This window comes from Castor canadensis, chromosome 3 (genome assembly GCF_047511655.1).
Source record: "Castor canadensis chromosome 3, mCasCan1.hap1v2, whole genome shotgun sequence".
Taxonomy (NCBI): Eukaryota; Metazoa; Chordata; class Mammalia; order Rodentia; family Castoridae; genus Castor; species Castor canadensis.
This window is the reverse complement of record NC_133388.1, coordinates 5,810,375-5,928,147: the sequence shown is the minus strand read 5'-3', so window position 1 is coordinate 5,928,147 and position 117,773 is coordinate 5,810,375. Positions and strand designations below refer to the sequence as shown.

The following is a 117,773-nucleotide window of genomic DNA, read 5'->3' as shown; positions in this document are numbered from 1 at the left end:
GCATTCAGCCTGTTCCTAAGCCAGCTTAGCTGGTTTACCAGCAGAGATCATCAGAGACTTGGACTGTGGCAGCCTATAGTGGAGGAGGCAACCTGGTGAATGGTGGCTCACCTGCTGAACTGAGTGAGCTTCAGCTGCCAGCTTGGCCTGCGGTCTTATGTCTGAACTCCTTGTCTGAGGCTGGCTTCTGCTTCCCAACAGGAAAAGCAGGAACAGTGCTTTTGACCTCTGCATGCCCAGCACCTCTCAGGGGCCGAGGCAGGGCAGTGTGCATCTACTCCCATACCAAGGTGGATGGATGGATGCCCTGGCAGGCAGACAGACAGGTGTATACAACCTCCTGTGTTAAGTCCCTCGTCCCTCCACTCCTGAGCATGGCCATTGGAGAAAATATCACCAAATGTTTCCCTGGCAATGACATTTATGCCCTCCAACACCCCTCCCCATCTTGGAGACATGTCTGAGGCGAGGCTGCAGGAAGTGGGAGGGGACAGTGGATAAGCTACCCACCAAGAACATGGCCAAGTTGGGACTCCACCGGCCTCCTCCTGGCCACGATAGGCTCTCTCACCTTGCCACTTGAGTCCCACTACTGGGATGATATCCCTGGGCTGACCACCTTTGTGGAGAAGGGTGAGCGAGGCTGGATAGGGGGTCCCAGAAAGTCCTCTGAGCAGATAACCCAGGTGCCCAGTATCTGCGGGAGGTGGAGGTGAGGCCTCAGCTCCGGATCTGGGAGGAGAGGCAGGTGGAGGTGGGGCACCTGGAGGGGCCAGGTGGCTAGGATTTGGTGGTGAGCTCAAGGGTCAGGGCTCTCTCTAGGGAGTGAGGGCTTCTTTTTCCTTGTTTGGGCAGATGGGAGTAAAGAAGGTCTTGACAGTGAGTCCACCATGGGGAGAACAGTTTGGCTTCATGGCGAATGGATTGGGGACCTGAGCCAAGATAATGCCAAGATGTCCAGGTTCACTTGGTCAGAAACGGAGGGCAGGGCAGCAGAAGGTGTGTAGATGAGATGGTGAGCTCACAGGACAGTCTGGGATGCTCTTAGGAAGTCATCTTGGGGTTTGGGAGTGAAGACGGTGGCTCAGTGGTCCCGAACCTGCTTTGAGTCTTGGATCATTTGTGGAAATGAACAAAAGCACACAAATACATAGATACATGAATTCGTCTCCAGTTAATTTTGTTGTGGCAGCCTGATCCCCAGAAAGAATTGGGCTTGCTTGATATATTTAATTTTTTTTCTTTTTGGTGGTACTGGGGTTTGAATTCTGGGCCTTGTGCTTGCTAGGCAAGTGCCCTGTCTTATTTTCTTGAGCAACTTTTTTTTTTTTGAGTACTTGTTTTCTGAAAAAATTATCCTGGAAAAGAAAAGCCAATTTTTTTTGTTTTGTTTTGTTTTTGATACAGGATCTCCCTATGTAACCCAGGCTGGTCTCAAACTCATGATACCTCCCAAGTGGGCTTTGAACTCAGGGCTTTGCACTCACAAAGCAGGCACTCTACCAGTTGAACCACACCTCCAGTTCATTTTGCTCTAGTTATTTTGGAGATGGGGGTCTCTCAAACTATGGACCCCAAACTGCGATCTTCCAGATCTCAGCTAGGATTGCAGGCATGAGCCACCAGTACATCCACGTATTTTCTACATAAAATAATGGCTTTCTGTGGTGCATGCCTGCAATCCCATTACTTGGGAGGTATCATAAAACAAAGTGTTTTTGTCTTCACTTTGTTTCAAAATGTGTCTTTGTGGGGTAATGTCTCATTACTTGTCAGCCGTGGTAAGGGACCTTTTATACCCCAAACTAGCGTCAGCTTACAAAGCCACTTAATCTCACAGCAAGCACTACCGAGACACACGAGTCATGGAAGCAAGGCTGCCAGGACTTCTCTCCAATGTGTCCACATGGGTTTGCCACTAGAAACTGAAGGAGACACAGCTGTGCATGAGGAGGACCAAGGTAATGCTCATTTGACCTCACTCTCCCTACTCTTGCAGCTCTACCCTCCATTTCACAGGGGAGCCCCAGCCTCATGGCCTCACAGCCTTTCCTGACCACTCCTCAGGTGCTCAGAACGTGGGTTTCACCACATGAGGTGTATCCAAGATGGAGAACACTAGGGACACTGAGCCACCCTTGGGTTTGACTTTTGTCACTCACATCATAGGGCAAGGGGACCACAGAGCAAACTCCAGACACAGGGAATCTTCTCCATTCAGTCTGAAGGTCTGGGCCTTTTACCTGGCAGTCTGGGTGCATGCAAATTGTTTGGGTTACATAGCAGCACCTAACAGCAGGGGACATACTCTGAGAAGTAAGTTGTTAGGCCACTTGTCATTGTGTGACATCACAGCATATGCTTACGTAAACCCAGGCGGTGTGACAGATGGGCTTGCAGAACCCTTGTAAGAGTGGGGCAGGCCCTCCTCCACCTGCAGACTATTCCTGCAGAACACAAGAAGCCAGGGTCCTATCTCTACCTTGCTCTCAAACATTCACATGGCACGGCTGTCCAGGTAGGAGAAAACAGCCTGTTCTACACTTCAGCCTGAGCCCAAGAGGAAGCCAGGCTCCCTTCCTCACCCAGAGTCCCCAGAGACCTAGACCTTAGAATACAGCCTGGGACACAGCAACATTTAGGCATCCAGTGACCCAACCAGAAGGCAGAGACTGCCTGACTGTGGCCTAGAGAGGAGGACCAACCCCAAGGCCAGATTAAGGCATTGTCCCACAGCAAGTGGAGGGACTGGGCTCTCTTCTCCATATACTACCTGGTCTACCAGGCTGGCCACAGGATGCTGCTGTTAGGCCCTGCCCTCAGGAATGCCTCCCACCCAAGCAAGATTGGTGTACTTTCCCTGCGACACTCTGTGGCCAGCACCCTGGACAGAGGCCCACTGTCCGCTGACATTGAGGAGGGAAGCCAACACCCAGACCTGGTTCAAAGTAGGGGCTGTTCTCAAGGCCCCAGTCTGAAGGGCAACAGGGTCCTGTACTAAGGAGACCCTGGTGAGAAACTCCAGCCAAGGCTACCTTCTTGGATGGGCAGTGGGCTGTCCTACCTGCATTGTCCAGCACTGAGGTTCCACTGCCACCATACCCCAGTCTCCTTTGGAGCAAGATATAGCCTGTGACCAAGTCTAGGTCAAGTTCTAGATCACAGATAAGTAGAAGAATCCTGTGGGACCTCTAGGAAGTCTCCTCTGACATGTCCTTTATTCTCTGCTTGGAATGTGGAGGTAATGGCTGAGCTCTAGGAGCCCTTGTAGGGCCATACAGCTTCAAATTATACATATTGAAAGCTGAGAGCTGGAGGGACCTGGATCTTGAAGGCTACGAGTCAATGCCATGAACCTGAACATGGTTGGTGTTTAGTCAACTTTTCATTGCTGTGACAAAAACCCAACATAAACAATTTAAAGGGAGGAAAGGTTTATTTTGACTCATGGATTCAGAAGTTTCAGTTTCAACTTGCTGCATTGCTGTGCGCCTGTGATGAGGGAGAACATCATGGTGGCAGGAAGCAGCTCATGCCATGGTAGCTGGGAGAGAGAGAGGAGAGAGAGAGAGACAGAGAGAGACAGAGAGAGGTGCTAAGGACAATATAAGCCCTTCAATTCAACAGCACCTACTTCCTCCATCAGGCCCCACCTTCTGTAGTCCCTACCACCTCCCAATAGTGTACCCAATCATGAATCTGTCAATGGATCAACCTATCAATTAGGTCAGAGCCTTCATAATCCAATTACCTCTCAATAAGCCACCAGATAGGAACCAGGCCTGAATTCAACACACACAAGCCTCTGGAGGACATTCCAGATCCAAACCATAACAGTTGGTGTGGTTAGAATCCTGCTTGAGGACCTGCAGTCAGACTTAACTCTGATACATAGGTCTGTGACTGTGGGGTGCCCTCTAGAGGAGTATGGGAGGGTAGATAATTTTCTGGAGGTGAAAGTTATCAGCTCTACCCTCTAGTGGCCCACTCAGCCCTGTCCTTATGTCCCCAGGTGGGGGTAGGGTGCTCAGATCAAAGGGGAAGTAGATGGAAGAGGAAGCAGCAGGCCAGAGAGGGGAGCAGACAGAGCTGAGGCCTGCAGTCTGTGCTTGGAGCCAGGATGGACACCACGGCAGGGCCCCCAGAGGTAAGTACCAGCAAGACAAGGGCCAGGTAGGGGATAGCCAAGCTGAGGGCCTTGGGCATGGGCTGCTGTCTGCCTCCATGGCCCCATCTTCCCAGCACCCCAGGCCAAGGGCTCACAAAGCACCCCACTCTGCCTAGATCACTCCTTGTCTAATCTATGCGTCTAGGCCATCTGGGTCTCTAGCAAGCTGACAGTCAGGCCCTGTGCCTCATCTTGAGATGATAGCCGGCCTGCAGGGCAGGAACTCTGCACCCTCAGCTGTGATCTCTGATGGCTGCAGGGTCTCTGGCTGCCCACCATGAAGCTGGAGAGGCTCAGAGCCCCATCTCCTAGCCCAATCCTGAGATGCCAGAGCTAGGTGGTCACCTTCTTCAGATAGCCAACCCCACTCCAGGGACACAGCAGGATCTGTAGGGCCCAATGAGGAGACAGATCTGAAGCTGCTTAGAGCCACCCTGGGTAGCCCACCTCTCCTGGCTCCCACCCCACATAGTTATCAATGGCCAGGAAGCAGTCTGGGGTCTGTGGTCCTGGAAGGCACCACCATCCCAGATGGGGACTGCTGTGTTGACTAACCTGTGTGATTGGGACCTCAAAGGGTGAAAACCCTTTTCCCAGGAGGGAGGAGCAGAAGGAAACTCATTTGAGGATGTCCCAAGTCTTCATGCTGGTGCCTCTCCTGGAATCACAAAGGAGGGTAAAAGTCTGGTATGGGGCTGTGGTGATCCGAGCTACCCCCTGCAGGTGTGGGATGGTGTCTTGAGAGCTTAATCTCACTTTGAGGGTGGCATCCTGACTCCTCTCCACAAGGACACCCCTCCCACAGGAGAGGTGCTGGGCCTCTTTCAGTGCTTGAGCCTATCTCCCACACTTGGAACTTTCTTGCTGTGGTTCCCAGGCCCTGCCTCTCTGTAACACCAGTTCCAGGGCAGACACTGCCCCAGGCCCAGCTTCTGTGGCTGCCTTCCCCAAGGTGAGGCTGGCTAGATTCTCTGCAGAGCTCATCCCCACCTGATCAGTGGAAGGACAGTGGGAAGGAACTCCAAAGGCTTGCAGGCCAGCCCAGTGCTCCTGGACTGACCTACAGAGCCTGAAAAGCCCCAGGTCCCAGCCCTCAGCCACTCACAGGTATCCAGCGCTGCCCCAGACCACAAACCACATCCCAGCCAGAGAGTGAGGCTAACTTTGGCCTGTTGGTGTCTTGGCAAGGGGCTGGCTGGCCAGAGTGACCTTCTCACTGTGCACAGGCCCCTCTCTGTACCCCAGGGAGGACAGCTCAGAACCCACAGATCACCTGCTCTGAGATAGCATTCTAGGCAGCAGAGCCATGTAGGGAACTGAAATTGGCCTGGCCTCCAGCTCTTCATGGAGTGATCACTCTGAGGTGGGTCCTGCATCCCAGCTGGCTCAGAGTCCCAGGGAGAGCCCCTTACCCTGGACAGCAATGCAGAGTGCTACATAAGCTCATTGTGGCCCTCCCTTTGTCTCACTTCCCAATCAGCTGCCCTCTGTGGGGCCAAGATGGGGGCCCAGCCCCAGGAAGGGAAAGTGGCTATTTATGACCAGAGAGGAGGGAAAAGCAGAAATGGCACTTTCAGCCCTAGTTTCAGTTGTGGTTGGAACAAGGAACTGAGATTCACACATTCAGACACCCCCACGAGACAGGCGTAGGAGGACAGGCAGGCACAGGCCACCGGTGCATGGGGTCCTGGGAAACATGTGGGCTCAGCCAGCTTCGGGTCCACAGCAGGCAACACCTGAAGACCAGCTACCAGCTTCCTAAAGGGGCTCAGGTGGGAGCCTGGGTCTGGCCCCATGCCTGGTATTACTAGCCTCTGGAGGGAAGGGGGTTGGGTGTGTCTGTAGGGACCCTACACGGGGATAAAACTGTGGGGCCAGACCTGCTGGTGGCTCCAGGATGCCCTGTGCAGATGCTGACACCTCTGTGGAGAACAATGGAGGCTCCTGAGTGGCCCTGGTCCATGTCGCCACACGGCCTGCACAGCAGAGCAGGCAAGGTAGGTCTGGGGGGAAGGGGGCATCAAGGGAGGGTTGACTTAACAGTCTGGAAACAAATTTGGGCCCAATTTCTAATTAGAATCTGTTATCCTCAGCTTTTTGTTTGTTTTCGAGACAGTCTCTTGCTATGTAGCCCAGCTGGCCTCGAACTCATGATCCCCTTACCTTAGCCTCTGAGTTCTGAAATTACAGACATGCACCTCTGCAGCTGGCTAGAACTATTTTTAAAAATCAAAATTTTCATAAAATCTTAGGAACCTGGGTCTCACTAAAGAGGACAAAACCAGCCTGGGGTAGGTATAGCCAGGTCAGTGGGGGTAGCAAGACTACCCAGGCTGCTGTAAGCCTTGTCCCTCTACCAGAGTACCTGGGGACAGCCAGTTGCCATTGGCATAGTGCCACGGAGTGGACTATAGACCACCTATCCCCATCCAGTGGTCCTGGGCCCTGCTCTTTGTCCTCCCTCTCCCCCTAGTCCACTCCCAGGTATACCCCAGGAAGCCTAAACAGCCTCTGTCTCAGTACCTGAGGGTTGCCGTGCTATCCTGGAACCCTGCAGTGACATCCCTTCCTGTAGGTGCTGAGGATGCTCGCTGCTCTGGGACTTGGCTCCATGACTCTCATCTTCCTTCTGGGACACGTGGCCCCTCTTTTCACCTGGCACCAGACACTCCATGAAGAAGTGCCCCCCAGGCCCTGGGAGGCCTTGGGAGGGGAGTCCGGGCAGCAGAGGGACTCCTGCCAGTGAGTAAGCCCTCAGGGTGCTGGGGGGTGTGGTGTTAGCTGGGTGATATCTGCATTCCACCATTGGATCTCCCACCTGGGCTGAACATGATCCCCATTAGCTCCTGGAGCGTGCAGGACCCAGGGAGGCATGGCCTGTCAGTCTTGAGTCAAGTGGGGAGCGGTGCAGACTTGTGGTGCTGTTTGCACAAACCACCTTAGTGCTCCATCACCGTCCACTGCTGGACCAAAGCTTGGCACTACTTGCAGTATGCTACTACTCCACCTGCACCACAGCCTCCCTCCTGCCTTTCCCACCCTGCTGTTAGGGTCCTGGACCCCAGAACCTGCCAGCTCACTTTGGCCTCAGGAGCAAGTGCTCCCAGAGGGGTTGAGGTAGAGCCTGCCCCCATCCCCAATCTGCATCTCTCTAGGCTGGACGGCCCTGTCCCCTCAGGTTCCTCATTGGACACGCTCCTGGGTGTTACTGCATTCAGGCTCTCAGGTTCAGGCCTGCTCTGCCCAGTTCAGTTTAGCTGCCCCTTCTTTGCACACTTGGCTGGGCTCATACCCTAGGGCCACATTGTTGCAGCCCCTCCAGCTGGACAGCAGGGATGGAGCAGGTGAACAAGGCTGACTGGCGGCTCCTGAAGTCACGCGCTGCCCTCTTCTTGGTTCTCTCCCCAGGCTCGTCCTTGTGGAAAGCATCCCTCAGGACCTGCCATTTGCAGCTGGCAGCCCATCTGCCCAGCCCCTGGTCCAGGCCTGGCTGCAGCTCCTGGACACTGCCCAGGAAAGCATCCATGTGGCCTCATACTACTGGTCCCTCACAGGTGCTGACATCGGGGTCAATGACTCCTCTTCCCAGCAGGTTCGTCCCTGGCCTCACCCTCTGAGGCTGCAGGCTATCCCCGCCCTGACCTGGTGCAGAGCACATAGCAAGTCAGGCCATCCATCTGTGCAGAGCTTGTAGGCCTAGGGCTCAGCTGTTGGTGGGGGCTGGGCTGGAGCCGGGGCCAAGTCCTTTGCAGGACACTCTCAGGGCAGGGTGTTGAGAAGGTGAGCCTATGAGGGTCAGAGCACTTGGACTGTGCCTGGCTACAGTTCGGCTCCCAATCAAGAGTCATTTAGACTTGGCTCATGCCAGGATATTGGAAGTCAGGGATCATGGTGAGGGCAAGGGGCAGAGGGCTGTCCTGGGGGGCGCCTCTCATGCCAGCCTGGCCTTGCAGGGAGAGGCCATTCTGCAGAAGCTGCAGCAGCTGCTGGATAGAAACATCTCCCTGGTGGTGGCCACCAGCAGCCTGACGCCAGCTGGGAAATCCACTGATCTGAAGGTCCTGGCAGCTCGTGGTAGGTGTCCCACTGCCCCAGTCTGGACCCCCCTACCCTTTCTTGCTGGAACCATGGGAAGAAGGCAAATACCATCAGAGCTGCAGGGGGTGGGTGGGAAAGGCTCACTGTGTTTCCCCAGGATAGCAGAGGGCAGGAGCCCCTGGCTCCTTGAGTCAGCTCCATCTGGGGAGGGGGCCAGTTCAAGCAGCCAGGAATGTCATCTTCCACAGGGCAGAGCACAGGTAGCCTTAGCCCTTGGCTATGACCTATGAATGGAGGCTCAGGCCAGAGGCTCCAGCTGGGGCGCAACAGGCACAGACATTACAAATGCTCTGGAGTTGGGCTGCCTGGAGGAATCCTGGGCCAAGCTGTGTCTCAGTTTCCTCACCTGTAAAGTGGGGACAGTAATAGCATTAAGTACTAGGGTTGTTCTGAGGACAGATGAATGAACTCAACAGCAGAGAGCTCAGAACCAGGTTCACCTGAAGTATGCACTTAAGTGACAGTTCATCCTGTCCCAGGTGCCCAGGTGCGACAGGTGCCCATGAAGCACCTCACTGGGGGCATCTTGCACTCCAAATTCTGGGTTGTGGATGGGCGGCATGTCTACGTGGGCAGTGCCAACATGGACTGGCGGTCTCTGACACAGGTGAGTCCCAGGGCCCCAGGTCAAAAGGCCCTCCTGCAGCTCCTCCCCTTCTCCTCTCTGGGGTCCTGCGCCTCTTGTCCTGTTCATCACTGCGTTGTGAGTGCTCACGCTCATCGCATCACTGTAGTGGTAATATCAGAGATCGGTTCATCAATGGATTCTACACGGCTATGTGCTCATGTCCTGGAATAATGTTAAGGACATTGAAAGGTGCTCAGGTCACAGCACCTGGGAAAATGCAGGCACCAAATCCTAGGCTTTTTAGAAGAAGCCATGCATTACAAAGATGTTGGGGCTGGGGGTGGAGCTCAGTGAAAGAGCATGTACAAGACTACAAAAAGCGTCAAAGAATGAATGTGACTATGGTAAGAGTGCTCACAATACAATTTAACAGTGATTTTTTATTTTCTTCTTTGTGTTTTTACGCATTTCATTCATTTTTATTTATTTATTTATTTATTTTTTGATAAAGAGCAAGTATTACTTCGATCTCTGGAATATAACACCCAGGAAAAACAAGGTCCCACCAGCTCTTCCTCCCCACCCCCTGCACCCCATGCTGCATATTATTACAGAGCCCTGACAGTGGTGCTGCTCACTGGCTGCCAGCTCCTGGCCAGGAGCCAGATGGTGGTCTCCACACAGCCCCCAGGGTGTCCTTGCTACCCACCGCCACTGACCCTGGTTCCTGCAGGTGAAGGAGCTTGGCGCCGTCATTTACAACTGCAGCCACCTGGGCCAGGATCTGGAGAAAACTTTCCAGACCTACTGGGTGCTGGGGGCACCTCAAGCTGTCCTTCCTAAAAGTTGGCCTCGGAACTTCTCGTCCCACATCAACTACTTCCAACCCCTCCGAGACCGCTTTGATGGGCTTCCCACTACTGCCTACTTCTCGGTAAGGCGGGCAGAGAAGGGACCCATCAGAGCCCCTACTGTCCTCTGACTGGCTCATGGTGGCCTTAGGGCTGCACTAGGAGGCAGGCTGGGCTCTAGGGTGGAGCACTGTAGAGGGACTGGCAGCAGGGAGGAGGCAGGACCTGTGGCCTTAGGAATCTCCAAACAGACTGTTGAGGTGGGGCTGGAGGTCAGAGGTTGGGTGTAGGCTGTGGGGAGAGGGGGAGGCCCAGAGCACATCCCCTCCATCAGATCATGGGGAGTAGAGGAACAGCTATCCCACTATCCATCTTTAGCAGAGATTCTGCATCAGAATGAGGGGAGCGCCCTAGATCTGGAGGGTCCACTCTGGAGGGAGTGGGGCAGTGTCCCAGGGTGGTACACTCTATGGAAAGGCAGTCCAGACTCAGTTGGACCGCACGAGACCTGGCTGTTTCCTGGCTCTCCCACCAGGCCTCAGAGTCAGTCCCAAGCTCCTGTCGAGACCCTCCCTCACCACACAAAGCTTCTTAACTGGTATATGGTGGGGTCACGGGTCCAGGAAATGACCAGGGCAGTAGCCAGCAGTGCCCTCAGGAACACCTCTTTTGCAGGCTTCGCCGCCTGCCCTCTGCCCCCATGGCCGCACTTGGGACCTGAAGGCAGTGCTGGCAGTGATGTGGGGTGCTCAAAAGTTCATCTACGCTTCGGTGATGGAGTATTTCCCCACAACGCGCTTCACACACCCTGCAAGGTTGGTCTGGGTTAGGGCGCAAACCCAGAGGGTGGAACCCACCTCGCTGATGGGAAGCTCCTGGGTCATGTTTCCCTACCTGCTGGGACCCCTACTTATTCCCAAGTTGTAGCTAGGCCCCTGACCCCTTTTCCCCAGGTACTGGCCTGTGCTGGACAACGCACTTCGGGCAGCAGCCTTCAACAGGGGTGTGCACGTGCGTCTGCTGGTCAGCTGCTGGCTCAACACAGATCCCACTATGTTCCCTTACTTGAGGTCTCTGCAGGCCCTCAGCAACCCCTCAGCTGGCATCTCAGTGGATGTGGTGAGGATCCCTCCCAGGTGGGCTAGGGAGAAGACAACCCCCTCCCCTCCCAGCCGAGCCTGACACACCCCCTCTATCCCTGGAAGAAAGTTTTCATCGTGCCTGTGGGAAATCACTCGAACATCCCCTTCAGCCGGGTGAACCACAGCAAATTCATGGTTACAGACAAGGCGGCCTACATAGGTGAGCAGCTGGGGGAGGTATGAGGATGCATGATAGAGGGCTGCTGAAGGAGGTCAGGGTTTCTGGTGTTCTGGAGACCAGGCAACCAGCCCAATTGTCACAGACCCCATGGGATCAACTAGGGAAATCCTGAGTGCTAGGGCCTAGAGGCTGAGTTGGGATATATATTTCAGAGTAGAGTTCTTCTATGAAGAGCTGGGTATTCCTCCCGAACCTATGCAAGGGGCTGTTCTGGCTGGAATTTGATGATAGCAGAGTAGCTATTGTGCATACCACTCCCAAACTGGGCTGGAGTAATGGTACAGGCCAGGCTGCAGGTGTTCTGAGTCTGGTGACCCAGTGTCTTGTTCCCACCCATCTCCTCCAGGCACCTCCAACTGGTCAGAGGATTACTTCAGCAGCACCTCAGGCGTGGGCCTGGTGGTCAGCCAGAGGGCCCTCCATGCCCAGTCACGCAGGATCCCTGTGCAGGAACAGCTACGGCAACTCTTCCAGCGTGACTGGAGCTCCCGTTATGCTGTGGACCTGGATGGACAAGCCCCAGGCCAGGACTGTGTTTGGAAGGGCTGAGGCCCAGCCCCCTGGGCTGTGGGGCCCACAGGTACTGGTGGACACTGCTGCCCACCAGACACCAACCAATTCAAGCTCAGAAACTAAAAACAAAGGAACATTTCTTGGGGTCTGAAGTTACTTGGGGCGAACATGGATTCCGACAGCTCTGAATGGGAGCTCTGGACGTGCTGATTGCATGTGGCTTTTAAGGGAAGGAGAGACTGAGGCTGAGGAAGTCCCATGGTTACAGGGAAAGAAGGTGACTGAAGAGAAGTGAGCCTGGCACTCAGCAGTCCCTCACTGACCCACCCATCATGGTTAGCTAGGGCTGCAGCGAGGTGTAAAGTTAGCATGTCACTGGTGACAGCTGCCTGGATGCAACCTCCAATAAGAGATGTGATGGCTTGCAGGCCTGGCCCAGTTCAAAGGTCCACATTTCTGTGTTGTTTTCTCAGACCCCATTCATGCCACATGTGGGCCTTAGTCACCCAGTGGCTTCTGACTCCATGCTGAAATGCCCTTTATTGTGACTACCTCCCCCTCTCCCTGCCCCCATGTCTAGGCAGGGGCTCCTTCCTCCAGGACCTCCAGGGTCAGAACTACTCAACTATTAGGGTGGACACAGACTGCCTGCCCTAAGCCTCACTTCATCTCCTCCAGGGAGCCCTTGGGATGCCCCTCTTCAGATTTCCCAAAGCAGCAATCCAAGGCCCCAAGTAAGGCCATCCCTCTGTGTGTGTCCAGCACACGTACCATCCCATCAGCCCCGTAAAAGGACCATGTGAACTTGATCATCCCAGTGAAGCCTTGCTATGTGTCTGCCGAGGGAGCTCCCTCTTGGTCCTGGCCCATGGAAACCTAGGGACAGGGTAGGGGCAAGTGGGGGTTGGTGGTACCAGCAGCCCACCATGTGTCCACCCACCCTCCAGGCTGGCTCCACGGCGACTGGGGAGCATGGCCTGTGGGCTTGCTCAGAGGGTAGAGGGTGCGAGTGGTCCCAAGGGATCACCACTCCAGGATCTCCCATGGGACTGCTGGAGGTGTGGAGGCCTGTGTGGTTGAGACTGGTGTGTGAGGGCAGGCCCAGAGCTGTGGGGCCAGGATTGTGCATGACACAGGTCCCAGGTTTCACCCACTGGGTGGAGAGCAGAGAACTGGCATTTGATCTGGGGGGCAGGAAGGTGCCACCAAGCTAGGCTAGAGCTGGATGCAGCGCCACTGGGCCCACTCTATCCTAGGTGTAGAGGCAGGATGTGACCCTGGTGTTTGGAACTGGACTCTGAGCGCCTCCTGTGAGTGCTGGATCAGAGCCTCTCTCAGCACTTGACCTCTTACTGCGTGGTTTTGACCAAGACTCGGGGCCTACCTTTCCTGGCACAAGGTCCAGAGGCCACACTGGGTTGGAGCCCAGGGACAGTCCTATGGTGTGAAAGACACTGGATGCTGAGGGATGCCAGGTGCATACTGTTCCATGGTCTTGAGTGCCTCTTCCCTGCCCTCCCTTAGCCGGCTGTGCTCTGGGGAGAATTAGCACAGTTCACACCAGGCACAGTAGAAGTTCTTGCTGTTTCATCCATGCCCTTGGACCCGCCCATCTAAAAGCCACCTTAGACGTAGACCTCAGCATCTCTGTGTGTGCAGTTCTTCTACACCCAGCCTGATCCCTGCTGATTTGTGAGGATCTGGAGAGTGTGTCTGGTTGTGGGAGACCAGGGATACAAGCAGCCCTGCAAGGCCCCAGGCTCTAGGTGTGAGGTGCATTTGACCAAGCCAAGCTCTGCCGCTGCTGTGGGGTGCCCTCCCACCTTCCATCCCCCGCCCAGGTTCCAGAACTTCCTGCTGGTCAAAGAGCAGCTCCGGAGCTGACTCCATCCCAGTCTGAGCTCTGCCCTCCAGGGTAGCATGTGTGGGTTCACTTTCTGGCCCCTACTGTCTGGGCCTGGAAGCCATGTTCCAGGGGAGCTGCTTGCTCCATGCCACTCTGTCAGCCCTCAGTCCTGAAAACTCTGTGTCTGGCAGCCATACCTCAATCCCAGCCTCAGAGGCCGACTCCAAAGAGACCCAGCTTGACAAGGCTTGGGAGACCCTGTGAGGGGGGCATGGCAGGGCTCTTCTGGGATTGGTGGATAGACTCTAAGTGAATCCCCATGATATCTGACTCCCGGTATTCACACCCGTGAAATTTCACCTTGAATGTGGGCAGGAGCTATGCCTTACTGTCACCAGCAGAACACACAAAGTTTATGGGAAGTCACTTCCTTAGTTATGTGACATAATAGTATGCCATCATCTGCTTGGGAAGATGGTTTTTGATGAAGTGAACTATGAGGCTGTGAGCTGTCCTGTGGGGGAGGTCTAGGTAGCACAGTGTCCGGGTGGCCTCCAGCCAGAAAGAAACTGCTGGAGGCCCATGCTTCTCCAGTAGACTTGAAGGTGCCAGCAATTGCATGTCAATGATTCTTTCTGCAGTCACGTCTGAAATTGAGACACAGCCCATGCTGACCTCTTGATGGTTTCCATGCGGGTCCCTGAGCAGAGGACCTAGCTAAACCATGGATGGACTTCTGGCCTTCTGAAACTGTGAGACCGTAATGTGTTGTTTTAAGGCACTAATTTGTGATGATATGCTTACACAGCATGGAAAACTCACTCATAGTGGACCATGGCCCCCAGAAATCCTGTGGGGGCCTCTGCTCCTCATGTGGTGTTATAGCTGCCTTTCTGGCCTCCAGCACCAATGTTCCACTGCTCCAGATCTTGACTCCAGGTTCAGAGTGGGACAGAAGCCCTGTGGCATGGGTGGATTCCTTGCAGAGCTCACTGGGCATGTGCAAATCTGCCTGGCTCTTACCAGTTGGACCAGAGGGAGGCAGGACACTCTGAACGGGGAGTGCAACAACTCTGCCCGATTGGGGCCAGAGGGCCATTGCCTCCTTTTCCAGAAGCTTTCTTCTCTTCTGATATGGGTGACCCTCTCAGACAGCCACAGGGAAAGACATGGCTGCCCACATGGGGCAGGGAGAAGAACCCAGTCTCTCCTCCCCAGTCCTGTGTTCCTGCACACCTGAGCTGCCACACTCTCGGCCCTCAGGGCAGCCCAAAGAGTGGAGGCTTCTCTGCCTATAGTCCTCCAGGGCAGCTCATGGCCCAGATTCAACAGAAGTCCCCATAGAACTCACGGAACACTTGTCACCAGGAACCCAAATGAGCCAGGAAGAAGTTAGGCCCAGGTTCCAGTGGCCCCCTGGGAACACTGCACACCCGCAGCCTGGGAGGGCATTTCAGACAATTGGGAGGTTACAGGAAACCCTGGACCTCACTCTGCTACCCTACCTGGACTGGCTTCCTATGGGCTTCCTGGAAGGAGGCTGCCAGGGGAAGGAGCTTCTGAGGGTGGTTCCTAATCATGGCCAAGGGCACTGCCAAGCCTCCAGGCCAAAGACCGCTCTCTATGGTCCCTGTCCCGTGCATCAACACCTGCCCCACACGAGCTTAGGGTGCCATCTTTTTCTTCCTTGTCTCCCTCACATCTTTGGCTGAGGACCTGGACAAACAAATGCAAAGTGACAGACACTCTAAGACACACCTCAACTCCAGTTTCTAGAGCAGTGTGGTAGAGATGAGAACTGGGGTGCATGGGAGGAAAACAAATGCATTGAGGAGTGGAGACTCTAGAACAAAAGAACACAGTAGCCTGGACCATGGAGTGCATCACTTCCTTTATTGCCCATTAGAGGCCAGCTAAGCAGGTCCATCTGCTACATGGCTGTGGTGTATACATTGATGGGCTCAGGGGCCACAGCACAGGACTGTGCACACTGGAGAAAATGCTGGACACTGCCAGACAAGTGGCATGGCATCAGGGTCTCAGAAAACTCCCAGGTGTCTTGACCTCTGCTAGCTCACCCTGCTTACAGTTGCCACTTGGCACAACCAGAGTCAGCCACTGGCCATGTCCACCATTACACACAGCATCCCAAAGCTTGCCATTAATTAGCGAGACAGTCAACAAAGGAGAAAGCTTTGCGAGTGAGTGGGGAACAGGTTTCCCAGAACACACTATACTCTGTTTGAAAGAGGAAAACTGCGTTCACCGGGAAAGAGGAACAGTAGGGTAGAGGTTCCACCAGAAACTGCTCTATAGCCGCAGCCATCAGACCCTGGCCTCCAGGCATTAGTCAGGCCTCTTGGGGCTATTCCAGCAGCAGCTCCAAGAGCCGGTGACGCTGAGTGGATTCTGCATCCTTTGCTTCCAAAGCTTAGAGGGAGCTGGCACATTTTTGTTTGTATTTTAGGAGAGCTGTGTAATGTGACACAACATTCTTGTTCATTTCTTCTTCATTCTCAGTTTTGTAGATCAAGGCAAGGGGGACGTCATGCACTAGCCAGGGTGGGGTGCTCCACACAGGTGTCTGGCCCCTGTCCTCCAATTCTCCTCTACCAATTCTCTGGCATTCATTTGGCCATGGGCCTGGGTGCAGAGTCATCACCAGCATTTTTGCCCTGCTCTTGCAGTACAAGCTCCGTTCTTGCTGGGGATGTCACCATCACTCTGGATTCCTGCCTGCTGCCCGCAGCCCCTGCTGCCCGTTCACAGTCCTCATCTTCTTCAGGAGAGAGGCTCTCTCGGGCATCAAAAAAGGTGACCACTTCCTCCTGGAGCCTTTGCTCTGCTAAGTCTGCCTCATCTTCGCTGCTTTTGCTCTTCTTGGTAGGTGATGAGAACCCTAACTTTGGAAACCGGAACCAGCCAGCCCTCTCCTGTTTCTTGGGCTGCTCTGTGTCTGGCTGGGCCATAGGCTGTGTTTGGATGGGAGCAGATCTTCTGGCATCGTCTCTGGAATCTGAGCTGGTCTCATCAACAGAGGAGAACCCAATGCTTGGAAGCCAAGACCACAATAAACCAGAAGACTTCTTACTTTCTGGCTTCTCTTTTGGAGCCCTGTCTTCATCTGACAGCGAGGTCTTTACCTCCTGGCTATCATCAGGAAACTCAAGGATTTCCGCTGGCTCCTCATCTGAGCCACTGTCTGCAAGCTGGGGGCCAGAACGAACCTCAGACGTGAATGTTTGCAGCCCTGGCAGGTTGACACTGGCAGAGATCATCTCAAAGGGCTCTGTAGCTTCAGACTGGAGATCTCCAGGAAGAAGGTCTGCTCCTGGGATGGTTGGTGTGGGAGCTTCACCCAAGCCCTCCAAAGCCCCAGAGTCTAGAGCCACTGTGCACACGCTAGCTGGCATGGAGGGCTCTGGGACTTTCACCTTCAGCAAGGAAAACCCGTAAGAAGGAGTCTGAATTGTTGACACGGGGATCTCTGATTCCCGCACAATCTGAGTGGAAAAGGCCTCAGGCACAGCGAGATCAGCATACTCTTGTGTCACCCTGCTGCGGATGATGACCTCTTGACTTTTACCCTGAGCTCCCTGAATATGCACTCTGACTTTAGAAACTGGGGAAGCCTCCAGAGGAAGGTCAGGGCTTGCAGGCTGCTCTCTGGTGTCCTCAGCACCTGTCTTCAGGAGGCTGGCTCCCCAGAGCCCAGGGCCATCCTGACAAAGAGCAGTGTGAACACTGGCCTCTGCATCCTGCACTTTCCTTACGACAGGGAAGAATATGTCATCCTCAGAGCTGGGGGCAGGAAAGGAGAACCTGGGTACGTTTAATTTGGGGAACGTGACCTTTAGCACAGAATCTTCCCAGAGCTGCCCCGTGTTCACTATGGAGATTTGGGATGGCACATCAGCACTGGAAGCCTTCAGTTTCAGAGGCCCTTCAGGTTGGGAAGACCATGTCTCTGTTCTCTTCTCTACCTTGGCAAGGTCGTGTCCTTCTGTTTCAGGCTGAAGCCACTTACCCACTCCTTCTGGAGGGACCTGGGGTTCTGACCATCTCACACCAGGCATCTGAATGGAGAGGGAGCCCTCAGCTGGCTGGATCCTGATCTCAGAGGTGGGCAGATCCATCTGTGACATCCTAGCAGTGGGGAGGTGCAGTTTCAGATCTGTGCTGTGGGGATCGTGCCTTAATACATCTGTGTACATTGTGCTTTCAGAGGCTGTCACATCTGCCCCTGCCTCCACTTGTGACCCAGGAACATGGGACACCTGCTCTCTGGCTGTTGCGTCTGTCTTTGCTGGTGCAGTGGCAGCCGACATGTGCATCTGAGTTGCTTCCTGATCCCTAGCTCCATCTTGATCCTTGGATGAGGACCTCCTGAAGCCAGGCAAGTAGAACTTGGGCATTTTGAACCAGCGCCCGTGTGAGTCTGCTGGCATATCTCCCACTGTGGCATCTTCCTCTGGCCTTTCCATGGTGGGGACATCATCTGGTTGTCTACAGGATGGCTGCAGAGGATCATCTGTTGTAGGGGCTGTCCCCTCCCCACAGGACTGGCTTGCCGAGTCGCCCTCAAGCCCAACTCCTTTGCTGCCACCTGTGACAGCCGGGTCATGTTTGGGAAGAGGCAGGTCAGCTTTACATTGGCTCACCTCCACCTTGGCCATAGAGGCTGTGAGACCAGGTTTGGCAAAGTCCAAACTGGGAATGCAGACCTGCGGTAGCTGGAGGTTTATATGCTCTCCTTCCAAGGGGCCCTCCTTTGTGCCAGTGCCCTCACCAACACCACCGCTGCTTTCACTTTCTGAGGCTTCAGAGTCACCTCCAACCGGATGAAGTGTCTCCACATCTCCCTGAGGCAGGATGGTCCACCCCTTAGAAGGCTTCAGCTTAGGAAGGGCTAGCCTTGGCATGGTGAACCCAGGCTTCTTGCTTTTTCCCTTCTCTCCTTCCTTGTCTGTAAGTAGATCTGGGTGTGCTTCCAGTTGGGAAACGTGACCAGTAGTCTGGGAGTCCATTTGATCACTAGACAAAACCACGCTAAGTGTGGGATCTTCCAGGTGGTACTCAGGAACCACTGTCAGTTCTACCTCCTTCTTTGGAGATAGGCTGAATGATGGAAGTTGGAAGTGGGACAACTTGAAGGGACTCCCCTTCCCATCCTGGTCAGGAAGTGCAGCAGTGGCTCCAGCTCCTGACTGGCTAGAGTGCTCCTCCATTGACTGGTAAACAGGGACATCAGTGGACATGTCCTGAGAACATGACAGTAGGGGAACCTTGATTCTCTCACCTGAGGAGTCCTGCACCTGCCCAGGGCTAACAGGAGACAGAACGACATCATGATCTGCAATACCTGAGTCTAAATTTGAAACTGATGTACTTGGGGCTTCAAAAGCAAATTTTGGTTTATGAAATTTAGGAAATGTAACACGAAAATGAAATGAAGGAGGCACAGGATGAATGGGACTAGACTGACTATCACGAGACGAGGCTGGTAATATGTCTGAAGTGCACACATGGACAGAACTATCAAAGACTGCAGAAGAAGCATCAGAAAGGCAATGAGGTTCTGCAAAACATTCAGAGGACAGAGGGGAGTCAAGAGAAGATGGGGGGAAAGATGGAACAGAAGTAACTTTATAACCAGAAAGAACACAAGGCTCCGAAGACTTTCCAGAGGTAGACAAGCCGAAGGAGGGCATCTTGAACTTGGGCATTTTGAACTTGCTGTCTTTGAAGACCACATCCTTGTCTGCTGGGCCCAGGTCCCCATCCAGCTTGGCTCCGGGAGCCTGGATATCCATCTCAAGGCTGGGCATCACCACCTGAGGGGCACTCACCTCACCCTTGGGGCCTTTCACATCCACCCTGGAGTCCTTGATGTCCACCTGGGGTCCCTTGAGGTCCACTTTGGGGATCTTGAGGGTGGGTATCTGTACCTTGGGCGGGTGGCCTTTCAGGCCGGCTCCAGTAGCCTGGCCAACCAGCTCTGCCTCGGGCAGCTGACCCTCCAGGAGCTTCACATCCAGCTGGCCAGCTTTGAACTCCAGGTCAGCGGAAGGTTGTTCAACGGTGACATCAGTAGTCTGGAGGTCACCCTGGATGAGGTTCAGGGCCACGTCTGTCTGGACTTTGGAGGCCAGAGAGGCCTCCATGCCCTTGCCAGGGGTGGACACCCCGAAGGAGGGCATCTTGAACTTGGGCCTTTTGAACTTGCTGTCTTTGGCAGCCACGTCCTTTTCAGCCACTGCCTGGTCCATCTCTAGCTTGGCTCTGGGAGCCTGGATGTCCACATCTAGTTCAGGGGTGCTTACCTTGCCAGTGGGGCCTTTCATGTCTACCTTGGATCCCTTGATGTCCACCTGAGGACCCTTGAGGTCCACCTGGGGACCCTTGATGTCCACTTTGGGCATCTTGAGGCTGGGTATCTGCAACTTGGGCAGGAGGTCTTTCAGGCCAGCTCCAGCAGCCTGGCCAGTCAGCTCTCCCTCAGGCAGCTGGCCCTCTGGGAGCTTCACGTCCACATAGCCAGCTTTAAACTCTAATTCAGCAGAAGGGAGCTCCATGCTCACGTCAGTGGTCTTGAGATCACCCTGGATGGAGGACAGGGCTACGTCAGCCTGGACCTTCGGGGCAGACACCTCCAGTGAGGTCTCTGTGTCTTTGCCGGGGGCGGACACCCCAAAGGAGGGCATCTTGAACTTGGGCATTTTGAACTTGCTGTCTTTGGTGGCCAGGTCCTTTTCAGCCGGAGCCAGGTCCTCCTTCAGCTTGGCTCCGGGGGCTTGGATGTCCACCTCCAAGCTGGGCATTTTCAAATCAAATGTACTCACATCGCCCTTGGGGCATTTCATGTCCATCTTGGGGCCCTTGATGTCTACCTGGGGTCCCTTGAGGTCCACTTTAGACATCTTGAGGCCGGGCATCTGCACGTTGGGCAGGTGACCTTTCTGGCCCGCTCCAGTAGCCTGGCCAACCAGCTCTCCCTCGGGCAGCTGTCCCTCTGGGAGTTTAACATCCTCCTGGCCAGTCTTGATCTCTAGCTCAGCAGAGGGGAGTTCAAGGCTGACGTCAGTGGTCTTTAGCTTGCCCTGAATGGAGGGCAGGGCCACATCTGCCTGGACCTTGGGGGTAGACACCTCCAGCAAGGCCTCCATGCTCTTGTCGGGGGCCGACACCCCAAAGGATGGCATCTTGAACTTGCTGTCTTTGGCGGCCATGTCCTTGTCTGCCATTGCCTGGTCCATCTCTAGCTTGGCTGTGGGAGCCTGGATGTCCACCTCCAGACTGGGCACGTCCAACTCAGATGTGCTCACATCCCCCTTTGGGCCTTTCACGTCCAGCTTGGGTCCCTCGAGGTCCACTTTAGGCATCTCGAACCTGTGCATCTGCACCTTGGGCAGGTGGTCTTTCAGGCCGGCTCCAGTAGCCTGGCCAACCAGCTCACACTTGGGCAGCTGGCCCTCCAGAAGCTTCACATCCAGCTGGCCAGCTTTGAACTCCAGGTCAGCAGAAGGTTGTTCAATGGTGACATCAGTAGTCTGGAGGTCACCCTGGATGAGGGGCAGGGCCACGTCTGTCTGGACCTTGGAGGCCGACACCTTCAGCGAGGCCTCCGTGCCCTTGCCAGGGGCCGACACCCCGAAGGAGGGCATCTTGAACTTGGGCATTTTGAACTTGCTGTCTTTGGCGGCCACGTCCTTTTCAGCCAGTGCCTGGTTCGTCTCTAGCTTGGCTCCGGGAGCCTGGACATCCACCTCCAGTTCAGGGGTGCTCACATCGCCAGTGGGGCCTTTCATGTCTACCTTGGAACCCTTAATGTCCACCTTTGGGCCTTTGATATCTACCTGGGGTCCCTTGAGGTCCACTTTAGGCATCTTGAGGCTGGGCGTCTGCACCTTGGGCAGGAGGTCTTTTAGGCCAGCTCCAGTAGCCTGGCCAACCAGCTCTCCCTCGAGCAGCTCACCCTCCAGGAATTTAATATCATCCTGGCCAGTCTTGATCTCTAGCTCAGCAGAGGGGAGCTCAAGGCTGACGTCAGTGGTCTTTAGCTCGGCTTGGATGGACGGCAGGGGCACATCCTCTTGGATCTTGGGGGCCGACACCTCCACTGAGGCCTCCATGCCCTTGCCGGGGGCTGATACCCCAAAAGAGGGCATCTTGAACTTGGGCATTTTGAACTTGCTGTCTTTGGCACCCAGGTCCTTTTCTGCCAGGGCCAGGTCCCCCTCCAGCTTGGCTCCAGGAGCCTGGAAGTCCACCTCCAGGCTGGGCATGTCCAACTCAGATGTGCTCACATCACCCTTAGGGCCTTTCATGTCCACTTTGGGGCCCTTGATGTCTACCTGGGGTCCCTTGAGGTCCACTTGAGGCATCTTGAGGCTGGGCATCTGCACCTTGGGCAGGTGGCCTTTCAGCTCAGCTCCAGTAGCCTGGCCAACAAGCTCTCCCTCGGGCAGCTGGCCCTGCAGGAGCTTCACGTCCTCCTGGCCAGTCTTGAACTCCAGCTCAGCGGAAGGGAGTTCAACACTAGTGTCGGTGATCTTGAGATCACCCTGGATGGAGGACAGGGCCACGTCCGCCTGGACCTTTATGGCCGACACCTCCAGCGAGGCTTCCATGTCCTTGCCGGGGGCGGACACCCCGAAGGAGGGCATCTTGAACTTGGGCATTTTGAACTTGCTGTCTTTAGCGGCCACGTCCTTGTCTGCCAGGGCCAGGTCCCCCTCCAGCCTGGCTCCAGGAGCCTGAATATCCACAACCAGGTTGGGCATGTCTAACACATATGCGCTCACATCGTCCTTGGGGCCTTTCACATCCACCTTGGAGCCCTTGATGTCTCCCTGGGGTCCCTTGAGCTCCACTTTAGGCATCTTGAGGCCAGGCATCTGCATCTTTGGCAGGTGGCCTTTCAGGCCAGCTCCAGCAGCCTGGCCAACCACCTCTCCCTCGGGCAGCTGGCCCTGCGGGAGCTTCACTTCCTCTTGGCCAGTCTTGAACTCCAGCTCAGCAGAAGGGAGTTCAACACTAGTGTCGGTGATCTTGAGATCACCCTGGAAGGAGGGCAAGGCCACATCCTCCTGGACCTTTGGGACTGACACCTTTAACGAGGCCTCCGTGTCCTTGCCAGGGGCTGACATCCCAAAGGAGGGCATCTTGAACTTGGGCATTTTGAACTTGCTGTCTCTGGAGGTCATGTCCTTGTCTGCCAGTGCCAGGTCCCTCTCCAGCTTGGCTCCTGGAGCCTTGATGTCCACCTCCAGGCTGGGCATGTCCAAATCAGATGTGCTCACATCACCCTTGGGGCCTTTCACGTCCACCTTGGGGCCCTTGATGTCTACCTGGGGTCCACTGAGGTCCACTTGAGGCATCTTGAGGCTGGGCATCTGCACCTTGGGCAGGTGGCCTTTCAGGCCAACGCCAGTAGCCTGGCCAACCGGCTCTCCCTCGGGCAGCTGGCGTTCCGGAAGTTTCACATCCAGCTGGCCAGCTTTGAACTCCAGGTCAGCAGGAGGTTGTTCAACAGTGACATCAGTGATCTGGAGGTCGCACTGGATGAGGGGCAGGGCCACATCTGTCTGGACCTTGGGGTCCGACACCTTCAGCGAGGCTTCCGTGCCCTTTCCAGGGGCTGACAACCCGAAGGAGGGCATCTTGAACTTGGGCATTTTGAACTTGCTGTCTTTGGTGGCCACGTCCTTTTCTGTCAGTGCCTGGTCCATCTCTAGCTTGGCTCTGGGAGCCTGGACATCCACCTCTAGTTCAGGGGTGCTCACCTCGCCAGTGGGGCCTTTCATGTCTACCTTGAATTCCTGGATGTCCAACTTGGGGCCTTTGATGTCTACCTGGGGTCCCTTGAGGTCCCCTTGAGGCATCTTGAGGCTGGGCATCTGCATCTTGGGCAGGTGGACTTTCAGGTCAGCTCCAGTAGCCTGGCCAACAAGCTCTCCCTCGGGCAGCTCACTCTCTGGGAATTTCACATCATCTTGGCCAGTCTTGATCTCTAGCTCAGCAGAGGGGAGTTCAAGACTGACGTCAGTGGTCTTTAGCTCGGCTTGGATGGACGGCAGGGGCACATCCTCTTGGATCTTGGGGGCCGACACCTCCACTGAGGCCTCCGTGCCCTTGCCAGGGGCAGAAACCCTGAAGGAGGGCATCTTGAACTTGGGCATTTTGAACTTGCTGTCTTTGGCAGCCAGGTCCTTTTCTGCCAGGGCCAGGTCCCCCTCCAGCTTGGCTCCGGGAGCCTGGAAGTCCACCTCCAGGCTGGGCATGTCCAACTCAGATGTGCTCACCTCGCCCTTGGGGCCTTTCATGTCCACTTTGGGGCCCTTGATGTCTACCTGGGGTCCCTTGAGGTCCACTTGAGGCATCTTGAGGCTGGGCATCTGCACCTTGGGCAGGTGGCCTTTCAGCTCAGCTCCAGTAGCCTGGCCAACAAGCTCTCCCTCCGGCAGCTCACCCTCCAGGAATTTAACATCTTCCTGGCCAGTCTTGATCTTTAGCTCAGCAGAGGGGAGCTCAAGGCTGACGTCAGTGGTCTTTAGCTCGGCTTGGATGGACGGCAGGGGCACATCCTCTTGGATCTTGGGGGCCGACACCTCCACTGAGGCCTCCATGCCCTTGCCGGGGGCTGATACCCCAAAAGAGGGCATCTTGAACTTGGGCATTTTGAACTTGCTGTCTTTGGCGGCCATGTCCTTGTCTGCCAGGGCCAGGTCCCCTTCTAGCTTGGCTCTGGGCGCCTGGATGTCCACCTCCAGTTTAGGGGTGCTCACTTCACCAGTGGGGCCTTTCATGTCTACCTTGGATCCCTTGATGTCCACCTTGGGTCCTTTGATGTCTACCTGGGGTCCCTTGAGGCCCACTTTAGGCATCTTGGGGCTGGTCATCTGCACTTTGGGCAGGTGGTCTTTCAGGCCAGATCCAGTAGCCTGGCCAACCAGCTCTCCCTCGAGCAGCTGGCCCTCCAGGAATTTAACATCCTCCTGGCCAGTCTTGATGTCTAGCTCAGCAGAGGGGAGTTCAAGGCTGACGTCAGTGGTCTTTAGCTCGGCTTGGATGGAGGGCAGGGGCACATCCTCTTGGATCTTGGGGGCCGACACCTCCACTGAGGCCTCCATGCTCTTTCCGGGGGCGGACACCCCGAAGGACGGCATCTTGAACTTGGGCATTTTGAACTTGCTGTCTTTGGCGGCCATGTCCTTGTCTGCCGGGGACAGGTCCCCCTCCAGCTTGGCTCCGGGAGCCTTGATGTCCACCTCCAGGCTAGGCATGTCCAACTCAGAAGTGCTCACCTCGCCCTTGGGGCCTTTCCCTTCCATCTGGGGGCCCTTGAGGTCCACTTTGGTCATCTTCATGCTTGGCATCTGCACTTTGTGCAGGTGGCCTTTGTGGCTGGCTCCAGCAGCCTTGCCTTCCAGTTCTCCCTTGTGCTTTTGGCCCTCTTGGATCCTCACATCCAGCTGGCAAGCCTTGAACTCCAGGTCGGCAGAAGGGAACTCAACACTGAAGTCAGTGGTCTCTATGTCGCCCAAGATGGAGGGCAGGGCCACATCTGCCTGGACTTTGGGGGCTGACACCTCTAGTGAGGCCTCTGTGTCCTTGCCAGGGGCAGATACCCCAAAGGAGGGCATCTTGAACTTGGGCATTTTGAACTTGCTGTCTCTGGAGGTCATGTCCTTGTCTGCCAGTGCCAGGTCCCTCTCCAGCTTGGCTCCTGGAGCCTTGATGTCCACCTCCAGGCTGGGCATGTCCAAATCAGATGTGCTCACATCACCCTTGGGGCCTTTCACATCCACCTTGGGGCCCTTGGTGTCTACATTGGGTCCCTTGAGGTCCACTTTAGAAATCTTGAGGCTGGGCATCTGCACCTTGGGCAGGTGGCCTTTCAGGCCAACGCCAGTAGCCTGGCCAACCGGCTCTCCCTCGGGCAGCTGGCGTTCCGGAAGTTTCACATCCAGCTGGCCAGCTTTGAACTCCAGGTCAGCAGGAGGTTGTTCAACAGTGACATCAGTGGTCTGGAGGTCGCACTGGATGAGGGGCAGGGCCACATCTGTCTGGACCTTGGGGTCTGACACCTTCAACGAGGCTTCCGTGCCCTTTCCAGGGGCTGACAACCCGAAGGAGGGCATCTTGAACTTGGGCATTTTGAACTTGCTGTCTTTGGCAGCCAGGTCCTTTTCTGCCAGGGCCAGGTCCCCCTCCAGCTTGGCTCCGGGAGCCTGGAAGTCCACCTCCAGGCTGGGCATGTCCAACTCAGATGTGCTCACCTCGCCCTTGGGGCCTTTCATGTCCACTTTGGGGCCCTTGATGTCTACCTGGGGTCCCTTGAGGTCCACTTGAGGCATCTTGAGGCTGGGCATCTGCACCTTGGGCAGGTGGCCTTTCAGCTCAGCTCCAGTAGCCTGGCCAACAAGCTCTCCCTCGGGCAGCTCACCCTCCAGGAATTTAACATCTTCCTGGCCAGTCTTGATCTTTAGCTCAGCAGAGGGGAGTTCAAGGCTGACGTCAGTGGTCTTTAGCTCGGCTTGGATGGACGGCAGGGGCACATCCTCTTGGATCTTGGGGGCCGACACCTCCACTGAGGCCTCCGTGCCCTTGCCAGGGGCAGAAACCCTGAAGGAGGGCATCTTGAACTTGGGCATTTTGAACTTGCTGTCTTTGGCAGCCAGGTCCTTTTCTGCCAGGGCCAGGTCCCCCTCCAGCTTGGCTCCGGGAGCCTGGAAGTCCACCTCCAGGCTGGGCATGTCCAACTCAGATGTGCTCACCTCGCCCTTGGGGCCTTTCATGTCCACTTTGGGGCCCTTGATGTCTACCTGGGGTCCCTTGAGGTCCACTTGAGGCATCTTGAGGCTGGGCATCTGCACCTTGGGCAGGTGGCCTTTCAGCTCAGCTCCAGTAGCCTGGCCAACAAGCTCTCCCTCCGGCAGCTCACCCTCCAGGAATTTAACATCTTCCTGGCCAGTCTTGATCTTTAGCTCAGCAGAGGGGAGCTCAAGGCTGACGTCAGTGGTCTTTAGCTCGGCTTGGATGGACGGCAGGGGCACATCCTCTTGGATCTTGGGGGCCGACACCTCCACTGAGGCCTCCATGCCCTTGCCGGGGGCTGATACCCCAAAAGAGGGCATCTTGAACTTGGGCATTTTGAACTTGCTGTCTTTGGCAGCCAGGTCCTTTTCTGCCAGGGCCAGGTCCCCCTCCAGCTTGGCTCCGGGAGCCTGGAAGTCCACTTCCAGGCTGGGCATGTCCAACTCAGATGTGCTCACATCACCCTTAGGGCCTTTCATGTCCACTTTGGGGCCCTTGATGTCTACCTGGGGTCCCTTGAGGTCCACTTGAGGCATCTTGAGGCTGGGCATCTGCACCTTGGGCAGGTGGCCTTTCAGCTCAGCTCCAGTAGCCTGGCCAACAAGCTCTCCCTCGGGCAGCTCACCCTCCAGGAATTTAACATCTTCCTGGCCAGTCTTGATGTCTAGCTCAGCAGAGGGGAGTTCAAGACTGACATCAGTGCTCTTTAGCTTGGCTTGGATGGAGGGCAGGGGCACATCCTCTTGGATCTTGGGGGCCGACACCTCCACTGAGGCCTCCATGCCCTTGCCGGGGGCTGATACCCCAAAAGAGGGCATCTTGAACTTGGGCATTTTGAACTTGCTGTCTTTGGCAGCCAGGTCCTTTTCTGCCAGGGCCAGGTCCCCCTCCAGCTTGGCTCTGGGCGCCTGGATGTCCACCTCCAGTTTAGGGGTGCTCACTTCACCAGTGGGGCCTTTCATGTCTACCTTGGATCCCTTGATGTCCACCTTGGGTCCTTTGATGTCTACCTGGGGTCCCTTGAGGTCCACTTTAGAAATCTTGAGGCTGGGCATCTGCACCTTGGGCAGGTGGCCTTTTAGGCCAGCTCCAGTAGCCTGGCCAACCAGCTCTCCCTCGGGCAGTTGGCCCTCTGGGAGTTTAACATCCTCCTGGCCAGTCTTGATGTCTAGCCCAGCAGAGGGGAGTTCAAGGCTGACGTCAGTGGTCTTTAGCTCAGCTTGAATGGATGGCAGGGGCACATCCTCTTGGATCTTGGGGGCCGACACATCCAGCAAGGCCTCCATGGTCTTGCCCGGGGCCGGCACCCCGAAAGAGGGCATCTTGAACTTGGGCATTTTGAACTTGCTGTCTTTGGTGGCCACATCTTTTTCTGCCAGTGCCTGGTCCATCTCCAGCTTGGCTCCGGGAGCCTGGATATCCACTTCCAGTTCAGGGGTGATCACCTTTCCCTTGGGGCTTTTCATGTCTACCTTGGATCCCTTGATGTCCACCTGGGGACCCATGATCTCTACTTTGGGCATCTTGATGCCGGGTATCTGCAACTTGGGCAGGTGCCCTTTCAGGCCAGCTCCAGCAGCGTGCTCAGCCAGTTCACCCTGGGGCAGCTGACCCTCTGGGAGCCTCATGTCCACCTGGCTATCCTGGACCTCTAGGTCAGCAGAAGGGAGTTCAACGCTAGTGTCGGTGATCTTGAGATCACCCTGGATGGAGGGCAAGGCCACATCTGCCTGGATCATTGGGGCTGATATCTCCAGCGAGGCCTCCAGGTCCTTGCCAGGGGCCGGCACCCCAAATGAGGGCATCTTGAACTTGGGCCTTTTGAACTTGCTGTCTTTGGCGGCCATGTCCTTGTCTGCCAGTGCCTGGTCCATCTGTGGCTTGGCTCTTGGAGCCTGGATGTCCACCTCCAGTTCAGGGGTGCTCACCTTGCCTTTGGGGCTATTCATGTCTACCTTGGATCCCTTGATATCCACCTGGGGACCCTTGATCTCCACTTTGGGCATCTTGAGGCCAAGTATCTGCAACTTGGGCAGGTGCCCTTTCAGATCTTTTCCAGCAGTGTGCTCAGCCAGTTCACCCTGGGGCAGCTGGCCCTCTGGGAGCCTCACGTCCACCTGGCCATCCTTGACCTCTAGTTCAGCAGAAGGGAGTTCAACGCTAGTGTCGGTGATCTTGAGATCACCCTGGATGGAGGGCAGGACCACATCTGCCTGGACCTTTTGGGCTGACACCTCCAGCGAGGCCTCCATGTCCTTGCCAGGGGCCAACACCCCGAAGGAGGGCATCTTGAACTTGGGCATTTTGAATTTCCTGTCTTTGGTGGCCATGTCCTTGTCTGCCTGGGCCAGGTCCCCCTTCAGGTTGTCTCCAGGGACTTGAATGTCCACATCCAGGCTGGACATGTCCCGCTCAGATGCGCTCACCTTGCCCTTGGGGCCTTTCACGTCCAGCTTTGGGCCCTTGATGTCTACTTTAGGTGTCTTTAGGCTGGGCATCTGCACCTTGGGCAGGTGGCCTTTCAGGCCAGCTCCAGCAGCCTGACTGGTCAGCTCTCCCTCAGGCCTCTGGCCCTCCGGGAGTTTAACATCCTCTTGGCCAGTCTTGAACTCCAGGTCAGCAGAAGGGAGTTCAACTCTAGTGTCGGTGATCTTGAGGTCACCCTGGATGGAGGGCAGGGCCACATCTGCCTGGACCTTGGGGGCCGACACCTCCATTGAGGCCTCCATGCTCTTTCCGGGGGCGGACACCCCAAAGGAGGGCATCTTGAACTTGGGCATTTTGAACTTGCTGTCTTTGGCGGCCAGGTCCTTGTCTTCCATGGCCAGGTCCCCCTCCAGCCTGGCTCCGGGAGCCTGGACATCCATCTCCAGGCTGGGCACGTCTAGCTCAGGTTTGTTCACCTTGCCCTTGGGGCCTTTCATGACCACATTGGGTCCCTTGATTTCCACCTGGGGGCCCTTGAGGTCAACTTTGGGCATCTTGATGCTCTGATGCACCTTGGGCAAGTGGTCTTTCAGGGTGGTTCCTGCAGCCTGGCCTGCCATCTCTCTCTTGGGCAGTTGGCCCTCTGGGAGCTTCACGTCCACCTTGCCAGCCTCGACTACCAGGTCAGTAGAAGGGAACTCCACACTGATGTCAGTGGTCTTGAGATCACTCTGGATGGAGGGCAGGGCCACGTCCGCCTTGACCTTGGGGGCTGACACCTCCAGTGAGGTCTCCATGCCCTTACCAGGTTTCGACACCCCGAATGAGGGCATCTTGAACTTGGGCATTTTGAACTTGCTGTCTTTGGCAGCCATGTCCTTGTCTGCCAGGGCCAGGTTCCCCTCCAGCTTGGCTCCGGGAGCTTGGATGTCCACCTCCAGGCTGGGCACGTCCACATTGGGGGTGCTATCCTCGCCTTTGGTGCCTTTCTGATCCTCCTTGGTGCCCTTGATGTCCACTGTGGGAATCTTGAGGCTGGGCATCTGCACCTTGGGCAGGAGGCCTTTTAGGCTCTCTCCAGCAGCCTGGCCTTCCAGTTCTCCCTCGGGCAGCTGGCCCTCTTGGATCTTCACGTTCACTTGGCCAGCCTTGACCTCCAGGTCAGCAGAAGGGAGCTCAAAACTGAAGTCCTTGGTCTTGTGGTCACCTGGGATTGAGGGCTGGCTTATGTCTTCCTGGACCTTTGGGGCCAACACCTCCAGTGAGGCCTCCATGCTCTTTCCAGGGGCCAACACCCCGAGAGAGGGTGTGCTGAGCTTTGGCATTTTGAACTTGTCTTCTTTGGTGGCATCCTCCATCCCTCCCATTGTTATGGTCATCTCTTTTGTCATGCTGTCCTTTTGTTTTTGTAAAATTTTTGTTGTTTCTTCGGTTTTCTTTCTGGTCCTCCCTTCTCCGTCTTTGGAGTGTGTTTGTGTTCTGACATTCCCTAATGTTTCTTGTTCTATTCTTTCACTTTCATACACTTGCGCAGTTTTTTCTTTGCTTTGTTGTCGTTCCTTTGAGGGTGACCACCCAAATGTTGGCATTTTTAATTTGGGTATTTTCGTCCTTACTTGTCCTCTCTGTTTTTCTATCTCCTCCTCCTCCTCTTGGGTATGTTCTTGCCCCTTCTGTGCTGTGTCCCTCTGTGTTCTTCTGTCCTCTTGTCCTAGCATGTGCTTCTTGGGTTCACTATCACCAGCTCCTGTATCTCTTTCCCTGTCTGTCTCTTGTGCCGTCTTCACTCTAGAGTCTTTAAGCTGCTTCTGTGCTAGCTCTGTGGTAGCTGCCCTTCTTTCTGACTCTAACATGTTTTCTTTGGCAAACCCAAATTTGGGTGTCTTTAGATGGCGTATTCTGACCTGAGTGTCTGGTGGGTATCTTTGTGGGCTGCCTTCCTCAGATTTATCTTGCAGAGACAACCTGGCAATTCCCATTTCCAGACTCTCCACTCCATCCTGTTCATCCTTCCAGCTTGTTCTTAAGGTTGACTGGGTACCGGGTTCGGTGTGTGTCTTTGCCTTTTCTTGGGTCTTTGCCTGCTCTGTCTTCCTTTTTCTCCTGTCTACCCTGCTTTCCCCTTCTCTAGAGTCCCCCTCTCCAAGGATCAGAATGCCAGGTTCCATTGACAGCTGAGTGGTCAGAGCAGGGATGGCTTCTGTCATCAGTGTCCTCTCTTCACTCCTGCCTCCTTCAGCTGTCTTTATGTCTTGTTGCTCATCATCCCAGGACTCCACGTGCTCCAGCACCTCAGCAGGAACATCTTGGGCCTGTCCACCTGGTTGCTGTGCGGTAGAACGGTCCTGCCCCAAGCCCATCCTGAACCTCAGGTTTAGGAATCTCTTCCTCTGACTGCCTTGCATTGCTTTCTGCTCCCAGTGTTCAGCTGGCTGCTGAGCCTCTGTGTCTGTATTCGTTGGGGACACGTCAGAAGTGTCCGCTTGCTCATAGGCCTCTGAGGAACTGTGTGAGCGCCGCGGTCTGGCTCCTCGTCTGCTCCTTATGGCTTGAAATTTTGGCCAGGAGAGCCTGTCCTGTGGCCGCCTGCTTCGGCCCACTCTGGACTTGGAGATGAGTCTCTCTCGGTCTCCATCTGCCTCCACTGACTTTGTGGGGGTCTCTGTGCACCCATCAGCAACATCCTTGTCCTGAAACACAGTGAGAGGGAACTATTTGGTTTGAGTATGGGAGCCTGAGGCCCTGTGTGGAAGACACAGGATTTACGGTGCAGCCAAAGTAGCCTTGGGCCACTTTGGTGGGCAGAGCCTCACCTGCTTCTTCTCCTTGCCCTTTGAAACTTGCTGAGGGTAGAGGGCAGCCCACTCGTCTTCCTTGCTGGCAGGGAGTTTCCGTTTGATTTTGAACTGAACCTTGTATGGTTCTGAGTACTGAAGGATTTTGAAAGCATCTTCATATTTAATGTCGTCAAAGAAGATTGTTGTGCTGAGCAGCTGATCCCCTAGAGGAGGAAGGAACAGCTGGGATTCAGTGCCCCAGGGCTCATCCTGTGTGGACGAGGGGCCAGAGGAAGTCCTCCTGCATCTGCCCAGCCCAACCCCCAGCACCTCGGGTCACAAATGAGACATGAGGGTGCAAGGTGGCCCCAGCCTAGTGGTCAAGCCAAGATGTGAGGGGCCATCCTGAGCTCCAGGTAAGGCCCAGTCCCCTTCCAGGTTCCTCTATGTCCCCCCATCCCAGTGTTGATGACAGAGACCCCAGGGACGGGTAGGCTGTGGCACCTTCTCTCAAGCTGAAGAGCGTGTCGGCCGGGGAGTCCTTTAGCACTTGCTTGACAAATATTCCCTGGTCCCCGCCACCTGTAACACTGTAGCCAGTGGCTCCTGCCTCCACCTCTGTCTTCAGCGTCACCTCTGTGGCCTCCTGCACAGCCTATAGCAGAAGCACATCAGAACCATGGTGAGGATTTGCCCGGCCACCTGAGCATAACAGCTGAGGGCCAGTATCTCCTGACAATGGAGCCCCTATTGCCCCCGGCAGAGGTGGGGGCACTGGCCCAGCAGGTGGGCCAGGTTATGGTGTCTGAGCTTAGAGGAGGCCAGCTACAGGCAGCCTCCTCTCCCTGCTCCACCTGCAGGACTTAAGAATGGTCTGTCCATGACCACTCAGGCCTCGAGGAGAGGGGAGGCTGCCTCGGCCTTCCTCTAGCGAGTTCTTTGTTTACTCATTACAAACATAGGGTACACCCATCACAGGCAAGGCACTCAGTACTCAATCAAAGAGGACATAAACATGGAGGAAAACACAGGAAACCATGTGGTCCATGTCAACTAGCCACAGCCACCCAGGAAAGAGCAGGCTGCCTTGTAGCCAGAGTACCCCTCGCTGGGCCTCCTCCGAACCGAACCTCCCACAGCTGCAGCCTGTGTACTGCCCACCTTTCCTCCCCACAACCTATGCAGCAAGAGCACGAGCAGCCCCACTGTGTGGGTAAGAACACTGAGTCCTGCACACTCAGGACCGCCCAGCCTAGACTCTGACTTCATCAGAGAGCAGAGGCCAGCCTGTGCCATACTGTCCCTCCCAGGCCTGATGGACCTAGGAACTGCTAGAGCCTCCATAGAGGGGTTGCCTCCTTGTCCCTCTCTCCCGTCACACACACCTCTGAATTACTCATGCTGGAAAAGGCCGGCGAGTCCCCTGAGTGCCGCTTCCACCAGGACCTACGTCTCCCTGAAGTTCGTCTGCCCGGGACGTTTTCCTACAGACAGAGGGTTGGAAGTTTACCATCTGTGGGGGACTAGAGGACCAGGGAAGCACCAACCAGGAGACCACAGTGTAGAGGGGTCCAGATTTCCAGGGGTGCTGCGTATATAGAGGAGTTGTGTCCCTTGGGGGCCTACCAGGAAAGATGACCCTCAGCCTCCTGCATCCTGAAAGACCCAGCCATTGTTCCATGGGCAAACCATGGCAACGGGAGATACTATAGAAGGGGAAGAGCTTCAAACAGTACAAAAATGAGTGACGGGTAAGACACACATCCTCTGATGGCTGCCCTCGGTCCCCCTCACGAGGCAGCTCCAGGACCTTCTTCCCAAAGACAGTGAGAGTGTGCCACACAGATGTGTGTATGCACCCATGTCAGGCCCCTGCCATGCCCCACACATGGAAGCTTGGGCTGTCCCCACCACACACACAGTTGTGAGAGCTGAAGTGTCCTCATCTCCACTGTTGCTTGGCCAGTCAAACAGCAGACTACCTGGGGACGCAGAGGCTGAATGGGCTTAGCTTTGGCCCTGGGCAGCAGGCCACACAGATAGCATGTGGGTCACCCACACCAGGAGACTCAGGAGGGTACGTGGGTGCCTGTAGCCTCATACCTGGGCCTTCTATCAGTGGGAGGCTCAGCCCCACAAGCCTACCTGGACTCCAAAGCCAGCACCCTCAGCCGTGTATTCATAGACAGGTGAGGACCCCTGTGGCCGTGGTCTAATGATCTCATCCGTAGGCCCTTCAGTCACCTGGTGGAAGGAAGAATGGAACTATCTTCAGCCACCAGTCTCTTCCAACACTTTCAAGCCCAAGAAAGGATGGGGGCAGGGCCTGAGGAGGACAGGCTTCCTCCTTGGGTCTCACTTACAGAGTGGTTCTCTTCAGTCTCTGCATCAGGCCCCTCAGGCTGCAGCTGTCGGCCAGACACTGCAGAAAGAGACACTGTTAGTGGAGTCATGCAGCTGGCTGGGCCAGAGATGGCACCCAGGAGAGTATGAATGTGCAGTGTAGACACTGAGTCTGGGGAAGGCCCACAGCCACTGGGTAGGGAAGGCTGCAGCATCAGCTCTGACAGCATGAAGAGGGGCTGGGAAGTCAAGTGCCACAGATCCCAGACTTCACAGAGTTAGTCTAAGAAAGTTGCTAAAGAAATATACAAACAATAACCACAGCTGGGAGGTGAAATCAGAGTTGCCACAATGGATTCACTTAAATGTCCAGCATTCAACCAAAGAAACAGAAAAGCATGGCCCAAACTGAGGAGCGAAACAGCTAATGGAAGCTGTCTTTAGGTGCCACGGATGTTGATTTAACCCAGGCTTCAAAGCAACCATTAAAAGTTCATACCGCTGCAATTCCAGTACTCAGATGGCTGAGTTAGGAGGATTGCAAGTTCAAGACCAGCCTGAGCTACATGGCGAGACCCTGCCTCAAAAAACCTAGGGCTGGGATGGAGCTCAGTGATAGAGCACTTGCCTGGCATGTTCAAGGCCCTGGGTTCGATCCCTGGCACTGGAATGACAACAAAAGAGTCTATTCAAAAGCCTAAAGAAAACCATGTGTAAAGAGTTAGAGGAAAGAATGATGACAGGGCTCAATGAGTAGAGAATCTCTTAAAGAAAGAGAAACAAGTGAAAATTTAGAGTTAAAAATATACTAGAGAGGTTCAATTGCAGATTATTTATTTTGCTGCCCTGGGGTTTGAACTCAGCACCTCACACTTCCTAGGCAGGAACTCTACCGCTTGAGCCACTCCACCAGCCCTTTTTGCTTTTGGTTCTTTTTGAGATAAGGTTTCATTTTGCATCCGGGCTTGCCTGACTCCCAATCCTCCTATTTGTGCTTCCTTGTGTAACTGGGATGACAGGCATGAACCACTACACCCAGCCATTGGTTGAGATGGAGTCTCCTGAACTTTTTGCCCAGGTTGGGCTCAAACCATGATCCTCCCAATCTTTGCTTCTCAAGTAGATAGAATTACAGGATCAAACCACTGTGCGTGGCTCAGTTGCAGACTTGAGTTGCTAGAAAAAATAACTGTAAACTGGATTCATAGAAATTAGGCAGTTTGAAGAAAACTGAGCAGAACCAAGCCTCAAAGATCTGTAAGACAGCATTTAGCATGAAAGAAAGAGGAAGAAAAAATAACTAAAGAAACAATGGCTGACAACAACCTACAGCTCCAAGAAGCTGGACAAACCTGAAACAGGATAAAAACAAAGAGATCCTTCCTTGGACACTTCATAGTCAAAATGCTCAAGACCAAAGAGACCCATCACATGCAAAGGCACAGAGCTACAACTCACAGCTGGCATCTCATCAAAACAGGAAGCTGGAAGAGGGTGAAACGCATGCAAAGCAATGAAAGATAAAAAGGTGTCAACCAAAAATTTGCTACCCAGCAAACCATCCCTCAAAATAAAGATACTCCCAAATGAACAAAGACAGAGGAAAGTCATTCTCACATCATCTCTGCCTCACAAGACATACTAACTAAGTCCTTCAGACTGGAAGGAACTGAGGCCAAACACTAACTTAAATCCACAGGAAGAAGTGAAGACTACAGGAAATGGGGCGGTAGCGGGGGGGCGAGTGTAAAAGACAATACAGTCATGCATCCAAGGCTACATTTCATCGTGAGATGATTTTGTCAGTGTGTGAACATCAGCGTGTCCTTACACAAACTAAGACGGCTGCATGTAATGAGGTGACATAATCTTAGGGAACATTGTCACAAACACACCCCTTCATGAATGGAAATACTCTGTGCACACAACCGTATTTCTTCTTGTTATCTTCTTTAAAGGACTATGATTGCACGAAGCAAGCGTTGGCAAACTTTTCTTGTAAAAGACCAGTGAGTGAGTATCTCAGGTTTTGCAGGCCAGATGGCCTCTGCTGTAGGCTGTAGACAACACATAAATGAATGAGATAGCTACATATCAAGCTACTTTACTTACAAAAGGAGCCAGCAGGATTGGTGGCACAGGTCATCGTCTGTGGGCCCTTCCATAAGGTAATGCAATAAATCTAGCCCCAATGTTTTTGGGATTAAAATGTGAAGATGTAACACATGCATGATAATAACAGAAAGGAGAGGAGATACGTTGGATCCAAGTTTGTATCTTGCCAGAATTAAGCTAGTGTTTGGAGAGAGCATCGACTGACAGCAGGTGGAGAGGTTTTCAAGGGTGATGGGCAGGTTCTAAAACTGAATTGTGGTGATGGTAGGAGACTCTACACAGTCACTAGAAATGACAGACTGCACATTTATTATGGGGGAAGTTTTATGGTTTATAAATTACACCCCCAATGAGCCTGCAAAAGGATAAAGGCCACTATATGAAAAACAGCAACACAATGTAGTATAGAATTTAACGGATGTAGAAGAAAAGCATTTGACAACTACAGTGTAGAGAAAGGTATCAGAAGCAAGAGAGATTACCATGCTCAAGTTCATACATGGTACCTGAAGTGATATAATATCATTGGAAGTAGACCATGAAGAGTTAAAGATACAAAATACTATTCACAATGTAACCATTTAAAAATAAAAAGTATGTATAGTAAATAAGTCAATAGTGGAATTAGAATGGACTATTAAAATATATATCACAAATATATATGCCACATATATATGTATTATTGAGTGTTTATACATGTGTTCATATGTCAAACCAAAAACTCACAATTACAAGTGACTTAAAGATTTGAACAGACATTTCCACAAGATGTACAAATAGCCAATAAACCCAGGAAGAGATGGCTAACATCTTTCACCATCTGGGGAATGCAGATTAAAATCAATGACAAATCAGAGATCTCAGAGACAGACTCTGACATACACAAAAGTCAGGGGAAGCCAGTGCTCTTTTCAGTAAATGGTGAGGAGTCCACTGAACATCCTCACAGAAAAATATTAATCTACACCCCTAACTCAGCCACAGAAAACATTAATTTCATATGGGTTATAGGTCCGAAGTTGAAAGTTGAACAATAAATCTTCCAGAAGATAAACAGAAATAGCTCTGAGGTAGGGAAAAGTTTTTTTTTAAATAGTACACAAAAGTACTAGCTCAAAGGAATAACTGAGAGATTGGTGTAAAATGAAGTTTACTAAACACAAGACTCCTACCCAGAAAAGGCAAAGAATTCTTGCAAACTGAAAGAAAAAGACAACTCAGTAGAAAAATGGGAGAGGTTGGCATGGAGCTCAGTGGTTAGAGTTCTGAAATTAGCATGCTCAGAAGCCCTGGGTTCAATCCCCAGCAGAGAGAGAGAAGGAGGGAAGGAGAAAGGGAGAGTGGTACAGAGGGAGGGAGGAAGAGGGAGGGAGGGAAGGAGGGAGAAAAAGGGAAGGGAAGAAAATGGACAAGAAAGCACTGGAATAGGAATGCACAAAAGAGGACGAAGAATAGTGTTCATCACCCTTATCTTCAGAGCAACGCCTCATATCCACAGTGAGGAACCAGAATGTTCCCAGGAGAAGGACTGAAATGAAAAGCCGGCCATGCTGAAGTTGATGAGGGCACAGAGCATGTGGAACTCCTGTCCTATCCTAGGCATGGGGTGAGCTGACACGATTGCTTTGGAAAGTGATCTGGCAGTGGTCTGCGGTCTCCATGGCTGGGTTATGGCTGGCCAGTAGAAAGGCCACATGCCTTTCTCCCAAACACATGCAAAAAATGCCCATCTTGGTACTGTGTGCAGCACCGAGAAACCAGAAAACTAAATGTCCCTCAACAGCAGAGTGGAATAGTGTGTGGATGAGAATGGACGATGACTTCTTTGTGCGATGTGGGCGGATTTCACAAGCATAACACTGAGGTGAAGAGGGCAGGGTTAGAAGATTTTATCACATGGGGAGGCCCAGCTGCTGCTAGAAGTCCTGGGGAGAGCAGGGAGTGAACAGAAGGGTCTCCTGGGGATGGGAAAGGCCTACTTCTCAACCAGGGTACTCAGGCTGGTGGAGTGGCTCAAGTGGTAGAGTGCCTGCTTAGAAAACATGAGGCCCTGAGTTTAAACCCCAGTACCATCAAAAAGAAAAAAAGATATTCTCAGCTGGGGTACTGGCTCCTCCAGGGTGCCCATACTTTGTAATATTTCTCAATAAAAATTTTTAAATTCTATGTAAAATCAAAATGAAGAAAGTATACACTTTATGCCAATAAATCTGGAGAGTTACACTAATTGTAAAATATAGCCTGAGCTGTGCAAGAAGAAATAGACAGTCTAAATAGTTCTCCCTTCCCACACAGGACAACGCAAATCAGAGAGTGGGGAAGAACCTAACCTGTCTTATGCTCCCTCTGCTCCCACACTCACACTGAACCATCCTAAGTTTTTTTTTTAATGATATTTTATAATTCCTCTGTAACAGGTAATATGCTTATTTGCCAGGAGACAGGAAGCCAGTAAATGACATCCAGTCCACTGCCTGTTTTGTGAATAAAGTTTTATTGGAACACAGAAAACACAAATAAAACGATCCCACAAACAGATCTCCTGGCCCAAAGTCCCCTGAATTGTACTAAATATTTAGAGAAGGAGCGCTAACTCATCAGGCACCGACTTTGACACATGGGCCTGGGCTCTGGGGATGGCCTCTGTGTGAGGCATCGCTGATGATGGGGTATGGGTGCCCCCCAACCTCACCTCCCAGGCAGCCTCAGGCCCTTGAGGAACCCATCCTGCTCCAGGCCCTGAGCAGAGCCCCAGCTGCACAGACACCAGGTGACATAGAGTATGTCCCTGTCTCAAGAGACAGTGTACTGGCCTTGGAGACCATCCCATAGATGGTGAGGCCAAGCACCAGCAGGAATCTGGGTGTGGCTGCTGCTCTTTGGCCAGTGTGCTGTGAGATGCTGAGCATGGCATCGCACAGCTGTCCCCTCTGAGTTTGGCTCTCCCCACGGGTTCCCAGAAGCCACCCTGCCCATGTTGACTGGACTGGTGGGTGGAGCTGCACCTGGAGCTGCACCTGTTCATCCCTGGAGCTCCTGGGCCTGCTCTGCGCCCACCACACCTTTGCTTCTTTTTGGGGGCCTATCTTTGCCCTTCCGCAAATTGGTTCTGGGAGAGCAGGAGATGGAGTCTGCTGTAGTCAGCTTTCCTGGGGCAGGTGGAGAAGAGGCAAGGGGAGGGCAGGTGGGGCTGGGCCATGCCAGGAACAATCAGAGCCCATCCCACATCCCCTCTTCACCTCCTTCCTGCTCCGCTGCTGCCCAAACCCAGAGCCTGGCCTCCAGGACCCCTCAGAAAAGTCACAGCTTCAGTGCCCTCCATCTGTACAAAGTACCAAGAGTCAGCACCCCAACAGCTCCACCCAGGACTGCACATCTCCGTCCTGGGGGCTCTTCTCCTGTGACTCAACACTTATCTTGTCACTTGGACACAGGCTTGCCACCCCCACAGGGTCCCTGCTACTCCTGCGGCACCTACCCCTGGGCCCAGACTAACAGAACATGGTGCGCCATCACTCTGCCTTCCATACACCGGCTCCCACCCTTTACCCATACACCCCTCCCCCTCCAGGACTCCCTGAGAGCCTCGCAGCTGCCCTCTGGTCAGACAAAACCAGAGCCCAGCAAGTGGAGGAGTTTGATCCTGGATGGGGTGGGTGGGACGCCGGACAAGCCCAAGGAAGGGGACACACAAGGCAGGGAGTACAGACCTGAGGACCACAAGATAGGGCCATGGCTGGGGGGTGGGGGGAACACTGTGGAAGGCCTTCATTGTTGGGCACAGACCCAACCCTGAGAAGCTGTACCACAAATCTGTTCTAGGGCAGTCTTGTGGGTGTCAAGAGCCCATGAAGAAAGGTATTGACAGCAGGGAAGCCAGGACACAACCTGCCCTGGGAATGTGAGACAGAGGAAAGGATGAAGCATGACAGCCCTACCCCGGCTGGCCCAGGTGTCTGGCCTGCTACAGACTCAGCAGGGCCCACAAAGCCCACGCAAAGACAGTCCCACCTTCACAGCGCCCCCTCCCTCCTGTAGGGACAAAGAGCAGAGGCTCAGGGAGGCAGCACAACCAGGCCATAGCCACACAGCTGGGCATTGCCATCCCCTCTGCACCCCTGGACTGGCATGAGCCTGTCTCAGGGACACACAAACAGGAAGAGGGAAATCCTGCCAGCTGCCTGCAAAGACTGCCCAGCCAATCCTGCCCAATTGGCCCTGCCCTCCTGGAGGAGGGAGGAGGAACCTTGGCGTCCAGGTCTCCCACCTCCACAGAGGGCATGGCCTCAATTCTGAGGGAGCCCTGCCTGGCCCCAGAGCACACAGAGGAGGCACCCCACCTGCCACCCACATCTGTCCCTCAGACAGCTCTGTAAACAAACCCAGCCCTGAGCACTGTCACCTGAATAATGACACTGGTTGTTGACAGTCACCAAAGCCCCACTTTATAGAGGATATGGAGGTGACACACCTAAGCCAGGTCCAGCAGGTCTGGCTGCTGTAACCCAATGCCCCTCCCTCCTTAGCAGCTCCTCCACACAGCCTCAGACACCATCATGGACCTCCCTGTCCTGCAGGTGCAAACCTGCACTTAGGGAAGGGACCCCAGGGTTCTAGAGTAGTTCCTTATGCTGCACAATGAGGCAGTGGGTCGGGTGGGCACCCTGGACACCCTTGGCCCAGAGAAGCTGTAGTCCTAGGAAATAGAATATTTCAGAGTGAGTCCTGAGCAGGTGGGCCTGGAGCAGGGAGGGGAGAGCAAACAAGAGGTGCAGAATCCTACACATGCCTCACCTGCAGGGCCCATCAGAGCAGGGCCATGGAGGTGGGTGGGGCACCTCCTTAAACAAAATCCAGGTCTGCATCCAAAGCAGCTGCCCCAGGTCCTGGCTCTGGCCTCCTGACGGGCCAGGTGTGGTGGACACTTTGCATGTCACCAGGACAATGGGGCCCTTGGGAACAAAAGACTGGCTTTAAGGTGCTCAGCTCTTCACTGACCTGAGAGCTCATGTACATGGGGCAGGGCAGGTGTACATGTGCGTCTGACCAGGGCTTCCCCTCTAATCACCCACGGACAGCCCCAAAGTGAAGTCCTGGCAGCGGGAGCCCTTGTAGGGTTATCATGCAAGTTGCTACCCTTGGGCTTGGAGCCTGTGCCCGTGTGGCCTCACAGACACCCAAGCCCACAGAGTCTCACATGTACACTCGGGCCTCGCCCCATCCTGGAACTTCACGAGGAAAGTGCAGGGCCCGGCTGACTGTCATGAGACCTTCAGACCTTATGAAGCAATACATGCAGTGGCAGAGGGCCTGCCCACCTATCCCCTGATGTTTCTGGCGATAACCCAATGAATGAGGGGATAGAGCCAGCTCTGGGAGGCTGGGCGGGAGGGTGGGGGACCCAGTCAGCCTGGGGGCAAGGGCTCCTCTCTCACCCACAGCCTCTCCCCACTGCCGCTCAGCTATAACTGTGAAGTTGTTCATATCCTTCTTGCTCCAAACAACCTTTGTAGTTTTCCTGGAGCTCCATAACTGCCCTCCCCTCACGGCCCCTCCCGGGTACCTGGCCCTCTACACTTTTCACATGCTGAACCTGCCCGGCAAACTCATAGACAGCTTGGTCACTCTGCCACTGCTTCTGGACACTACCTGGCCTCTGGTTCCCAGAATACCTTGCTCACTAAGCACTCAGAGACTGGCACATAGTAGATACATGATAAATGTTAATGCTAGGAGTGGATGGGAAGGGAAGGGACTGGCTGGTCAAAACTCTTGGCAGTATGTGAGTACTGTCCAGCTTCAGGGGGTGCCAAATCCATGGACTAGACAGGCAGCAGGTGGGCCCTGCCAAACCCTGGTACCTACAGAAACTGAGGCACAGGACAACCTCAAGTCCAAGGGACTCAACAGCCAGCAGGAGCAGTCCTATGCCCCACTACACACAGACAGGGTCAGCCAACTTGAGCCTGTTTCTGTGGTTACAAGGGCAGCACTAGGGATGCCAGGGACAGTGTGACCCATGATGGGGCAGTCCACTGCCCCAGGCCCCCACAGCTTACCTTGGGTCCCCAATGAAAGCAAGCCAGGCCTGGCTTGAGCTGCCCTCCACAATCCCCCTACCAAGGTCCCCTATACCCTAAACCAGGTCAGTGGCCACAATCTGAGGATCCCTTCCCAGACCATGAGGCCCGACATTAGGGATCCTGTATGTCCTGCTACTGAAGTGGCCATGTGGGGCCCTCCAAGGCTCCCTCCCAATGACAGCCACTGCTCCCAACTGACCACGACCGGGCAGCTTGGGGTCCTGCTGCACACCTCCCACGCCCCGGCTCAGGAGCTGGGAGGGGCCACTCCAGGGTCTTCTCCTTAGTTTCAAGGCTATTTTGAGCTGAAACAGCCTCTCACTGACATCTCCCCAGCCCAGCTGACCCTGGATAAGTCAGCTGGAGCCACAGTGCACTAAGTCCCCTGTCCTTCCACATGAGAGGGAGGTAGGGCCAGGGTAGGGCATGGGTCAGGGAGATGCCCAGCTCTGCCCACCAGCCACCCATGGTGGCTGCCCATCCCCTCCCACTGACCTGACAAGTGGTGAGGGGGCAGGTGCTGCAGTCCTGAACCTGGAAGGGGACAGAGTGCCGGAGGGGTACAGCTGGCTGGTTCACCAAAGAGGCTCTCCCAACTTCACCAGAAGTGATCTGGAGCAGGCTGCCTCCCTAGCTGGTCCCTCCCTGCTCCTCCCTTCTCTGGCCCCTCCCCCATTGTCCCTCCCTCCACTGCTTCCTCAGCCAAGCTCAGAGCCCTGCCAAGACCCCTGCACCCCACCAGAGGGAGTGGGTGGATCCTCTTACAAGCCTGGAGCTGGCCCAGTCCTCCCAGCACTAACCTCTGAAAGCCAGGGATCCCACTCCCTGTGTCACCCCCCCCCACCCCCCCTTCCCGTCCAAGTCCAGGCAGCTGACTTGGGGGAGGAAACACCCGCCTGTCTGAGTCACAACCACCAGTCCAGACAGTGAGTGCCAGTATGCACTGGCCTGCTGTGTGGACAGAAGCAGACATGGGACAGGTCCTCCCCATCCCAGGGCCTCAGTTTCTCTGTGGGCACTAGGACAGAGGCTCAGAGCTGCCTGCCTGGGGGTGTAGGGAGGTACAGGCCACAGGCAGGTTGAAACCCCCAGGGCAGCTAGGCAGTGCCCTTGGGGAAAGTGGCTGTGACTGTTGCCCACCTGTTTATACCCCTTGAAGGCAGCCTGCCCCCCAACACAGCCTGCACCCCCAACACCTTTCCAACCCTCTTGGCCAAACTCAATAGCTCCTGCCTCTCAGAGCTCCAGAGTGCTGTATAAATCTGAGGGGGCTGGGACCCAGATAAAGCAGTTTTAAACAAGTCCCCTCCTTCCCTCATCATGGAGATACAAATGGTGCCTGACAAGCACACTGACCCAAGGACTCCAAGTCACCGCTATCCAGAGTTGCAGCCGCCTGGCCTGCCCCTCCTCTCTGTCTGCTGCCCCCCACCTCCCAAGGCTCTCAGCCCCTGCTCCTCCCTGCTCTGGGCGGCTAGCAGGCCTGGGCAGGACCCACCAGCTGTGCTAGCTATAGACCTGCTGGGATCCCAGGGCCAACACACCCTGTGCCCACAGCCCGTGGGCGGAACCCAGCTAACTGTGGGCACCTGAACCCTGCAGGCAGGCTGCAGCAGGCCCACAGCTGAGGGGCCCAGCCTGGGTTCCAGGGCATTACCCTGCCCAATTCAACCATGGTGGCCCTGAGATGAGTGCTTCTTGGGGCAGCTGAGGGAGTCAGGCCCTCCATTTGCATATGGAAGTCAGAAGCAGACTGAGGTGGGGAATAGCAAGAAAAGAGCCCCTCACAGGCAGGTCAGAGAGCTCCAAAGTAGGGAGAAGTCAGGAGGCACTGACCGGCAAACAGAGTTAGAGAGGCCTAGGGGCACCCCCTGTCCTGGAAGGTTAGAGACCCACACCAGGGTCCCAGACTTCCCCCAACTCTTCCCTAAAAACCTAACGGTCCCCAAAGTAGAAAATCACTCTACTTACACTGTGACAGGAAAGCTGGCCAGGCCTGTCCCTGGCCTCCCACTCTGAGGCCCCTCCCAAGCACTTCTTACCTGGGCACTGTTTACTGCTTGACACCCACCAGTTTGTCAACTCTCCAGGCCTGGCTGAGTCAGCGTGAGCCCCAGAGGCCCAGCCCAGCTGGAGTGAGGCAAGAGAGATGCTGGCACAGAGCAGGTCACCTGCTACCTCCATGTTCTCTCCTAAGCCTGGGTGTCTAAAGCAAACAGGCACTCCTCTGCCCATAAAATGCCTCCTGGCTCCTACTGCTTCCCTCTGCTTTCCTAGCTCCACTGGATCCTAGCAATGGCTTTTGTCAGGGTCCCGCCTATTGTGCCCACCTCATTGCAGTCAGAGGAGAGGACCTACAAAAATAGCCTGCTGCCGTGTGGCTAGTGCTGGACCCCACCACACCTGAGAGGACCATGACCTCCCCAGTGAAGCTTTGCCTTGAGTTTCCAAGCAAACTGATGAATGGAGGGTGCTGACAAGATGTGCAGGCAAAGTTGGGCACTGTGGCTCATGCCGGTAATCCCAGCTACTAGGGGAAGTGGAGATAGGGAGGATTGAGGTTTGAGGTCTGTCCAGGCAAGATCTCATCCCACTAAATAAGCAGGTATGGTGGTACACTTCTGCAATCCCAGCTATAAGAGAGGCATAGGTAGGAAGATCATGGTCCGAGGCTGGCCTAGGCAAAAACATGAGACCTTATCTGAAAAAACAACTAAAGCCAAAAGGGCTGGGGGACGTGGCTCAAGTGGTAGAGTGCCTGCCTGGCAAGTGTCAGGCCCTGAGTTTAAACCCCAGTACTGACTTCCCCACAAAAAAAAAAAAAAAAAAAAAAAAGGTACTGGTGGGAAGGGAAGGAACAGGCTGAAAAACCAGGGCTCTGGGCTGAGACCACTGTGATGAAGGCAGACAAGAGCCAGGACTGCCATCTCTCCTGACCTGCTCCTGAGTAATCCAATCCACAGGGTTCACCTGACTTCCAGTGGACCTTGCCACCTGCCTCAGCTCCCAGGGACCCACCACTGCCCCCCTGGTTCAGGGGCCAGGCTCAGTGGTCAGGCAGATGTGGGTCAGTGGAGGAGCACTGGCATCTGTTGGTCACCACATCACAGCTCCCAAGTCCTAGGTGTCCAGATGTGCCACTGCCACCTGCTGCACAGACCTAATGCCATCAGGACCCCCGACCCAGTTCTGCATCCCCGTGGGAACTTGGCATTAGCAGGGGCTGGGTGGGGCCACAGCAGCTGATAGTGAATCAGCCATATACAGGAGCCAAGTACAGAACAGGGCATTCCCAGGAGATCTGTCACAATGGAGCCTCGGGAGCAGTTGCCACCCAGCAGCAAGGCTTGCCAAGGAGGTGGCCACCTGAGACATGGCCTATAGCAGGCTGCCACACCAGAGTCCAGCCTTCACAATTAGGGACTCTAGAGGTCAAGGGGCATGGGTGTGGGACAAGGCACCCTGAGCCCAGCCTCCTGCAGGCAGGCACTCACTCTGACCTCCACCCACAGCAGGAGGACAACAGAGGGCTTGAGCCCCTCACAGAGAGGCCTTGACCTGGCTGGGAGGAACTGAGTCACTAGGGCCTCCAGATGCTAGTGCCAGGGCAGCCCCCAGTGGCAGAGTTCAGCAAGGGACAATGGGTTTGTCCCAAAGGGAGGCTCAGGCCCAAGTGAGGCCCCTCTGTTGTCCCCTAGTTGCCCCTTTCAGCTTCGGCTAACCTCTCGGCACTGGACCCCACATCCAGTGCTGTAGCCAGGCAGGAGGGTGCCTTGAGGTCCCTTCCTGGACTCCTGCCAGGGAACAGCAGCAACTCTGCCCACTGCTCCTCCGCCATCCCCAGTGAGGCCCACCCAGGACATGTTCTGGAAAGGGGCTTCAGTGCCGCCCCCACCCTGTCAAGCAGACACTGGGACCATACTGAGCAGCCAGTGGGCAAGAGCAGCTGGAAGTATTTCTATGCGTGAGCACAGCCTCCTGCTCCAAGCCTTCTGGGCCCAGCTCCAATTTTCCATTTGAGAAAGTGTTTCTGACTATTAAATATTTATTCCAGCAAGGCAGGCCTTGGCTCCTGAAGGCCTATGGCTTCCAAAAAAAGGAAAATAAAGGGAAACCCGGAAAGGCAGAGGCACAGGCTGGGCAGGGCCAGGCAGACACCCTTGCAGTAGAGCCCTTACAGCTGGGGGCAACAGGCAGGGGAACGTGATGGTCTTCACTCTGGATCCAGGGAAGCCTCCAGTCCACTCCAAGCCCACATTAGGCTCAACCTGTCTTGCCTCCTCCAGTTCTATTCCCTGTCTCTTCATCAGAGAAATCCCCCAGACCTCATCCCTTCCACAGGAACTGCCTGGTGAGGTCTGGTGCCCTCAGAACACAGCCCTCCATCCCAGAACTGACCCCTACCACCCCTCACCACCTCTCCAGACCTAGGGAGAGCTACTTGAGGCTTTCGGCTGATGCTTGAGGCTCTGCATGAGCTCCTCCTTCCCTGCCTCACCTTTCTTTCTAGTAATAGCTTCTGGTCCCCACTGGGGCCAGCCCTTCCTCCAGGACACCCGCCCTGACTCCCCCATGCACCCAAGGGCAAATTGACCATAGCATTGCCCACTTGCATTCACTGACAAACAGCTGATGAATCCCTACTCTGTCTACATGTAACATCTCAAGCCCCAAGATCCCTAGGGTGCATTAGTGCTGGGCAGTTCTCAGACACAGATGGACAGCGAGACAGGCAGAGGTGAGTGGGCATTCCACACCTCACATCATTCCTGAGTGCAGGTTCTGCCTCCCCCAGATAGGGGACCAAGCTAGGGAGATCTTGGCTTTTGACTCCTGGAATAGGTAGCAGGGACCCCAGAGAGTGCCCCAGTCCTCCTGCCGGGGCTCTGGACCTCTCCTCTCTGGCATCTCACTCCCTGGGCAGGCCGGTCGTAGCTGGCAGCTGGACCTGACACAGAGACCTTCAGCAAAGGGAATCATAGGAGGCAGGACACAGAGAGAGTCCAAGCCAGGAAGGGCTGGGGGTTAGCCCAACAATCCATAGAACTTCCAGAAGTGGTAGCAACCAGCCAGGCCCAGGGCAGAAAAGCTTGTCCAAGCAAAGAGAAGGGAATGATGATATTCCTGCTCCAGGCCCAGCCATGATGAGTGTGAGTGGAGGTGGGCCCTGGCCAGGCTCAGGAGACACAGCCTAAGGCTTGGGGTAGGAGCTGGATGCCAGGAAGCAGCCCGGTTCCATCCCTGGGCCATCCAGCTTGTCTCTCCACCAGGGAAAGAGCTCGGAGTATTGTCAGGAACTATATACAACCACCTCCAATGGTGGCTTCTGACAACCCTCCACATTCAAGTCAGGGGTGGCCCAGATGACCTCTGCTGCCTTCTCAATGCCCATCTCCACCATGGACATGTCTAGGCTAAGGAAGGGCCCACCAGAGCCCTGATCCTGTTGTCTCCCCACCTGGTGGGGCTGGGTAGAGCCAGCGCTTATCAGATCCACACCTCACTCCCCAAGATGTGCAGCCTGTTGCTATGGCCTGGTGCCCAGGGGGTTCCACTATGGTAGAGAAATCTGCCTTCCTGCTTCTAGCCCCATTCTGCAAAATGGGGACAACCTGGGTCAGGATGATGACAGTGCTGTGTGGGCACGTGGACACACAGCTCTAGCTCAGCACAGCCACCTGAGCATTCCTGTGCACAATCACAGGGTCCAGACCTACAGCTTCCTGGCCCTCCGCCATGCACCTCAGCACCTGCCCCCACCCTGTGTTCTGTTGGGAAAGCCCCAGTCATGCTATGGCCTATGCTCCAGAGGAGATCACCTAGATGTCCCTCATGGTGTCACTGCACCTGGGACCCCCCCCCAAAGCTAGTAGTGGTTTCCTGGGGTGCAGTTAGGGGAAGTGCCCAGGCCAAGTCAGGTGCTTGCAGGTGAAGGGCAAGGGCCAGTGCCTGGGCTCCCTGTCACTCTATCTATCCAGGATTCAGTTCTGCCTCTGGGAAGGAAGGAGCCGTGTGTGGGGTTCCTGCAGAAGGGGCAGAGCAGAAGCACCCCTACACTGGGCGGATCCCTATGCAGAGACTACAGGTTCCCTGTGCAGCTGCATTCCCAAAAACGCCACCAGGGGGCAGCCTCTGCACACATTGACCATTTTACTGCCTTCCCCTGGGCTCCAGGCAGGCACTGGGAGGGCAGGCACTAGGAGGCTCCTCCAGACATGGCGGGCACAGCAGGGCAGGTTTGGACTGGGCAGAAAGATAGGGCAGGGAGCCTTCTGGGAGTGGAGCACACTAGAAGAGATCTGGGGCAGGGAGGCTTATCAGGAATGCATGTCCTCAGTCCCTGCACAGGGCTGGAGAGGGCCTGGGAATCTGCATGTTGGGGCAGAACCCCCATGGCTCTGATCCGTCAGGTCTTCTACCATAGCTACAGCAAAGGCCATGGACCTCATTCCCTAAGAGTGAATGAACACAGGAGGGACTGCCCCAGAGAAGCCAAGGAGCCACAAAGCCAAAAGCAGGAAATAAGGCCCTCAGCTTGGGAACATACAGGTCCCTGTGCAGGCAGAAGGTTGGGGAAAATGATCCTGAGACCTGCAGCTTGGGAGTCTCAGGCACCCAGGAGTGAGGAAAGCTGAAGGCAGAGCAATCCTTGGGGCCCCTGCCCTTCACCCTCTGATGAGGCAGACCTGCAGTGACATGGGCCAGGGCCAGCCATGGTAAAGGATGGTGGGGTGGGGTCCCATCCCACATCAGGGCTATCATTCTTCTGCTGCTGTCCAGGGCTCCCATCTGGGCAGGGGAGGCCCAAACAGGAGGTCTTCTGGGATTGTGAAGGGGAGAGCCGGAAGGTCTGGAGGCTCCCTGCTCTGGTGGCCTTTCAGGCCAAGGCCCCAACCTCCATCCTTGCCAGATAAATGGGTCAGAGGAAGGACCCTGGGAGCCTCCACCTCAGGTGGAGGGGATGCCAAGGCTGGGGCAGCCCCTCTGCTTCTGCATCATGCATGGCCTCCTCCTTATCGACTGTTTTTTTCCCACCATCATCATTGACTGGAGTGGGGTCCAGTCTGCGACAATGCAGCACACCCCAGCCCCCTTCCCAGTGGTTGGCCAGGTGCCCTGGGTGTGGCCAAGCTGCTGCATTACTGACCTAGAATTTGAAGGACGGTCCCTACTGCCCCACCCTGCCCGCCAAGATGCTGAGATACCCAGACCAGGGCAGGGACATTAATACAAAGAGTACTGGATACCCAACTCTGCAGCAGAGGCTCAGGGAGAAGGGCAATGACCACCCTGGAGGTCACACCTGTGGGCAGCACCCACTTTCTCTTGCCCGGAGCAGGAGGGCCATGTGACTTGATCTCTGTCCCTATTTAGGACTTTTATCAAGCCCCAGACCTCAGGCTTAGACCTCACACAGCCATCACCTAGCCACCCTGTAGACTCAGCCCAGCACAGCCTGGCAATTCTGGACCAAGGCCAAGAACCCTAACTTCTGGTCCGGCCAGATGCTCTCTTCCAAAACAGGTCAGAGTGCAGGTCTAGCAGCAGGTCTCTAGCCAGCCCTTGACACCTACTCAGACATTCAGCCTGCTCCAGGGTGCGGCAGCACCTGCCTGGATGGCCATCACTCTGGGCAAGACAGCGTCCCAGGGGATTACAACAGGACCAAGAAAAGGAAAGAAAGCCAGGGTCAGTGAGGGTCAGAGATGGGAGGGAAGCCTCAGAGAATGACGGAGACCCGAGAGACAAACTGAGCGGCAGAGACAGGGACCAAGAAAGAGGAGTGGGAGGCGGGAGACAGGGATAGGTACAAGGCGAGATGCAGGAGAGAGCGGCCAGCCAGGCACCAAAAGCAAGTGAGGTCCGCCCGCCCGCTAGCGCGCAGTCCGGCCCGCACTGCGCGCCCCCGACACGCCCCAGCGCGCCCGCGGAGCCCACCCGCCAGAGGGGAGCGGGCTGCAGGCGGGGAGGGGGCGCACCGCTGCCAGGGGCTCCAGGCCAGGTGGGCAGCACCACGTGGAAGCAGTCACACATCTCGGCGGCCGGGCGGTGCCGGCCGAAGGCGGCCCGGAGCGTCCAGTCGCGATCCCGGCTTCCACGAGCCGGCGGAGGCCGCGCTCGGCCTCGCTGCCTTGCGCTGCTGCCGCGGACTGATGGCCTCGGACTGCGGGCACTGACCGCGCCTTGAGACAGCGCGCCGGACCCCGCCCCGGCCCGCCCAGCCTGCGCTGGCCACTGCGCCGCTAGTGCGCAGGCAACGCCACCGGCCTCATTCAGCCCATTGGCTGCTATCGCCGCGGCTCCGCCCCGCGCCGGCTCCGCCCCGCGCCGGCCCCGCCCCGCGCCGGTCCCTCCCTGTCGGACGCCCGACCCCACTCCAGCCTGCGGCCGGTGGGCGGCCCCTCGGTCGATCCAGCCTTTCTGGGTAGATAGTCCCGACAGGCTGGGCCTTCCAGATTCCCTCACCTGTGTCCAAGGGCTTGCCGCTAGCTGTACCTGCAGTCTGGAGGACAGTAGGGATGCGGGAGCCTAGAGCGCTGACTGCTTGTGATCTGAAGTTCACCGGACAAGATGCCATTTTTCAGATGCAGCAGATGCAAGAATGAGGCTAGATCGTCCAGGGAAGTCAGGGTGCCCTGGGACGGTCTGCTGTGGGCTGTCCAGGTGAGGAGTCCCACCCCCAACACACACACTGCCACCACCAGGATTCATCCTTTCTAAAGTTTTATCGAGAGCCTTGGGGCTGGGAGCTGACAAAGATGATACAGGAGAACCTGCCAAGAGGAGGGGCAGTGCTGGGAGATATCAGAGGGGTCCTGGAAGGCACCTGGCAGGCAGCCTAAGCTGGGGCTGACGTTTGAGCTAGGCAGAGTTCAGGAAGTGCTCTGGCCCGAGGGAACAGAGTAGTGGAGGTGCAGAGGCTGGGCAGGAGAGCTGCTAGGGTTAAGTTAGGCCTGTTGGAACCTGGGAGCAGAGCTGAGGGGGTCCTGCAAGGGGGCTCCAAGTGGAAGCTGAGGAAAGATCATTCAGGTGCCAGGGAGGGAGTGGGTAGTGTTGGAAGTCAGAAGCAGTGGGACCAGGCAGCAAGGTGGTGAGGGAGTGCAAGGGTCCAGAGACATTCTGGAAGCTGACAGAGGGGACTTGGTGAGGGTCTGGAGCGGGAGCTTTGCTGGTCTCTAACTGGGCACCATGCAGAGCAGCTACATCTTGAGGACTGGGCAAAGAGTGCAGCACTTAAGAGTTCTGTTTCCACAGGGGCCTTGTGCAGGCCTGGGAGAGGGCACCTTGGGGACAGCAGTGGAGTCCTGCAGGCAGTGGGGAGCCTGAGCAGGAACAGACCCACTGGGGATCCACAACCGTGGAGGACCATTCCTGGCAGTGTGCTGGTCAATGCCAGGTCCATGGATGTTTGCGCCTTAGCCTCTGGGGCAGGAAGCTGGGGTAGGGGGCATCCTGGCGGGGGCAGTATATGAGCATGGGAGACAAGGAGAGGCCAGGCTACAACAGAAACATCCTTGTAGACAAGGTCTCATGCTCACCCCAGCACACACACTCCTCATACTTTGGATGTAGCCCAGTACACTAGACGTGCATACATATCCAGGTGCATGTGAACAGATACACACAACAAAACACAGACACACATGTGTACATACCAGTGCGCAACAATCCCAGGCACATTTGGGGACTGAGGACAGGCACCGAACCCAGGTGAGCCAGGCAGGCAGGCAGGATGACTCACTCTTGGCAGTTCCCGTTAGCGTGACTGCAGCCACTGGGCAGTCTGCCAGCCGCAGGTCAGACAGACACTGAAGTCACTGCTGGGAAGGGGCTCTGACAGCCTTCTCCCATGGCACAATGGGCACAGCCCTGTCCTTCAGGTGGGACACTGGGGCTTGCCCCTCTAGCTGGGGAACTACCCACCTTGTGCCTGAGAGTGTGGATCTCTGTGTCCTAGATTGTGTTCCTGCATCTGCTAGGTTGGTTGGGGGTCTTGACCTCCATTCCAGGTCCAGTGTGTCTGAATCTGGCTTTGAGGCCTATGAGCAGGGACCTGGGAAAAAGGCATAGTTTTGTGGAATCAAGGACCTTAGGGCATAGACCCAGCTGTGTCCCCCCATTCCCATTAGGCTTGTGGCCTTGGCAAGATCCTGTGGCCCCTTATGGCCCTGTCCAAAGTGGCCTTACTCTGTGGCATAGTCTTATTGTCTCTTATCATCTACACAGGGGCAGTGGTGGCTCCCGTCAGCTTCCTGGGGAAGGGAGATGCAGCCCTTGGCTAGTCAAGCCTTGGGGGGGACCAAGTAAGCAGACCTAGTGTATTGAAGCCCTCAATACTCACTGCTATCCTATGAGTGTGGGGGCACCACCCTTGGGAGACAGTGCTCTCCCTCTCCTCACCCTGTGCTCACTGGCGTCCCCTAGTCCCCACCCAGAGAAGGTCCTGGTGCCCTGCCAAAGCACATCCTCAGTACTCACTCTGCGGTGGGTTTAGATAAAGGGTGAGTCTGCTCACCTGCTGCTCTGGGAGTTCGCTCCAGGCTAGCCCAGAGCTCCAGCCTCAGCCTCAGGATGGAGGTGGGCAAGACCCTACCCCCCGGGGCTGCCCCTCTCCTCCCTTGCCTGGTCTGAGACCCAGGGCTGCATCCCTTGGAGGTAGAGGCTCTGTTCTGCTCAGCCCCTCCCCCTTACTGGGGTTGCCGTTTGGCTTTCAGGGCCAGCTGAGGATCCTAACCAGGATGTGCCTTCTGCCACTCTTCCAGAACTCCCATCAATAGGAGGTTATGCCGGAAGTGTTCTGAGGAGTAGACACCTTGGGTGTCTGCCCAGAGAGCTTCCCCACCTCAGGTTCAACCTACTCATCCCCAGGTACCCTTGGGGCCCATGGGTTCTGTCTCACTGAGAGGGCCTGCTACAGACGGGCAGGCTGCAGCTATGTCAGGAGCGGGGACCAACCGTAAGTTGGCTCTCCTTCCCCAAGGCCTGGCCAGACTCCTTTCACCAAGCCTCAGAAGCCCACACTTGAGCCTGGGATCACAGTAAGCAGAAAAAGGGGTTGAGGGAAGCTGCCATTTGCCATCCCCATCCCTTCCCCCTATTCCAAGCTTGACCCATCTTCTACTGCAGAGCCATGTGTTCCTGCCACCATGCCCAAGCTCCAACTTGAGCCTCCTCCCCATGTGCTCCTCTGGGGACAGATGCCTGGCTGGGGAAGGCTACTGCAGCAAAAATCAATGTTCCTCCAGCCACCAGCATTCATGGGGAGCCAGACCCAGTTCACAGCCATGAGGCCCCACACCTCCTCTGCACGTCCCCAGAGGTGCTACACGGCTCCGTGGAGTCCCACACTCTCTTCCTGGCTGGGTCCCAGGACTAGGGGTGCATGCACAGTGGGACCTGGGCGGGGCCAGACGTAGCACCCTGGCCCCAGCTGCTCTGGCTGTCCTGCTGGCCTTTCAGCCTGCCCTGAGAGGCAGGCCCAGAGCATCAATGATTGATGCCTCCTGTAGCAGCTGCAGCAGCACAGCAAAAATAGTTCTGCCATTAGCCCCGCCCCAGCCCAGGGGCATCACAGTAGGTGAGAGTATTTCAGCCACCCTATCTGCCTCAAGCCTTTGCTCAGAGTTGATAGGGAGGTTCCACTGGACTAAGAGCTAAGAACTGCAGTGAGGTAGTGAATGGGGCACTCACCCACAACCTCCCCTTCTTCTCTGACCACAGCAGCCTTGCCTCTAACTGCCTTCGTCTCTCCCAGAGCCCAGTGCCTATTTTAGGTCTGGGCATGGCCCCTAGGTCCTTCCCTTTGCATCTGCACAGCTCAGCACATGGCTGGGCTCAGGAAACTGGGCAGTGGTGGGGCATGTCAGGATGCTGGATTCTTCCCACTCCTTATGTCTCTGCCACCCCTTGCAGTGGGCTCAGCAGGTCAGCCTGGGACTTAGGGCAGCAGCAAGCTCCAGGGCTGGTCTTGCTGTCCAGACACCAAAGACTGCAGATACAGGGTTGGGATCCTCACCTGAGGGACTTGAGTCTGATGATCCCAGAAGAGTAGGGCACCTGGGTGCTTCTCAGGGTAAGGGACCCCTACCCAACCAATCCTTGTTGTCAGGTGACACTGGGAAGTACAGGGATGACCATGGACTCCAGGCAGAGCGGTACCTGCCCCAGGATGCAGACTGGCCATTCCTCCTGATTCTGGAATGGGGGTGACTTCTCTGCAGAGGAGCCTCCTCAAGCCCTGTTCAGCAAGACTGAGGCTTGGGGATTAACACAGGTGATGGTGAGAGGCCTAGGAAGGCTACCTGGGTTCCTTCTCCTGACACCACAACTGCGCCCTCCTCCATGGCTTCTCAGGAGTCATGGCCTCCACACTGTCCCCAGAGGGTGGAACCAATTACACTTGAGCTGCTGCCTCCTCCTCTTCCCACCAACCTGGCAGCCAGGCCCTGGGCTCACATGAGGAAGAGACAGTCTTCCCCCATGCTGGCCCAAGAGGCAGAGGCCACCTATAGCTACATGTAGCTGCCTTACCGCTCCTGCAGCTGGGGCTGGGCACCAAGGTTAAGGCCACATCTCCCTCTTTCACAAGGCATCACAATTTTGTTGCCAGGAGTCAACAAAATACCACAGACTGGGGTAAAACATATACTTATTCTCTCCCAGTTCTGAGTATTGGCAGAGCTGTGTTCCATTCTGGAGCCTCAGGGGAGCTCCATTTCCTGTCCTTTTCGGTGCGGGTGCATGTGGGGAAATTGTATTCCTTGGTCCTGCCTCACTCCAACCTCTTCTTGCATCGCTACTTCTTTTCTCTTCCAAGCTTGACCTTTGGTCTTCTTTTTTCCCCTTTCTTTTGAGACAGTATCTCACTATGTAGCTCAGGCTGGCTTGAACTCTAAATCCTCCTGCCTCAGCCTCCTGCTTGTATTACAGAGGTGCACCGCCATACCTGCCTTTCCTGTCTCCCTCTTACAAGAACCCTGTTTACCCTGGGCTCAGCCACATAATCCGGACCTATCTCCTCACTTTCAGGTCCTTACTTTGATCTGGTGTAAAGGCCCATGTTCACAGCTTCTAGCAATTAGGTCTTTGAGGCCTCACTACTGCCACAGACCTGAACCTAGGCCTGTGGACCAGGAACTGGAAACTGCTACCTTGTTCTTTATTCTTGGGTCATTGCCTCCTGCTCTCTTCACTCTCCATTATGAAGCTGAGGCCCAGAAGGGGCTTGGGGACATGCTGAGGCCAGGAGAACTGGTCAGCCCTACTCCTTACTCAGGCTCTGGGCCAGTCCTCCCCGTCCCTCCCTGCGCCTCCCCCACATACATAAGGATAAATGCTACTCGCACCGCTTTCCAGTTCCCAGGACCTCAATCATGGCGAGGACAGCGGGTGAGGGAACCAGAGCAGTGGGGTTGGACATACAGCAGGAACTGCTAGGTTAAGGCTGCCCTGGTGACAATGAGGCAAGCTGAAGCTACTGTCTACAAGCCCAGACGATGTCTGACCCCATCTCACGGAGCCAGTGTGGGTGCTGGGGTGGCTGAGCAATCTGACTGCAGGGCTCCCGTGAGCATTGCCAAGCTGGTCTGCCCCTCAGGAAGGTGGGGCCGGGGCAGGGGGCGGCTACCATTCAAGATGCAGAGAATGAGCTCAAGTAGCTTGGCTGAGAAGGACAGGTAGGGGTTGGGTAATTCTTGCAAGGAAAAGGCTCAGGCAGTACCCAAGGAGGACGCAGGGTGGAAAAAATGTGAGCATGGAGGTGAGCTGGGCTTGGGCGTGGATGAGGGCTCTGATAGTGGCCTGGTCCTCCCTTCCCAGAAAAGGATGGGGATGGTTTCCAGTCTGGGAAGGCTGGAGTGGAGATGTCATCAAGCTCAAGACTGACTTCATGAGACCGGGGATGTGGACAGATGGGAAAGGGTCAGGAATGCCTAGGGGCTGGCTAGCTCATTAGTGCCCCTTACCCTGGACAGGTGGCAGCAGGAGGGGAGGTTGCTCATGGCCCAGGCTGGCCCTGCTCTGCCCCAGGGCTGGATGGTGACCAGATATAGAATCCAAGCACTACAATGGAGTCTGAGGGGTAGGAGTGGCACTGCTGTACACTGCAGGCAGGGGACGTTCATCATCCTCCATGTTTGAGCAATGTGGAAACGGGGTAGGTTCGGAGGATCCAGGAGTCAGCAACAAAGATTTGGTCTCTGGAGCCTCCAGCCCTGTGGAGAAACTACCCTACAGCAGAATGGCCCCAACCCCAGCTATGCAATGGGATGGGGAGACAGCGGCTAGCAAGGTTGACACGTGGAGGCGAGGCAGGGGTGCTCCGGCCACAAGGCGCCGCGGGGCCGGGCCTTCCGAGGGCGATCGCTCATTCCTGGGTCCGGTGTTCTCCGTTCATCCTGGGCGGGGATGCCTCGGGAACACACGCACAGGAGACGCACGGTAACGAAATGAGAGCAATTCCTGCAGGCATTTAAGAGGGCGCGGAAAAGCAAAGGCAAGGAGGCCCCGCCATGCTTGGGATCCCGCGCACAGGTGAAGGCAACCCCATCACCTGCCCCGCAGTCGGCCCTCAGCTCAAAGCCTGAGCAGGAGGAACCGGGGGGCGGGGACGGGGGGCGTGGCAACGCTCCGCGGCGGCGTGCACCGGAAGTGGGCCGGCGTGCGCCGTTGCCGGGCAACGCGCGGCGCGGGCAAGGGGACAGCCGACTGCAGGTTGCGCGGGCCCAGCCAGTGAAGGCGCATCGCGGCGGCGGACGTGGGTGAGGGCAGGAGTCCGGCCCTGCGGGGCCCAAGCTGCCCTCCGCCCGCGTCTCGCACCCGGTCCTCGTCGGAGCCCTGCTGGCTCCACTCCAGGGGACGCGCTTTCGGAGCCTCCGAGCGTCGCGTCCTCCCTTCAGTCTCTCGGTCAGCGGGGCCTCCCAGACCCGTCCCGACTCGGACCACGCACGCCGCAGGCCTTCCCTTACCGCACCTTGTTTGGCCCCCAGGCCACGCCCTTGCGCTGGACTGGTCACGGCGTGTGTAGGAGAAGCCAGGCAGCGGTGCAGGGCCTGTCACCGCGGGCCAGGGGCTGTTGGCTCCACAGCGGCACATGGACACTCCCCAGAAGCCACACCGTCCAAGACAGTCGAGGAACGCGACCCCCTGGGCCCTGTCCAACGCAACGGACAGCCAGGCAGCCCTGGGCAGCTCCAGCTCAACAGCTGTATGTCTCCCGAGCAGCTTCCCATCAGGTCTGCTGGCCTGAGTGCACCGAGATGCAAGGCCGGCAGGAGATGGGGGGAGAGTCCGTGAGTGACTTCGTTGGAGAACTGGGGGAGGTTTCCCACCAAGCATCTGGAGGACAGAATAGTGATGGTTCCAAACGCGTAGGAATCTGCTGCTACGATCCCCTGCTGCTGCCTGGTGGGAAAATCAGCAGCTCCAGGCTGGGAGAGGGACATCCCACCTGCACCACCAGCTGTCCTGACCCAGGGGAGCTCAGCAGCGGGTGGGGGGAGTTCGAAGGCTTCCGGGAATCGTCAGCCAGGTCTGAACAACTCTCTCAGTCCCTTGAACTCTTGGAGAGACCTACAGAATCTCAGTCACAGAGAACCTCTTCTATCTCAAAGGAGTGTGGTTCTCTCCAGCCTCACCGGGGTGGACCCTGGGTGACAGGAACTGCTGCTGCCCCATCTTCAGAGGTATTTTGTGGTGCTCATCACCATGTTGAATGGGAGGTGTTTTTTGTACACCCAAAGGCCCAAAGATGTTACACAGGCTTTTGTATGTGTGTGTGTGTGGGGGGGGGTGCTGCCAGCCTTGGAGGATCCTTTTCTCTCCTGACCTTTGTCCCTGGCCATGTGGTTGACTGTCCCATCTTCCAGAGGCCAAGGAAGGGAGGGTTGCAGAGGAGGCTGCAACTGAGACTAGGTGGGGGCCACCTGAGCCAGGCTGCTTTCACTCACCACTCCTCCTCAGGTCTGTCCACTATCCATCAGCAGAGGCTGTGCTTGCATGACCCCATTCAGGGTATGTGGGGAAAGGAGCCCTTGGTCTGAGTTATGAATTTGTGGGTTTAGAAAGTCCCAGACCCTAAAATCACAAGCACAGCAGCTTCAAGTGATGAACTGGGGAGTGCTGAGCCCCTGCCCCTTGCCCTGCTTGCTTCTTAGAGCTGAAGACCTGCCTTTGCCTCCTCTGAGGGTGCCTCTGATCCTTCTACTAGCTGTCCTCTTCCTTCTGTTACTTCTTTCTCTGCCCTTTCTTCCCAAATAGTTCACCCCAAATACCAGAGAACAAAAGATAAATACAACCAGTAAGGAAGAGAATTAAGGTGCTGCTAGTAATACAGATGGACTGCCTGTTTTCTAAACCAATTTCCCTGGACTTCTGAGAGGTCTATTCAGTGCAGTCAGCTTGCTTTGACACTTGTTTTGAAAGCAGGACTTTCTTCCAATGTGGTTGATACAATAGGAAACTTTTAAGCTTAATGGGAATTTTGCAAGAAGCATTAGGTGAATGTGAAAGACACCCAGCTGAACTGGGCTTGTTGGAATATTTAAAATTCACGTCTGACACCTCAGACATCTGCCAGTCCCCCACCCCAAGTGTTAGGACACTGGCCAATTCGGACTGCCATCCTCACCACCTCATCTAGCAGCCTGCAGACCTCAGGGTCCTTTCAAGGTGAAATGTTTCCACTGTCACACATGTGGACTTCTCAGCCAGTTAACTTATGGAAAGGGAAAGCCACCTTCTTCATGCGTCACTGACCAAGTGTGAGTTGTGCCCTCCCTCTCTTCCTATGCGGTTTTTACTGTGTGGTTTCACACAGCACAGAGACTCTTAAGAATGCCTGTTAAGTGATGCAGCACTGATTGTACAATCAAGTACAACCTTTGTTGGTACCAGCATTAATGATCTGGAACCAGGTGACCCAGTGTGTATATTTCTCCTAACTTTGGAATGTCCTTTCTTTTCAGCCCATTCTCAGCCATGAGGATGTTTTTAGGTTCGCTTTTCAAGAAGTTACAGTCAAGCAGGCCACTGAAGATGTTTGCACCTTAGACCGTTTCTTAGAAATAAGCAGTGAAGAGACTCCTGACCTCACATCTGGTCACAGACTGTGGTAACGATCTTAGAACTAAACTGTCCTTACAGCAGCTCTGCATTTGTACCGTCGTTTGGTTCAGCGACTACATGAGGCTCTGGGTTTACCTGCTAGACAGTGTTAGGCTCCTGAAGCCATCTTTGGGCCACACAGGTGGATTCTTCGGGTGACACCTGGGCCCCTGGGGACTTGACAGTGTGGTCTTTGGCAGCCTCATGATCCTCAGCCACAGAGTTATATAAACACCTGGAAGCAGCCACCTAAGCCTCAGGTCAGCCCAGGTGTGCTCCCCATATTGCCTGCAAGGATAAAGGCTCCCAGAGAAAAATCAACAGCAGTTGTGTGTGCACGGCCATTGTAAGGACATGCTTTCAACCAGCCAGCATTGACAGGAACAGTTCTGAGGGGCAGGACTGTGGAAGAGGCTGGGAAACTGAGCTAAGCTGTCCTGAGGCCCTGGGGGAAGGGGGAGAGGTGGGTTGTTTAGGCTTCTCCGTCCCTTGGTGGCTTGGGGAATGCCAGGTCAGCATGCTGCAGGATCTTTGCATGTCTGAGCAGGCCTAGGCCTTGTCAGAGCTCTGCAGGCAGGCCATTCTAGTCCCTGGCCTACCCATCATGGCTGCTGCTGGGGGCCAACCCAGTGTCTTCCCAGAGCACCCTGTGCCCTGTGTGTGCCACCCTGCAGAACATGGCCCCTGGGGAGAGCCTGCCTTGAGGCAGCCCCAGCAGGCTAGTTTTAGCTGGGCTGATGTCACTGTTCCTTAGAAGCACAGGTGGCCCTAGCGTCAGGCTTGGCAAGGCCAGACATGCTGAGACAGGAGGATGGGTATAGCTTTGAGGTGGAACACTGTTGCGTGTTCCAAAATACTTGTGTCTCCCAGGTGACTTGGTGTTAGCTGGCCCTGTCTGCCTCCGCATTTGTTGGGTGCCCATTTTATCTTCCCCACCAGGGAATGGGCTTCTTGCAGGTGTACCCCTCAGCCCCCCACAGCACACACTAATAGTGTGTTGGCCATAATAGACATTTCTCATGGGCTTCTTCACTGATTCTCTAAGAAGCCATCGGTTTCCTGGTCTGTGTGCTTCGGTCTTTGGCCAGCAAAACCTGCAGAGCATTTGGCCTTGGGGCTTTCACTCCTCAGAGGAGACATTCAGGCAGGGGCCATGCTCTGTGGAGAGAAACGTAGCAGGAAGGAGGACGTGCTGCTTGTGTAAATAAACCATGAGTAGACAGCCCAGGGCTCCTGAAGGGGTACTGTACCCCATCCTGTTTGTAAGTCTGGATTTTGGTGGCCTGTATGGAAGGCTTTCAAGTCTCCTGTGTCTGTTCTCCAGCTCTGAATCTAGGAGACTCTGGAGAGCCCTTCAGAGCACCAGCGCCATGTCTGCTTCACAGTGCCTCTGGAGTGGGTCCCGCTGCCGGGAGAATCTCCTCCTCCTCCTCGGCGTAGATGGCACTCAGAAGGTGAGATGGTTTGGGGGTGAAGACTTCATTGTACAACTCAGAGACCACAGGCTTGAGAAAGGAAGGGTGGTGGAGGAAGTGGGCTGGTCTGTAGCAGGGACACCTGCCTGCCCTCAGGCCTGGGAAGATCAGCATTCCCACTGACTTCTCAGAAGCCAACTGGGGCAGGGCAAGGGGTGGGGATGGCACGACAGCTGCGTGGTGTGAGAGCTGTGGGCGTCTCTGTCTGTCTTGGGCAGCACACCTTCCTTAGACATCTGTGAAAGTCTCCTGCAGGAATGTGTGAGGAGCAGACATGGAGCCAGTGTGCATGTGGGCTTGACAGTCAGGAGAAGAAGTTGCCATGTCTGGTGGTAGAGGCCAGAAAGTGCCAATCCTGCGGGCAGGGGTGGAAAAGGGGGCTGGGCACCTGGGTGGGCAGAAGTGCTCCCTACTGGAGATTGTAGGCCACCAGGTGTGTCTGGGCAAGCTCTCCCCAGGGGATGTTTGGTGAAGGTGGTGAGTGTGGGCCAGGCCTACTATTGACCACAGGAAGGACTGGGGTGAGGGTGAGCTGTCCATGGGCCAGTGGAATATGAGTTGCGTTTGGATGGAGTTGTGTCAGCATTGTGGTGTATGGTCCTAGTATGCAAAAGGTTGCTGCCCAGGGAGGTGAGTGGTCACCTGTCATACGTGGGGGTCAAATACACTAGGTGCCCATAAACATGAATTCCTGATGTCTGAGGTGGGAGCCAGCCAAGCCCAGCTCTAGCAACAGGAGGGAAAGGGCCAGGGGTCGGCCAGAAGCTACAGTGGACTACACACAGTGAATCATATTAACACACATGTGTTCAAGCCCCCGTTATCAGACACAATGCACCTCAGAACGAGGTCACCTGTCAGCGATTGACATGACAAAGGCCTTTCCCATTTTTAAGTATCAATGGAAAGTTTTTTGGTTGTTGTTTTTTGGTTTTGGTGGAACTGGGGTTTGAAACTCAGGGCTTCAGCCTTACAAAGCAGGTACTCTACTGCTTGAGCCACACCTCTCGTCCATTTTGCTCTGGTTATTTTGGAGATGGGGTCTCTCAGACTATTTGCCTGGCCTCAAACCACAATCCTCCCATTCTCAGCTACCCATGTAGCTAGGATTACAGGTGTGAGCCACTGGTGTCCAACAGTATTCTGGAAGATTTTAAACATAAAAACTGAGCAGGCTGGCCCTGGTGAGGGCAGCAGCGTGGACTGATTGCTGGGTCAGCCCATGCACCACATTGGCTGGTCAGGAGTTAAGGGCTGGAAGGTGTGGCGAGGCCCCAGTAAGGTCAACCTGGCCTTGTGGCTCAGGGAAGACAGGACCAGAAGTCTAGGAAATGGGAATCCTAGATGACAGACTCATAGGTGGGACAGCTCCAGGTGATGGCAGGGCAAGGGGGCTCATCCTGGAGGTGGCTATGAAGACATTGAGTTGTGCAATGTGTTAGTCTGTTTTTTGTTACTATAGCAAAATACCTGAGGCTAGGTAATTTATAAAGTATACAAGTTTATTTGGCTCATGGTTCTGGAGGCTGGAAACCAGAGAGCATGGCACTGGCACCTGATGAGGCCTTCTTGCTGCATCATGGCATGGTACAGGGCATCACAGGTGAGACAGAGCCTGCCAGCTTGGTCCTCTGAGCCCCACCTTCATGACCCTCTGTACTCCTAATAACCTCCCAAAGGCTCCACCTCTAAATACAATCAGCATACGAATTTGGGGATTAAGTTTTCAACACATGATCTTTTGTGGATACAGTCAAACCAGAGCAGGCAGGTCAAGGAGCATCATGGTTCTGGAGGCCCATAAGCCAGGTGACTGGCAGCAGGTGGCAGGGCTGGGCAGGAAGGCCCTGTGAGGGGCTTGATTGTGTCCAGGTTAGGATAACTGCAATTTTAGAATTTTTATGGTGACTGTGTGAGGTTTGTTTCCTCAGAGCCTTACCAGAGGCGTGGGTCACATTCTGGAAAGTTCTGACCTTGGAGAGCCTAAAGAACTGCTGGCAGTCAGCAGCTTCCATCTACCCCACTGCAAAGCACTGATCCAGACCAAGGTGAGCACATCACAGGAGGCCTTGGGAAGCTGTGGCTGGGTCTACACATGCCAGCCCTCGGGTCTCTGAATCCAAGTCTCACTTACTTTCTTCCTTTCATTCTTGTGGACTTGGGGAAAATGAACTTTCCTGTAAGAGCATAGCTGATGCAGCAGGGTGCCAAGGACCATGAAGGTGCTGTCCACAGAGACCTTGGGAGAATGATGAGAGGATCTGATGGAGAGATGTGGGGAAGCCAGAGAGGCAGGGCATAGGCAAGGAGGCCTTGGCAGGGCCTGGGCTAGGCTCTGTACCTGTGTGTTGGTTGTCACTGGTAGAGGTGCCTGGCAGGGGGGCCTGTGAGCAGCTTTCAGAGACTGAAGTTCCTGCCAAGGCCACCCCATCCCATCCTCACAGCGGGGCTTGAGGCTAGAAGAAAGGGGTGAGCAGGAGAGCGGCTCATTCCTGTAGTCCTCTCCTTTATCAGGGCAAGGAGGGAGAACCTGCCTGGGACAGAGTCTTGTACCCACCCTGGACCAGGCATTGCAGGAAGGGCTCAGCATTTACACCCAGGATATTGCAGGTGTGGTTTGTGGCTGGTGCGTGTGCCACAGGGATTTGCATAGTAGAAGGCAAGAATGAGGCGCAGCCCTGTGGCCCTGTGGGAAGGTCTCCTAGAGCCAGGTCTCAGGACAAAGCTGAGCCGGGGAGGCAGCACTCGGGGCCTGGTTCCGAGAGCAAGATTGGTACAAGTGTGGCACTGCCCAGCTGATGTGGACTGCAGCCTTGATGGTTGACACACACTAGCCAGGTGATGGGTGCCATGGGGTGCTCAGGAGAGAGCCTCATCATGAATTCAAACAAGTATTGCCAGGAGCCCCAGGGAACTCTGTTCATCTGGTCTTTGGAAGAAGTCCAAACACAGGAGGCAGAAACCTCCAGTGCAGGACTGCAGTTGCTATCTCTGGGGCAGTACGACACTCCAAATGTTTGTGGCTGCACCATTCCTGACAGCACTGGTGTAACACCCACCAGCAGCTGTGTAGGTAAAAACTTGGGCAGTCCAGTAACATGGAGGGCAGCAGTGCCAAACCTAGTGCAGGGCCCAGCAACCTACCTGAGGCACAGACCTACCCTGGTCTCCATCTGCAGGCCACAGTCATAGACTCATAAGCAGTGAGCCTAAAGTCAGGTGGCAGTGACCTGCTGCAGGGAGAAGAGGCCAGAGGAGTGGCCGCCCCCTGTGACCTCAGTCCCAGTACATCTCCACCCTGTGCGATTCTCTGGTTGCATTGCACAGTGAGATTTTTAAGACAATAAAAACCAAGAAGAGAACACTGAGGGGCTCAGAGGCAGGCAGGGCACAGGTCTAGGGGCATCTCTAGTCTTGTGTACTTGAACCTGACCACTGCCCTCCTCTCAGTTCTCAGGAACTCCAAGCAGCAGAAGGGGGAGCCTGATTACCTACAGCCTGTTTTTGAAGACCCCTCTATATGGAAATGGGCAGTACATCACAATTCCACAGAAAAAGATTTTTGCTCCACGCAACCTAAAAATGACATTCTTTAATAATGATGTTTGTTAAAACAGGAGTACTTTGTATCTTTATGAAGCATTTTACATTTTCTTACTGGTTTGGTACTAGAGACTGGGAACAGTTTTGTGGAGCAGTTTCAGAAATCCTCATCAGTTTCCTAGGATCTGTCAGTCATCCTATGCCCCCAGTCCTGTGCCCTCATTGCATTCAGGCCTGATCAGGATGCATGGAGGGTATGCATGTCTTTTGGAAGAGCCAGTACACGTGCAGAGGGGTGGGGCATCCAGGGGCACCTATACCTCTACCTGTGTATAGGTGCCTGGTGATGACCCCAGGCCTGACTCACTGTTGAGTTCAGGAGTTAAGATACTGAAATGTCGCTGGGGAGACAGGTGATAAGCTACTCAGGAAGCCTCTATTTGCACCTGGCCTTGAGTCTCCCACATCCTGTTTCCCTGGAAGTGTAGTGACTGTTCCCATGCTTGCACCCAGCCCCTACCTTTGGGAACAGGTCTTTCTCTAGGTGGACAGGTGGATGGGTCAGCCCAAGAGGCCCCTGGCAGGTGGCTTGTTGGGCTGCTTTCCCTGGTTATCTGCTAAGGCAACTGTTTTCTTCTAAGGGCAGAGCCAAGCAGTGAGCACTGAGTTTTGTCAAATTTTATGAAATAAAAAGACCTGAGTAAGCCTGTGTTCTTGTTGACTCATTAGCTCTACAGGGACCGAAGGTGACATCTTTTCCTACAGGAGGCCTGAGGTGTAAGGGGCTGGCATGGAGAGACCATGCTGGGGAGGCTGGCTGTTCAGGGTGGACCACCACTGATGTCTCTGTTCCAGGCAAGGCCACTCTGGGGATTGACTTGTCTGGGGTACACCATCTTCCCTGTTGACCTAAGCCAGTTGTCCAGACCCAGACAACCCTATTGGCAAAACATGTGCAGTGATGGAGAGAAGGAATGTGGCTGTCATTGCCTGCACCCATTTGGCCATCATCACCCCAGGTAGCTGTGCCACCAACACCAGGCAGCACATGGCTTGAAACTATAACAAAGGAGCAACTTTTCTTTCAGTGCCAGGTATTTAGGAAAGCTGCCTTAATTTTTCATTTTCAACCAGAAGACAGTGTGGGGCAGCACAAAGCAAGAAAAAGTTGAAGCTTCTATACAATGAGGAAGCCAGACTGAGGAGAAATGTGTGCAAACTCTAAGGATGTCTGATAGAGGTACAGAAGGAATGTGACTCATTAGCAAGAGAAAAATTTTAAAATGAACAAAAGGCCTAAATAGGTATTTCTCAAAAAACACAAATGGCCAATAGACATGTGAAAAAGTGCTCACCATCACCAACCATCAGAGAAGAGCAATCAGAAGCAGTGAGGTTCCACCACAGAAAGGCTATCGACCAGACAGATGAAAAGAAAAATGCTGGCCAGGATGTGAAGAGGACGCACCCCCTGCACATCAATGGTGGGAATGTAAATTATTACAACTTGTAGAGAACAGGGTCTCAAGAGTTAAAAATAGAACTGCCATATGATCCAGCAGTCTCACCACTGAGAAATCAGTGTTGAAGAGACGTCTGCATCCTGGTCATTGCAGCACTATTCACAATAGACAAGAAATGGCATCAGCTGATGAGTGTATAAAGAAGACATAATAAGCCTGCCTTAGTCACAGATTTATTACACATGGTTTTACCCATGGGGTCAAAAAACTAAATTTCAAAAACGTTAAATTCAGTTCAGGTGATACAGAGCTGTCAGTCCCATCTTATTGTCAGTTGTATTTAAATCGTGTTCCCTGCCCTTAGTTTTGTGAAAATACACCTCCCAAAAAGCAAGGTAAAAGTTAATGTGCTTAATTTGAATGCTGATAAAGTGAACACTTGAGATTGGTTAAAAAGCAGCATGTCTTTAGTGGAATTTAGGCAGCATTATGGGAAAATGAATCAAGCATCCAAGTACAGTACTGAACTCTGCATCCTGGGCACTCATGTAATCATCATACCTGTGGATACCAAGACGCACAAGGGAGTACTCATCGATACAACAGATGAAATTCTGCAATTTGTGACAACGGAAGAACCTGCAGGACATATGTTAAGTGAAATAAGCCAGGCACAGAAAAACAAGTACCACATGATCTCTCTTGTGTGGGATCTTAACAAGTGAAACTCAAATGAGAAGGGTGATTACCAGAGCAGGGGGTGGTGGGTGGGGGGATGGAGGTGTTAGTCAAAGGGTACAAGTCTCAGTCAAAGAATTCAAGAGAGCTACTGTTCAGCATGGTGACACTCATTAGTAGTTAATAACAATGAATTGTACGTTTGAGAATCTCTAAGAGATTTTTAAGTGTTCTCACTACCAAAGATGGTACCCATTGAGTGATGTACTTGTTAATCAGTGCCATTTAGCTATCCTACTTAGACATATTTGAAAATATCATGTGCATTGTAAATGTTACAATTTCTATCAATGCCAAGAAATTAAAAAAAAAAAAAAAAAGGAGTAAACAGCAACTCACACCACAAGGAAAACGGCAGATATGCTGAGCACAGGGCAGACACTACGCCTCGTGTCCTGGTGGTGGTGAGCACAGGGAGGCAGCGACCTCCACGCTTGACCAGGCAGTAGTTATGGGTGTCTTCCCACTTCAAGGGGACACTGATGGTTCAAGCTTGTTGTAGTCTCCAGTTTGCCTGATTTTCAAAATTTAGAAGGGACAGTGGGGCAGGGAAGCTGAACTGGTTGCTAGAAGATACTAAGGAATTATTACTCTTCTAACTATTAATATAGCATTGTAGTTGTTTTTTTTTTAAAAAATCCTGATTTTTCCAAGTTTCACCTGCTTTTAGGGCCAAAGATGTGCCAATATCTGAGGTTTACTTAAAAATTCCAGCAACTGGCCAGCCAGGGACAGGTACAGGGCTCAGTGTGGCCCCTCTGTCAAGTGTTATACATTATGACCTGTGGTTTCTTTGAGTGGTGTCCTCCAATTGCTCTGAAAGGGACCCTGTCCTCTGGCTCCTTTCAAACCTACGCTCAAAAATCGTGGAGGAACACAGGTGTTGGATGGGCTCTAGCTTTTGCTGCACAAGGGACTCAAGAGTCAGCACCCAAAGGTCACAGCATGGGAGAGCAACAAGCAAGGGTCTTCAGAGGGCTGGATGCTGAGGTCAGGCCTGCTGCAGCCTGGCAAGGGCCCACAGCTGGCCTCTGCTCTGAGTCACTACATTGATGGGACAACAGCCCTGCTTGCACACAAGGGTGACCTGGAAGACGCAGCTTTTGCCAGTGTCCCCTGGTCTCAGGTCCCCACCTACATACTTATGTGTCTACGAAATCTAATTGTAAAGAGTAGAGGGGAAGCCAGGGTTTGCTGCAGGCAGTCCCCCATAACAATGTAGAAATCTTGGGTAACTGGAATTTGTTATTTTTGCTACTAAGAAAGTATTTTATAAATGAAATTATTTAAACACCTGGAAAATCTGTTTCCAATGTCAATTTGTACTTACATACTTAAAAACACTACATACATGTGATTAAACTTTGCAAGAAATTTCTGGAAAAATGATTGCTCAACCACTTTGGTCTATGGCAAAAATAAGCACCTTCCTATGTACAAGTCTGACAAATTAAGCAAGATGTGTGCAGGGAATAAGGCACAGCTCCATGGGTTCAATGTTCAACAGATGAAGGCCACATTGCCAAACCCCAACAGGTTCTGCACCACCTACAGCAGACATGCAGGATGCAGCTTCCCCAGTGCAGAAAGCCCTGGCTGGGCTGATGGCTCCGGTCCCTTTGATCCTTAAAAAGATCAGGTGTCTCCTTTCCTGAACAAGCATTCTAAAGCTGGCATGTTCTTCTCATTCTCCAAAGATCTTACACTCTTCAAGGCTGAAAAAACAGATGCTATAACAACTTACTGAAGCCAAACAAATGATATCTAGGAAAGACAGAGTTGCTACATAAAAATAAAATACTGCTTTAGGTTTATTGCTATAAAACACACCCTTTAAACTAGTTTCTATGAGGAAAAAATACTTTCAAGAACAGGAGGCGGCCACCTGACACCTGGGACTCAGAAAAGACTTTTGTTTTGTTTTGGTTTGGTTTGGTGGCACTGGTGTTTGAACTCAAGGCCTCCCACTTGCTAGGCAGGCACTCCACCACTTAATCCACTCCACCAGCCCAGAAAAGACTTGACAAGCTGCGCTCACCCACATCCCCACCTTGCTGCCATGGCACTGCCCCATGCTCTGGCTCACTGGCTGTTGCCAACCCAGAGCTGAAGCCTTCAGACCTAAAGGGGAGTTTTGCTTTGAATCCTGTGAGGTCAGGAAAATAAAAGCAATCCATTGCCTGTGTAATACATCAGGTGAAATTCTTTACTTACCTCTACAAAGCAGTTAGGTGATATCGTTGAAGCAAACTAGGAAAAAGGAAGTGCACTTGAAAATTGTGACATGGTAGATAATTCACAACATCCATTTTGTTTGCTGAGTAACTTTTTTAATAAAGTGAGGTTTATATCATTGATATTAAAAATGGTCATATGCACAAAAGAAAATAGACATTTTAGGCTCACGTGGGAAGTTAGAAAAAGCACAAGAGAAACAGGAAACACCTGTGTCAGGGTGAAAGTGGGCAAAGAGTGTGACTTGTGAGCTGGCAACAGGGACCTGGAGGTATAGGTAGTCTGGGCACTAGAGCCCCCCTAGCTCTCTTTCAGGGGCAGCACACTAATGACCCTTAGGTTTGAGGGGCCATAAGCTACATGGAATTGTATTTCCTTCATTCCAGACTTAAATTTAACCTTTAAATGTCCCAGCACCAATTGAATAGAGCAACCATAGGCATTCTCCAACCCAAGGGCCCAGAGGCACACATCCATTCCAAATGCACATCTGGTGCCAGAAGCCTCCCTGTACACACTGCATGGAGCACAGTGCTCTTCTCCCACCTCTATCCCCACAGGGTGTTACTGGGAACCAGACAGGAGGGCATCTTGTAAACACAACCCACAGAAGACTGTACAATAAAACCACCTGACACTCCACAGTCCTGAAGATGAACTGGTGCCGCCATCTCTACAGACATCTGACCTTCACCTTCAGTGCACTTACATATAAATAGGCTTAAATAAAACCCTCCATCCTATACACACAAGTCTAGGAAGCAGCTTGCAGAGCTCTAGTGATGGGCGTGCAGTAGCTGTGCTCAGTTCTCAATAATCGCACTCTACTGGAATGCAGAATAAGATGGAGGGCTCACGTGTAAAGCTAAAGCTGCCCTGGAGTGTAGTGAAGCTCATTGCAAAGAATAATAATTCCCTAATTAAACCTTTAAAAAAAGGAAACACAGTAACTATAATTGTTTGGGCTGTAAAAGTTTCTAATGTAGCAGCAGAAAATATTTGTAGAAAAAATATACTTTTAAGAAAATAGCTGAAAAAGATCTAAAGAGATAAAGTAGAAAAAGTTTTAAAAATATATCTTAAGACAAATATGTTGCCCAAAACATATAAAACTTAATTTTAAAAAGTTCACCTATCTAAATTTAAACAAGGTAGAATGCAGCTCATGGTTCAGGCTGTCCTCCATGGTTGCTGCAGTCCACATACAAAAGGGGAAAATGGGCCCAGGGCTATGGGACTTCACCCAGCCCAGGGCTGAGAAGACTTCATAGTGAAACAGCCTCTGTCCTGTACTCCTTGGGAGGAGGTCAGGCTTGGACGCTGCAGCCTTTGCCAGTGGCAATCTGTTCAGGATGTTTTCACAATCAACAGCAAGTCAAGCAGGGCTAGGTCGTTGGCTGTGGTTGGCGAGGGCTTCCTTCACAAGACCAAGTGCTCTGCAGGTCTCTGTGGACCACACAGTACACATATGATAAACGCTCTGGGGCACGTGGCCTTGTTGTTGGCCTCCTGGCCTCCTCTCAGGTCTCCACCAGGATCTCTACCACATGGTCTAGCTCAGCCAGGTCAGACTTGCAGCTTGAAGTGGGAGGAGGGGCTGCTGCTGCAAAGCTCTCGAGTCCATTGCAGAGGCTGGGCTTGGTGCCACTCATCATTCCAGTCAGCACTGTGTCCAGGTCGTAGTAGGAACTGTCCACGTCTGAGAAAAGCTCCTCCACGGAGCTGGAGTTTTTGTTCTCCAGGGTCTCAAATATCTGATCCAGTGACTTCTGAAAGCTTCCCCTGTTTTCTCGAGGGGTGTCCATCTCCCAAAGGTTGCTCTGAGGGTTCCTTGGACCCTGTACTGAGCTGACCATGGAAAGTTCAGAAGCCAGACCCGGCGAGGGGCCATTGTCTTGTTCAGGACCAGGGTACTCCCCCTCAGACCCTCTTGCTGTGCGACACAGGATCTCCGTGGACACCAGGCGGTCAAGTGGTGCCCGCCCTGTACTCTGAGGTGCCCCCCCAGGCCACACACCATCCCGGCTCATCTCCTCCTGGATCTGACGGACTGTGTTGGCAATAAGGACTGAGCGGCAGAGGTTGGGCTCCACTAGCATGTGGCAGAGCTGGAGCTTGACCAGGGACATGTCCAGGAGTGATTGCCGCTGTAGGCTGTAGGAAGGGATGGTGCCAAAGCCCTCCACAACCTCCTCCTGGTCACATTTCCTCTTCAGCCCTCGTGCAAACATCATGTCCTGTGGATAACAAGGAAGACACCAGTGAGCACATCTCTCCACCCTGGCTGACAGCACCCAGGACAGTTTCTGACCATCAGAAAGAGGCAACAGCACATGGGTGCCAAAGAAACAGTCTGGGAGGTGGCCCTGTATGTCTGTGACTCAGGCACAACCAGATCATCACAGATGACAAAGTTCTAAGCTGTTGTACAATTTTCATCATCAACAGATAAATAGCAGAAGTAGGAGAAATAAGCTACGCATGGTGGTGTCTGTCTATCATCCCAGCTATGGCAGCAAGTGTAAACAGGAGGAATGGGGTTCCAGGTCAGCCCAGGCAAAAAAGTTCCCAAGACTCCACTTCAACAGAAAAGGCTAGGTGTGGCAGTGCACACCTGTCATCCCAGCTAATACAGAAAGGACTGTAGTACAGGTGGGCCTAGGCAAAAAGCAAAACGCTTAATTCCAAAATAACCACAGCAAACACGGCTAGAGGCAATGACTTAAGCAGAAGAGTGCCTACCTAGACAATGTTGCCTGCCCTCCAAAGTAGGAAAAATATATTTTTAAACAATCAGGCTGAAAATCTCTCCCTCAAACCTAAGTGTCGGTGCCTGTGAGGGAAGAGGAAAACTCTGCAGTAAGGCGCGGTGTGCATGGCAGCCCAGCCCAAGGGTTAGGGGTTACAGGACCAGAACTATTATGTTGCATACCTTCTGAAGCCAGCTTATAGCGGGATTCTGAGGGTGACAAAGCCACTTACAGCTTTCAGAACAATTGGTTCTTTCCCTTTTAGATGCTTCCTAACAGAGGTACAGTCACATATGGTGGACAGCCCACTGAAACCACTACCCCCAGATATGCATAGGGAGGGAATACCCAGCATGCTCCCTCACCAGCTGTCTGGTGTTGTCTGGTTCCACAGCAGTATCTTCAGAAGGGACAAGGGTCCTGGCAGGACTCCCATGACTGCACAGTCCATCGCTCCCATGCTGTGCAGCCTAACCACCCAGCCTAGAACTCACAATAATCCCTCAGACTTTCCCGAGGGCAGATGGATGCCAGGCTGCTTTGTGTCTGATGTCCCATGGGGCCAGACTCAGCAATTCTACAGCTCTGTTGGGGCATGTGCTTGGGCCTCAGCCTGGCAGGTTGTAATATATGGCAAGCATTCAGCCAGGACTACCCTTTTTAGAGCACAAAGTTAAGCCATAATGTATTGTTTCGTTCTTCTCATGTTTGTAATAGAGCTAGATATTTTTATTTCAAATAATTCATTTGAAATTAAATGAATTCACTGAATCACAGAGTCAGAATCTTCTAAATATGCAAACTCTCAGATTTCTTTAAAAACCCATCGATCCAGTGGCTCCCTGTGGGCAGTATGGCTAAGTGCCTCTGGGGAGCTGGTGTATGTGGTGTATGCTGTCCCTGCACAGGGTCTGGGAGCCCCTCGATGGGCTCATTTTTGATAACCTTACCTTGAATAGACACAAAAAGGTCTCCCTTTCTTCTGAATTTCCTTTCAATGTCACAGATCTTACCTTCCACACAGGTAACATCTTAAATTTTATATAACTGAGTGACCTCTTTGGCATCTACCCCAAGGAGAAGACAGCCAAGGTTCATGTTGTTGTACCCAGATCGTGAGACCCCCAAAGACCACTCAGGAGTCCGAAGTCGTATGTAAAAACAAAGAGCCTTTATTCGGGCTTAAGATCGGGCTCTCCAACCTTACCAACGCAGCGGATCTGTGCAGAGAGCCTCGAACTTCAGTTAGGCAGGGCTTTTATTGAGGGGTGAGCAAGGGACGGCACTTTCCATCTTGGCAGTTACACGATTGGGTGTTTTCGGGTAAGATAGTCTTGGCATATTGGGATTGGCTGGCCCTAGCTGCATCCAGGCCGTGAGGAATGCAGCCAAGCTTATTCCTTATTTGGGGCAGTTAGGAGCTCAGCCAGGCCTATTCCTTATTTGGGGCTGTTTTAGTCATCTTGAACAAAGGGACTGTCTTGTTCGTTTCTGATTGGCTCAGGACCAGGATGGTGCATTCCAGAGGAAATCTGTGGTTTTTTCAGTAACTCAGGGTCAGGCTTAGGTTAGTTCTAAGATGGAGCCTAAGTTTGAAATGGAGTTACCTCTGTCATTTTAGCCGGAACCCAACATTTCCCCCTCTTCTAGTGGATTCTTCAGGCCCAATCATGGGTCTGAGGAGGGAGTATGGGTCATGGTGTATAGAGGCTGTTACTGAGATCTTAACACCTTAAGTTGGACCGTATTTATCCGTTCTCTGACAAAGGCCATTAGCTGGTTGATTACACATGGCCCTATAGTCAACATTAATAGGAGGGGTATTATAGGTCCGGCCAAGGCTGAGAGTAGGGTGGTGAGCCATGGAGACCAATTGAACAATTGTTCATACCACCCTGAATCCTTAGGCTCTCTGTCCTTGATCCTTTTTCTAAGCAGAGCCAGAGTCCCTGATAACACCTGAGTGGTTAACATAGAAACAACATTCTTCTCCTAGGGCTGCGCATAGGCCTCCTTGCTGCATGAAGAGGAGGTCCAGGCCTCTCCTATTCTGTATAGTAACTTCTGCTAAAAAGTTTAGAGACTCCTCTAATTTAGTGATTGACTGTTCTAAATTTTTGAGATCAGAATCAATGGCTATCTGGAGAACCCTATAATTTTTATCCTGTAAAATCAAAGCTGAAGTGCCGACCCCAGTTGCCCCAGCTATTCCTAAGCCAACCAGTGAGGACAATGGACTGCTGATGCCCCTATGGCTCTCTTTGTTCTGGGGGAAGGAATGGGTGAAAAGGCTAGCTCCATTTGGGTTTCTTCATAATAAGTTATCTTGGGGAACAACTGCACCATAACACAGTAACTGCTTCCTGTGTTTAGGACCGTTCCATGGATACAGGGGGGTCAACCCAGTGGAGCAGGCCCACCGTCCAGAGGTGGCAGAATATTAAGTGTTACTCGAAATATTAATCGTTTGATTACATAGCCCTGCAGGGGGCTGGACACTGGGAGACCGGGCACAAGTCCCCGTTCCTGTCACTTGTTGCAGAGAAAGTTTACCACTTAGTCCCCAGGAGCATTGGGATAGGGTGACTTGAGAGTGATTTCCTATTATGGCTATCCCTGTAGAAAATGGGGGCTGAGTGTTTAAGCAAAGCCAACATTCTTTGGTTAGGTTGGGCGGGGAGGTGTTAAGCACTTTAAAGGTTTTGGTCACCAATTCCCAGACAGGGTATCGGGAGAAGGGAAAGCCCTTGGCTGTGGGGTACATAACCAGGGTACGTTGTATTTGAGAAGAAGCTGCAGCCGCACGTTTAGGTGCCGTCGGGGGAACCATAGCTGCAGGTTTAGGTACCATCGGGGGAATCAGGACAGGGTTTGGGCCAATGGCTACAGGTTTCGGGGAGTTGGGAACCTCTTTTTGTAAGACAATAGTGAACAACCCTCCTGGATGGCTCCTGCCGCTAGGGTACCGTAGCCCCCAAGTCTTTCCTAAGTTCCAGGTCTTATCTCTTTTACCCTCGTCAGTAAACACTGTGTTGACAGGGTTGCAGCTAGAGGGTGTTGTATGGGAGGAACATTTACCCGTCCCGTCTACCCTGTTTTGTGGATGTGCCGTTTCGGGTAACAGTAATGAGATCATCTTTCACTGGGGGTGCCCAGTGGATGTCTCCCATGCTCACACAACTCCAGGAGTAACAAAAATAATCATTAGCTCCCCCACATTGTTTTTTCCAACCCTTATTAGTTCTACCGGGACAAACATAAAAGTAAGGAATATGCCAGAGGCATATCAGGGAAGAGTGCATGTAGGTCAAAACCCAATTCTGGGAACCAGGTGTTGAGGGGTGTTATCTTTGAGGCTCAGGCCAAGATTTCTCCCGTGGAGGTATCTGTGACCAGCCAAGTAAGGTTGAGGGGTTGATGAGGATTGGCATGGGTTGTACATACAGTTGTTGTGAGCATTAGGATAATTATCAGGAACGGCGCAGCTTCAGCTTGAGGGGGTTGTCCACGTCTTTGTCGATTTTCCATTGCAGAACGTAGTCCTCCTGTTGAGTGTGGGGGTCCGCGAGCCAGACGTGGGTGTGATGAATCCGGGTGGCGATCCCATCAACTTTGACAGCCGTCGGTGTGGTTAGGAGTAGTATGTATGGTCCTTTCCAGCGCGGTTCAAGGTTCTTTTGGCGGTGTCTGCGCACATAGACCCAATCTCCTGGTCGATAGTTGTGCGGGGTAGGAGGAGGAGCAGTCTCGTATATGGCCTTCAGATGGGGCCATACATCCTTGTGAGCATGGGCTACTGCTTCAAGAGAATCAAGCAATTGACGGTTACCAAACTCAGCAATCAATTCAGTTCTTAAATTGGGCAAGATGGGAGGAGGCCTCCCAAACATGATTTCATAAGGGGTTAAGCCTAACTGATAGGGTGAATTTTGCACCTGGTATAGGGCAAAGGGGAGGAGAGCCACCCAGTCCCTGCCAGTCTCCATGGTTAGTTTGGTAAGGGTCTCTTTTAGAGTTCTATTCATTCTTTCTACCTGTCCGGAACTGTGGAGTCTATATGCACAGTGTAATTCCCATTTCGCCCCCAATGCCCTGGCTAACTCTTGAGTTACCTGGGAAGCAAAGGCCGGTCCATTGTCAGAGCTCAGGAGTGTCAGCATACCATATCTTGCCAGAATGTCTTCCAACAGCTTTTTGATGACCGTCTGTGTGGTCTCATGTTTGGTGGGGAATGCCTCAGTCCATCCCAAAAAAGTATCTACCAGGACTAGGAGATATTTATAGCCATATTTACCAGGTTTTATTTCTGTGAAGTCCATTTCCCAATGGGCTCCTGGTTTGGAGCCTCTTAGTCGAGCCCCTTGTCCTTTGGGCAAGCTTTCTACGTTGGTTAGCCTACAGCTAAGGCACTTGGTAACAATCGAGTCGATGAGTGGCCTGAGGTTGAGCACCTTTAGGTGGGCATTTCTTAGGAGGTCTTCTATTTTTCGAGTCCCCAGATGGGTGGTCCAGTAGATGTGGTAGAGGAGGTTTTTGGCTAGATCACTAGGTAGAATTATTTTGCGGTCTCCTGTATACCACCAGTTATCAATCCTTTGGGTCATAGGGAACCTATGTATCAACCTTAAATCTTCTTGAGAATAGTGGGGCTGATCCGGCAACAGAGGCGGCCCTGGGTCTGGTAGCTGGGTGGCCAGGACCGCGGTGGCTTTTAAGGCCGCCTCTCTGGCTGCCAGGTCTGCCTTCCGATTGCCGCAGGCTATGGGCGTTTCTGCCTTTTGGTGCCCAGGGCAATGAATGATGGCTAATTTCTTTGGCAACCATAACGCAGCCAGTAGATCCAAGATCTCCTATTTTTAATGGTTCTTCCTTCTGCCGTGAGCAACCCTCTCTCTTGGTATATGGCCTCATGAACATGTGCCGTGGCGAAGGCATAGAGGCTATCAGTGTACACATTGAGCTTTTTGTCCCTGCCTAGCTCTAGGGCCTTGGTTAGGGCTATTAATTCTGCCTTTTGGGCAGATGTCCCCGCAGTGAGAGCGGCTGCCCAAATTATCTTGGACTCTGTCACCACTGCCGCCCCCACGTACCTTCGCCCATCTCGTATGAAGCTGCTGCCGTCTGTGAACCAGGTAGTCTCAGCATCTGGGAGTGCCTCATCATCAAGTCTTTCCTGAGCCCATGGACTTGGCTCAGGATCCCCGTGCAGTCATGTAAGGGAGCTTCCAGGTCTGGGTCAGGCAGCAGGGTGGATGGATTGAGGGCCGCACTCGGGAGGAAGCGGACCCACGGAGGATTGAGGAGCAAGTTTTGGTAATGAGTCATTCGGGCATTGCTCATCTGTCGGGCGGCTGCTTTGGGACTCCTTCAATAGCATGAGGGGTGGTGACAAATAATTCCTGTCCCAAGGTCAATTTATCTGCATCCTTGACTAACAGGGCAGTTGCTGCAATGATTTGCAGGCAAGGTGGCCACCCAGTGGCCACGGGATCCAGTTTCTTTGAGAGGTAGGCCACTGGTCTATTCCAGGGCCCTAAAGACTGAGTTAGTACTCCCTTAGCTATGCCTTTTCTTTTGTCCACAAAAAGATGGAATGGCTTGGTGATATCAGGAAGTCCCAGAGCGGGGGCTGATAGCAGGGCCCACTTTATTTTGACAAAGGCTTCCTCCTGGTCTTTGGCCCACATGAAAGGCTCATTTTCTCTAGTGGTTTCGTATAGAGGTCAAGCCAGCTCCACAAGGTTGGGTACCCAGAGGCGGCAGAAGCCAGCTGACCCCAGGAATTCTTGGACTGCCTTTCTAGTAGTAGGAGTGGGTATTTTGAGCACAGTCTCTTTTCTAGCCTCTGTAAGCCATCTCTGTCCATCTTTGAGAATGTAGCCCAAGTAGATTACTTCCTTTTTACATATCTGGGCTTTTTTTGCAGAGACCGATAGCCAAGGTCTCCCAGGGTGGTCTACAAGTCCTCTGTCCCCTGTTGACATTCTGAGAGGTTAGCTGCCGCTATCAGGACATCATCAACATATTGTAGGAGAGTGAGCTGGGGGTGTCCCACCCGATATTCACTCAGATCTTCATGGAGGGCCTCATCAAAGATGGCAGGGGAGTTCTTGAACCCCTGGGGCAGCCTGGTCCAGGTGAGTTGACCATTGAATCCCTCTTCTTGGTCCTGCCACTCAAAAGCAAAGAACAAGCTGGCTCAGTCCCACTAAGGGGAAGCTGAAGAAAGCATCTTTCAGGTCTAAGACTGTGTACCAAGCTCTGGAGGGGGGCAAAGAGCTCAAGAGCGTATAAGGGTTAGGCACTGTGGGGTGTATGTCCATGACCTGTTTGTTGACTTTCCTCAAGTCTTGAACCGGTCGGTAATCATTGGAGTTGGGCTTTTTTACTGGTAGTAAGGGGGTGTTCCACGTGGAACGGAAAGGCACTAGAACGCCTTGCTCCCGGAGGCGTCAGATATGAGGGGTGATCCTCTTTCAGGCCTCAAGGGGCATCGGGTACTGTTTGACCCTAGCCGATGAAACTCCAGGTTTCAATTCAACCCACACGGAAGCGCGATGAGCTGTAAGCCCCATGCCTCCAGTCTCAGGCCACACAGCTGGGTACCTCTGCAACAAGTCGGACATTTCTGCCCCCCACGAGGGAGTAGATCCTTGATGTAATCTGTATTCATCCTCCAAGTAGAGGGTCAGCACATGAACGGGTCGCCCCTCTTGATCGGTCACTTGAGTCCTTTCCGGGTCAAAGTGAATGTGGGCTCCTATTTTAGTAAGCAAGTCTCTTCCCAGGAGTGGGTAGGGACATTCTGGTATGACCATAAATGAGCAGGATACCCGGCCCATGCCCAGTTCCACCATCCTTCAGGTAGTCCGTGGATATTGGTTCATACCAGTTGCTCCCTGTACCCAAGACTTTTTCTGTGATAGTTTTCCTAGTGGCCACGTCAGGACCCAGTGTTATGCGCCTGTTCCCACATGGAAGTTTACGGGTGTCCCTCCACTTTAAGAGTTACCCTAGGTTCGGGGAGGAAGTCCAAACCCCGTCCCCACTAGTCATCTAGTTCCTACAATTCTAGGACTTGAGTTCGGCCTCGGCCATCGTCCTACAACGGCAGTTTTTCGGGACATTCTTTGACCCAGTGGCCTAGCTTCTTACAGTAGGTGCACTGGTTTCTCTGCAGCCTAGGGCGTCCCCCTGTGGGCCCTCTTTAACTGGGTCGGCTGCCAAACGACATAGCTGGCGTGTCCGGTCTCCTGGCGATTCCGCGGTGGAGGCTAGGAGAATCTTGACTAATTGGCGAGTCTGCTTTGCCCCTGCTTCCATGGTAGCTCGGGCTTGTCTCTCTTCCGGAGTTTCCCAATGGTTATAAACTCTTTCAGCCACTGCTAGGAGCTCCTGCAAGGACCTGTCAGCTAACCTATCCAATTTCTGCAGTTTACGCCTTATGTCGGGGGCCGACTGGTTTACAAAAGTTAGAATAACCGCATTTTTATTCTCGAGGGCCTCAGGGTCCATGGGAGTGTAAGTACGGTATGCCTCGAAGACCTGTTCTAGGAAAGTCACTGGTGATTCAGCCTTGTCCTGCTGTACATCGCTTACCTTGGCCAGATTAGTGGGCCATCTAGCGGCCGCTCGGAGACCCCCCCATTAGAGCCTGGCAGTAGACCCGGAGCCTCTCCTTACCTTCCACCTTGTCACAGTCCCAATTAGGTCTGGTCAAGGGGAAGCCCTTGTCAATTCGGGCTTGGTTGGTGGTTGGGTTGCCATCTTCCCCCGGAATCAGTTTGCGAGCCTCCGTCTGGATTCTTTCTCTTTCCTCGGTGGTAAACAGAATCTGCAACAACTGCTGACAATCGTCCCAAGTGGGCTGGTGGGTGAATAGAACAGAGTCTAAAAGATCAATGAGACCTTGGGGTTTCTCAGAAAATTTTGGTGTCTGTAATTTCCAATTATAGAGATCACTAGTGGCGAAGGGCCAATATTGCATTTGCTGGTCTCCTGCCTCATTGCGGGGCCCTATCGCCCTCAATGGGAGAACCGTGGAATCAGCCAAGGGCTTCGGCTGATCCCGTTGAGCCCTTCTCCTGGTGTGAGGGGTGCTCCTGACTCCGGGAGCCAGGCCCGCCTTTGCTTCCCCGGGGCCCTCTGGCTCAGGAGTCCCCGCCCTTGGTGGCAGTAGGGACAAGAGGTACTCTTCAGTGCCGCCCTGTAAAACAGGGTAGAGTGGGGCGGAGGGCTTAGTTTCATTTTTCCATTGCTCGTCTTCCTGCAAAGTTAGGATGGCTGGTTTTGGTGACCGTGGCAGCAAGAGAAGCTTAAGCCAGTCAGGGGGGTCTTCCACCAAGATCTGCCAGGTCACGATGTAAGGGACCTGGTCCGGATGCCCCGGCTTATCAAAGATCACATCTTTGGCCCTGTAAATGGTGGGGAGGTCTAAAGTGCCCTCCGGTGGCCATATGACGCTGAATGTCAGCCATTCATTCCTGCAAAAAATAGTCTGCCCTTTTTAATTTCTAGCCCCTGCTCTCTTGCTGGGCTCTGACGTCTGGAAAATGGTTCAGAAACAAACCGAGAGGCGTCACCTGCGTTTTGTCCCATCTTTAAAGTTGTATAAGTCACACACACAACAATGAACACTAAGACCACGCACACAGAGACAATAGTACTTCCTGGCGCCTTTAAGATAGAAACAAAAGTGGGACGACGGCCTCTCACCACTCCGTGGGCACGACACGCTCCGTCCCTTCAACTTAACCAAAGGGATCCAATCCCTGTCCAGTGGGCTTGGGACGTCTCCCGAGTCCCACAGCCTGGGGTCTTCCAGTGTGGCCACCTAGACCACCTACAGGCTATTTCAATAGGGCACAACACCAAGAACAGACAATTCACAGAAATAGAACACTGACCAGCCAGCCTCAGGCTCCACAAAATGGGGATCCTGGGGGGTCTTGGGGATCCCAGACGAACCCCTAAATGTTGGACCCAGATCGCGAGACACCCAAAGACCACTCAGGAGTCCGAAGTCGTATGTAAAAACAAAGAGCTTTTATTTGGGCTTAAGCTCGGGCTCTCCAACCTCACCGACGCAGCGGATCTGTGCAGACAGCCTCGAACTTCAGTTAGGCAGGGCTTTTATTGAGGGGTGAGCAAGGGACGGCACTTTCCATCTTGGCAGTTACATGATTGGGTGTTTTCGGGTAAGATAGTCTTGGCATATTGGGATTGGCTGGCCCTAGCTGCGTCCAAGCCGTGAGGAATGCAGCCAAGCTTATTCCTTATTTGGGGCAGTTAGGAGCTCAGCCAGGCCTATTCCTTATTTGGGGCTGTTTTAGTCATCTTGAACAAAGGGACTGTCTTGTTCGTTTCTGATTGGCTCAGGACCAGGATGGTGCATTCCAGAGGAAATCTGTGGTTTTTTCAGTAACTCGGGGTCAGGCTTAGGTTAGTTCTAAGATGGAGCCTAAGTTTGAAATGGAGTTACCTCTGTCATTTTAGCTGGAACCAAACAATGTGAAATGTGTAAGAATGTTCATAGCACTCTATAACAGCCCCAAATGGGAAACAATCCCTTCTAGCTGGGGAATGGTTAAAGAAACTCATTTATCCACACCAAATCAAGTCCTACTCTGTGCAGAAAGGAACTAGTAACACACAGGGCAGTGTGGAAGGCTCCTCTGGGAACTATGCACTGGAGAAAAGCCAGTTCCAAGTAGTCACACACCATATGACCCCATTCTCTTAATACTTGTGAGATGGCAAGACAAGGGTCTAGTGGCCCATTAGGGGTGAGCATGGAAGATCTCTGGGGTAAGGGAACGTACATCTGGACAAGTGTGCTGGACTGCACAGAGCCCCTTTCTCCACTCACCCTGTGCCCCTGCACCAGCCATGTAGATGCTGCCCTTGTGGAGGGGGGACAGGCACACAGGGTCTACCAACATTTCTTCCTGTGGGTCTAACAAAATAAAAAGTTAAAAGAGAGACTCAGTGACTACAGCTTATTTTCCCTACAAGACTATCTCCCTAGCATAGCATGCAGGTGTTATTGTCCACACAGCCACTTGAGCTATGTACACACCTGCTTACCATCAACTTTTTAATGAAAGAAATTCAAGCTGTCTTAGTATGAATTTAACTTTTAAAGAGTTCTTTTTTTAACCCAATCACATGAATAAAGTGTTTTTAGAATTAATACATTATGTCAAATTATAACAAGACACCCTGTGCTGGGCAAGAAAAAAAAAAAAACCCAAATGTTCCTGTGTGGCAAATCTTTGCTTGTGGGCATCTCTTTTCAACCATATCTAAAACTCTAAACTCTGCATGATTTAATGTAGGATTCAAACCAAATCCACTCAAATGACATGGATTAAGCCCTCATTTACAGACAGAACTCTTGGCTACTCCCCCTGACTCCGGAAATTTGGCAGAGGACCCACTTGCAAAGCAGGTTAGTCCTGGGGCAGTCACTATGGTCAAACAGGGGTGGGTAGGGACAACTCACAAAGGACTAAGAACGAGTGGACCAGAAACACACACCTTATTCTTGGGAGACAGTTCAAGAAGTTACCTGAAGCTAGCTAGCAGAGTGGCACAAGTGTGTAATCCTAGCACTTGGGCAGGTGAGGCAAGATCACTGAGTTTGAGGCCAGTCTGGGCTAGATAGTAATGCCCTTTCTCAAAAAATAAAAAAAATGCGACCACTAAGCACTTGGTGCCCCTATTTTCCTCTCCCGGAAGGATCCTTATAAATCCTGGGTCACCAGTCTTTTGATGGATAAACCCAATGAAGACCCTCACAACCCATTCTGAAAGCCAGATGTGAGTTCTAAGAGGCTTCTTTGAGGCTTGGAAGAGGCTGTGCATTTTGCACAGCCAGAATGGTCAGCAGCCCTGAGGGCAGCTCTAGGAACATATCACTGCAGAAAAAAGAGCCCAGAAGCATCTTTATTGTATTTGCTGTTAAAAGAAACTGAATCTATAAATGAACAGAATTCTGACTCACATCTGCAGTGACCAGCCTGAGAAGTCAACTGCTGAGCTACATGAACAGCTAGGAAGGAGCAGGCTCTCTAGGAACATCCCAGGAATCTAAATGGTAACTTCCTAATGATGGTCCCCATGGCCAGAATGTAAAATCTGACAGCATCTCTAGTTTGTGTCTCTGCTTCTAACCTAGGACCAACCAGAGAGAAGCAAATGTGTACCCCCATCAGTCACACAGGAAGCCCATACCTAGTCGGCCATTTCATCCTCCACCAGCAGCCTCCAGCTAGGGCATCCTGGGCTTTCCCTTGCCCCACTATAAAGCTCTCCCCCAGTCTCCACTAAACACAGTAATGGAGCTGACCCCTTGCTACAGAAGCTCTGTGTACACAGCCTCTGCCTGTTCTTCCTGGCAGCCCACTAGACAATCTGGAAGAAAATCAAAAAGTACAAAACAAAATGTCCCACAATTCTAACCACTCAGAGAAAACAAGTCATCCTGTTCCTTAGTTCCTTCTTTCCCACCCTTTTCCCTAAGTACTTTCCTCTCCGCATAGTCCAATGCAAGTTCTGCTTCTTCCGCTCATTATCACATTCTATGTGATGCAAAAGGCACACCAAAATTTCTGCCAGCTGTGTGCCTACTGCATGAACAAGCTTACCCAGCTGTGTTTAGCCAGTGCTCTCTCTCCCTTCACACAGTGTCTAGTCACAGACAATAATGGTTTCTCACTTTGGGTGCTATAGTATTTCTGGCACTCAGTTTCCTTACCTGTGAAAGGTAGGATGAACATAGCAAACTGCTTTCTAGGAAGACTGAACCCCCAACCAATTTTCTCCTACATTAATTGTTGTACATTTGTTGGCAGACTTCTCCTTCTGTTTTAAATTCTCCAAATTAAATGCTCCTCCTGTTCCCCTCTTCCCTTAGAAGAGGAACCTTGTGTAGAGTAGCTCTTCTACCAGGGCCACTCTATCCTTATCTTTGTTTCACCACCCTCAGATGAGAACATTCTTTTAATTTTTTTTTTTTTTGGCAGTACTGGGGTTTGAACTCACAAAAAGCAGGTGCTCTACCACTTGAGTCACTCCCCTAGCCAAGAACCTTCTTGAGTTGATAAACTGTGGTGTGTGGTGTATTCTCACAATGGAATACAACACAGCAACAAAAATTTTGATGGTTCATGCTCAACACAGATCTCAAAGCTCTGCACTGAAATAAGCAGTGATCTGCTTACCTGATGATCTAGAACCTAAGTTGTGAGAGAACAAGATGGCAGATGATGCTGCAAGCAGGTGGAGCTGCTACCCAGGGGCAAGAGGGGAGTCTAGGATGAAGGAGACACTCCATCTGCATGGGTGCCTCAGTTGCATCGGATGTGCATTTGTCACTATTCACTGAACTGCACGGTTATCTGTTCATGTCACCTTATTACGTGGCATAATTTGATTACAAAGAAAAGTAAATAAATCAGTTGATGGAGTGGGAAAAGGGTACATTAATTTAAAACTGAAAACCACTTCAGATTCCGCATCTCCTGTATCTCACTAGATACTCTGGATCATGTTCTATGACCATATACATGTCATCTTTAAATCATCAGTTTCAAATGTCCCAAATCCTAAGAAAGTGTTAATTTTGTGTTCCCCCCTCAAAAAAAAAAAAAAAACTGACAATTATCACACAATAAGAATAAAGTTCATGAGCAGTTTTTACAATACTGTGACCACAAATGCTTTCACCCAGAACCTGTGTTCCAGAAAAAAGGGGATAATTCTGGGCCCAGAAGGTGGCCAATGAGGAGCACCCTATTCATACGTTTGGTTCCAAAGGACCAAGTTAGCATGAAGCCTAGTTCTGACCAGCCCTAAGGATATCCAGACAGGGTCCCTCCTGGACAGGTCTGGGCACCTGTGGCCACTCCTATGACTCTGCCTGAGATTGCCTAACCCTTCCAAATGCAAGATAATACCAAAAACACCTCTCAGTCTGGCTCCCTGCTAAGTTCTGTATAAAGTACTATTTCCACATAGCCAGAAGGTCTTTCCACATAGCCAGAAGGTCTTTCCACATCAAGTTAAATGCCTGAAATACCTCTAACTGGTATCCACCAACAGCCAAGGCCAGCAGGCCTCATCCCTCAGTCAATCTACAGTCCTGCCCTCAGGCCTCCTCTAGTGCAAACACTAGTTGAAAGACAAGGGTCAGTCAGACTCAGGAGCTCTGACACAGTGGCAAAGGACAGCAGAGGCCAGTAGGGAGCAAGGCAGGAATAACAGTGACTGCTCCCCTAGAGCAACCTGAGGTAAGGAGATGGCCCCGCCCCCGCCCACATCACATGGATAGCTTGTACTCAAGCAGTTATTCATTCTCACACCTCAGTGCTCCAGCAGAAACAAAGATCCCTGGAATCCGTGCAGTAGGCTTGAGTCAGCCAGGGATAGTGTGGGCCTCAACTGACCTGATCTATCACCATCATGGCTAAACCTACAGCCACTCACATGTGAGTGTTGGGTTTTTAAGGTGAGTCAGCATTAATAATTCATTACCACACAATCGGGTTTGCATTGAAATACTTCATCAAAGACCAAGGAGGAGGGACCAACTTGGGAAAGTTCCAATGTTCATCTGAATTCCACTCAGTTACTTAAAAGTTAATTCCAACTACTTTTATGGTCCTTGGAAAGACAAGACTTTCTTAGCCTGGGAGTGGGTTCCAATGGCAAGTGAAGGGAAACTTCCTGGTTTCCTTCCAAGATAGAACCTGCGCTCTTCCTAAAATGATTACAAATGACATTTTATTTTAAATTTCATCCTAACTATAAAACATTAACTTTAAAAAAATAAAGTGTAGCTGGATGCAAGAAGTTCATAAAACATTAATTTTGTGCCCAGGCAATTTTTTCTATGGCTCATTTAAAAGAATGGTTAGCTCAGTCCTGTGGTCTGGTGCATCAGACACAAAGGCCAGCAGGAGAGAAAACACACCGGAAGTTCTCAGAGGATTCTTTTCCCTGGTCACCCTATTTTGGGGAAAGAAGCTTTAGAAAAATCCTCTGGCACTTTTCCTAGTCCTACCTGACTGAGCCAGCAGAGCAGCCAGGGAAGAGAGTTGGCTTCCTGCCTGGGGCCCACCCTGCCGCCCTGAACACTGTTCACCGGGACACAGACTACCCATCTAGGAGGAAGCCGGTCTGCACCAGGAGAGGAAGGCAGCCACCGCAGTACACTTGGTGGTGTCCTCAAAGCAAGTAAAGGCAAGAGACAAAGGGAACGAACTCAAGTCCAACACTCACCGGGCAGGAGTTGCAGGGAATACTTCTCACCCTCCAGGCAGCGGCTGCCGGCCAGACGACCAACAAGAGCCCCCACACCCAGTTCTGCTACGAGCAGAAGAGAGAGGAAGTCCAGCGCTAGGACTCTGGCGCCCGCCGCCCACGCGCCGCTCTGGAGGGAAACGCAGAAAAGAAGTAGCCACATGGGCACGATGGGCGGGTAGGCCCGCCCGGGACAGAGGACGGTGGGAGGGTGGACGAAAGACCAAGGGAGAGAGATCGGAGGAAGAGCGGACATAGGGAAGGTGGACGGACGGAGGGAGAGGGTAGGGATGGAAGGACAGGTGAGTGGACAGAGGAAGAGTGGACGGACGGAGGGACAGCGGAGGGTCAGGGGGAAGTGGAGGAACAGAGTGGAGGGTCAGAGGGAGAACGGACAGAGAGAGAGTGGACGGAAGGACACAAGGAGACTGGACGGTGGAGAAGCGGACGGACGGACAGTAGGAATGAACAGTGGAAGAGTGTACGGACTAAGAGAAGAGAAGGGCAGAGAGAAAGTGGACGGAGGAACAGAGAGAATATGAACGAAGAGAGAGTGGACGAAGGGAGAACAGAGGGACCGAGGGAGAGTGAAGGCAAGAGCAGGAGGAGGCAGGGAGCGTGGACGGAGGCCAGGTAGGCGGGGAACCAGCCGGTGAGGACGACCGTCGGGCCTGGCCGCGGCTGCCCTCCTCGAGGCCTGCCCACAACGGCCGGCTCCCGCTCTGGGTGTATGTCACTCAGAAGCCGCGGGTGTGACGAGCTCCAGAGGGCGGAAGGCGCGGGACGACGGCCCAGGGAGCACCACCGCGGCCCGCCTCCGGAGGCGCTCGGCGTAGCCACCGCCCAGGCCACATAAACGACGCAGAGCCACCCGCCCGCTCATTGCTGACCTGCTCACCTGCGCTGCGAGGCCGGCTCGCCGCTCCGCTCGGCGCCCGGAGCCAGTCAGCGCCTACAAAGAGTCGCCATGCCGCCGCCGCGCGCCCGCCGATTGGCCGAATGCCGGGCGGGGCTCCGTTCAAACCCGCGCGAGGCGGAGCTTCGGCGGCAAAGGCTCCCGCGCGGCTACGGCGGCCGTTGGACTCACGCGCTCTGGCGCCCCTACCCCGCCCCGCCAGATCGTCCAGGTCTCCGAGCGGCAGGTTCCGCCCCAACTCCCAGATGTCTTCGCGCCTGGCCCCGCTCCCAGTTCCCAGGTCTCCGTGCGCTTGGCCCCGCCCCCAGCTCCCTGGTCCACGCGCGCCGTCCCAGAGTGCGCCTGCGCGGGACCCACCTAATTCTGGCGTCACGGCCGCAGCCGCAGCAACGGGAGCGCCGAGGCAGTTGGGAGTGGTCAGTGTTGCTAGGCTCGTTCGTCTCCTGGTGCAAATCCAGACCTCAGTGCCTCGGGCTTCCGGGTTCACTTGTAAAGAAGGAAGTCGTGAACGTGGAAAGCAGTGGAATGTCCAAGCGTAATAGGGTTGGGGTGTGGCCTTGTGACGGAATGCCTACCTAGCACGTGCGAGGCCCTTGTTCTATCTCCAGCGCCAAAGAATATATAAAATATAATGCCTTAGGTGGCCAAGTCCCGAAGCCACTGGTTAGTTGACGCTGAGAGCCTGCTTCATGCCCCGCTGAAGGGCTGAGTTTTTTGAGCCTGAGATAGCGTTGCGGCCCCTGGAGGGCGGGAGGGAGCGGTCAGTGCCGCTGACCGGAAGCCCGATGCGCGCGGGCAGTGGTCGCGCAGGCCGCTGCGATGGTGGTGTCCGCACCTGGCAACTCGGAGCTGCGGCGGGAGCCCGCGATCGCCAGAGAGCGTTCAAGGGCGGGGACGGACTTTCAGATCTGCATTGTACTTGCAAAGAATCCCCCTTGAGAACCGATTTAGGGACTAGTGTAGGGAGGGTGGAAGAAGCAAGCTCGATGAGGTCACTGCAGTACTTCGGATGAAATATAATGAGGCTGGATAGATATGACGGTGTGAACACTTAGAACTTGAGCATATTAGACATCACGTGAAAAGACTAAGGGTAAAAAAGGATTTCTTATGTATATTGAGGTAGGCGAGGTTAGGGACATAAAGGCATCAGAAGCAAGAGCCCGGGGCTAAGAATAAACATATTGATAGGTGACTTGACCTGGAGCATGTATGCATTTTCTTTAGGTTTCTCACTCCTTCAGTAGGCCGTAGCAGCTAATAGTGCTTTTAACCTTGCCCTAACGTTTGTCCCTGTAATTCTGGATATGCATATCCTGGGTAAATAGCTCAAGGAAAACATCTGGTGAAACTCATCCTTTGATGAAAAGGAAACCTTGTCAAAGGAGAATATCTCATAAAGATCCAGATTCAGTACACCAACCGGAATTAATGTCTCTCTGGGCCCAACTGATAATGTCAAGAATGATTGAGAGGTACCAGGTGCCCAGAACAAAGGGGAACACTAGCTAAAGGAATGTTTAAAATAAACCCCCACCTCCTCCCTGTTTTACCTAGTATAAATATCCCTAATGTTAGAACATTCAGCACACCACTTTTTATGTGCCTGCACCTAAGTCTGGGTGTGTACTATGCTTTCCTTTGTTTTACTAATAAACTTTCCTGGTCTAACCTCCATGTGTCCTTAAAATGTGCTCCATGTTTTCTGCAGCAACATCACAAATCCAGTACCCAAATTGAGAACCTCTCCTTCTGGAGACCTCCATGACCCATCTTGTTTCTGTTGACAAAAGATCCACAAAAGATCCAATTCCTTAATACACACATGTCCTGCACATGAAAATAAGATTCATAAATAGTTGGAAATGTGGGCAAAAGAAATACAAACCCCTTAAGCAGGTGAGAAGTTTATCGGCCTATCAGAATAAGCAATGCAAATTAGAGTTAAGATGCTCTTTCCACCCACTGGATTGGCAGAAATCAAAAATCCTCTCTGGAATAAAAATGTGTTCCAGATCCTCTACTCTTACCCAAAGTGGCCAGTATTCAATACCATATTAACAGGCATGTCAGAAAAACAAAAAGACCCAGGAATGGAAATAAATCCATGGGTAACCCCAATATTGAAGTTATCTGATTTTCAATTTACAGTAATAAATGTGCTAAGGAAAACTGGACAAAGAGAACAAGGATCTATAAAAGTGGAAGAAATAGCATCAGCCTTGCACTCATATCAGTGAGCATGCACACACATACTTTTTTTTTTTTTTGAGACAAGATATTGCTGTATTGCCCAGGCTGACCCTGAACTACTGGGCTCAAGCGGTCCTACTGCTTCAGCCTCCCAGACAGATAGCTGGGAACTACAGGTGCAAACCACCATACCTGGTTACAAGTCTTCTGGGAACTCTCCAATTTGTTCCACAGGATCAGCATAACCTTGATACCAAAACTTAGAAAGGACTAGTAAGTAACCTTACAGTAGCAAGACATGGTGGTACATTTCTGTAATCCCAGCACTTGGGAGGCTGAGGCAGAAGGATTGCAAGTTCAAGATCAGCCTGGGATACATAGCAAGTCCCTGTGTCAAGAAAAAGAAGAAGGGGAGGAGGGGGGAAAGGGGAGGAGAAAGGAAGAGAAGGAAGGAGAGGAGGAGGAGGAGAAGGAGGAAGAGGAAGAAGAAGAAATGGTACAGCATATTCTAAGAATCCAAGCCAAAGATTAGCAAATTAAATCCAATATAACAAAGATCACTCAGTACAGCAAAGTTAGGCTTACTCTAGGAATGCCAGAGTAGTTAGGCTTACTCCAGAATGCCAGTTGTTTTAACATTCCAAAATCTACTACCACACTTCATCTCATTAATAGAATGGAGTAAAAAGTATGGAAATCTTAGTAGGTACAGAAAAAGTATCTGATAAAATTCAACACCCTTTCACGATACAACTTAGCAAATGAGAAATGCAAGTGCAGAATGAGAATGGTTCCCACAGCCCTTATTTCTGACATCAGCTTCATGCTTGGGGACACTAGGACCACCCTCAGGTTTGGAAGATTCCATGAAAGACTACAGAGCTCCCTGAAAGCTGTTGTGCTCATGGATGTGGCGTAGTACCTTGAAAAGACAGATTCAACCAAGGGAAGAGGCTCAAGGGGCAGGGTCCAGAAGAGGTCCTATTAGTTTCCAGTTGGCCTCTCCCAGTGGAGTCATAGAGCTGTTTCTGCCTGCCAGGTGTGACAGTATTCATCATGTATACTGGGTAGACTTTCCCAAGGCAGACTGCACACAGAATTGAGCCCAGGCTCTAGCCCCTCTGGAGATCAAGCTTAGGTTATGTGACTCAAGCCCACATCACATCATTGGGTCATCTAGTGTAGCTCAGTCTTCAGGCAGAGACATCTGTATCAGAGAGGATACCCAAGGGTATAGACATCACCTCCCAGGACCTGAGGGCAAGTACCAGACCTCTCTTTGGGCAAGATTAAGTTCTTTACTATACAACAAGGTATTCCCTTCCTCTGGATAGTGTATTTACAAAAGACCTCCAAGAAATGCTGTAATGAATGAAGAAATAGTGAAAATGTAAGCAGGAATGAGACAAAAGTGCCTGCTCCCCACTTCTACCTGGCATTGTGCTACAGGGCCTAGCTAGTGCAAGAAGGTAAGAGAAAGAAATAAAAGATATAAGGATATGAAAAGAACAAAAACCAATCCAGAAGATAAGATCTTGAATGTAGAAAACCCAAAAGAATTTCCACATTTGTGGAGGTCAGTTTTGTTTGCTTTCCAGGATAAAAAGGATAACGTCCCCCTTAGAGCCTGGGCGGCCTTGCTAGCCATCCCTTTAAAGGACTGGTGTTCCCCAAACATAGGGTTCCTCAGCCCCGTGCACAGCACCCTCCTCACCCTGCACTCCTCACTCCCATGAAATTTGGGGCAACATGAAGTTCATACTGCTTGCAGTACATGAGTAGCAAATCCTTTGTCTCAGATCCACAGTCTCCTGTCTGCCACAATCATGACACTATTAGCTTGTGCTATGGTTTGGATATGCAAACCCCAAGGGTTTGCATGTTGGAAACTTGGTCCCCAGTGTGGCAGTGTTGGGGGAGGGGCTTTAAGAGGTAGGTTGTTGGGGGTATCATCTTCAGAAGGGGTCCTATGGGACTTTAAATAGTTCCCATGAGAGAAGGTTGTTATACAGGAGCAAGACTGGCCCTTCCTACTCTCTGGCTTCCCGTCTCACCATGTGATCTTTTCTCACATGCATTCACACCATTGTGATATCATCTGCCTTGGGACCCTCACCAGAGCCAAGCCAATACCAGCACTCTTAAACTTTTAAATCCCTGTGCTAAATCAACCACTCTTTCTTATACATTTTCCAGCCTTGAATATTTTGTTATAGCAACCAAAACCAAACTGATACAACTTGCAAGCAGGGTAAAATCTCAGACCTTTCATTTCTTTGTTTTTCCTCTCCCCCCTTTCCCTCCTTCATGAGGACCAACTTTAAGCCTGCCAGGGGAGTCATGATGGGAACTTGGAGGGAGCTGGGGGTTGAGCAAATAGGCAAATACATTCAAGGACTCTCACTGTTGGAGAAGGGAGTTGCAAATAAGGAAACCATGCAGACTGAACCAACTTCCATGTTGTTGGATTGAAATGAGATATCAGTACAAATTCTTAGTTTTAACACAGGTAGATATAAGAATAGGTATATATATATAATATACATATGCATATATACTTACATATACTCATTCCCAGCTCTGGAAACAATGTCATCCTGGCAGCACGGAGCAGCTCTTAGTCTCCAACTACCATACTCACTGAAAGGAACCAGGCTCCTCAGAGAAATGCCAACCCCTGGACTACAGCCAACAACCAAGGTAAGGAGTGCTCAGAGTGATGGGACATGTCAGAAGGACATGGACACCAGATTCAAAAGTACAGATGGCAGTCCATTGAGAAAAGTGGCAGTCCTTGAGTCTGAGATAGATACAGACATAGAACATGCATGCATACATAAAGGAGGGAGAGGGGAGGCCCCACCTCATAGAGCAAATCTCAGATTGTCTCCCCAGAGTCACTCAAAGCACTTACTAATTAACCCCACAGGGGGGAATCTTGGCAGACCCCATCCCGCCCAGCTGATGAGAGTTATCATTGCCAGTGATGTCCAGATTGGCACCATGGGCCTGGCACAGGCTGCTTGAGAAAACACCTTGCCTCAGAGGGATTTCTATTGGCAATGCCAAAATCACAAGAAAAGGACAGAGCTAAAGGGGAGGATGTTCTACAGAGACCCAGCAAGGATGTCATCGAGATGGGGACCAAGCAAATATTAGAGCAGTGTTCGTTTCCCAATTTAACTGTGAGAATCTGTTTACTTCCAAAGTACACTGTGGGGGTATGGGTAACAAGCATCAAGTCTGCAACTTATTCTCAAATAGTTACAGAGGTGGGGGAGAGAATATAACAATAAGGCAAATGTGGTGAATCAGGGATGTTGGAGATGTGTGTGGAGGGGATCTCCAGGATCTCTTTGTACTATGTGTGTTACTTTTCTGTAAATTGAAATTTATTTCAAGATAAAAACTTGGATGGGAGCATAGCTGATCTCATAGAAGTGGAGGGCATAACAGTGACCACTGGAAGGGTGGAGGGCAGGGACAGGCAGAGGCTGGACAACAGGTACGGAAGCACAGACAGGAGGAGCAAGTCCTAGGGTTCCACAGCACAGTAGAGTTCATGACAATTAACTGATAGATATTTCATGAAGAACTAGAAAGAGGAGCACAAAGTCTCCAAACAGCAAATCTATACATGTTTAAGGAGACAAAAATGCTAATTACACTGATTTGATTACTGCACATTGTATTCATGCATGAGCTAATCACGCCATAGCCCACAAATATGTATGATTATTGTGTCAATTAAAAACAAACTTTAGTCAGACACTGGTGGCTCATGCCTGTAATCCTAGCTACTCAGAAGGCAGAAATCAGGAGGATCATGGTTCAAAGCCATCCCAGATAAACAGTTCTGTGAGATCCTTTTTGGAAAAAACCCATGGCAAAAAAGGACTGACGGAATGGCTCAAGGTGTAAGCCCTGAGTTCAAACCCCCAGTACAGCAAAAATAAATAAATAAATAAGTAGACTTTAAAACAGTCACAAAATGCCACACAAGACCATGTATTTTCACAGTGCCAAAAGCAGGTAAATGTTTAGGAAAGGTCTGGAAGGATGTCCAAGGTGGAGGAAAGAGATTAGGATGGGTGCGTCTCAGTCCTGGCTCCTACTCAGGTGGTGCTGCCCCCTGGTGGCTGAAGGGCTGGTGATGTGGGAAAGCTAAACCACAGGTCCCACAGTGGTTACCTGTCACGGCAACCACTGGCGCTAAGGGATGTTACTGGAGACAGGGGACATTTTCATGAAAGGTCTGATAAAGATACAGACCTTTCATATGCATGCTTCATACATGAAGGTGAGGGAAGGTCCCACCTCACAGAGCAAATCTCAGATTGTCTCCCCAGAAACTAATTGTAATTAATGAATGCAAAGTGCTGTGGCAGTGGTGAGGAAGCTGACATGAATATTCGGCTTTTCTGGTGAGCACTACTCTGCACCGGGCAATGGCTTCATCAGGGATGTACACATCTCAGTTAATGTCCCCAGCAGACCTATGGGCAGTCTCCGTCACCATTGCCAAATTATGGACGAAGAACCTGTGATAGGCACAGACGGGAAATAACCTGTCCAAAGTGAACTGTCCTTTGGAAGTTCTGGGGAAATTCACAGGCTCTCAGGATGGTACCTGCGTGGCTGGATTGTTTCCCCACTATGGGGCTGAGCTGCCCTGCTAGTGTCCCTGGACCATAATCACCAGCTGGGGAGTTAGTTCTTCTTCCACATAGTCATTTCACTCAAGGGGGTCTGCTGCGAGCAGTGCCCCTTACACCTGGGTTAGCCCCACAGGCTAAGGACCTGGCCTGTCTCCTACATGCTCAGGAGGCTTCTTAACCAAGGGTGCATGGCCTCCTGGACCAACTCCGCCAGAATTCCCAACAAAATGTTCCTAACCCCCTTCCTAGGCCTATGTGGCTTGTCCTTGAGCTGTGCCCCAAGGTGTCCTCCCAGTGTGTGCACCTTTGGGTCCACAGCTCCTCATTGTGCCCAGCAGAGTTGGGAGGCTCCTGGGAAAAACCACAGGCTCTTCACTCTGAACCTGTGCTGCCCCAACAATCAGGTGTCAATGTCAAGGTTGGAAGCTGGGACAGATGGGGAGGCAATCCATTGGGTTAGTTGATAACTTCTTTCTTCTTCTTCTTTTGGTGTTTGGGATGAACACAGGGCCTCGCACATGCTCAGCGGGCATTATACCACTGATCTACAAACCAGGCATGGCCAATCACTTTTAAACATTTCATGCTTGCTGAATATACCAGAGGAGCTGGTGGGCCTCATGTGGGCACTGCTGAAGCACGCACTCATGTGGGAGAAGGTGTACAGTCAGATTATGAGGGTTGATGAGGATTAATCCCAGGCCCTTGTACATACTAAGATCAAGCTGTGCCATTGACCTACAACTCCATTTGTCCCTTGACATAAAATATAAGCCTTTGTCTGAACCACAAATAAGAGTCCGTGTGGAATCTTTATAAGGTTGTCAGACAGGCTGAGGAGAAGGTACCAGTATTCCCTGTGTTCCCTCTTAGATCTGTTCCCTTTGGAAAGCTTTTTAAACTCATTGTGTCTCAAGTTCCTGTTCTACACACATTGCTACTCAGGAAACAGCAGCGAGGACCCTGCCTGGTAGCTGAGGACACGGCAGTGACAGATACCAAGGGTGTCTCCTTCCCTAGCAACCTGGTCTAAGGAGGCATCTGTGGGAAGAGCCTGGGAAGTTATGGGGCAGTGCTCAAGGTAGTGGGATAGCCACAAAGGGCTGTGGGGGCTCCCCTTCTTCTTCCCAGGATGGCAGGGTAAAATTCACCAGGGATTGCTTCTGTCTCTACTGGGCACTGGAGGGGACACTTTTTGGAGAGAATGGACAAGAGAGGGAGAACAAGAGGGAGGAGGGAGAGAGCAGAGAGAAGGGGTCAATGAATGGGTGAGTGAATGAATGAGGAAGAGAGGGAGTAAATGAGTCAATGAGTGGGTGAGTGGAAGGTGAATGGGGGCTGGAGGGAGGGAGGAAGCAAGTGAGGGTCTGGCCTGCTCTAAGCTCTGGTTAACACCTATACTAACCTGAGAAGTTTCCATAAGTCAGATGGAAATGTGAAAGGTTTGTGGTCAGTGATGACAAAATCCTCTTGTGACAGTCACTAACTGGGAAAAGTCCAGGAAGCTGAGGCAGGCCCTTGCTTGTTGGCCAGCTCTTGTCTACCACCTCTTCCACAGCCCCCTGTCTATAGGGATCTGGCCTGTGTCCTCCTTCTACTGCCCTGGAGGGTGCTGGACTCAAGGGGAGGACCAGCAGCATGACTCTGGCACCTGTGTAGACCTAGCTTATAGGAAGGTTCTGATGGCTGCTTCCCCTTAGGTGAGCACTGCCGTTCCTGCAGGGACCATGGATGTGTCTCCAGGCTATGGAAGCCCAAGCCAGTTGATCTGAACAGGGCTCTAGTGCCCAGCAGTGACCATCCATGTCTGCCAGGATTGAGTATCCATTTTCTAATTTCATGTGGCCCATGTCATCACCCTCAGGCACACTCTGAGACCCCCACAAGAAGGAGGAGGCCTCTCCAGGTCACCCTCCTGGCCCTATCATGGTCTTTGTCTCTGGCCTCCCTGCCCAGTGGTTTTTTTTTTTTTTTTTTTTGCCTCCCTGTGATATCAGCAAGTCTTTGCAGTCCTCATGTTAGCCAGGTGTCCTTGGGTAGCCTCAAGTCCTGAGCCCCACTCTCCCTTCACTCCTAGGGATAAGACTGTGATCCAGAGCAGCACACAGAGAAAAAGTCTGTTTGTCATTCCATGGGAGCAAAATATGAAAAAGTGGAATTTTAAAAAAATTCATCTAAGTGGGAGATTCCAGGTCCAGCTGAAGACATGACCATAGATCACTGGGAAAACCCTTTTCTCAGGGCTGGGGGGCTTCCGGTCAGTGGTTTTATGTAGCATGCATGTACAGGAACCAATTATCTTGAGACCATCCTGTGTGAGGACAGAAGACAGACCTGAAAGCTTGCCAAGTGGACAGGTGTCCTGTGGGTCAGGGAGGGAGTGACTCCAAGGCTGGACCCAAGGGATTCCCAGTTCCTACACCCCTCCCCCCCTCAGGCGAAAGCCTGAGGTTGGAGGAGCAGTAGAGTAGAGCCCAGAGGAATGGTCACTCTGGTACTTGCCGGCCATAGATCTTACCCTCACTCTGTCTGGTTCCTATCTTGTGTCTCACACTAGCGGATACTCTTTCTAGAAATTTTTCTTTAGTCTTTTTCATTCATTCAAAAGAATAGGTGCTTCACATTTTGTTTGAAGTGAAATAGATGTTGTTGGAGTTCCCTTTATTTAGTCTCTGCTCATTGTGTGTTTTTCTGGTCCTTGTGTTTGTGATGGGGAGAAGGCCTCTAGGGAAGGGGCTGCTCATGGGCTAAAGGGGCCTCCCAGTCAGCCAAGCATCCCTATGGGAGACAGTCCAAGCCAGAGCATGTGGTCCAAACTTAGGAATCCAGTAAGACTCATTTTCCTGGGGTGCTGGACACAGTGTTGGCACAGGGACACATAAGAGCCCTGCAGCTGCTGGAGGGAGAGAAGCCAAGGCAGACCTGACAGTGGGGGTGTCAGGGAGGGCCACCTGAGGGCTCCACCCTGGGACCTTAGAAGACTCATGGAGGAGGATCGAGGGCTAGGGCAGGCAAGTGTTCTAGGAGGTCAGGCCCCTGCACCCTCATTCCCACCTCTAGACTTGGTGCACGGGTATGGCCCTAGCATCTTCCTGGTCTCACTGTGCCCTGGGCTGTAAGACCTTGAGGCTATCCCTGTGAGACCAGAGGACTCACCCTCCCCTCCCAGTCTTGACCTCCTGAGAGACAAAGGAAATATGCTTACCTGTAAAGGTAAAATTGCACTGTTTCTTTTCGAAAGAAGACGGATCAATCTGTGTTTTTGTGTTTTCATTCTACATGTATTTTTCCCCACGCCTCTCACAGTGGAGAATGCAATCTGACAGCTGCCATACAAAACGATTTAGCACAATAGCCCTGCACAGCTCCGTGGAAGCAAACAGGTGCTTGGGGAGCGGCGGGGGGCCTCTGATCTGCTCAACACAGTATCTCCAGCCACTGGGCTGTGAGCTGTGTGAGGCACCTGAGCCAGGGGTATCAGGAAGGGAGAAGGGTTAGCCCCAATGGTGACCCGCTGAGGTAGGCGTCATTGGCTCTGTTTTCCCAATAAGAAAAGGGATACATCAATGTGACCCAATGAGGTGCACCAGGACAGAGCCAGGACCTGACTCTAGACCATAAGATTTCCTTCTCTGCTCCAACATAGGTGAGAGGTTGCAGGACTGAAGAGCAGAGTCGTCTGCCTTCTCCTGATCTGCCCTCACACTTCCCCTGCAATGAAGAAGCAGAGGAATTCCAAGCCTACCCTGGCCTCTTCCACCACTGTCAACTCTTACTGGGGTGCCCACCAGCATCTCACTGGTGTCCCCAGTATGAATGTTTGGAACTCCCTATGGAGGATACATGGGCTTGCTGGGAGCCAGAGCACCCAGCTACTCCACCTCGTGGCTCCCCAGCAGAGGTGTCTGCTCAGCACAGAGCCAGCTCCAGACGAAGGTCCTCAGGGTTGGGCTCCCACCCCCTTGTTACTTCTGGGTTGTGCCACAGTGCCAGGTCCTCAATGTGGATCATGTCGACTCTGAGGCAGAAGTATGAGAAGTCCCAGATGCATTGCCAACAGTCATGAGGCTAGGGCTGCAGAAAAGCACAGAAAATTAAGTCATCATCCAGCGCTCTGCCAACAGCCTGCTGTTGGCTAATGGATGAGGGAACCAGCCAGAACGGGCTGCAAATGAAGAGCTCTCCTGACTGCCACATGCTGTCTGGGCTGCCGGCAGCCTGGGAGCATCACTGTTACCCTGGGCACACTGCTACTTGCCATATGGGAGGTCCTAGGCATCCAAGATACCCTATGGGCAGAGGCTCACAGAGGGAATGGCTCCAGGAACAAGAACTCAGTAGTGTGTCTTATAGAGGGTGTCCATAGCCAGGGCCATGGATTCTTTGGCCAGTGGGTTCAGTGGATGGGGGAGCTGGCAACATTGCTGACCTCAGGCTCCCCATGCCTGGTATCCTCCCCTGAAGTACAAGTCTGCTCAGCAGGACTCCTCAATCAGCCTCCCTGGGGTGGCTGGCTTTGACCCTGGTGGATGGATGGGCCTGGGAAATGTGTAATCATTTGCATGTGCCGTGGGTGAGTGTATCTCCTCTGAGTCCTTTGAATGTGTGAGCTTGGTGACTTCTGTCTTTAGGGACCACTTTTTCCACCCCTTGTGGATTCTGGACACTTCTTGCCGGGAATGGTCAGTGGCCAGCACGTAGATGATGGGGTCAGCCACGCTGTTGACTGTGCACAGGCACAGAAATACCGCAGAGACTGTGTACACTCTCCTTTCAAAGGCACACAGGGCATCCTTGTCTCCACCGTAGAAGAAGAAAGCAGAGGCTCTGATGAGGAGCACCACGTGGTAGGGAGCAAAGCAGACCAGGAAGATGATGACAACTGCAATGGCTGAGTGCTTCACCTTAGACTTCTGGGTGGCTGTCAGGCCCACGCTTAGCTCGATGCTCCTGAAGATTCGGTGGTTGGTGAACGTGATGATGCTGAGGGGAACGGCAAAACCAATGGTAAACCGTGTGTAGTGATAAGCGGCAATCCTGTTGTCCATCCGCTGGGGCTCAAAGCAGGTGCCGCTCATTACGTCCATGTCAAACACCGGGTAGTAAACAAGCCCAACCAGAATAAAGATGCACACAGAAATGAAGACAGCTGTCTTCTGGTGGCGGTGGCCTCGGCTCTCCAGCGCATAGACCACTGCCATGAAGCGGTCACAGGAGATGCAGCACAGGAAAAGGATGCTGATGTAGATGTTACAGAAGAAGATGTAGGCAGTCACCTTGCAGGCCCGCTCACCCAAGGTCCAGCAGTGCTGGTTCTGGACGTAGATGATCCAGAGTGGCAGGGTGCTGATGTACAGCAGCTCACAGAGTGAAAGGCAGAACAGGTAGACGGACAGCACATTGCCCTGCAGTGCCTGCAGCAGCGTCAGCCATGCAGTCAGGCAGTTAGCTGGCAAGCCCAGTGTGCACACCACGCTGTACACCACCACCAGGATCACTCTGCTGTCCTCAAAGGACGCATTGCAGCTCTCAGAGGAGAGGCCCGGGGCCGTCTGAGGGACAGGGGTGGTCACTGGAGTGGCGTTTCCTATGAGACAGAATGATGGTGGGAGTCCTTGGAAAGTACCAAGAAAGAAAAAGATTTATGTGACTCAGACTACACACATCAGGTGTTCAAAAAAGAAAATCTCTGGGTGATTTTTTTTTTTTTTGTAAAGCTGGGGTTTGAACTTGGGACTTTGCATTTGCAAAGCGGGCACTCTAGTGCTTGAGCCACAACTCTAATCCATTTTGCTCTGGTAATTTTGGAGATGGGTCTCACAAACTATTTGCCCAAACTGGCCTTGAACCATGATCCTCCCAATCTCAGCCTCCCAAATAGCTAGGATTACAGTTATGAGCACTGGCACCCCGCTCCAGATAATTTTTTTTTTGTCTTTTCTTTTTTGGTGCTGGGATCGAACCCAGGGCATCGCGCATGGTAGGCAAGCGCTGTACCACCAAGCTACATCCCAGCCCCAGGTAAAATTTCAAAGTGATCCTTACATCGGAATGTCCAACTCACTGGAATGAGCAAGAATGAAGTGTGGGCAACTTTGAGATTTTGCAACTTGTTGAGGTCAGTTGTCAAAACATTGCTTGTAGGGGGGAGAAATGACCCAAGCCTTGTATGCACGTATGAATAATAAAATAAAATAAAATAAAAACATTGCTTGTGTGTTTGAAAATAATGTCTGTTTTCTAATGACTGAGTGAATTCCCTTCTAAGCACATTCTCAACAGTGTCTACAGTGAGGGCTAATGCTACCCTCTTCCAGAAACTTCCATGCTTCCATTCCCACTTTCCCAGTCCCTGCCCCCAGCATGGCCCCTGTCTCATCCACTTCTTTGCCTGCTTGAGCTATCAATTACACAAAGATGATTTATAGCCCCCGTTGCAAAGATGGATTTGTCCAAGTCTTGTAGTTTTCTCAAGGTTTGTTTTATATATTTTATTATATTGTTAGTTGTTGCCTAGTAATTAGAAATGGTACTGTTTTCCTGGCTTACTAACCCTCTTAGTGTTATGTCACAATGCTCTTTATCTCTGCGGTAGTCAGAATAATTACCTCCCCTCAAAGATGTCTGCATCCTAATCCTGTGAACTTATGGATGTGCTAGGTAAGGGGGCAGAGGGGAATCAAGGCCACTGATAGATATAGGATTGTTAATTAGTATTATCCAGTGTGCCCAGTGTATCATAGGATCCTTAAATGTGGGAGAGGAAGAAAGAAAGATCAGAGGACCACAGTCAAGGGATGCAGCAGCTCTAAAAGCTGGCAAAAACAGGAATGGATCCTCCCCTAGAGCCTCCAGGGGAACCCAGGTTTGCAAACCGTGTAGCAAAACTCTTGCGTTTCCTTGGCATCCATTTTGGACACAGGTCTAACTTCCTCATACCAGAAGCAGGGCTCAGTCTCTCTGGACACAGCTTCCAATAGTGCTAAGCATGCACTATACCACTGAGTTACTGAACCAGTCTGTTTTAGATGTGACACATATAAAATGCTTACAGCTGGATTTAAAAAAAATCTAATACGCTACCTTTCCACTATCGTATCCAGTTCATTTAGAGTCATAATGGGTGGACTGATCCGTTTTCATTTATTTCCTCCATCTTATTTTATTTTCTTTTACATGCTTTTCCATTACTTTTTATAGCCTTTTTACTTTCCATTGTCAACTACATTGAGTACTCCCCAAAAAAGAAATGTTGAGATCCTACCCTTCCATGCTTCAGATAGACTTTATTGGGAAATGGGGTCTTTTCTGACATGAGCACATTAGGATGAGGCCATTAGGGGCTGAGAAAGTAGCTCAGTGGTAAAACACTTGCCCAGCATGCAAGTGTTTCTGGATTCCATCCCCAGCAACACAAAAATATATTAATTTAATTAATTTATTAAAAAAGAGAATCAGATGAACCTACATCAAAAAAAATTTTTTTTAAAAGCTGGGTGTGTTGGCTCGCACCTGTAATCCCAATTATTTGAGAAGCAGAAGTAGGAGGATCATGATTCTAGGCCAGCTCAGGCAAAAGTGTGAGACCCTATCTGAAAAAATAACCAAAGCAACAACTGGTGGAATGGTTCAAGCTGTAAGAGCACTGCCTAGCAAGCATGAGTGTGAGGCCCTGAGTTCAAACCCAGTACCACCAAAAAAAAAAATTAAAAGAATGTAAAGACAAAAAATAACCAAAGCAAAAATGGCTGGGCCCATGCTCAAGTGGTAGAGCTCTGCTTAGGAAATGTGAGACCCTGAGTTCAAACCCATGCCACACACACACACACACACACACACACACAAAGAATGAGATTAGGGTGACATCTAATACCATATGGCTGGTGTGTCCTTTACAAAGGGGAAATCTGAAACCAGACACAAAGATGCACACAGAGAAGAGGTGTCTACAAGCCAAGGAGAGAAGCCCCAAGGGGCAGGCAGTGCGACCATTCTCAGTGATGGCCTCCAGAGCATTTCTGTGCACTCACATGTGGTGTTTTGTTCTCACCCACAGGTTAGATGGTGTTATAATTTCCCACAGCCTGCCCCAGCCTTTTTCCTCTCTCCTTGCTCTTTTTCTTCTGAGATCATTTTTCTCTGCAGCTGTCTCACCCATGCAGGCTGCTGTAACAGGTTTGCACAGCCTGGCAGCTCCTGAACCACAGGAACACCTCTCACAGTTCTGGAGGCTGCACACTGAGAACAAAGCACCCGGCAGATCTGGAGTCACATGAGGTCTGTTTCCTGGTTTGCCTCCTCTCCACATCCTCATGGTGGATGGAGTAAATGAGGCAGGGTTCTGGAGACTTTTTTCTCTCTAATCCCATCATCACCAAGGGCCCACTTCCTCATGCCATCCTTCTGGGGATGAGGATTTCAACATATGCATTTGGGGAGAGACACAGACATTCCTTTGGTAATTCTGGTTTTCATTTTCTATATGTGTTAAAGTCTGGATCTGGAATGTCCCCCGAAGAAGGTTTGATCTCCAGCTGGTGGTGCTATTGAGGGGTGGTGGAGACTTTGGGAGGTGGGGCCTAGTTGGAGGAAGTAGATCAGACCCTTGCAGGGTTTTTTGTCCTTGCCCCACCCCCTTCCTTTCCCTTTCTCTGACATAGCAGTCTCCTTGCCACACACTCAGCCTTGCTACAGACCTAAAACCAACGGAGCCAACCAACCAGGGACTGAAACCTCTGAAACCATGAGCCAAAATAAATCTGTCTAACACAGGATAAAGCTGTCTAACACAGGATGTTATGATAATTTTTTTTGTTTGTTTGTTTTGCAGTGCAGGGACCAGACCCAGGGCCTCACCACCTGCTAGGCAACACCCCACCCCTGAGCTCCAGTTCTAGCCCTAGAAATTCTGCTCATGAGAGCCTGCTGGTAAGGCTTTTCCTAGCTTTTGTTCGTCTGAAATGTCCTCTATTCACTCTTTCCACAGAACAGAGGGTCCGCTTTACCTTTGGCACATTCATAGCCGCATCCCCAGAATTCTGACTTGTAAGCTGCTGGGGACCTGTTGTCTTAACTGTCACGCCTTTGGGCCCAAATTGAGGATTTATGTGGTCATCTGATCCAGACAGTCTGCATTCTGCCTCCAGTGGGGCTTCAGGGACATGTGTGATTCCTGTGACCTCTTCTTATCCTGGGCTTCACATCGTGCCTTGTTCTCAAGCACCCCCTTGCCCTTCCTCCTACACATATCTGACTTCAGTTTCTGAATCCTCTTTTATCTGTGTCTAATCTGTTTTCTTAAACTCACTGTTGAGTTTTGCAATTCAGTGATTGTATTTTTTGCTTCTAGAACCTCCATCTAGATCCTTCTCCAATCTGTATGGTGCTATTGGGGGGGCGGTGTTCCCCAAATGGAAGATGAGGTCTCCAAAGAGGGCATGGGCTTGTGCTCCAGGGCCCCCACCCAAGTACAGGCAATCCCCATGGTGGGAGCCCTCAGATGTGCTCTGGGTTGGGATCTTGTCACCCCTCACTGCAGGGCCACTCCTTGGGATCCTGTATGCAGGTATCCACATTCAACCCTCATGAGTGTCCTGAGGCTCACCTGCTGTCCATGGTCAATTAGAAAAGAAACAACAAAATGTCACTTCACAGTATGAATCAGCCTTAGGTCTGTGGCTATCCTAGGCTGATCCTCACTGTGACTCGGGCACAGCACAGTCACCACTGTACAATGTCAAAAAATGGGAGGTGAAGAGGACATGCAAGTGGGGTCTTTGGCAAGGGGACCCATGAGACATCTTTGTAGCACTGCCCAACCCCATCCCTGGGTCTCCTGTCCTACCAAGCTCAGCAGGAAGCCAGAGCTTGGCAGGCATCTGGCCCAGGGCTGCTGGGTGGTTGTAGCTGCGACCTGTGCAGCTAGCACCAGAGGTGGGCTTCTGGGTGGGTGTGCTCAGTGGAGCTGCAGGTGCCACTCGGTGTCCTTTCATGTCTGCAACCTGGAGAGCCAAGGGCTCCTTCATACTCTAGTGCCCACTTGTCACGGAAGACCCTGCTTAGATCCACCTGCCCGGCTCAAGAATGTCAGTGGGGCCAGCTGAGATAGACACCAGTCCCCAGGCCCTCAGCTGCTGTGACCCTTCAAGGCCCCCACCCCTCACCTGCCTTCTTGACAGCAGTAGGCATGTGGCTGGAAATTCTCTACCCATGCCCTAGCACAGGCCTGGGGTCTCAAGGGCACTGTCTGCTGGCCCAGGCTTATGTCTGTCCCTGGACCTCCCTCCTGCACTGGCCAGCTGTCCATGGCTCCCTGAGATCTCAGCTGCTTATGTCCAAATTATCCATCTGGCCACTGGCAGGCAGGGCACCTCTGGCAAAACAGAACGTTAGATTGTCAGCAGGGAGGGCTTCTCTGTTTCTCAGCTGGGGGCCCTCGTGGAGGAGCTAGGTGGCCTGCCCTGGAGCATGGGGCCTGATGCCCGCCATGCTCCTCATGTGACTCCCCTTTTTCTCTTTTAAAAAATACATATAACATAAAATGTTCCATCTAAACTGTTCTCTAGTGTTCAGTGAGACCACACCACCATCCCTCTCCAGAACTTTCTCATCTTGCAAAACCAAAACTCTGTCCCCATTAAATAGTCACTCTCCACCTCCTCCCCAGCCCCCAGCGACTCTATATCCATGGATCTGATCTCCCAGGAGGAGGTCATCCAGCATTTGTCTTTTTGTGCCAGGCTTATTTTACTGAGCACAGCGTCCTCAAGGTCCATCCATGTCATAGGCTTGTCAGAACTTCTTCCCCTTTTAAAGCAGAATAATATTTTACGGTGACATTCCACTGAAGCATAATTTCCCACAGTGCACCGTCTACCACATTTTGCTTATGCAATCGTCCCCAGGCATTGGAGCTGCTGCCACCTTTTGGCCATCGTGAGCAGTGCTGCTGTGAGCCGGGTGTGCTAATGTGGGCTAGTGACTCAGAGTAGCTATGCAGAAGTGGAATTGCTGGATCATATAGCAATTCTACACTCACCTCTTTGAGGAACTGGGGACTTTTTCACAGAGGCGTCTCCCTTTGCATTCCCACCAGCGATGCACAAGGTTCTGGTTTCTCTAGATCCTCGGCAGCATGTGTTGTGTACTTTCTGTCTTTTTAACGGCCCTGCCTCTTACCAGGTGGATCCCCTCGCCCACCGTCCTGCCCACTCTGGGATGTGCTGTCATCTGTCTAGACGGAGAGGTTGAGGTCTGGGGAGTGTTGCACTGCCTCTGACCCCAGTCTCAGTCCTTGGCACAAGACTCAGATATTATACATCTATAACCCCAGCACTCTAGAGGCAGAGGCAGGAGGATCTCAAGTTCAAGGCCAGCCTGAACTACATAGTAAGACCTTGTCTCTAAACCAAGGACTTGGAATGTCACTCAGTGATAGCCCTAGGTTTGATCCCAGCACCCAGGGGCTGTTTGTTCCCCACCTGGACAGCTCTTTTCCTACCATATGCATTCTGCCGGGCATGTGCACTCTGCATACATCCTGGATGAGATAAAAATAGCTCAGCTGCCCTCTCTGGCTGCTGTCCTGTCTGCATCCCAGTGCCGCCCCTCACTGTCATGCCTCACAAATGCATGAATCCTTAACCCAGGTGGAGGCCCAGGTAAAGCCAGCGGTGGTCCAGGTGACCTCCCAGCCCATGTCCCCCACAGAGGAGCCTTCCTCACCTCCCACCTCCTCTACTCCACTCCACACTGTCCCCATGCAGGGTCTTGGTGTGGCTCTATCCCGTGCCATCTGCTCAGTCTCACACAAGCCCCTGGGCCTTTGCTTTTGTACACCGTGTCCTGTTGCTGAGCACCATCCAGGGACGCGCATGGTCCTCATCCCACCTCTCTCCCCCAGCAGGTGACCTTGCTGAAAGGTGACCTAGGTGGAGGAGCTTCTGGGGTGGGGACAGAAGAGCCCCAGAAGAAAGGCAGTAGGGAAAGCTGAGGAGGAAGCTCAGTGCCAGCTCCTTGCCCAGCCCTGCAGTGCTCACAGGGTTCTTAAATGACATGTGGGCAGCTCATGGCTCGCTCAGTCTTGGTCTCTCGCACAGGAATTGGACACCCAGAACACCAACTCACTCCCATCTTGCCTTTTCCCAGCATTTGTCAAGAGAATTATGAAGTGGGCACTTCCCAATTTCTTAATGGAGACCTCAATATTTAGTCTCTGAGTTAGTTTTTACTTTGAAAATCTGTTTTTTCGTGTTAATTTCTAAGTTATAAGACAAAGTACATCACAGAAAAAGTCTTGTGAACCCTCTTAACTATTTAAAGTCATAGGAGTCTCTCTCACCTGGCATATTTGCAGGTTCCAGTCTCAGAGTGGAGAGGTTTTACTCTGACAGTTTAAAATGACCTGGAGATAGAGCAGGTTGAATTACTTTAGAAAAATAAGATTAAGTCATATAAATTAATTCATTCAACAAAATGACTAGAGAGCATTTATGGCATGCCAACTCATGAATTCATCCTGTGGGATACAATAGCAGATCCTCAATATATAAATAACTTCCACAAATCAACAAAAGGCAACCTAAAAGGGAACTATCAAAGCTAACCAGCATGAAAACATTACCCTTAGGGCTGGAGCTGTGGCTCAAGTGGAAGAGCGCCTGTCTAGCATGTGTGAGGCCCTGAGTTCAAACACCAGTGTAGCCAAAAAAGAAAAAGAAAAATTCACACTGCACATTATAAATAGATGTGATTTTTATTTATCAGCTATACCTTAGTAAAACTGGGAGATGGGAAGGAAAGCCAACAAACTTTCACAAATTAGATAAAAATAGCTCTTAAAAATCCAAGAAATAATCAACTCCACTTGTAGTCAAAGAAACGCAAATACCAGCATAAGGAAGGTAGTCTCTTTTCCTGCCTAGCATCTTGGCAAAATTAAAGAACTTCAGGCTGGGATGTAGCTTAGTGGTAGAGTGTTTGCCTAGCATGCTTGAGGTCCTGGGTTTGATCCCTGGTATACACACACACACACACACACACACACACACACAATAAATAAATAAAAGAAGTAAAGAACTTTAGCACTCAGTGTCGTGGAGAGTGAGGAAGGGGGAGCCTTGCACTGTATTGACAGGAGTATCAGTCAGAACAAGGCTTTGGGGCACAGTTTTGCAGTATTTCCAAAAATCTTAAGTGTGCTTAAATTTTAAATTATTCAAATCCCTTCTAGGAACTTCTTCCTTGTGAAATAATGACCCAAGATACAACACATGTGTGACTCAGAAGCCTGTATTAAAGTAGGTCACCCAATGTGAAAGGGACCCCAAGGACAACACCCTCAGCTCACAGAGCACAGGCAGATGGAACAGTAGCATCCAGCTGGCCTGCCTCTCTGCCTCCTTCCATAATGGGGATCCCCAGACAAAGTCCATGCTGACCAGTCAAAAAGGGTCTGGGAAGAAGCAAGAGTTCCAAAGCCATCCTCAGAGGTTATGGAAGCCTGACCCCCACCCAGCCACTAGCTGCTGCCCTCAGTCAGCTGGACACCCTCATGGGGTCCTCCTGGAGCAGCCACCGGATTTCTTGGGAAGTCATTCCCACGTGAAGCAGAGCCCATAGACGTCCACACCTCTCCAGGTCCCTTGCTATGTGAGGCTACCAGTCATCGGCTCCCTGCCTTCTTTTCTCATTTCTAAAGCTGGAAACAACAGGAAGCCAAGATGTTTACCTGAAATTACAGGAAGCTCACTGACTTGTGAAGAATTTTAAAGCAACACCACAATACACATTAATAAGTGAGATACTTTGGCAAGAAAAAAACAAGAAAAGTCATTCCAATGGAATGTCCCCTTGGCAGATCTCCCTGTCCTGCCCCTGCCCTGACGAGTGTCTGCCCGGCTGGGTCTCAGGCCAGCCCCTGTGCAGTGAGGTGGGGTCACTTCTAGGAGTCTTTAAGGCCTTTTGTTCTGAACTCATAGTCTGCCCCACCGTGGGCACTGTGTGAAGGGTTCCGCCCTGGCTGCTGTGCCCAGGTCCAAGGCCTAGCTAGGGAGAGATATAGGGCTCTCTGGCCACTATCCAAACCAGGGGACTCCAGGGAAAGCCCCGTTAAGGATTGCCAATGAAGGAATCCCCAGATAATGAGGATTCCTTCATCAGCAGTGAAGGAATCAAATGGGCTAGATCACCCCAGTGGAGGGATGGACAGAGAGCCCGTGTCTGCCTGTGGTCGGCCCAGCCTGAGCCTCACGGCATGAGGGATGGATACCCCACTTCCTTCCCCATGCCACCCTGTGTTTTAGGAGGGCCTGCTCTCTCTCCTCTTTGCCAAGCACTGCGAACTGCCCTTTCTTTCAGATTCTGAGTAACACCAAGCAGGACCATCAGTCTTGTGGCTTTGAGAATAAGCGTGTGACTCTGGATCCACAGCCTGATGCCCCACACTTCAGAGTGCCAAGAGGCCCAGGAAGGGCTCACGAGACATTTACCCATCTTGCCTGAACTGAACAGAGAGTTTTGGAAAGCCAGCAAAGCAAAACCTGAGAGGACGCATCTGTCCCCTGCAGGGACTGCAAATTCCATTCATCTCCAAGGCATCAGTAGCCCCGGGAGCAGACAGGAGCTAGTTTATAGGCCACCTTAGCAGACGCTGGAGGAAGCAAGAACCCAATGGAAAATCTGAACCATGCTTTCCTCCCAAGGTGAGGCTGGCATTTGTGGCTGCTGTCCCAGCTGTAGGAGAGCAGCCCAGCAGAGTAAGGGCCTTCTAGGAAACCCTGCCTCTGCCTGCACTCTGAAGACAAAGCCTGGCTGGGCAAGGGCCACATCTGGGGCCCTGTCCTTGACCTTAGGGTATTGACAGTCTACCTGGCTACATCAAAGTGAACCACGGCCCAGGCAGGACAGTCCTGTACTGGAGCACCTAGAGAGGCTCTATCTTGGCCCACCAGGATACTCACCTCCTCAGCACTGTGGCCAGGTTCCTCACCATGGGCAGTGTCCAGCACCGCCACACCCCACCAGCCATGCTATCTGTTCCTGGCCCTCCACTCCAACCACTGGCTCTTTGCTCCTCAGAGCCTGTCCTAGACAGGGCTTTGTACCGGCACTTCCTGCTTCCATTATGAGTTGTATCCACCCTCTGAGGTGACCCTGTCCAGGACACTCAGGGCCTTCTTGATGCCCGACTTCAGGGGGTTCTTAACCCAGATAGTTCACAGGTGCTGGCAGCAGTTGGGCTGTTTCTTACACAAGAAGGGGCACAGGGCATAGTGGCCCCATCCTCTGAGCCACAGGCTGTTCCTGGGGAGGGGCGCAGCTGGGTCAGGCCTTCTCTGGACCCCTGGGATAGGCATTTAAGTGGAAAGTAAGAGCCAGGAGAGAGGACCCTGTGTCATTCCACTTTTGAGAAGCAGATGCTGCCAGACCTGGCTGCTCCCTGTCAGTCTTGACATCCCAGCCCATCTCTTGGGTTTCATCTCCCCTGTGGAGTAGGTGGAAGTGGCTGACCCCTGGAGAAAGGGAGCCTGGCACAGATTCTCAGACCCACTCAGCAGCCCCCAGCCTTCTGAGAACTTTATAGGGAGTGGCACTCTATTCCCAAGGTGTTCACAAGGACCATCAGTTTCACCAGGCCCAGGGCATCCACAGGCCCACCATGCTCTTCGTGCTTATGACGCCCTGGGGCTGGACTTGGGGTTTCCTTCTTTGGTCTCTGCTCTGAGAGAACTGCCACAGGCTGAGCCCCCATCACTGCCCAGCTGGACACAGTGCAGTGTGACTGGACATGATAGCCCTGGATGTCGCTTGGATGACTTTAGCCACAAGTCCACAGGGTGTGGCAGGGGAGTGGGCCAGGTCAGCCTGCCATCCCTTTCCATATGCCCGTGACTCCTTGCCTATGCCTCCACTTCCCCTCATCTCCCAGCCCCCACACTCACACTCTGTCCAGCCTGTCTTCAAACCACACCTTCCTCCTTGTATCCTATCCACTCCCCGGTCCTCTGGACTTCTCCTTTTTTCCTTCCATGGCACCAGCTGCCTCTCTACTGCCCTTGGCATGTCCTCCCTGCAACTGCTTTGCCCCTTAAGCAGACCACTTTCCAGGTGGAGAAGTATCCCACACTGCCTGAGGTATACACAGACAGCAGGGTCAACAAGCCTCCTCCCTCACCCACTGATCCTAGAGCCCTGTGCCCTGCCTCTCTTGAAATAGATTTTTCACCTTTTGATTATGGAGCTTCTCACACTAACAGAAAAGTGTAGAAGACAAATCCCCATATCCCTTGTCACAATGGGGGGCTTCCAGCCAGGGCCTCTCTTTGTCCCATGGATTTACCATCACATCTTCCCACATTGCTCCACTGCTGGGCATATCCAGTTATTTCCCATCTTTCACTGCCACATCCCTGACTTCATTTCTGTCCTCACATTTGGGATGCATTTTGGGCGGAAGCTGTCAAGTTGTCAACACCAATCACAAGTCATCATGTGGTGGGGTGCCCTGCTTTCCACACAGGGGGCGCAGCTTTTCCACTCTTCCCAATTTCAGAGGTCTAAAAAATGTGTACAGTAAGGCCACCTTATTTGAAGATTTTCTCATACACGGTCAAAAAATAGGTAAAAATCAAAAGAAATTTCAAAACCAAAAATTTTAAATTTCCACACACACATTCCACAGCTCAGGTTTTCGGAGCAGCTCTCAGTCAGTCCCATGTTGTTCGCAGTTGTGTTTAAATCATTACGTGATCTGCTGAGTGTTTCCTTGCCCTTAATTTTGCAAAAATATGTCTCCCCAAATGCAAATGGTGTCCAAAAAGCAAGGTAAAAGTTAATGTGCTTAGTTTAAGTGATAAAGCAAAAATATGAGATTTGTTGAAAGGTAACATGTTTCAAGTAGAGGTTGGGTGTGCTTTGGGAAAAATGAATCAAGCATTGCGGTACAGCATCAAGCTCTATGCATTCTGAACATGCGAGGGGTTTCCTCAAATGTGGCCACCATGGAGGCCTGTGGGTACCCTATGTTGACTGTACTCTGATGTGCATTTTCAGTATGATTGTTGACAGGTTAACACCCATGTCTGTCAGCCATTCATTCCTGTGTCCCATCTTCTCCTGAGGTGTCTCTGCCCTTCTACCCCAACCTAATCAACTCCCTAAAATATCATGACCTGGACAGAAACAACTGCTGAGCCCTGCTCCCCATTCCTCAGCGGTCAGCCTGGGCATCCCATGGGTATGCCCAATTCTGTTCACAAACCCAGCAGAATCTATGGAGCCCTCAGTGCCCTGGAAGCCAAGCCTAAGAAGCCTGTTTTACCTGTCCCTCCCCATGTCCTGCCTCTCAGCCTGGGCAGTCCCTGGAGGGAGGAATCCCTCAGCCTACCAACCTTGCCACCCCAGGGCATTCTCGAGGGCTCACTGGGCCAGGAGAGCTGTGAGAGGAAGTCCAGTTTCCTGGCTGGCCATCTGCTCCAGCAGCTATGGGTGAGATGGAAGCTAAAGATGTGGTTTATGTCATCATCCATCCCCAAGCCCTCCGGCCCCTTGCTGGTGGGCAGTGTGCCCCCGAGCTCTCTTGGGAGATGGCTCACCACTGTGCCAGCAAAGTACCTTTGTTGTCAGCCACCACCTGTTGCTGGGCCAGCCCCCCAGCCCACTCCCCACTTCTTAGAGCCCAGTGACTTACCCAGGCTGTCTGTCCTATGGCAGCAGCACACAGACCTCTGTAGCCCCAGCTGAGAGCTTTCAGGAAGTAGTGGGGTCCAAAAGTACGTTCAGTCTGAAACTCCCCTAACCACAAGAGCACGGGTTGGCCATGGGCTGGGGTGTTACCTCATGTTGGTGACAATGGTTCTATCACTTTCCTGACAGTGGGTCCCACCCACTGCTCATGAAGGGCAAGGATGGCAGGAAATGGCCCCAAACCTACTTGTCTTTGCTCTGGTGCTACTCCCTGCAAGGGCTCTCAGGAGTGGAGCCAGGAGCAAAGGAACAGAAGCCAGGGGCCAGGGACAGCACAGCCAGGCCGCTCTGTCTGAGCTGGCATCACACCTGCTTCTGTGTTGTCCCCAGACAAGGCAGTACCCATAGCAGGAGGGCTATGGATAGATTGCAGTTATTCTGCAGCTCAGGCCCAGCATCACCTTGGCCCAGCAGGCATGGGTCAGCTGAAACTGCACCCAACAAACACTAACTCCCCAGGTCCCTTTCCCCAGCCATGCCCACCACCATTCTACTTTCTGTCTCCATAAAAGCTGACTCATCTAGGGACTTTGTTTTAAGTAGTATCATACACGTCCTTTTGTGACTGGTTTATTTCACTCAGTGTTTTCAGGGTTCACCCCATGTCGCAGCCTGTGTCAGAATGTCCTCCATTTTTAAGGCTGAGCCACGTGTCACTTATCCAACATCCATGGATAGACACTTGGGCTGCTTCTACCTCTTGGCCATTGGTGAACAGGGAGCGCAGGACTCATGGATCTTCCATTCTCAATGTGTTTCTGTCAGTCATTATTCTTGATGATACTCAAATTGTCCCAAATTTGAAGAGCTGCCCGTTCTACTTCTGTGTTAATGACTGTGTATTTTGTGTCCTTAAGTTTGTCAGCATGGCAAGTTTGCAAACACTGAGTCCCCCGCTGGGTGTGTTTGTGTGGCACCTGACCCCATTAGCTGAGATAGTAATGTCCCCTGGGAAACGAGTCTTCTCAGTCTTTTCTGACTCTTCCTCTTGGCCTCATCGTTGTTCTTTGGAGGAGTCATCTGCCCTTGCCTTTCTATTTCTGGGCCTTAATGATGTCAAATGGGGGTGTGGAGGGGAAGGCCGGGGCTGCCATGAGAACAGCCTTCTCACACAGAAGAGGGAAAGAGGTCCCCAGCCTCACCAGGGAAGTTTTGAAGACAGTTGCCTTACACAGAAGAGGCCGGGGAAGAAACGGGGCTTTCGAGAAGTGTCAATCCAGGAACTTGCTGATTCTGAAAGTCCGTGTTACTGGCCCACCTTCCTTTGACCGGGGCACACCCCAATTGTGAGTCTCCAGTTGTGGTTTCAAAGAAGCTACAGTCTACAGTGTGTCCCAGTTAGGCCCAGGACAGGCTGCCCTAACCCAGAAACCCCACGGCCATACTTCAGCCACAGAACCTTTCTTCCTCCGGCCTGGCCTGGCAGCTTCCAAGGCCACCAGGCACCCATGAGCTTTACCTCACAGCATGACAGCTACTTGAGTTCGGACCTTCACATCTGTGTTCCAGGTGCCAGGAAGGAAAAAGAGGTGCTACAATCCCTCTCCTTTGAGATGGCCCAGAATTACCCCCACCCCAAGGTTGGTGTGGCTGCTGCCAAGCCACAGTGTCACATATACCCTGCTGCCCACATCCAAGGGAAGAAGCCAGAGGGACTGGGGAAGGGCTGAGAGGAGTAAGGTTACCCCAAGGCTAGGCACAGAGGGAGCCAGGGAGGAGCAGTATCTTGATCAACCACTCTCTTCAGTGTGTAGAACCTTGGATGATCCTTTTCCAATTTTGGAAATATCCCAGGAAACCCTTCCCAGTTAGGACCAGGGCCCACCATGGACCAACCATGCCAAGGAGTGTCCAAGAGTGGCAAGGAGGTTGAGGTGCCAAGGTCCTTCAAGTACAGCTGGGTTCTTAGATGGAAGTGGGCCCCACCCCAAGCCACAGCCCTGCCCTTCCTTCCTCCATCTTCCCCTCATGCTCGACCTCTGGTTCTTTCCACCTCACAGATATCTTCTGGTCACTTCTCCTGAGGGGACCCCACATCTACACTTCTCCTGAGCCCACTATGGTATTTCTCCTGCCCTGTCTGCTTTGTGCTGGGGTCAGTCACTGTCTGGTTGGTTTGGTGTCCCTAAGAACTGGGGACTGAGGACAATTGTACCCCAAGGCCCACAGCTCTATTGAATAGTGGGTCCTGGAGAGGACCAGAGGCAGCCAGGGAGGGTCTGACAAACCTAAGGTTCCTTCAGAGCTAGAGCTCCCACGCCAGGGCACGTCTCCCTGCCCCTACATGTCTTGTTAGCACTATCCCTTGGCCTTCCCTGGCTGCCCTTGCTCCTCCCTGATAGAGGGAGCAGCAGCAGGTACACCCCTCTGGACAGTCCCTGTGGCACTTAGCAGTGCCCCTGGCTGAGGCTCTGTCCAGAACCTGCTCCCGGGACACAGGAAGGAGAGAGGCACAGCTGCCTCTCTGGGATTGGCCCCCAGGGCTGCAAAAGAGGAATGGCATGTTTAATGCATCATCTGTTGAGTGACAGGCCAAGCAGGGCACATGTTCCCCCACCCCCCAGGAAGGGAACCCTGCCTCTCCACTGGTTCTGGGCTCCCCTGGCCCTGTCAGCCAGGGATCTCCTGAGAACACCTCCTGGGCCTCCCTACTCCAGCCCTACAGCCTCCCAGTGGGACTCTTGGGCCCTGTGCATCCACTCTCAGCAACTTCCAGGACATATTCGTTTTCATCCTTGAAACAGGAGGAGCCCCAAAGACAAGGGCTACCCCAGACCTCAGGGCAAAGGGGCAGGGACAGCAGAACTATTTGCTTCCCGAGGGGCCTCCCCAGTGAATCAGCTGGGAGCCTGCAGCGAAATGCAGAAGTGCAAGCTGGTGCAGGACCACTCTGTCCTCCGTGCAGGATCCCATCCCCAGCCACTGCAAGATAAGCACAGAGAGAGAGAGAGAGAGAGAGAGAGCCTTCGGCAGCAAGGAAGTCACACTCAGCGACCCTGCAAAGTTTGGTGTCATCTTTCCTGTGCCTGTGTGTTCTCATCTGGATTGTAGCCAGTGTTGGAAGGCTGGTGGCAGATGGAAATTAAAAATTAGATTCTTCCCACCAGAGACGTGAGAAGCCAGGCCTTCCCCAGCTGGTCCAGCCACCTTCCCCCTCACCCCAGGCTGTGCCCAAGGTGGGGTCATCTCCCTCCACCCCACTGCCAAGGAGACATTCAGCATCTCTGGAGACCCAGTGGAGGGAAGGGTGCCCGGCAGCACTAGTGGGTGGAGACGCAACGATGCTGCCACATGTCTAGCCTCACACAAGATGGCCTTCCCACCACCACATACAAGTATCGACCCTAAGTAGCTCTAGTCTTGGGGATGAAGCCCTGACAGCCTGTGGGGAGCCAGGCCAAGGTTTTGAGTAGAACCATTTTAGAAACATCATTGTTTTGCCCCAGGTGAGGAAGCTGATGACTAGGAGGGTCACCCCATTATCAACCTGCCCCCACCCATGCCATGCCTGGGGATGCCCCAAAGCAGTGACCTCTAAGCTGCAGCTGAGGTCAGGGCAGCGGTGGGCCTTGGGCCTCCAGAGCACACAGAGGGGCTGTCCCAGTGGGGTCCGGGACTATGTCCCCTCCCCTGTCCTTTGCCACATCAGTAAAAAGCAGAAGTGACTTGGGTGGGGGAACTACAAGACACAAGGAAGCCAAGATGCTGTGTTGTGGCTTGTCCCCTTCCCTCTAGCACGACACCCATGACACCTCCCAGACCTTGGCCAGTGGGGAGTCAGCAGCCCACATGAAAAGACACTCGTGACGTCAAGCCCAGTGCACTCACTAGAAACAATCTGGCTTCTCTCACAGGCTGTCAGGGCTCCAGCTGCCTTGGGACCAACCTAGGGCAGAGCCCCCAGGCTGCTGTTCTGGGGGTCTTTCACCTGCTACCAGTAGGAGAGGACTAGGGCAGACGGACTGGCAGTGTCCTGCCTATGGCAGCTTCTCAAGTGTGGGGGGTGTCTCGGTCCTACAGGGGACCCCCCCATCCCAGTGCAAGGAGGAGGCCCCTCACATGAGCAAGCCCTGGATAGAGGCTCCTGAGGCTGTGTGCAGGCTGCTGCTGAAGCCTGGGGAGGCAGGAGCCTTGCAGAGGGGCCACCTGTGTGAGCACACACGGCTGTGCATGAGGCAAGCTCTACAACAGGGACAGGACTGCACAGCCACTCCAGGGCAACCAGAGACCGCTGCCTCCCACCTGGGAGAAAATGGATCAGGCCAGTTGCCTCCACTTCCTGCCCTTCACCTACAGACAGTCACTCTTTGCTGGTGAGGCCTCCTTCCGGGGAGGAGGGCAAGTCATAGGGCTGGAGGCTCCGAAGTCACACCTTCCACCCTTGCTCCCAGCACCCCAGGGGCTTCCTTACCTGCCCATGAGATCAAGAATCCCTCATCTTTGGGTTGCACACACATGCATGCACACACACACACACACACACACACACACGGAAGCAAGCAAATCAGGCATGTGAGCAGTGCTCAGGGTAGCACTCACTGTGTGACTCAAAACAAGTAGCCTTATTTGTCTGGGTTTGGCCCCTTCAGGACAAGGTGGGTAGGTGCTCAGCTGTGAAGGTGTGAGGGCTCCTCCCAGCTGCTGCCCTGGTTGCCAGCTGGGCTGCTTTCTGGTCAAGCCCACAATCTCCGAGAGCACAGCACAGCCCGCCCTCCTCTGGCTCTGAAGCTCAGATGCTCGGGGTTGTCATCTTGGAGGTCCTCTAAGACCTCACGTGCAGCACTGACCCTTCCAGTCCCAAATGTCTGCCCAGAAAGACTTTGAGCTTATTCAACCTATTTGATAACTATAGGACTGTTGAAACTTTTTATTTCTTCTGGTCACTCATTTTTTTGTTCATCTGTCCATTTCATCAGCCTGTGATCGTTCTAGGTTTGCCTTTTCTAGAGTTTGTACAGTATGAAACTGTACAGATAGCAACCTGTTGAAACTGCTTTCTTTCATAAAGAAAACTGTACTTGCAATCTGTCCCTAGGTAGGAATTGATTCATTCCTTTTTAATGCTGAATAGTATTCCATTCCAGGGGTGGACCACAGGTCTTTGTCTACTCACCAGTTGGAGAACACCTGCTCAGTTTCCAGTTTTTAGTGGATTTTTTTATGGTACTGGGATTTGAACTCAGGGCCTTACACTTGCTAAGCAGGCACTCTGTCACTTGAGCCATGCCCCCAAGGCCTTTTTGCCTTAGTTATTCTTCAAATAGGGTCTGGTGGTTTGCTGGGGCTGGCCTGGACTGAGATCCTCTCATTTCAGTCTCACACATAACTGAGCTGACAGGAGCACACCACCATGCCTAGTTTATGGATTGAGATGAATTCTCACTAACTTTTTGCCCAGACAGTTCTGGAACCTCGATCCTCTCAATCTTTGCTTCCTGCGTGGCTGGAATACAGGTGTGAACCACAGCAACCAGCCCCGTTTTGGATGATAATTAAGCTACTGTGAAGATTCAGGTCAGTGGAATCTCTGAGTGGTCATGGGGAAAAACAGCCAAACGCCTTTTCGCAGTCACTGACCATTTTGCATTCTCACCAGCGGTAAGTGCTCTTTTTGTCCCCTATCTTTATTAGCACGTGGTATTGTCATTTTATCCCCTTAATTGTGGTTTAGCCATTCTGGCGGGTGTACAATGGTATTGCATTGTGGTTTTAACTTGCAGTCGCCTAACGATAAGCAATACTGACCATCTTTTCATGTTATCTGCTGCCTGTATATCTTCCTTGGTGCTGGTTTCTTCAGATCTTTAGCCTGTTCTTAAACTGGATTGTTTCTTTATTGTTGAGTTCTGAGAATTCTTTCTATATTCTGAATACCAGCCTTTTATCTGATCGACCATTTAGGAATATTTTCTGCCAGTCTGTGGCTTCTGACTATCATTTGAATCTGCACTTACAGCCTTGATCTCCACTGTATCATCCTTCTTGTCTATGTATTGACTTTCCCTCCATTTTATCCTTGTTTTTCAGCTTTCTTGGGATTTACCCTGATTCTGCTCTCTTTCTTCGTCACTTGATTTTTTTTTAAACCTCAGCCCTCAGCCCTCAGCCCTCAGCCCTCAGCCCTGTAGGTGCAGGGTTCTGACGCGGGATAAGGCACCCTTTTGCATAACCACCAGCACACTGAGATGCAAACTGTTTCCATAACCTCATAGTCCCTCATGCCTTGCTGTCCCTCTCCCTGTCAGCCCCTAACTTCCTAAAACAGACACAAATTCTGAGGATGCCTTCTCAACACAAGTGCTGGCAGCTATTTCTTTAGAAGCTCTGCTTTTGCTGTAGCTTTTGGTACTTCAAATCTCTGTCACAATCTTTTCTTTAGCTCATGGGTTATTCAGTAGGGTGTGCTTCCGGGTTACAGCACTTGGCTACACGTACAGCAATGCCAAGAGGATTACTCTCACCAATCATTCCATAGTTATCACTTTACAATGCTTGCTTTCTTATCCCTCTCCATCTGTCCACCCATCCCTCTGTCTACCCACTCACCCTTCTATCCACCCTCTATCCATCTGCTGTGATTCAAATATGCCTCCCCTAAACCATGCATGACACACTTAGGCTCCAGTGCAACCATATAGGGAGGGCCATAATGAGAGGTGATCAAGCTACGAGGGCTCTGCCACCATGAATCTTTTAATATTCTTATCAAAGGAGTCAGT

General features: G+C 52.5%; 5 protein-coding genes and 1 long non-coding RNA gene across 21 annotated transcripts; 2 read left to right on the top strand and 4 right to left on the bottom strand.

Moving 5' to 3' along the window:
- Nucleotides 1–3,417: 3,417 nt before the first annotated feature.
- On the bottom strand, nucleotides 3,418–5,573 carry LOC141421465 (uncharacterized). The gene is made up of 3 exons (XR_012445990.1): nucleotides 5,442–5,573; nucleotides 4,724–4,826; nucleotides 3,418–3,544 (listed from the first exon to the last, which is right to left on the bottom strand). It is a non-coding gene; the product is annotated as an uncharacterized lncRNA (long non-coding RNA).
- On the top strand, nucleotides 4,000–11,660 carry Pld4 (phospholipase D family member 4). Of its 7 annotated transcripts, none has more exons than XM_020172025.2 (12): nucleotides 4,030–4,147; nucleotides 4,766–4,844; nucleotides 6,047–6,165; nucleotides 6,744–6,910; nucleotides 7,577–7,760; nucleotides 8,122–8,242; nucleotides 8,746–8,873; nucleotides 9,568–9,768; nucleotides 10,361–10,500; nucleotides 10,639–10,804; nucleotides 10,891–10,987; nucleotides 11,355–11,660. In XM_020172025.2, exons 1-12 carry the CDS (start codon nucleotides 4,121–4,123, stop codon nucleotides 11,555–11,557), a joined length of 1,632 nt encoding a protein of 543 aa, XP_020027614.1. In that variant the 5' UTR covers nucleotides 4,030–4,120; the 3' UTR covers nucleotides 11,558–11,660. The 7 variants fall into 7 exon arrangements, with proteins under 7 accessions (XP_020027616.2, XP_020027614.1, XP_020027617.2 ...); XM_074067029.1 differs by having other exon boundaries at nucleotides 4,042–4,147; nucleotides 4,746–4,844; nucleotides 6,079–6,165; XM_074067031.1 differs by having other exon boundaries at nucleotides 4,045–4,147; nucleotides 6,079–6,165.
- A 3,579-nt stretch (nucleotides 11,661–15,239) lies between these two features.
- Ahnak2 (AHNAK nucleoprotein 2) lies at nucleotides 15,240–50,030 on the bottom strand. 2 transcript variants are annotated; one of them, XM_074067027.1, is made up of 7 exons: nucleotides 49,911–50,030; nucleotides 33,754–33,812; nucleotides 33,536–33,634; nucleotides 32,776–32,874; nucleotides 31,895–32,045; nucleotides 31,427–31,614; nucleotides 15,240–31,303 (listed from the first exon to the last, which is right to left on the bottom strand). In XM_074067027.1, exons 1-7 carry the CDS (start codon nucleotides 49,963–49,965, stop codon nucleotides 15,995–15,997), a joined length of 15,960 nt encoding a protein of 5,319 aa, XP_073923128.1. In that variant the 5' UTR covers nucleotides 49,966–50,030; the 3' UTR covers nucleotides 15,240–15,994. The 2 variants fall into 2 exon arrangements, with proteins under 2 accessions (XP_073923128.1, XP_073923129.1); XM_074067028.1 differs by lacking the exon at nucleotides 49,911–50,030 and adding an exon at nucleotides 40,643–41,039.
- A 6,576-nt stretch (nucleotides 50,031–56,606) lies between these two features.
- Nucleotides 56,607–64,121, top strand: Clba1 (clathrin binding box of aftiphilin containing 1). The gene is made up of 5 exons (XM_020172022.2): nucleotides 56,607–57,614; nucleotides 58,896–59,041; nucleotides 60,359–60,488; nucleotides 62,441–62,557; nucleotides 63,960–64,121. The coding sequence occupies exons 1-5, from the start codon at nucleotides 57,189–57,191 to the stop codon at nucleotides 64,119–64,121; spliced, it is 981 nt and encodes a 326-aa protein (XP_020027611.2). The 5' UTR covers nucleotides 56,607–57,188.
- Nucleotides 64,085–86,657, bottom strand: Cdca4 (cell division cycle associated 4). 8 transcript variants are annotated; one of them, XR_012445989.1, is made up of 3 exons: nucleotides 74,683–75,034; nucleotides 68,468–70,725; nucleotides 64,085–67,968 (listed from the first exon to the last, which is right to left on the bottom strand). XR_012445989.1 is itself a non-coding variant. In XM_074067026.1 (3 exons), the coding sequence occupies exon 3, from the start codon at nucleotides 70,720–70,722 to the stop codon at nucleotides 70,009–70,011; it is 714 nt and encodes a 237-aa protein (XP_073923127.1). In that variant the 5' UTR covers nucleotides 70,723–70,725; nucleotides 81,107–81,193; nucleotides 86,441–86,657; the 3' UTR covers nucleotides 68,041–70,008. The 8 variants fall into 8 exon arrangements, 7 of the variants coding, with proteins under 7 accessions (XP_073923127.1, XP_073923126.1, XP_073923125.1 ...); XM_074067026.1 differs by lacking the exons at nucleotides 64,085–67,968; nucleotides 74,683–75,034 and adding exons at nucleotides 81,107–81,193; nucleotides 86,441–86,657 and having other exon boundaries at nucleotides 68,041–70,725; XM_074067025.1 differs by lacking the exons at nucleotides 64,085–67,968; nucleotides 74,683–75,034 and adding exons at nucleotides 78,922–79,105; nucleotides 86,441–86,657 and having other exon boundaries at nucleotides 68,041–70,725.
- Nucleotides 86,658–94,947: 8,290 nt separating this feature from the next.
- On the bottom strand, nucleotides 94,948–111,072 carry Gpr132 (G protein-coupled receptor 132). Of its 2 annotated transcripts, none has more exons than XM_020172018.2 (3): nucleotides 110,999–111,072; nucleotides 105,650–105,712; nucleotides 94,948–98,923 (listed from the first exon to the last, which is right to left on the bottom strand). In XM_020172018.2, the coding sequence occupies exons 2-3, from the start codon at nucleotides 105,654–105,656 to the stop codon at nucleotides 97,785–97,787; spliced, it is 1,146 nt and encodes a 381-aa protein (XP_020027607.1). In that variant the 5' UTR covers nucleotides 105,657–105,712; nucleotides 110,999–111,072; the 3' UTR covers nucleotides 94,948–97,784. The 2 variants fall into 2 exon arrangements, with proteins under 2 accessions (XP_020027607.1, XP_020027610.1); XM_020172021.2 differs by having other exon boundaries at nucleotides 94,948–98,896; nucleotides 110,999–111,060.
- Between the last annotated feature and the right edge of the window lie 6,701 nt (nucleotides 111,073–117,773).

Coding starts and splice junctions, on each gene's coding strand:
- Pld4 (XM_020172028.2), top strand. CDS start 4,048: ATGGAAGAGGAAGCAGCAGGCCAGAGAGGGGAGCAGACAGAGCTGAGG. Junction 6,911..7,576: donor CAGCAGAGGGACTCCTGCCA/GTGAGTAAGCCC, acceptor TTCTCTCCCCAG/GCTCGTCCTTGTGGAAAGCA. Junction 9,769..10,360: donor CCACTACTGCCTACTTCTCG/GTAAGGCGGGCA, acceptor CCTCTTTTGCAG/GCTTCGCCGCCTGCCCTCTG.
- Ahnak2 (XM_074067027.1), bottom strand. CDS start 49,965: ATGTGTGACTGCTTCCACGTGGTGCTGCCCACCTGGCCTGGAGCCCCT. Junction 32,046..32,775: donor CCAGCATGAGTAATTCAGAG/GTGTGTGTGACG, acceptor CTTCTGCTATAG/GCTGTGCAGGAGGCCACAGA. Junction 31,304..31,426: donor AGGGCAAGGAGAAGAAGCAG/GTGAGGCTCTGC, acceptor ACTGTGTTTCAG/GACAAGGATGTTGCTGATGG.
- Clba1 (XM_020172022.2), top strand. CDS start 57,189: ATGCAAGGCCGGCAGGAGATGGGGGGAGAGTCCGTGAGTGACTTCGTT. Junction 60,489..62,440: donor GCGTAGATGGCACTCAGAAG/GTGAGATGGTTT, acceptor TTGTTTCCTCAG/AGCCTTACCAGAGGCGTGGG. Junction 62,558..63,959: donor AAGCACTGATCCAGACCAAG/GTGAGCACATCA, acceptor CCCTCCTCTCAG/TTCTCAGGAACTCCAAGCAG.
- Cdca4 (XM_020172014.2), bottom strand. CDS start 74,766: ATGGAAAATCGACAAAGACGTGGACAACCCCCTCAAGCTGAAGCTGCG. Junction 70,726..74,682: donor TCCTAATGCTCACAACAACT/GTATGTACAACC, acceptor TGTTATCCACAG/GACATGATGTTTGCACGAGG.